This window comes from Myripristis murdjan, chromosome 17 (assembly GCF_902150065.1).
Source record: "Myripristis murdjan chromosome 17, fMyrMur1.1, whole genome shotgun sequence".
Taxonomy (NCBI): Eukaryota; Metazoa; Chordata; class Actinopteri; order Holocentriformes; family Holocentridae; genus Myripristis; species Myripristis murdjan.
In genome coordinates, this window is record NC_043996.1 from 4477723 (window position 1) to 4621727 (window position 144005).

The 144005-nt window shown below is 40.1% G+C and overlaps 5 protein-coding genes across 7 annotated transcripts; 3 read left to right on the forward strand and 2 right to left on the reverse strand.

Moving 5' to 3' along the window:
* Positions 1-217: 217 nt before the first annotated feature.
* Positions 218-7540, reverse strand: ttpa (tocopherol (alpha) transfer protein). The gene is made up of 5 exons (XM_030074607.1): positions 7318-7540; positions 4374-4527; positions 3480-3673; positions 3094-3204; positions 218-1786 (listed from the first exon to the last, which is right to left on the reverse strand). The coding sequence occupies exons 1-5, from the start codon at positions 7495-7497 to the stop codon at positions 1571-1573; spliced, it is 855 nt and encodes a 284-aa protein (XP_029930467.1). The 5' UTR covers positions 7498-7540; the 3' UTR covers positions 218-1570.
* Positions 7541-9900: 2360 nt separating this feature from the next.
* LOC115375865 (xenotropic and polytropic retrovirus receptor 1 homolog) lies at positions 9901-68072 on the reverse strand. Of its 2 annotated transcripts, XR_003929753.1 has the most exons (17): positions 67571-68072; positions 45558-45609; positions 32388-32489; positions 31282-31505; positions 29910-30059; positions 29684-29767; positions 27331-27412; positions 26041-26130; positions 25823-25920; positions 24835-25014; positions 23381-23546; positions 22944-23138; positions 21062-21228; positions 20731-20870; positions 19182-19403; positions 10832-17542; positions 9904-10798 (listed from the first exon to the last, which is right to left on the reverse strand). XR_003929753.1 is itself a non-coding variant. In XM_030075446.1 (16 exons), the coding sequence occupies exons 1-16, from the start codon at positions 67637-67639 to the stop codon at positions 17488-17490; spliced, it is 2076 nt and encodes a 691-aa protein (XP_029931306.1). In that variant the 5' UTR covers positions 67640-68072; the 3' UTR covers positions 9901-17487. The 2 variants fall into 2 exon arrangements, 1 of the variants encoding a protein (XP_029931306.1); XM_030075446.1 differs by having other exon boundaries at positions 9901-17542.
* Positions 68073-94360: 26288 nt separating this feature from the next.
* LOC115375043 (dual specificity protein phosphatase CDC14AB-like) lies at positions 94361-118695 on the forward strand. Of its 2 annotated transcripts, none has more exons than XM_030074305.1 (14): positions 94361-94940; positions 95940-96030; positions 101688-101763; positions 102669-102761; positions 102863-102942; positions 105427-105493; positions 107644-107706; positions 108685-108772; positions 109763-109993; positions 110615-110753; positions 112031-112256; positions 112926-113011; positions 113333-113467; positions 116447-118695. In XM_030074305.1, exons 1-14 carry the CDS (start codon positions 94895-94897, stop codon positions 116493-116495), a joined length of 1470 nt encoding a protein of 489 aa, XP_029930165.1. In that variant the 5' UTR covers positions 94361-94894; the 3' UTR covers positions 116496-118695. The 2 variants fall into 2 exon arrangements, with proteins under 2 accessions (XP_029930165.1, XP_029930164.1); XM_030074304.1 differs by having other exon boundaries at positions 112926-113010; positions 113329-113467.
* A 2677-nt stretch (positions 118696-121372) lies between these two features.
* On the forward strand, positions 121373-125133 carry tyw3 (tRNA-yW synthesizing protein 3 homolog (S. cerevisiae)). Its single transcript, XM_030074306.1, has 6 exons — positions 121373-121769; positions 121859-121939; positions 122723-122821; positions 122967-123038; positions 123564-123697; positions 124420-125133. Exons 1-6 carry the CDS (start codon positions 121602-121604, stop codon positions 124685-124687), a joined length of 822 nt encoding a protein of 273 aa, XP_029930166.1. The 5' UTR covers positions 121373-121601; the 3' UTR covers positions 124688-125133.
* A 2078-nt stretch (positions 125134-127211) lies between these two features.
* fam151a (family with sequence similarity 151 member A) lies at positions 127212-143375 on the forward strand. Its single transcript, XM_030073931.1, has 14 exons — positions 127212-127235; positions 127333-127490; positions 132886-133067; positions 133659-133808; positions 134365-134514; positions 134827-134989; positions 136095-136152; positions 136361-136447; positions 137045-137121; positions 138176-138312; positions 138929-139132; positions 139344-139450; positions 140229-140408; positions 140994-143375. The coding sequence occupies exons 1-14, from the start codon at positions 127212-127214 to the stop codon at positions 141315-141317; spliced, it is 2001 nt and encodes a 666-aa protein (XP_029929791.1). The 3' UTR covers positions 141318-143375.
* Positions 143376-144005: the final 630 nt, after the last annotated feature.

A 144005-nucleotide genomic window follows, 5' to 3' on the forward strand; every position in this document is an offset into this window, starting at 1 on the left:
TTTCCTCCACCATCGCAGTTCACCCACCAAATGCTCCAACATGATGGGAGCTGGGGTGTGTGTTGGAACTGGATAATGTCATGTAGATACAGCCGCTGATATCCTGCAGGTAGGAGTTGGGAAACAAGACAAACTTTTATCTTCGTGGAGTTAAATACATAATTGTATGTTGAATATGGACACACATCCTTCTTTTTTTTTTTTAACAGGACTTTGATTTATTTTGTCATTAACATTCAAATGAGATGATTGTTCACTAAAAATTGCACAAGTTTCACAAATTTCAGTCATATCCCTTTCTTTCTTTCTTAGTGGTTCAAATCAGCAGATATCAAAAAGCCTCTGTAAACTACCAACAGGTCAAATCTGGAGGCCATTTTCACGAGTTAAAGGGTGTTTTGCATACAGGGCAGGCGGCAGGCTAACAAACTGTGCATTCAAGTCTTTTTTTAAAAAAAAATGATTTTGTGCTTCATGTACTTGTCATAAAAGATCTAAAATCCTATAAACTCGACTATTTGCAGCAGATTGTTTTGCATATTCTTCGACACCACAGTACATTAGAGGCATAATATCATAGCATGTCAAAACTGACCTGACACAGAATTAATACAAGTCCTTTGAAACAGGTGAGTCTAAATGTGAAATTTCTAGAGCTGGTCCATTCTCAGAAGCAGAAATCTGCTTTCAGGCTTAAATCTGCTGTTGCTGGGAAGTTGCTGGTTGTAAAATGGCATATTCTTGTCCACAAAACACATCCATTCAAACTATATATTTGTGAGAGGCACAGCTGCCAGTCTTTCTCTTTGGAAGCTCAAGATTTTCATTCGACTGCAACAATTTGCAAAAAAAAACACATAAAGCCTGCACATTTTCACCAGTAAATCTCAGATCCATGTCTGACCTTGGTCCTAACAGAGTGACAAAGCACAAGAAATTACAGCTTAGACCACTAAGAGGCACCTATTCAATTAAAACATTCGTTACTGTCATCATTAATTACTAACATAAAACTGTAAAAACTGGTCCACCTTAAGACTACAAACTACAACAAAAACAGAAGAATTGTACAGTTCAAAAGAGGAATGGATGGAAAAGATGTTAGACGGGTCAGATGGATGAATGTCTTGATGGAGTGATGAGGTGGAGGGAAGGAAGAGTCCCTGCTCCTCTGCAGCTTTTGTTTCACAGAGTCAGCTGCGTCGCTGACAGGCTGTTGCTGTGGTGGAGCGGAAAGATTTCACGATGAGAAAAAAATGATGTGATATTTCCTGCTTCCTGTAGGGAAATCTGTCTTCCCTCCCTCCACAGGCAGGTCCGACGTCAGTGTCTGGCTCAAGGACACTTCGGCAGAGTAGAAAACGAGCAACAGCTGATAAACATTTGTTATGGCGTGGCAGCAGAAGCGTCGTCGGCACTGAGGTAGATATCAGCTCACAGTGACAGGAAACTGTCTCTACTCCAACTCACTCTTCAGCTTTGGGGTTTGGATGTTTAGCGATGACTGGAATAACACCAGGTCTAGCATAAACCCCCACCCCCAGAGTGATGCACCCTGGGTAGTCTTTGTCTACGCTGAGACAAAGCTGCCGGGGTTGATGGCGATGTCGCCTGTCGGGTGGTCGGCGATCTGGTTGAGGAGCCTCTCAGACTGCAGCAGCTGATTGGTCCACTCTTGACAGGCGTCCTCGAGGGCGGGACCCTCGCCTCCGTATTCCGGAGGGAGGACGGACGGCGAGAAGAAGTCGCTCAGAGTGTTGCAGTAATCTGCGCCGTGCATGTGGATCTGCAGAGAGGAGAGAGTCAGTGCTGTGAATGTGTGGCGGGGCGCTACGAGCCCATTCATGAGTCACACCCGCAAAAACAACAGCATCACCGTCTCAGATTCAGTCTTATCCTCCTCAGCTCTGCCAAGCCCATCACTGGACTCATCACTGCAAATACGTGCTGCCTTGCTCAAACCCAAAGGCGTTTACTTTAAATTCTAGTGGAGATCCCAAGGTTTCCAAAGATCCCAAATAAATCCTGCTGAATTCCAGGGAAATGTGTCTAAAATGATGCACAGGACATGTAGATCTTTTCTATTTGATGTGATGCTGCAGCCATAAAACAATGGACTCCCCAGTTTGAATATTTCATTCAACATTAAGTGTGATGTAGCTTCAATGAAGCACTGCAACCAGCAGATGTAGAATATAGAGGTGACATTGTTGCACAATATGGAAATAATGTTCTCTCTAACTTTGAATCTACTTGAGAGAAAATGTAAGGAAAAGTGCTTAAGTGCTTAAAATCTGTTTTGTTTCTGTCAATATAAGTGAAAATCTCATCCCGTAAGAGATGAGATAATTTGCGGCTCTATTATTTTTCAGGAACTTCTCTTGACATGGGTCAGTATCTTGAAGCAGGGCATAAAAAGGCAGGCCACTGCACACGTGCCACAAAACTGACACTTGATTCAAGAAAATTCTTTCCATAGGTAGATTAGCATTGGCAACTTTTTCTATTCTGTCAAAAGAAATGTGATTTGAAAGGAATACTTCAACATTTTGGGCAAAATATCCGTTTTCCTACTTACTGAGTTTGAGACAAAATGTTTGATACCTTTTTCACCTCTGTACGTCCAGTGGTTCAGCTCCTATGAGTTTCATTTCCTGTTAGCTTAGCATAAAGACTTGAAGTCTATGGGAGTCATTAGCCTAGCCCTAACAAAGTGAAAAAATAAACCTTACAGCAGCTCTGAAACTGTCTGATTTACGCAGTGGATCATGTGGATTTGAAATACATGCCATGGAATGTAAAAAAGCAAATGAGCGTTGTTTTAGGAGGAGTTTTTTTTTGTTTTGATTTAGTTTTGTTTTAGGAGAAGTTGTATTTCAAATCTACTTGATAATCTCCTAGACTTCAAGTCTTTAGTCCCTAGGAAGTGAAGCGCTGGATGTACAGGGGTGAAAGGGGTATCGAACATCTTGTTTCAATCTGGAGAGGTTCAGAAAAAGGCTATTTTCCCAAAATGTTGGAGTGTTCCTTTAAGATCCAAAACAACATGACGTGACTGATTAGGAAGTCTGCAGTTTGGTGTGACTGACTGACCCGCTGCTTGATCTTCTCAGGCAGGAACGGGCGGAGCATGGCGAAGACGGGACGGAAGAACCTCGGCTCATTCAACAGATGGATCCCTCTCACCTTCAGTGGAAAGGAGTCCTGGGACACACACACACACACACACACACACACACACACACACACACACACACAAAGCACGTTAGACCGTTGTAAAAATTCACAGAGACAGGCTATCAGCTGGTCAGTCATTTAAATCTGTCATGCACTGATGAGAAAACATTCAAAGCCTTTACTTAAGTCAAACTACCACACCGTCATGGAAAAATAGTGAAAGTTCTACGCTCATATTATATTAGCAGTTAAACATGATATTCATGACAGGCATGTGGTCTTCACAGTAAGTCCTGAATAACCTGAAGCACGGAGGATATCTTCTTGGCGAGGGAGGGGTTAAACTGCAGGGCGTGGCCTAAGCTCCACCCCGCCAGGTCAAATATGACCTTCAGGCCTCGCTGCTGTGTCTCTGTTTCCGTGCAGATGATCTCTGAGGTCATCAGGCTGACCCTGAACACCTGGAAGGCTGACCAGTCTTTAGGGTTCCACTGGCCTGGACACACACACACACACACACACACACACACACACACAGATTCATTGTTTACGTTTGTGTTCATGGTTTCAATGCATAATGATAAGAACTCCACTTCTCACTCACTCTTACTGGGTGGTGAAGTGGCAGCTGCATTATTTTTTACTGACTCCTCAACTGAATGAATTCTCTTTTTAACCCCAGGAACTCCAATTCTCCCTTTTTCCAACTTTGAAGGTAACTTCAAAGTTGGAAAAAGACTTTTTTTCCCATATTGTTAGATTGTTAGATGATTTCTGAATTTTTTTCTTCTTGATGTTACATACATAATCTGTATCAGCTGCTCATACTGAGTGAAATATTCAAAGCCAAGATGCCATTGTTTCATGGCTACATTATATTTCTATTACATCAAACAGAAAAGATCTACATATCTTGTGCATCATTTCCCAGGAATTTAGCAGCACATGTTTGGGTTCATTGCAAACCTTGGGATATCCACTACTATTTTAAATAAAGTTTTGCAAGTTTGAACAAGGCTGTACTGTACAGCATGCATTTGTAATGATGAACCCACTGATGGGCCCAGCAGAGAGAAAAGGTTAATCATTTATTTCCCCCCCCCTGCTGAATTCCTTGACTTTTGCTGCTGCACAGAGATCTATAAAGTTTCATATTATGCCTTGATGGTAACACACACTCTGACACACAGGCTCACCGATCCTATAGAGCAGCACCCTGCTGCCGGCGTGGTCCCGCTGTGGGAGGACAGCGTGGTACGAGTTGTTGAGGAGGCCCAGGACGGAGCGGGGGGACAGACAGCCGCTGATCTCAGGACTATCCCTCCGCCAGCGCTGGTGGTTCAGAACCAGCTGCAGAGGAGGAGGGGGGGGCAGGGTGTGGGAACAGATCAAATTAAGCAGCTGATAACCCTTTATTGACTTTATTACCTAAGGCCAGCCCACAGTGTAAACACAGGCCTGTTCTCTATTAAACTTCAAAAGCTATCAGATGGGGATCTAAGAGCCTCTCATCCAAAATGCCAGAACTCTGCTAAACTTGTAAACACAATTCACAATACAACTATGTCTGTTATTGCTGTCTGGACCATGCATGTTGTGGTTTTATGACTTTATGTATTGTGATTAACTGTGATGTGTTTGAACCGACCTGTGAGGGCAAATTTCCGCATGTGGACAATACACATTATCTTATCTTAAACTACTTAAGATACTGTATTTAAACTTAAACTGCAAGTGCACACAAAACAACTATTTCACATTTGAACTAGTAGGAGCTCTGTAGTTTTATTAACAAATATGTAGCTAGATGAAATAAGTTTTATTTTTTTTTTGCAGTTTATTTGAACTAGCTACATATTTGTCATATTTGTTTGGCCTGCTCCCTCCAGCACTCAGGCGACAGATACACACCACAGTGTGGCTCAACAGAGCTCAGTTTTCACACACTTGGCCCAGTTCCAACTCTTTTCACATGAGAACAAGCAGCCCGGCATTTGTGCTCTGAGTACAAACTGTCCTGAGCAACAACAGAGAGACACTCCAATGGCTAAAATGCTGAGAAAATACACAACAACAACAAGAAATCACAGTAAGTCTTTGCATGCTTCAGAAAGATCACAGCAAACGTACAGAGAAAGTCTCTGGAGTGATCAGAGAACAGCCACCAGGCCACCGTTAACTCACTGTTGAGTGGCACAAACACACACACACACACACACACACACACACACACACACACACACACACACACACACACACACACACACACACACACACACCAAGTCTCTATAGTAATATTATAAAGTTACCACAGGCAGTCCTTTGCCAACTAGGCTTTAGCTCAGACAAACTCTCACAGCCAACCACTCCTATAGCAACATGACCAACGATTGGCAAACAGGGACAAAAGTTCTGACACTGAGCTAAATATATGTTTAGGGTTGCTACATGTTTTTTTTTTTTTTTTTTTTTTTTTTTTTTGTCCACACAATCATCCTGGTTCACATTTGTCATTTGGTGTAAAAGTCACACTTCAAGGTTTAATGTTTGCCACTGGCTGCAAGAACCAAGGGAACATCAGTTGAAGTCATATCATATTCATCATTCTTTAGTATTTGTTTTCAGCTGAGTCAACATTCAGCTGGGGCGTGAAAAAACTTGCCCAAGGTCAGAACACATCATCTTTGGGCACATCACAAAGTAAACATCTTTGACAGTTGCAGCTAAATACAAAAGGAACGGCAAAAATTTGGCCACGTGTGTAAGGTTCAACTGATCATAGAGACAGCAAATATTTTCTGAGGGCTGGAAATTTGCTTAAATTCAAATCTACAAATCTTAAGTGTGTTCTGTCTAAAACAAGCAAACAAACAAAGAAGGCCAGTGTGAGAGCCAACATGGAGTCCAATAACATTGTAGTGCACAGTAACAATGCTTTAGAATCAATCTTGTAGACTGAACAATATATATGTGTATCTACATATAGCTGTTTATCTATCTATCTGAGACACTTGGTCTCATTCTGAAGAGTCCATGTCCATGGTGATGTTCATTTTAATGGACGAGGTACATTTAATATTCATAAGCCCCCTATAACACAGCATAACCATCAGTAGAGATTCATAATAATGGCCTTCCTATGTACAGAACAAGTATTATTGGTTATATCTATTCTCACAATTTGTTGAACATTTCTGTGTTCTGAATGAATGAAACCTATAATAAATCTTGGGATGCTTTAGAAAAACCACAGAGCCTGTTCCTCTAGTGATCATGACACCATAACAGAGAACCGTAATGACACATCAGTTACATGGAATCGCAAGGCTTCATTTTGCAACATAACGTGATGAAACATTGAAAAAATGATAGGAGTCTATTTTATTATTATCTCCAAAAAGCACACGAATGCGTCGCGAGTTGACATGTAAATGTTACTTAAATATATGAAAGAAGGCCACATTAGACATCCACTCAGTGTCCACCTCATCAGGTCCTGCTGTCTGTATCAGGTCTGCCATAAATTCTACCTTTTAACAAAGTTTATCATGTTCAGTTTGTGTGGAAATTCAGTCCTATGTTTATTATCGCACTTGTTGTTTGCAGAGGTCTTGTACCGGACAGAATATTGGAAACAGCTCTGAATAAACTGCAGTCCAGTCCAACAGCAGCACTAACTATGAGCTTAATGCCAAACATAGAAGTGAATGAACACCTCTGTTACCGTGACAACAAGACAAGCTGAGCATTATAGGCAGCAGGAGAGGAAACTTTACGGCACAACAGTCGTAATGGATTAGATTGTGCAGCTGGACCTAATAAAGAGGCCACTGAGCGTAAACAGTGAAGATCTTTTCAGTGAAACACAACTCCTCTGCACCCCCTCCTCTCTTCCTATGCTCTCTAAGAACCAGATGCTTCCACTGGGTCCTAAAGCCCACCCCACATACCATTTGTTTTCTTCTTGCCTTAAAACCAAGAAAAAAAGTGTCTGAAACTTCCCCACTTGTTGCCAGTTCACCACAAAACACCTCTTCTGTGCAGAAAAGCTTCGCTGAACTGCACGCCGGGCAGCGGAGCGGCGCACTGAGCGCCTGCAGGCAGGGCACAGCGGCATGACAGTGGTTTTTGTTCGGGTACCTTCAGTGCGAGCTCCACGTCGAAGTCTCTGGCCCGCAGGAACCTGATGAGAAAGGCGTCGGAGAAGTCCAGCGTGCCGGCGGGGTGCAGCTGGCTCCGGGCCCTCTGCCTCAGAGCCGAGATGTAGGGCCGCAGCACCTCCGAGTCGTCCGGTAAGTCATTGAGCTGTGACCCGTTCATGACGGACGGAGGTCCGGCTGGCAGAGCGACCACTGGAGAGGGGGGGCGGGAGACAGGGCTGTACATACACACAGAGGTGGAGAGAGAGAGAGAGAGAGAGAGAGAGAGAGAGAGAGAGAGAGAGAGAGAGAGAGACACACACACACACACACACACACACACACACACACAAACGGGCTTCTGCAATCAGCTGGATGGAGCAACTCTTCACTGCATGACCAGAGCACTGCTTAACAAACACACAAACATGGTGTAAGCGTGTGTGTCAATCATCTACCTGACGGTTACCGGGTAACTCATCCCAAAGGACACTTTGTCAACACCTTCACTATCCAGGGAAAACCCGCATCGCATTCATCTATTAAAACTTTATATTGCATAATAATTATCTATATTACATTTTAGAAAGACACTGCTTAATCAAATATCAACTATGGGGATATTATAGTGGGCCTACATATTTGAAATATCATAAGTCACTGAAAAATCGCCATTTCCTTATTATAGATACACGATAGGACTCTATAGTAATATCATAGGGATATGATAGAACTTTTTTGGGCATGATAAGAAGAATAGCACCACCTCCTGCTTATTAACAGTCAATGCAACACAAAGCCTCTAGTCCAGCCTGAGGCCAGGTTAGAAAAGAATAGAAAACTGAAATGCACTTGTACACAGATGCTATGTGTGTGTGTGTTGTCCCTGGTGTGTAGGAAGACGATGCATTTCTAGTATATTTATGTATGTTTTGAAAGCAGCAGCACTGTTGTCATTTCAACAGTGCAAAGCACCTCCCACCCCCTCACACACACACACCTATTTTGTCTTTTTACTTTTATAATCTATTCCCCAGTTCTATTTTTCCAGCGACTCCAAAGAAATAGAATATTGATCAGTAACATGGTAATGCATGATCAAGGCAGAGAAAGAAAATGTCACTTACCTCCGAACAAAAAAGTCTGGTGATGTTCAGACAGCCGACAATATGAAAGTGGCTTGGAGCTGAGGCCCACTGGATGCAGATCTGCTGCTGGTGGCTGCAGCAGATCTGCTTTTATCCCTGCAGGCTGCCAACAGATCCAAACACCACCAGACGAGTAAACAAAAAGGAGATAAACTTCAGATTACATGTTCAGCAACAGTACTTTGACATTTCTCTTGATAGGTCACATTTAGAGACACGAGTCTGACCTGTAGTGAATGATGTCCAACGGTCAGGCTGCCAACACCGCCCAGACTGGCTTAATGTGGACCGGAGACTCCAGCTGATGAGGGTTTCAACCTACGGACCATCATCTGAAAAGATTTGGTGTTACCTGTCTGTTTGGCAGACAGGGAGACACCAGTGGCGAGTAAAAGGTTTGATTAGAACGATCATCGTCTCAGATGTTTGCTTGTTGACCTGACTTGAAATGATGGACGTGAAACTGAACTAATCATTCCTCTGCTGGAGACTCTGGGCTGCCTCTGGCCCCGGCTGCACAACCACCGCCTCAGAGCATGAAGTGCTGAGCGAGTCTCAGGCTAATAACACCTTGAGGTTTTTCAGAGGAATGCCAACGAGCCATTTTGCAGGTAAATGAAATTCCAGCACAGAGCCACTTCACGGGCTACTGGTAGCAAACAGGGTCAATATTGATCTTTTATCAGAAATGCAGTCTGGCCTAATCGTTGTTCACCTCTGATGGATACAATGCAGTTTGATTGGTTACATTTTTTATTGCAGACTTAATCAGCACTGCACTGGTTGTGTATGGGAAGCCCTTACTTGAACTGATTCTTAGACATTTCTGGCACAACCCCCCATGTCCACCCTGAGCCCTCACACACTTTCAGTGAAGTCAACTGTGTGATCAGTGTAAATGTCTGAGTGTTAAGGGCTTGAAGGGACATATATAAAAGGAATGTAGCCAACACAAGCTGTTGCTACTCTCTTTCCTGTTGTAATCATGACCACTCCTTGGTCAAGTCTCAATGAACCTGAAGGTATTGTCAAAAACAAATTTTTCTTTTATAGGTACTGAAATTCTAGCTATATTTTTGAAGATATTCTTTGTAGCTGATTAAATGTCCATTGTAACATGACAGGGTAATTGTGTTACCAATAGGATGTCATCATATACAAATAGTGTTTTGATTTGTATCATGATTATTTTCAGTTGTTTGTCACGTTTATAAGCTAATAATCACAAAAGTAACACGTTTGAGGTTATTAGGATTTGTTACTTCTTCATAAACAATTTGGGAATGAATATCAGTTTACTACGCTTTGCATGAGGTAAATTGTAAAGCTGTTGTCCAATTTAATGCTGCAACAGAAACATTTTCTTGCTTCAGTGTGGCGAGCAGACACACACAAACTTCATCTAGGAACAGAAATAAGAGTCCAGACACAAACCGTTGTTGACCTTTAGTTCATTTTACTGTAAAACTGTAACAGGGAAGGGTCGGTGAACTAGGCACCTTTGTAGCATCACACTGCTACTGTACATACAAGACAACATCCACAGCACAGTCACTGATTATACAACACTTCTAATCAATAGAGTAATCATTACATAATGTATTGTATAATCAACAGCTCTGGGTCGCACCACAGTGGGATCAGAACATAGATCCAAACGTTCTCTTGGTAGGATCACACATTATATGTTGTGTCTGATATCATTCAACATACCAGTGCTATGTGGAGACCAACCAGAGTAAATTCCTATTTCTTATTTTTGGCTCTTGATCCCATTATATTAGAATTCAAATTTAAATGTATAACTAGATGGATCTCAGAGAGTTTTGTTCCAGTGCATGTTGTTTGTTTCTAACAACCAACTCATCAGTAATCCTCAATGTTCCACAGCGCTGAGAAACCTTTTGGCCAGCAAGCATGAAGTATCTCAGAACTAGAGTGTCGATCGGAGATGGTTTTACCTGTGGCATTCCTCTGCTGTAAAAATATAAAGTTCAATTGGACTCAACATGTCTGGATGGGTTCGCTGGATGCGCAACACCTGCTCTGAAAGGCTTCATGTTTTGCGGGCACTGAGTTTCAGTGAGTACTAGAGGATGTTTGGTGCACATACAACACAACTTACGGCCAACAGATCGTTAAAACAGAACAGAGAACACAACGTCCCCACAGGGGGACACGTCACCAGCCGAGTTCATAGGTCGGAGTTTCAGCTTCAGGATCCTTCAGTTGACGTCTTCAAGAGGTTCGCGGCAGCTTGGCAACTGGGAAGTTTCTGAGCTGAAGACAGTATGGAGTTTCTGTCCTAGGCTGAAACTGTGAGCGGAGGATACACTCAATGTGAATTTAGAGCACTCTAGCTTAGACTTCAGCGACGCTGTTGTCTTATGGATCCTCCCACCTTTGACGACAGAAACGTCTTAGTTGCCAGTTGTCTTGATTGCCTTGCAAAGAAGGAAAATGACACACCCAAACAGTTCCTTGAAAGCAGAACTCCATCTATTTTCATCTTTTGCCATTATGGAGACCAATTCTGACAAAAATCCAATCAATTGCTTCACTTGCGTCTTGCTTGTCTGGGTGCTGCTCTAGTATATTTTGTCCTGTAGTCCCAGCAGATACTCCAAAAAAGAAAAAAAAGAAAAAAGAAAAAAACAAAGATCTTAATTAGGTGACTGATGAGAATTTGGTCAGAACTGATCGGAGTAGAAACGGCCGGAGTTTTTGCTTTAACACTCCCCAGACTTTCTGAAAGAGCTTCTGTTTGATCTCGACAATGGGAACAACAGGTCCCACTACTTCTCTAATGGTGGGTTTTTTTTCTGATTGACAGCTGGGAGGGAGGTGATAACCCAGTAAGAAGGGGAAGAGGGAGGGTTCCACCTGTCTGTCACACCCTCAAATTAACCAGGTAAGTTCTAGAAGCTTCTTTACATCAAAGCATTGAGGTTTGTATGTGGAATGGGAGCGTATATTTACAGTGTTTTTGTATGTGTGTGTGTGTGTGTGTGTGTATGCTCACACTGAGTGGCACAAGGCATCATCTAGAAAAGAAAAAGAAAAACATGAGCTGAAAAGACCAGATTTCCAACCCATAAAGTCCCCCTGAAATGAGCTCCCATTACCTTTACTTCCTGGAAAACAGTGCATCTTTAGTGGTGATGTCGTGATGCGCTGGTGGGTTTAATTAAACAAAATCAACCAATAAAACCAATCAATATTAAAAAAAAAAAAGATTTCTCTCCCAAACTGAGATCCAATGTGAATGATTCCACCCTGTATTATGTCCTGCCTCAATGTTTCATTTCAACAGGGAACACATAAACCCAAGGAAGGAGGAGTGCATTTCATGAGGTCTTTACCCCCAACAGTCAGTAACAACGTGGTATTGAACAATGGGAATCTGGCACCCACTCTGGCCTTAGTAATATAACAGAGCATGTGGTCAAAATAATAAAATGCTCAACAACAGTTAGTGGCAAAAGTTAAAATAAAAAAGTGAGTTAAAGTTGGTCTTTTGGTGCTGACATCGTCTTAACATCATTTAACAGCCTCAAACAGTCAAAAACGGACCCTCAGTTGTTCCAACTAATATTCATTTCTCAGTCTTTTATCCACATTACACAGTAGATCAGTCAACAACAAAGACTTTGCACTTCCTGCTGCTAAATTCTTCAGCCGATAAGCAGCTCTTGTTTCATGACTTTAACAATAAATAAGAACGATAACAGGTTATTAAGTTCATTCACCCCCCTTCGACTGATTTGAACAGCTTGTTGAAGACAGGTAATTCAACTGAAAACAGTATTGCTTGTATACTGTTCTTAGGCTTGGCTGTGGTATTGAAAGAATACAGAGAGTTTGTTGGAGATCATCTCATTGGTTAGCTTAGCCATTAAGTGGTGAGAACACGGACGCTAAAACCATCCAGATGGTATCCAGAGGCTGACCATTGATAAGTTTTTTAGTGCATAGTCTTGTTTTTAAAAGTATCACTGATTAAACATGGATGACATAGTTGGGTTTATTTTAGGAACTATTTATGCCGAAGCATGTATTCATCCACTGCACACTTTTTTGTTAAAAGCAGTGGCTACTATCAGTCAACACAGTGCATGCTCAAGTCTTAACATGGAATACCACATCCAATATCCTGGATTCTTTTTTTGTGTGTGTGTCTCTGTTCTCATCACTCAAAACGGGAATTGATAAATGGGATAATCTGCCAAAAACTTGGTGTATTCCTTTGAACTGACAACGGGCCTGAAAGTAGTTCTCACTAAAACCCCTCAGATGGCACAAGATAAGAGGAGGTGGAGGAAGAAAAACAGAGGTGAGATGGTAAGACGACAGGCTAGGTGATCGAAAGAGGGAGGCAAAGTGATGGAATGCAAAATGAATGGAAATGATAAATGGACCACGCTTAAAGCTTACAATTTCCATCTGCAGTATGGGTCACTGCTTTAACATAGATTAAGCAGAAATAAAAGACACAAGGTTCACTGCCCTGATACTTATGTTTGTTACTATATACTGTTCACTGGTATATAAAATGCATTAACACATAAGACTGACAACATTTAGGTTTCCTTTGACAAGACAACGCTCCTGTGACAGGATGAAGTAGTCTTACATTCATGAAGCGAGGTTTTACGAAATGCATTCATAAAATTTAGAGTTACGTTGTCTTGGAAACGTAAAAGTGCAGAGGGAAAAGCAGGAATCTTCATTAGTGCTTATGAATCAGTGGGCTAAGGTGCAAATGTGCTTGCGATGTCCTGAGTTCAAATCTGGTTCGTAGTTGTAATCATGCCAGACCCACTTTCCTGTCACTATACACTGCCTTACAACGCAGAAATGATGTAAAAGTGACCAACGTTTTCAAAAGGAATGATTGAAGGATTTGTGTACAAAAACATGAAATCCTGAGGGAAAAAAAAAAACAAAAACAAAAAACAAACAAAAAAAAATAGCATCCCTGACCAAATGCCCTGCACTCACAAGTAGAAAACAACTTTCTTTGGATGGAATGATTGTGGATTCTGGAAAAGACAAATTTTATAGATATAGATATATGTATATGTATATATCTATCTATATATATCTGTATATGTCTATCTATATGGACAGATAGATATAGATATACACATATATGGAGAGAGAGAGAGAGAGAGAGAGAGAGAGAGAGAGAGAGAGAGAGAGAGAGAGAGAGAAAGGGACCAAGGCAGTGAATGTCATACAGAAATGAAAGCCAGGAGCAGAGAGTGATTCTGCTGCTGTAATCTTTTCACTGATTGGCTGTGTGTGTGTGTGTGTGTGCGTGACCCTGAGTTCTTGTGGTAAAATAAGATGCAAAAAATTAAGAGATTAAGAGATGTGCTGCTTACTTTTCACACCAAGACAGACGTGACAGTCAGAGGATTGCAGAAACCAGTCTGCCAGTGCATAAGAAACTCTACACTGCAAAAACAACTCATTAACCTGCAGGCTTTAGAACTATTTTACGTTAAAGGAATTCTAGAGGAAAGTCTAGTAACTAGTATAGCACTGCTATGAAGAAAACAAGACTTGATTGAGGATGTTTACTGAAACTTCACTGGAAACTAGTGGATATTTGGCAAAATTTTCTACACTTCTATATTTTGCAGTGTAACTCACACTCCCCAGAATTGATTATTTGGTAGCGTTAATAAACAGATTGGCAGCACCTGCTAACCCTTTTCACACTACACTCACTACACTCTAAGACCCCAGTTAGCCCCGGGCTAACTGTCTTTTTAACTGAGCCCTGGGCTACAGTTAGCCCAGGCTAAGGACCAGAGCGTGAAAACAACTGTTGTGTGTTAGCTGCAACCCAATGGCGAAATGTTGATGTTCCTAAATGAACACTAGTTCCAACAGCCAAGCGAGCCAGAGAGATTCTGACTCTGTGCACAAGATCTCTTATCTTGTCAAAACCCAAAAGAGACAGACTCCCAGTAACCCAGTGTTTAAGAAACACTGACGTAAGACATTGCACATCTCAGTCTCCTAAGGAATGTTTTAGACTTTGGCAAGCGTGAAAAAACAAACAAACAAACAAACAAAAAAACCCCCTAAAATATAAAAATATAAAATAATAAAAACCTTATTTAGCAATGACAGAAAAGAGATAGGAAAATGAAGTCTGGCATTAAGCAGATATAAACCTTGAGTGACTCGTATTGCTCACTGGTGCCTGACGTTAATGTTATCAATTTATTCTGACATATTGATCTAAATGGTACTGTTATTGCTGGTGGATTTGAGGGAAGGAAAGAGAGGAGAAGGAAGGGAAGGGGATTGTCCAGAACCTCTTTGGGGTTTTCATAGAGGCCGCTTTCATTCATTTGAAATTGCATCCACAGGTGAACTGAATTCAAATAAGTCTTGTTAGGCTAAATGTAAAATCAGCAACATCAAAAGGGCCCATTAATCAAGGCAAAGAACTGGAAAGAATCAAGACTTAAAACAGAATGAACTCTAAATTAGAAATTGAATCTACAGCAGAACCAAATGACACAACCTAATGATGGACCAACTAGCAATATGGTGCTTAAGTGTGTGAATCACATGGGGGAATGTAAGAACATAAAGGGTCACACTCATCACAGCTGGAGACATCTTCAGCAAACTTTTTAACCATCACTCAGAAAAATGGCATTATTTTTTTCTCTGATGTAATCATGACAGAAATGAAATATTTCCCTTTGTTAGGTCTGTTTCCCAAACAATATGAAAATGTGACTTCAATGATTTGACAGTTACAGCAGTGATAACAGTGTCTCCGAAATGTGTTGATAAATATGCGGATGATGTGATGGTTGGCTGTGAGTGACCTTTGCATTAGGAAGTTAGCCGCTGATTGGGACTTTATCAACCAATGGACCTATGGACACAAAATCAGAGCGAACCACCAATAAACAACCAAACCAATACCACCAAGCCTTTAAAACAAATACACTCAGTCAAAAATGTGTTGAATAACACAGATTGTGTATCAAATATATACATACAAATATATTAAAATTATTTTAAGACTTGAACACATTTTTGGACCAACTTATGTGGCTTGTGTTTAAGGAAAACAACCTGAGTTATACCAGCACACATCTCATACGAGTGTAAACTCTGTTCAAGTTAAACTACACTGGCATTTCAAACCATTTGTCTCAGTGTCTGACAGACAGGTCACCGTCCCCCTTCCCATCATCATCAGCTCACAATGAACCGGCTTCACAGACATGTCGAACAGCATCTTCAGAGATTTCAGTGAAAAAAAATTAGTTTGGGACTAGGCTTAAGATATTGACTTAATGCTTCCGATTACTGATTGTTTTAAGTTGGTTTACAGGCGGTATTAGGCATCTCTCCCACTCATAAATATATAAATAACAAGTCCACATACATTCAACAAAATCAATTAAACTTTCCCAACGAAGGATCTTTTTCCACGAGTGGTAACTGGGAGATACTGTAGGACAACAATTAAGATAATCTTCATCTTCATCCAGAAATTAAAGTAAAATTCCTTCTCAGCTCCACGCCTTAACTCTTGTTCTGACTGCTGTTCCTTGCAGTCGAAACTCAGGAGCATACCTTTTCAGGGATTACTGTATGATACTTTCTGATTAATTATGTTCCATCTGCAAGAAATCACATCGTCTCCCACTTTGGTCCATTACATATTTACAACCACGCTTAGAGATAGTCTGTGTTTACGTACAAATGTTTGTTCTTCCCAGGAATTAACAGATGTCAAAAAAGTAATGGTTGAGTGGTGTAATTTTTGTGTCGCATGTCCATGAGCAATAAAATAAATTAAATCACTGTCAGTGTACGTGCATATGATGGTAGGCAATTTTGTCAATCTCTCTACAAACGGAATTCAAGTCTTTTGTGTGTGTGTGTGTGTGTGTATGTATGTGTGCGTGTGTGTTTCTAAAGCATGTAAGGTGCAGGTAGGCAGCTTTGTGACGATCTGATTGGGCAAGCTGAAGGGAAGGGACTAATGGTTTGATCAGTCTAGCTTGTGACTGATTAGCATTACCAAGGGACAGGGCAAGTCTCTGGTGAGGCGTGGTGCGCTGACCTGCATGATCACTGAGGGTTCGAGACCCATTTGATGGGGTTAGAGGGCAACAGCACTGAATTCTGCTAGGTCGCAATGTCCCTTTTGCACCCATGTGGTAATCATGAGGGAGAGCAGGGCTTTAGGCTCCTTCAGAAGTCCAAATCACAGGTTGCCTTAAGATCCCGGCAGGGGTATATGGTAGGTTATATATGCAAGGCTTTTCCCATTGCGTTATGGGGCTGCTGGGAGTGTGGATCTCGAGTTCTCCACCAACGCTTTGAGCTTAGGTAAGAGAGGGACAGCAGATAGATAGTAGTAATCAAGGGTAGTCAAAAAAGCATTTGGCCCTCAGCAAGCATAGGCTTTAAGGTCTTGGCCAATTCCTGCATGGGAATGATCTGGCAAAGTGGGGAAAAGTGGAAACGTCCGTTGCGTAGATAGGTTGGTTATCAGTTTGTGTCCCATTTTGTTGGGTTGTTCATTCTAGGCTGGGCCTTTGAGAAGGTTGTGAGCCCAAGCAATAGCTGAGGGTTGGGTTGATGTAGATAAATGAGGTCTGAGCCCACCCAGCACTGGTTACGCATGACAGGGGGGTGGGCTATTTAAGTTTTTTTGCCCCATGCTTAGGAAGGTCTGTGACTTGTGAGCCCATCCTTGGTTAATTCTGAAGGTAACAGTAGGTTAAGAGTTCAATGCCCATCTTTCTGGGTTTCTCATCAAGAAGAAGGTTGGACTTCTCCCTCTGAATTAGTTCTGAACCCAGGCAGAAGGCTGTAGGTTGGAGATAGGGTTAGGTAGGCGAATGAGTTCAAAACTCATCCTTGGAAGTTTCTGAGTTCAACGCCCGACTCGCTGGGTTATTCCTTTGTTAGGAGGTCGAGTTTCCCCCTTTGAATAAATTGTGGACCCAAGCGAGGGGCGTGGCCTGATGTCAGGAGTCATCATCAGTATCCTCGATCAAAACCTTGGTGTCACGACTCTTGGACCTGTGGGGAGGAAGGCAGAAAGTGCTTAAAGTGTGACTTGATGACTGTCGACTGTTGGTTTGTGGGGTGTACAACACAAGCTAGAATGCTGATGAGAGAAAAACTCCTGCTCTTGCATCTACTTGTGTTTGGTCTGTAAACTTATTGTGTAAGAATGTGTTCGGACTACTACACTTTTTTTTTTTTATAAACTGCCACCACATTTACACTTTAAGATAAGCAAATACATGAGAAGTCACAAGAAAACTTCAACTTTTTTCCAGAAATACAAATCAGAACAAAGAGGAGACAGTGAAATGATCAAGGACACAAGCATCCATGAAGAATAGTCTCACTTTCTGTGCATACAAAACACTAACACAGCTGAACGGTGTCAGCTCATTTCTGCTTGTGTAGCATTGCATCCAATAAACTGAATATGGTTATTTTATAAAACCAAATACTGCCTTGTGTGAACTATCTGCAATGCATTGCAAAGTTCATAGGGAACTGAATTGTCCACCGAGAGGGCAGTGGATTTTGGTAAGAAAGTCAAGAATGACCGTGGAAAGGAAAAAAGAAAAACGAAGAAAAATTGATCAGATTGTTTCTCAAATAAAACTATGAATCCCAGTGTAAAGGGAACTAGCTAAATGTTGCACTGGCTTGAGCAGCAGATTTGCAGAGTGAAGATGCATCACTTTCAAACACAGTAGTCAGTGGTCACCTGGTGTGGAGCCTTCACATCTGAGATATAATATCACTTCATGTGAAATATATATATTTTGTATTTCAGGTGGCCATTAGCACAGTGGTACAGCCAAGTAGTCTTGATCAAACCTGGCTTTTGATCAACTTTATACATTAAGTATATGAGATCATTGTGAGCAGCACTTTGTAGTGACATTGATATGGGTGGATATCCACAGTATTTATTATGTTCTTGATACTACTGCATAATATTCAGAGAAATTATACTGCAGTTGTGCCAGCAAATATGGACATAATGTACTGAATTGCAATATAAACATTTTTAGCTTCAGTCAGCAAACATTGTAAGTCAGTCACTCAGCAAGTTTGGTCTGTCAGATGGTCAGTCAGGCTGTTGTTCCTAAACAGAGAAACACCTATCAGATTCTGAGGCAGCCATGCTGGTGCTTTAGCTCATTTGGTAGGGCCTAATCTCAGGGTTGGCTAATTAGGCTTTTGCATTCCGTTTGGCAAAGTAAAACAGGTCACACTTTGTACAAACTACATGCATATCAACATTTAATCTCATTTTCTGTGGTCAAGTAGAAACACAGCTTTTGAATTAATGTATCTGTATGATAAACAAAATCTATTTGTTTTCAAGAAAAGCTTTGTGACCTATACTCTGTTTTGGTACAAAAACTTCCCACCCCCCGGAGTTTAAAAGCACTCCCCCCGTCCGCCACCCATTATTATTTATGCCAAAAACAGACCATGGTGGCTCCAGGGGACAGGAGGGTTGGGGGATGGTGGCTGTGCTAGAGACCAATAGACATCAACAGAGGTCATAGATTACTTGATGACCCCTAAAAAAAACACATAGGTTTATATGTTTCACATGTTCAAAAGAAGTTTAATGTGATTGGGTTAGGGTTAGGGTTAGGTGTGCAGCCCTGGCTGGCTGACTCACTGTGAAGCGAGGCGTGGTCTGCGTAGGCTCATGCTGTAGCTCCTCTTCCAGCTCTTCTTGCCCTGGCGGTTCCTCACTCCGTCCTCCTGGTCCATCATTTGTTCCAACAGGGTCTGGTCGTCGGCATTGAGAGGAGCCACGCTAATGTCTCTGACGGCCCTGAACTCACCACAGTTGTTCAGATGCTCGTTTTCCAGTCGGAAGAAGTTCCACACAAAACGCCTGGGACAGAGAAACGGGGACAATTAATTGTTGATACGTGCAGTAATTCAGTTACCATCATCCTGGGATGGGATGAAAGGGTACATGCTGCCACCACGCATCACCAGTGCTCAGTGTTTTTGATCAGGGCGGGGAGATGAGGCATCATGGAAGGAGACTACTAAATGCACCATCTGCACTCCTCCATGTTTAATAATTGTATTTTCTATACAATCAATTAATCAATCAAGAGGGAACCACACTTTAATTTCATTATTCAACCTGTTGTATAATGACAAATAAACTTCCTTGTATCCTTGTATTTTTATAGCATTATAACAGAAGTCCTGAAAAAGTTCTGGTGCATCCCATACAGGGAAAGGCAGGACCCTCACATGGGACAAAATCCGCAGACCATGAAGACAATTCTGTAAAATGCTGACTGCATTCAGGCTGTAAATACATTTTAACTTAAGCGTCATTTTTGTCCATGTGTGTGCATTCTAATTTGAGTGTCTTGCACTTGGCTAATGAGAACAGCAGTCTGTGTTTTTGCCTTGTACTGTTTTGTATTGGTAATCTTATTGTTGTAACTGTTCTGTTGGTTACATCTTTTTTTTTTTTTTTTATCCAGTGCCGCCTCTCCTGGACAGAATCTCAACTGGTGTTTTCCTGAGTAAATAAAATAAAAATTTAATTTACCAAGAAGTATGCTTATTTAAACTAGATTAAAAAAACAGCAAGGGAATTTCTGTGTGTTTTCATTTAATTAATTTCCCAATTTCATGATTTTCAAGTCATAGTTCATAGTCACAGTCACATATGTTCTTAAGATGAAACTGTCAGCTGTGTTACATTAGAAAAAAAAAATCCCATTTAATGCATTTATTTATATGGTATTTTTCCTTTGACATGTCCTGTCGTTAGCTGCTGAAAGGAACCAGCTGCTCCAAAACCCATTCTAACTCATTTGAACTAATCTTTATTGATTACAGCTGCTGCCAGGTGGCTCTAATCCGGGAGGAACAAGGTTCAAGATCCCATGTCTACAAGCATTCATCCAGCTAAAGTGCCCTCAAGTGCAACACTGAATTCAAATCAGCTCCAGGTCTGACATTTTGTTGCTACGAGAGAAAATCTCCACAGGGGTCAAAAAATGTTATACTGCGCTATTATCTTAGAAAATCAACGTAGGGAGGTAATGCAAGGGAACAAAAAAAGGAGAAACAGAAATTAGAGTAGGGAAATGGGACAGAGAGTGTATTAAAGTATTCACAGAAAAAGTGAGAAACAGGTAGTTTAAATTCAATGGACCAAAAAATTGTCAAAAGTAAATGATTGTGTTTACCTAAAGACCTCCAATGGGGCCAGTATAGTAGCCAGTATGTCAGAGATGCCAGGGAAACTACAGACTCTGCTGAGGGAGACGGTTAAAGTCCACGAAAAACGCAACAACACGTCTTCCACTATGGCACTGTAGTAATAGGCCTGCAGGGAGACACAGAAATCAGGAAGGACAATTTACCACCAAACATTTTATATCATTAGAGACTCAGTTTAGCTAGTAATTTTGTCAGCTTTGCAAAGTATGTGAGGTAAATTTATTTAGATGCTAAAAACCATTGTAATTCCATGATTACAGGTTTTAAATGGAGGTTCTGCCCTGTGTGAAGAGGTACCTTTTGGGGATAGACAATCTCTTCTCTCAGAAAGGTGTTCTCCCCTGCATTTCGATCAAACAGGCCCCAGTCCATCTTCAGATCCCAGATCAGTGTGTAACATGAACTGACCACTGAACAGCCAATGTACAGGTAGAAGAAGATTTCGGCATCGTCAGGGCTTTCAGCTGGGGAGGAGAGGGACAAGTGTGGTGTGAGGCTGTCAGATGGGGTACAAAAGCAGTGTGTGTGTGTGTGTGTATGACCTGCAAAGCTGTTTTTGTCTGTTTCCTTGAAGCCCTGATGCCTGCTGCTCTCACTTGTAATGAGTGGACCACACTGCATGCAAGGTGCTAGCAATTTAATGTGGCCTGGCCTGTCACTAACCGATACATATCTTGTAGGGTCACAACAGATTGGTGGAGTTCCTACACATCTTCCATTTCAAAATTCCAGACTTTTCCAGACAGCTCTGTGGATTTTTTTCAGTCTATGCTTAACATCTCAGACTACTCATAGCTACATGTTTACTATGCATATAAAAAATCTGTTACATGTGCTGGTGGCGCCATCACTCACTGGCCTCGCATTGTTGGGTTGAGCAAATAACGATCAGACCCTGGGTGCTGGCAGTGGTTTCACAAGATCACCAGGCCATGCGCGCCATGTTCTTTTCAATGTTTTAGGGTCCTTTGCCAATCATTTTTTTCTGTTTTGAACAAGTCAGTCATTTCTCAGAAAACTTTTCCAATTATGTGGCCTTGGAGACAAGGCCACATAATTGGAACCTTGGAACCAAAGTTTTTTGTACTTTTCCAGACAGTGTAGGAGCCCTGGATTGGGGATGATCTGAGAGAGCTGAGGCTTCAAAGCTTTGATCGTTGCAATGCTTTTTGAAAAATCGAGTTTCTTTCATTTCTTTGAATTTTCCAGCTTGTGGTGAACTAAAGGAAAGGCTGTTCAGTGCATGCACCTAATACAATCACTGGGGAAAAACGGTAGAGCCTTGCTGAAGTTAAAAAACAACCATGGAAAGGATCTCTTCAAAAAAACAACAACAAAAAAACAAAAAACAAAGGTTCCTTTGTGTCTGCATTCTTCTCATAAGGCTTCAGAGCGTGTCATCAGCCTTGGTGTGCAGCAGGTTGTGCACACATTTAATGTGTTGGGAGGTGGAAACTTGAAGGGGAATAAAGGTATAACAAGTAAATGGGTACACAACTTCGTATTTTCTTATCCAAAGAAACGCTATTTGGGAAGTCACATGGAAGCTCAAATGGCTAAACGCAAAGCTATGACAAAGCCACTGATTCTAATATTGTTTGGACAAACCCCGTTGATATCTACTATACATTTCTGGGAAGCAATGACCAATAACAGATAAGATATTATAATTAGTTCAATGTATTAAATTCAGTAACCAAATCCTGATTTTTCGATATGGCTTCAGGCTCCCTTTCTGGCAATTTGTTTGAGTGTTGCTCTCTGTTTTTAAAAACTACAATATCAGCTGGACTTTTTCATACCCAACTGAAAGCTGTAATGAAGAAGTTGATAATGGATCTTGCTACTACAGAAAAGGTGATGTTTTATGTGGCATGTACAGTATTTGCAATGTGAAGGGTCACATTTAAGTTGCTCCGGGTAAGATTTTCACAAAGTAGAACTGTAACTAAGAAAACGACAGTTTCCCGATGTTACATGGCATGGCCTGGGTAATGAAGTCTTTAATACATTCAAAAATTCCAACAACTATCACCTACTCTTGCATGGTGTCACAAAAGTACAAATTTGCAAAGTGAATCTTTTTATAACCACCATTTTGCATGGAATCTGGAACTCTTCTCAATACATGAGAGAACATTGGGTATCAAGGACAGTCTACCTCTGCTGGATGTGGTACCTTTATGTGTGCTGTAGAGGGCTGCGAAGGTGACGACAAAGAAGGAAGTGGAGTATTTTCCTGCATTAACAAGATGAGGGAAGGCTCGTTTGGTGTCACGGTAACGTCGCAGACACTGGACGAATCGAAACCAAGCAGGAAGACACTGGATCACAGCGCGAACACCATAGGAGTAGGAATGACACACATCTCTTCCTGGGTAGGACGACATGCAAAAAATGTAGTTATGGTGTGGGTGTTTGTCACAGATCACAGCCTGTACATCCTAGAAATAAGGGTAGCATGCATCTTAATTTGACGAAACACATACTATACAACAAGTAACTGGTAATAATTTCTTAAAAAATACATTTTTTACAATAGATGACAAAGATAATGACAAGATAACTTTCTTTCCCGTTAAATTGATGCTACACCAAAAAGGACCAAAGTCTCACCCTCACTGCTGATGAGTCCGTCATGCTTGTGCCAGTCCAGCTCAAAGCTGTAGAAACAGATCATGTACTCCAGATCCATCAGTACGACCACAAGAGAATTCAGCTGGTCTGCCAGCCAGAAGTCTGCAAACTCCACACGATGAAACGGAGCGGTCACCACTCGAAACTGTAGGCAGAGGAAAGACAGAGAGATAGTGAATGAAATCATCAATGGGATGCGTCTGGAACAGCTCTCTGTTCAAAATTGTTGCTGGGTGCCACACAGGCGATCAAACCATGAAATCTTGGAAATATGGAACTGAAAATGTGGTAAATGTATTATTAATATCAGCAGGCCCATCATTCATCTAACATCTATCCACCCTCCTGCTTTGTTTGTGTATCACACATATAATGATGATGATATTTTGTCCCTAAGCGAAATGTAGTTAGCTATTGTAACTTACTAAGATTGCAATGTGATTAGTTTCCTTTTTCCTAATATGTAAAGCACATCACTTCCTTGGTTGGGAAGACTTCCTAAAACTGGTTGTTCCCAACTCTATGTGCTCCTACCGGCAAAACCAGGAGGTGTCTTGCACTGCTAATGGATTCAGCCCAGACATTACTGTGATGGAAAATATGGCAATATTTTGCAAGAAAATGTGTTACACAGTCTATCTTTAATGCTGTCAAGTACTCCAAGCGTCTTTGTCATGTCATTTTCTATAAAACCATAATTCATTGCAGCAGTGATGCTCCACACGGAGCTGGCCAAACAGTCATTATTCACTTGACAGTCATGATACAAAATGTATGAAAACATATAGTCTGCAAAGTATGTTAAAGCAAAATTAAACTTTGGTAGAGTTGGGTTGTATGGTATCCCAGGTTTTATTTGAGTCCACATGGTGGGGAAATCCTCATTAGCTGCTCTGTGCTCCTCTGGGTTGATAATCCACAATACTGTATTCCTACTTCTCCATTCTCTTCCACATACATATTATAATATATAATATATAATAATATAATTGAATAAACATGAACAAATTGGATTATGCCAATAATCCCTGTATAATTACAATCATTTGTTAAAGTACTATCAGGTCATTTTTTCCTGGCACAAAATTACTATGCAATGGTTACATGCAGATGCTTTGAGACGGATCTACTTTCCAATTCAAATAGGAAAATAACAACAGCCATTTAATTACCTCAAAAAATGGGAACCGGGACTAATCGTGTTTTGTTTGTGTTTGTTCATGTGCTGCAATTGTTATTCTGGGACTGTTTTTTTCCGCATTATGGAAGTGAACAGAGAGATACAAATCCAGTATTGTGGATTAGCAGCCCAGAAGAGCAGCTAATGAGGAGATTTCACCACCATGCACCCAGGGAACTAGACAACCCAACACTCAACCAAAGTTCAATTGTGCTTTAAGAGATAAGCCATTGCATTTATACAGTGATGTTACCAGTAGCTTGAGCAGCCAGAAGCGTGATTTGTAGTAGCAGGTCTTGAAGGGGTTGATGAGGAAGAGGAGGAAGAAGCCATACAGAGCCAGAGGGTTGGCCTGCATGGGGACCAGGATGCTGTCGCTGAACAGACAGGACAGCAGGCTGACGCACCACAACACTCCCAACAGACCTGCGATCTGCACACACAAACAGGCACACAGGCATTAGCTTGGGGAGTGACAAGACTCAGACACTCAGGGCTGCCTGGAGAGGTGTTGCCTGTTTGGATTTATGGACGAATGTGCAGCGACTGCTAATGTGATTTCACACTGGGCAGCTTTCCAGCTGATCAGGGCCAGCACAGCTTAATGAATATATACATATAAATCTGTGAGGATGTGCACTTTAGCGCTTTAGTGCATTACTCCTGATGAAGGATAAGTGGATCATTTATTACACTTATTTGCCAATATTCCAAACTCTTTCCATGACTTTTCATGACTGTATGACTGTGACGTAAAGCAACTGACGTCTAGTAAATAAAAATATCTTAACTGTTCTCCGTTCTTGTGTTACAGCTCGATTTGCCAAGATTGCAATCATTATTAAAAAATTCCACAACTTTTCCAAAACGTTCATAATTTTCTAAAACACCTCCAGGCTTGGAGAACACATTTCAAAATTCGATGACTAAGTATTTTTTTGACTTTAGAAACCCTGTTATTATACATAAAACCAATTCTGTGCTTCCATAGCATACTTTCTTTTAATTCATAAATTAATGTCATTATTTTTCAAAAGTAAAAATTAAGGAACATTTTTCTCTTTGCTGCACTGCAACTACCAAAAATCATACATCTCAGAATGGATCATTTTGTTTAAAATTATCCAGACATCAAACCCATATATCACTCAAAATCTCAACATTTACTCATTAAAAAGAATCAGCTCATTCTATTTCACTGTGTTCTATGTTATCTGTCCCACTGCGCTGGGAGTTCATACCTCAAACAGGTGTTGGTGAGACAGGTTGTTTCTGGGGTTGAGTTCAAAAATGAGGACGTGGTTAACTCCTGCCTGCCTCCATCCATACGTGTTGATACCTACAAGACAAACAACATGTTGTACAGATACAGACACAGATCTAGATAGATAGATATATAGATACAGATATGTATATGCACACCTACAAAATTTTGAAATACTTCAATTTGTGCGTGTACCTAACAGGAAGAGGAACTCTATCAACAGGAACCCTCCTCTATAGATCCTGACCATCGGCCAAACGTCAGCGCTACGAATCACCACAGCTCCTAGAAACAGTGAGAGGGTAGAAAAAAAGGTAAGATAGGATGGGTAGGAAGTTTTTTCCCAGAAAACCTTTACTTTTCAGACAGGTAGATAATCACAGATGTAGGCAGTCTTGAACAAAGCAGTGTCAAGATACATCATCCCCACACATTTTCATCAAAACTGTATCAGCAATGTAGCAGTTACTGCATTTCAAATTTTGATCAGTCTTGCACCAGTCATATAACATCTGCGTGTAAAAATTTTGACCTTTAATAACTGTGTAATCATCAGGCTAATCACTGTATGTGTTGAAATGCCAGAACAAAGTGCAAAGATACATCATCCCTCAAAATCTAGTTTTATTTTTATTATTATTTTTTTTAAACCAGGCAACATTTTCTTGTTTTCTAGCTGCAGTGACTGTCTTAAAATTTTTACGTCATGTTGCAGATTCAAATCACTGTTTTGGTTCTAGTGCAGATTGCAGCTCTAAATATTATGATCAAAGTAAAAATCTAACTTTTCTATTTTATCACAGTAAGTGATTTTTTTTTCCCCCCCAAGAAAGACATCAGCTCCCGCACACACTTTTTCACCTCTTCAGGGAGTTAGTGGACATTGCGGTTACAAGAACATTTCTCAAGACATCTTGTCTTGAGAAATGAAATGAATGAAATCAATCAATGCAGAGGTGGAAAAAGGTGTGAGGCAATCGACTTCTTTCTTTGGAACTGGATCTTGGCCGACTTTGATTCCCAACACCACACCAGAGACGAAGCAAGTGGTGTGTATGTTGTCTTCCATTCATCTCACACAGTTAGCGATAAACATTTCAAGATTACAGATTTCATTTAAAAGATTTGTTCTAAACACGGAGCAAATGACATTCATGGTTGCTCTCTTACTGTTGTGAACGTAAAGGAAAGATACATTCATTCATACATTCATAGTCTGGTGATTTTATAAGCCTCAAGTGATTCAGCTTTTTACTTCCCTAAACTATATTTCACTATTGAACAACACAGAGGAAGAGTATTTCTGGCCTGGAAATGTAACAGTGATATTCCAGGAGGTACAAAACAGTCATTGGAAGATTGGAAAAGTTGCAGACACCTATATCTCATCTCACAACATCTCAGATGCGTGGCTTTGAACTACCCTGCACCTCCAGTTTGATGAGTGTGTGTGTGTGTGTGTGTGTGTGTGTGTGTGTGTGTTACCTGTGATGATCACAGTGACTATTAAGACGAGGAACACTCCACAGTAAAGGCCAACTCTAAAGGTGGTCCAGGCAGGAGCAGGCTGCAGACACACAGAGAAACACCAGAAAATGTCAAATGACACACTGGTTCATGTGTTGTTTTCCAGAAAAATGAACAGGGCTGTTTGTCTTCGTGCTCCTACTGAATTATCAGCTGCAGATCAAGCTGGCCTCTAAAAGGATTCGGTTATGTATATATTTCATTTAAAAGGATTATAAAACAGAAGCAGCATGTTTATTGACTGAACATTTACTGAAATATTCAGTTGAAGAAACAAATACATACACACGAAAAAAATAATAAGAATCAGTAATAAGAGCACATATCAGATAAGGAAAGGGAGAAGGGAAAAACATAAATAATGAAGTAAAAATAGATTAAAAAAGAGACTGTCTATCCTAATTGCTATATGTATCATAAGGGATCACAAACAGAGTAAGGGGCAGTAATGGCATGCTTAAAAAAAAAAAAAAAGAGAGAGAGAGAGAGAGAGAGAGAGAGAGAGAGAGAGAATGAAAAATAAACAAATAAATAAAAATTCCCACAAAGGACATCCAATATTACATAAGATTTTCCTGGATTTTTGATCAAATCATGCCAGTGTGTGTAGGTGGTGATTTTGTCACTTGTCCCAGAAATGAGCAGAGTAACTTGGTGCTGTTTCAGATCCACTAATAACATTATAGTTATCAATCAATAAGTTTTGACTTTTTGCTATTTTATGTTGAATTTCTTGTAGAAAAAGTAGAAAAAGAAAAGAAAAATCTGGGTGGAAGTAGTCCCAGTTTTCTGACTGTTTCCAGGAACGTGAACAGGAACACAGCCTGTTTGGCTCGTCCTGATGCTTTCCATCAGTGTTAATTCTGAGAGCCAATTTTGATTTAGCTGTAGCCATTCAAACTATTTTTTTGTTTCAGTCACATTCACATCATTTTGGTAGTTTTAGTCTAGTGTTTGTTGGTGAAAAGCTACAGTGGTTTTAAATTGATGAAAACTAAGTTTGACTCTAACTCTACCAAATCATTTTTTTACATTTTTTCTGTGTGAATCCCACATTAGATTATCTGTCAGGAACCTTCGGTTGATTTGCACTGTTGATTTGTGAGCTTTCTCTGTGAAAAGTGCTATACAAATAAATGTTACTTACTTACTTACTTACTATAATTTCCGTGATCACGGAATCGCGGACAGAATCGCGGAATTAGCCAAATAAAACAGAATCTATTTTTAACACGGAATATCGCGGAATTTGACATAATTTCAATGAAATGCTGTTTTTGTGTGGAATATGAACGTATGTCTGGGGAAAATTAGATGGAGGGAAGCAAATCTGGGTGGCACAACCCCTCCAGTGGTTTCACCTGCACCTGCACCACCAAGAAAAACTATTAAAACACCTGCACCGGCACCGTACCAGTCCAAAAGGCAGAGAAACTTTCCAGCTACAGCGGCGCACTGACATAGATTGTGTAACAAAGCGAAGAGTTTCCACTCCGCTCTATTTTCACTGGCTAACAGCAGCACACTGGCTTAGCTTGTCTATTCAGAGAAGAGGTATCACTTCGGCTTATTTTTTTTTTTTGACTTACCTGTGTTATCACATGCATACTAATGCTCATTCATTGGTGGTTGAATTGTTAGGTCTGTTTGATAAGTAATTTACATTTTTAAAACAAATAATAATTTAACATATTGTTCAATCATTAATAACATATCATTTCACCTTTTATTGCAATAACAACATAATTGTTAAATAAATAAATAAATAAAGTGTTGTTTATTTGTTACCTCAATTAATTTAAGGTAATTTCTATTTCATTTGTGTGCATTTTTTCATAAACATTAAAAACACACTCTTTTTTGGTAGTAACATAAGAGTAAAAGGTAAAAAAAAACAGAATTCCCAAAAATTAAAATGGAATTTCCAAAAATTAAAACGACAAAAAAAAAAAAAAAAAAAAAAAAATTGGAATTTGGGAAAAAATAAAATGGAATTTGGGAAAAAATAAAACGGATTTTATAGGGCCCTAATAGTAGTATTAGTAGCTTAGCATCAAAATTAAGATTTGTTTTGGTTTTTATTCATTATATTTAGTCTGTTTTGTTTGGCTTTGTTGACAAACACTTTTGGTTATATTTTCTTTTAGTCAACAAAAGTAACACTGAATATAATACAGTAGTTTTACAGGTAACATTACATGTGAAATCAGTTTTTTTTTTTTAAGCCCAATGGTTCTTGTACAGCAGTAAAATGGCTGCCAAAGAACAGCAGCTTCATGTGAGCAGAAGGTGATAGGTGTGTTTGTATAACCTGTGCAGCACCCAGGGGGGGCACCCTGAGCCTCTTCATGGCCTTCTGCCTGTCACCGCCCTCCAGCTCTGCTGTCACCAGCGCCTGCAGGACACACACACAGATTAAGGCTCACAGATACGATGACATTTAGGTCAACGTCTGTCAGAACTGAGACAATTGGTATTTTTTGTACAGCAAACAAAAGTTGAATAAGCCGTTTACGTGTGTGTGTGTGTGTGTGTACCTCAGTCTCCGAGATGAGCTGTGTGATCTTCTTGCAGGTGTAAAATGGAGCCACTTCGACGTGGGCCACCCTCCAGTCTGCCCCGCGCGACGTGTCCAAAATCTTATCATGCTTCTTCAGGATCTTCCTGAATCCTGTGAAGTTCAGGTTCTGGGGACACAAAGGAAAAGTGGTAATTCTCAAAGTGATTTTATGTCTTTTAAAACAACTGGCAACATGGCTTGGTCAGAGTGTATGCAAATTTCATGAGTTACATTTAAGACCCCAGAAGCGTTAAATTCACTTTATTTCTTCTAAGTTTTAAATACAATTAAATACAATTTTTGAGGTAAGTTTGTGGTAATTTTCTTTTAATTTAATCTTAATGTTTACAATGATCACAGTTTTTGTGTCATTTTTTAAACAGTTTTCCCCCAAATTTTCTGCTATTGTTTTTTTAAACTATTTTTCTAGTATTAACTTTGCTTATTTTACATTGTTGTTGGTTTTTTTTTTTGGACAAATTTATTAGTATGTTTCTGGTCCAATAGTAGAGAAGATAGCTCTGTATACACACCTTACTGTCCAGTATCCACATTATTTTGCCTTTCTTATTATTCTGATACATTATTTTGTGTATTCTTTAGAAATAATAGAAGGATGGGTTGAATAATGAAGTTCCTATGGTTGTAGCACATACAAAAAATAAATCAATATTGCACTGTATGGATTGACCCCCATGTATGGGCAGCACTGCCTGTTGTTCTTGGGAAAACTTGTTTTCATACAGTTGTACTGGAAGAGTTGTTTTCTGGCACTAGAGCTTATTTGTCTGTGAAACAAGTGGTTCATTTAGTAAATGCCAGCAGCTGTGACAGCCAGGGGTTTTTTACACTTCTTTGCAAACTAAAATCCAAAACCACTTAACCACATACCAAATTTTTAAAAGATTATGTGTGTTTGTGTGGGTGTGTTTTACACATATACATATGTTTAGAAGAGGACTTTCAAAGATGGAAAGACTGTATCTGTTGCCCCGCCAATCAAAATAATGAGAAGAATAATAAGAATAATACCAAAAACAGAATAAATAAATGAAAAAATTAGATGGAGCCTCTGGACAATAATATGTGTAAGTGGGCCTATTTACTCTACTGCACTTCCCAGTCCAAAAATTCATGCAACACCTTCTGTGTTTGTTAACATGGTGGCTGTACATGACCACAACAAACTGAGAGTGTCAGTGCAGCTTCAGGGTCTTTACATGTTAACCTGTCAGCTCTGTAACAGATGAAACCTGAAGCACAGCGCCAGTCACAAGGGCTCCATCGGGCTGTGTAGAGATCTCTATGGCTGAGATGAGCCTCCAATGTATGTATGTGTATGTGTTTACCTGATAGTTCTGCAGCAGTATGAGGCTGAGGTAGAACTCAGAGAAGGCCAGCTGCAGGTCCTTGATGTTTCTGTGTTTGCACCTCTCCTGCTGGGACAGGGCAAAAACCGTTTTCCTCCTCCTTAGGCCCTGTGCGTTGGCCAAGCTCTCCCTCTGGGCGTCCAGTGAGGACTGCAGCTCGTTCTGCAGCGTGGCGAAGCGCCGCTGAGCCTCAGCCAGCTTTTCTGAAGAACAGAGGAGGGAGAGGAGGAAGACGGTTAGATTTTAAAAAGGAAGGTTTCTGCAGGGCATTGTATAAACACACACCACCAAAGAAATAGTTTGATTAGACGGTAAATATCATGAGCTCAATATGTCTGGTTACTGTGTGCTGCTGACTATGTGTATGCTGAAGTGTTGTGATCAGTGCTGGCATTGAGCTAGGCCTGATCAATCAATCAAAACGTTACTGACGCTGTCATATGGCAATGTGCAATATCTAAATCTCAGGATTTTCAGCTAAAATGTGTGATTAAATACATATATAAATATAAATGCAATATTGTGGTGGTATGGAAATGACATCAACGCAAAAAAAAAGAAAAAATCACATCATATCAAAGCGTTAATTTTAAAAGCCAATTTTGATTTAGGCATTATCTTTTGAATAAAATGCATTTTCCTCTGTAAATTTCTCATTATAATTATTTATTGGTGACCTTCATCTATTTTCACATTCATCTATATCTGCCATTATTGTCTCTTTTGTATTTGTTGACCAGAAAAGTCCTTGTATTTCCTCATAGTTTGTCAACAAAGGTTAATTTCTTTTTAAGTATTTATCTCATTTTTGTCCTTCAATGTTTTTCACCATAGTTTTAGTTAAATGAATACTGGTCATTATTGCAATATCTGTCCAAATAATCACAATATATTTTTGGTTTACTGTATTATTCAGCCCTGCAAGGAGCTTACAATCATGCAACAGTGTATGGAGCCTTGGAGCAAATGATCTATGGGTGACTTCAGTGTCTATGTTAATGTCAGGTGGAAATGTAATCTACTCATATGCAGACACAGTCCAGATATGAGACACATGGCGGTGTCAGAAGAGAAGGGGTCCTTACCAGAGTAGAAAGTGTTGATCTTGGCCAGCTCCTTTTCACACGTCTGGAAGAACTTCTCCTCGAACTTGGCATAGTACCTCTTGACTGTGTCCTCGTCTGTGACTGCGGGACAAGACGACACGTTACATTAGTCAAACTTCAGAGAAGAGGAGGTAAAATACTGTCAGCACTGGACAGTCCTCAGAAAAGGCTATGCAGAGACCAACTGAAATACTATTTTTCACTTGCATATGAAGCAACAACCACCATTATTAAAAATAAATTAACTAAAACGATTTAACTATGTGACATCTGGAAAAAGGGAGATGAGCAACTTAACAAAAAAGTACCAGGGAATTGGTCAAGAATTGGCACACTAGACAACTCGCCAAATATTACCTGAAAATAAACAAAAAGAAAAAAAAAAAAAAAACACAACAAAGCTATATTTCTAACATTAAGATGGTATTTAAATGTCAGATCAGTGATGGTAGATCGCTGTCAGATTTCTTGTGTTTTTAAAACTGGAATTGGAATTTGTAAAACTGCACCTAGATGTTAGGTGAAAACAAAAGAGATGAGGACAGGAGAGTGAGAGATAAAAGAGGGAGACACATGATGACAGCAGAGCCTTCATCCCACATCCACCTGCAGCTTGTTGAGGCTTGTGATCAGAGGAAGAAAAATAATTGGATATAAAACATTAATAAAGGTAATGTCCTGCTTTTAATGTTCTAACCCCAAGAGCTTAAGAGAAAGCAAAAGAGTTGTGTATGCAGGTGATGTCTATGTTCTGAATAAAATAAAATAAAATAAAATAAAATGCAAAGGTCTGCATTACCCTTCTCTGACCAGCAGATGGAGCTCTATGACAAGAGAAGAGCAGGATGTCTAGTTCTCACTTCCTAAATAATTCTCAACTACCACTTTTAATTTCATAGAACTTGTACAATGACAATAAAAGCTTTCTATTCTATTCAATTCTATTCTATTCTATGTATTGTGCCATGGACTTTTCTATCTTCAACCCATGATCCCATGGTGGGACATCTGATATTTACTTCCGTCCGTTTCCTTTATGCAAAACATGCAGTGGAGTGATTTTACCATTTTATAGCAGTAACAGCCGGATGATACTGTTTACCAGAAGGAGGAGCAGAAGGATGTAACAACTGACATAATTTAAAAAAAAAATACATATCTGAAAAATGAGCGTACGATTCAAGTGACTAAAATTTAAAGCTGGATCAAAAATTCATCTTTTCTCTCTCTCATACTCTGGTTGCTGTAGAGGATATGTGTGTGCGTGTGTAGTGGGAGTGTGTGGGAGTGCAGCCAGTGCACTGAGGTGAGGTTTTCAGAGGTAGCTTGGCTCTTTCATACATGCTTTGCACATGTTGCGTTGCTTTTCTCATCTCCCAAGAGAATGTGAAAGCTCTCATGTTGCTTTCAGAAAATGCAGACTGATGTATTTTCTGAAAGCAGAGTGCATGCAGTGGTGCATTTGTAAGAGGCCATTCTAGTTTTGAATAAATGTTTATGCATCTTCTTTTGCAGGGGTCTTCAAACTGTCAACAGATTTTTTCACAAGCAGTTAAACACCAGAAATCTGGCACTGATCCAATCTATCATCTTAATAATTATATAGTTTTCTTGTATTTTTAGGCCAAAAAAAAAAGTTTTTGGGTTAATTTTCTTATTTCTTATTTTTATTTATTTTGCTAGATTTTTTTTTTTTTTAGTAATATTGTTTTGCTAATATGCTAATTTAAACTTTTTTCCCCAGTAAATTTACTTTCAAAACATGAGAAAAAGGTGATGAGTAAATTAGCAAGAAATTATTAGTTTAAAAGAAAATAAATGACAGAAACATATATATAAACACTCAAATATATTCAGATCAGTAGTGCTGGATCAAATTTGTTGTGTTCAAATGCTTGTGAAAGGCATTGGAAAGCAATAAGCATTGAAGTTATTCCTCATTTTGCTGAGGCTCCCCGGAAGACCCTCAAGGACCCTCGGGGCAGGAGGGCTGCTTTGTAAACCACCGTTCCATTGCATTAATTTTACTTTTTTATTTGTTCAATACCAAAATACAGTGAGGAAAGTGTGAAATTAAAGTGTAATTTCTATGCTTGTTTTTACTGACTGAATTTTCAATCATGCCTTTCCTCTTCATTTCATTTAAAGGCAGTGAAACATCGCAGTTTCCCTGACACTGAACAGGTGTGGTGGGTCACCCTGCCTGAAAGAGCTGTGAACGCCGAAAAATTTCATTAGTCAGGCTTTTCCACCCTGACAAGAAGAATATACTTGGAGAAAACACTGAATACTGGTCATTTTTTTGACGTGAGACAAGTAACTGTACAGTGATAATGTGATATCGCCCTGTTCAAGTGTAAATCAGGTTTTTTCCCAGTGCTCAAGCTAATATGTTGCTCGCTGTCAAACTGGGCTTTGCAGAGTGGTCCAGTCTGGTCCTGATACAACAAATGCCAACTTTTGCCCAGCGTCACATGTGTGTTTCTCTCCTTGGCTGAGAACAGAGGCACGCGAAACAAACCGCAGAGCGTGCAGGTGGTTTTGAGTCAGTCTCTGGAGACTCAGTGATTCAGGGTGCTTCAGACTGGCTGCTTTTAGACAAGACACCAAATTAACTAAATTGGAGTGTCTCGACCACACACACACACACACACACACACATATTCATGCATGAACAAATGCACATGCACATGCACACACGCACGCACACACACACACACCAGTGCACAAACACACAAACAGAGACCACAGTCACAGACTCCCAGTAATCTCCTTATCCCTTTTTGGCCTTATTCTGCTCTTTTCTCTCTCTGTCTCCGCTCATGTCATCATGATTATCATCATTATTATCATTATGACATGTCTGTGTGTCAGTAATGGGCTATACTTTTCATCTGACAATTGATGTTTTTAGGCCTATTTTTCAGCAACACCCTGCTTTACGCTCATGCAGTTTCACTTGGAAGCCACCCAAAATCCAGTTTGGTTTCTAATGCGGAGGGAAGTTCAATGCCTTGCTCATAGGCACCTCAAAAATGGGAAGGGGGGTGGGGCGGGTTGTATAACTCCGGTGCAACTAGCAGATTCAACCTGTTAACCCTGGTAACTTTCAATTCACTCTGCTTTTTTTTTTTTTTTTAGCTCTATACAATAAAAATACACTGAGGCAGCAGGTAGTGAAGGGTGAGCCAAAATAAGTGAATTGTCAAACAAATCCTCGACGAGTCTCATGGCTGCCAGTCTGCACTGGGATATGGCCAAAAAAGACATTAACAACACCATATAAACTTGGAAGAACCGAAACAGCACAACTAATGGTGCTCTACAAGAAATGCAGGGACTTCTGTGGACTATAAATACAGCTCCTGGCCGTTGGAGCAGCTATTGTACTGACACACCGGAGCATGTTTGGGCACAAATGGGCAGCTAAAGACCAATTTTTACTTGTACACTGAAGTGTCGTTGAAGTGTCTCAAAAGCTACACTCTAATGGCCTGCACTGCTGTGACCATTTAAGCTTTGTGTCGGAGAGTCTGTGCACACGCTGGGCAATCACCTTTACATTATGTGAAACCGAGAGCCCGCTACTGGACATTTGGTGGTGTCCAACCTAGTGTGTTAGGATGTTTCTCGCCATGAATTAAGTGACATCTTGCAGCTTGAATAATTTGGGGATGAGGTGGCGTGCAAATTAACATCCAAAAATATTTGCAAACCTCCTCAGCTTGTCTCTCTGCGATCAGCTGCACGCTGCCTAAGTGGAAATCAAGTAAAAAACACAGGAGAAGTGCAAAGCGGTCAAGCGCACCAATCAGCAGTTGTTCTGGTCTTAGGTCGGTTACATTTTTGGAGCGGTGCACATAAAGCTATGGCTGAAGCCTTGCCAGCTATAAAGGAGCCACAGACAAACAGCATACCAATGGAGGCAGTCATTGTTATACAGGAGTATAAATTGGCTGTTATTGAGAGTGAGTTAAAAACAACACAAAAAACATGCTGTCCAAAAAAGGTTTAAACATTTTTTTTCCTTCATCCCATGAACCTGCTGTTGAACCTACATTTGGCTACTGAATATGACATGTTTCTGATGCAGGTTTATTATCTTATCTTTAAAAAATAAGTGTCGGTGCTACAATAATTAACATCTGTGTGCTTTACCTGCCAGAGGTTACTGATTTGCCTGAGTTTCCATTACAGAGCCAAATGGGGCTAGGCAGCACTTAATCGTTACCTTTGTCACAAAATCTCCTCCAAACATGATGATCAGTGTTGTGACATTATCACTACACAAATGATTTGTGAGCGAGGCTGTAGCTTCACAAAAACAAACAGCTTGCAGTAACATGTTATGAGCATTACAGGTTGAACACATCATGGCAAGTCCAATTTGGCACTTCTGTAAATAAGCAGTTAATGTCTAACAAGCTAACCAGAGTGCAGGTTACAGCTGAGCGTAGCACATACATGTTAGTTACACATTATGCTCCAACAAAGTGGATTAAGCCAATATAAATAAATCCCCACAGTGTGCCCATTTTTGAGGAAATTAAACAGTTCCTATCTCATTATTTTCCCATTTGAAAGATAAAGTAGATCCAGCAGGTAGTGTCTGCAGGAAACGTCCGCATAGTAACCTTGCACCTGGAGGAAAAAAACTGATAGTACATTCACATAATTATAATTACACACACACACACACACATGCATAAAAATGGGTGCCAGCACCTCTTATTTTTATGCTGGCATAATACACTTTGTTTGTGTTTGTTTATGTGCTAAAAGTGTTGTTTTGGGAGCTGTTTTGCCGCACTATGAAACTGTATTCTGGAGTCTGGAAATACAGTATTCTGAATCCGGGGGAGGATGGAGCAATTAATGAGGATATTTCACCACCATGTGGACTCATATCACTCTCAGGTAACCATACAACCTAACTCTACCAACGTTGAATTTTAAGTTTATTTTGTACAATAGTGTATTTTCACATAGCAAATCTCCCTAAGCTCCCTTCGCCAGTAGTGTCAGGACATCGTCATGAACACCCCCACACCCTTGGCCAGTAAATGTAAATGTACGTCCAGCATGCAAGCCAGATGGAGAAGAGCAGGACTTCTCAATCTGATGTCTAAACTATCAACCATCACTTGCATTAAAGGCTCAATAAATCAGACTTTACACTAAATTCATCTTCTATCCTCTAAAAAAAAAAAAAAAAAAAAAGCATGGGGACCGTTTTGTTTCAATAAGATCAGTCTTTGCACTACACCTGCAGGAATTTTCAATGGTGGAGTGCAGTCAATCCTCCTTCCAATGTTATGCAAGCACTCATAGATGGCTAGAAACTGAGGTTAGAAAATTCAGCAGAAGTGAGCAGCCGATGCCTCAGTCACATGGACAGGGAGGGAGGGAGAAAGAGGAAGACAGAGATAGACAATGATGGAAAGAGAGTGAGCAAAAAAGAAAGATTATCAGGGAGGCCATGAGTGATGGGATGAGTGGAATGATAGATGGGTAGCTGCGCTGATATAAACAAGCGTCTGCTACCTCAGTATTAGCATAACTTTGCCTGTTTTCTGTCCAGTGCTTTAAGTTTCTTCCCAAGCCCATCTCCCAAATACTCCAAATCAGGCTGTTGTGTTCATTCATATGATTGGAGCTTATGTAATTTTCGGGTGATGTACCACATCACATCACATCACATCACAGATGATTTTGACTGAGAAAACTAGGCTGTGTGCATTAGAGGGGCTTCAAATATGTGGCCAGCACTGAGAAACTAATTAATCCATTTCTACTCATGGCGAAATAAACGCTGTATCTTAAACAGCCCACTGAGGTGTTGCTGGGTACAAGCTGTCACATATTCATGTTCTCTTGTAAAAACACAGCATATAATGATGACAGGATCTTGCAGGGAGCTCCTAAGTCCAGTTTCACCATTTTTGCTGGTGTGTAAGCGTCTCCCAAGGGCAGAGATTGCTTCACGGCCCTGGAGCAAGCCATAGCACTGATAATGCATTGGAAAATGCACAAAACAGAAGCATACAGTGAGATTTCTTCTCTCGCTGAAAAGTTGAACTCTGGAAGAAAAGATACTGCAGGACATTGTATATACTACTAAACATTCTCCAGACACTTATGTCTTTGTCTCTGGCTGTACTTCTAGATGAGTCATGGAAGAACTCTCAGAATAAAGTGAGCCTTGAATAGATAAATGAAGAAAACTGGAACAAAATGACATTGGGTCACTTGGTGTATGACTATGCACAGTTCAGTTTTTTACTGAAAGGAAAATCAGGAACATAACGTGAATCATATCAGGTACCAAGATGTACATGGTCTATATAAAGACTTTGAGAGCACCATTAAAGTGCTGTAAACATCTATATATCCTTTAATTAAAGATCCTTCCTTGGTGTAATTACTGTAAACAAATAAAAGCATGGTCAAGACTCTACCTCAGGTCAGTGGCAATGTTACTGCTAAGTGTTTCCACAAAAATAAAGAGCACATTTACCATAAACCCTGCTGTTTCTTGTGGCAAAGAGGATACTGCTCCTGCCCCCCCTCCCGGACATCTTTGGCTTAAGTGAAGAGGATCAACATGTTGGAAGTGTTCGAAGTGATTTTTCCACCAGCCTTTCACTCCTTCCACCATCTGCTAGAAACTCTGAAAGCTTTAGATCTCTTTGTAGCGAAAGAACAGGGCCCTCTTCCCATTTTGTAAGCAATTTTCTTTTCTGTCATAAAGCAGTTGCAGGGATTTCCTGCAAAATCTGACCCTGTGACGCATAATCCAAAACGAAGTGTGGAAGCTGGTAAAGGTTTCCAAACTTTTCTGCAGTTGCTTGGTGTGTCCCAAGCAATTGCAGTAGAAGAGAGAAGAGAGCACTTTCTGATTGGCAGTTCAGCCAAAGAAATCAGAGCATGAGTAGAGAGACAAAAATCCAGTTGTGCTAGCTATAAAGCTAACTAGCTAGCAAGCAGGCTAACCAGAAAGTTGTAGTAACGAACCTTCTGACAACACCGGTGGCAGAGGCAGTTTCTCGTCAGACACACTCATATAACAAGGTTTGAACAGATTAAGAGTGGTGGGAAATTAAGTGCTAACACTAATTTGTTTCTTTCTGCAGTCCTGATGTTTCCGGCCTCCCATTTTTGGTGTAAAGAATTACTTCTTCTTGCATAGGTACAGAGTTTACGCCTGGTGACCATCGGCTGTTTTACCTCAGTTTACCCTACTGAAATTGGTTTGGTGCGTCACAAGGGCAAATATGCAAAAACCTCAATGATTGAAATATACAATGTATTAACACCTGGTGTATTCAAAAGCAGACACTGTTTTTCCGTTAGACTGTGGTCAGAAAAGATTAGCTTCAGTAAACAACTGTATTGTCACATGCAATAGAGGCTGTCCCTGGATCTCCTCAAATGGTGTATCATAAAATGTTACAGTATTGATACATGTCTAAGGTGTAGCACATGTTTGGAAATGTTCTGAGCAGAGTATTAGGGCTGTGTCACTTTCATACGGTTTGTCTGTGGAGATTCTCAGTCATCCAGGTCATGATATTCAAGTCAAGTTAAAATCAATGTCAGCTGGACTTGATAGTACATTCTTGAAGACGTTTCGCTTCTCCTCCAAGAAGCTTCTCCAGTTCTGACTTCAGTTCTGTACTGAAGCTGAACTTTACTTGAATTCATACGGTTTAAGCTGTACCAGGGGAAACAAATCATTTTTTGATTCACCACATTGGTCCACATGAAACTGTACTGTGTATAGTTTGACATCTTTTGGGTGCACAGTGATGAAATGACACCTAAGAGTAAAATACTATGGCTGAAGCTGTTCACCACCTCCATGAGACACTAGCACGCAGAGATGTAGTTTTACTGATGTTTGTAATGATGATCCTTGAAGAATTGTAATTGTCTTTCAAATTTTCAACAAGTTAACCCTTACTGCGACTTGGTGCTGCCAAAGAGCAAAGTTATAAAGGACTATACCGGTGATTTTTCCATGTTTAGCCTCATATTGGCCCTTGGTTTCCATTCATTCCACTATGATATCAAAATGAGCTTTTAGTCTTCAAATTTTATTCACAAGTATTCCATCACCATCATAAAGGCATCCACATTAGTTTTCCTAAAAGCAGCAGTACTGTTGTGTTTTGATGACTTAAAATTGGGCGGAGCGAAACACTATCTCCACAAGGAAAAATAATCCCAAGGGGAAATGTTTGCTTTACACAGACAATTATAAGTTCTGTAAATGTTTACAAATGGTGATGACTTTGTTAGCAGCAGAAGCAGAACATTATGAGGCGGATGTTTCAACCAAAATCCAAATTTGAATATTGAGGGATTTTGATAATATGTTGTGAAATCTTTAGTACCCTTGTATGATTTGTAAAATGGTTTGTTGCCATGTAAAATGTCATTATAGCCCTACTGACTACATCCTGTTTACTCTCGTCATTTTTAACACACATTAAATTCGATATAAGAAGCAAACACACCCAAAGTAAAGCAACATCGATGTGACAGTACGGTATGTAAAGTGAAACGTTTTTGAGGGATTATTTCCTGGTAAAAAGCTCCATCTTCACCTTTGGTTGACAGATGATTGACAGTAAGAAGAGCCTATCACTGTTTGCACACTGATACGAGAAACTGACCTCAGCACAATGAAACAACAAAGTCTTATAGATTAATAAAAAAACACAAAGTGTAACCAAACCAAATGAACGTTTCATGTTTACTGCGATGACTTATCTAGCTCTGTGGAAGCTGCTTTTTCACACTGTACAAGGATGAATGGTAGTATCCTTTTAACACATTTACGCCTCCATATCTTCCCACTCCAACTTCAGGCTGTTAGTCACTGAGCAACTCCATTGGACTAGCCGGGGGATTAAGTGCCTTGTTCGAGGACACCAGTTACTCATTTCACTCTCCAACTGCCGCCCAGATGTTCACAGATGGGGGAATCAGAACCAGCAACCATCTGGTCACAAGCCTGCTTTTTCTGGACTCTGCAGCCAATTCAAATGTACACAACATTTACAGTGCCCAACTAAGGCAACCAGGCCAACAGACACAAGGTATCCGTTAACAAACTACAGGTTTAAGTAATCAAACAAGCAATGCTGGCTATTTAACCTGTGAGGTCATTTATGTAATGTATATAATTTAATGTGACGTGAGGACAGAGCACTAGCAAAGTACAAAACATCACAAGGACACTATAAATAGAGTTTAATGAATAGGGCCCATAGTGAGTTGACTGCTGTTTACAGGAACAATATGATGATGAGGCGAGGGAACGCCCAGTGATTAAATACCTACTTCATCACAGTGGCTACTCTGCCCTCTCAGTCATTCAGCCTGTCAGTCAACACAGGGCCTACCACCGCTCATTATGTCACTTAGTCTGGCTGGAGGAAGTACGAGTAGAGACGCATCCCGGTCAAATAATCATGGTGGATCAGCGTGTTTGTGAGCATGGCAGCTGTAAATACAGCCTATGCTTTTGAACTATTGACCTCCATTACACTTACATCATTGCTCTCGATTTTAAATGCCATGAAAAAAACACCAGCAACAAAAACGACTCGCTCTTATCAGGCACAACCCATCACGAAACAATCCAAGTCACAAGACAAATAAAACATGGTTTAATGTGAGTAATGATGCTTACAGATCACAAGTAAGCATTAAGCAGTTGTTAAGGAGAGTAAAATAAAATTTAAGACCTGAAATAATGAAATAATAATCACAGATGACAGCAATAATCTGTTTATTTCTGAGGAAAACAATGAAATAATGTTTCATTGTTTAAATTACCGGGAATCATTTAACAGCCTGGAAACAATAAGGAGTTTATGGGAAGCTAACAGAAATTTTGGACCTGAAAAAACAGTAGCAATAAACGGCTAAACTTTTTAATGACATGTCAACTCACTGAAGGGAGTGCTGTTCTAAAGTGGCAGTACCAAAACAAAGCCAGTGTTTGCCACATGTTATACTTTGCTTAAACTGAATAAAATTTTATAAAATAGCACATGCCTGACCAGTTCAGATGGCTTTAATACTAGCAGCTTCTTCTTTCAAGTATACATGTGCATGTGTGTGTGTGTGTGTGTGTGTGTGTGTGTGTGTATGTTTCAAGTAGGTCAGAGGGTTCAGCTCTTATCATACAGGACATACACAGCACAACAGGTGCAACCAGATTTACTGGCAGCTGGCAGATGTGCAAGTGGAGCCAAATAAAGTGCAAATTGTGTGTAAAATATAGAATGCCTCATAATTTGACCTACAATTACACACTATTATTCTTCAGTAATCTTTGCACCAATAACCAGAAGTCAGATTTGAATCCATGACATCACAATCTTTGCTTTAGCCCACAGGCGCACAATAACACTGCAGACCAAAAGGCTGTTAACCTGCCATGCAAGGACTGCATGTACTCTATGTAACATGAGAGGGCCGAGTGCCAAAATATGACTGGCTGAATTTGGGATAGACATTTTTTTAATGTTTCCAGGAACTAAATTCAAGGCCTTTTTAAAAAATAAAATACAGGAAATAAAGCTGTGAATATATTCCTACTTCTGACCGAACATAGCCTAGCTAATGAAAGTTGTCAAACTACAAATGGGCAGAATTAGAAGCCATTCGAGCTTAAACAACTGAAATTAAAAAAAACTTCAGCTCACTATTTCATGTTGCTGGTGTGCCTGTTCGTGTGTATGTGCAGCAGCGGGAAATTCCACCAGATTGAGCATAGGGCAGCGGCAACATTGCCTATCATCTGTCAGTCTTATCATTTTAACCACTAAACTGCAGTTTGGTGACTTCCTTGCAAGAAAGTAGAGCTCAACAGCAGCCGTTCGTGCAGTTTAGTCCCAGTGACAAAGAGGACGGCTCCCAAAAATGCAGCCATTTCATCTTCTACTGGCTCCAAAGTCAAGAGTTTTATAGGAGCGTTTCAATTTGGACTGTAGAAACGCTGTTAATAATAATAATTAATAAGTGTTTATTTGGCCGGGCTTTGCCTCAAGCACCCGACGATTAGTTAACTAGCTAGCCTAAGCACAAATAAACAATAGCATAAGAGCAAACTCTATTACATGACAGTTAAATCTGATCGAATTATTTGATTGGGCATTCCATGAGTGCTGATATTCAGTCCAACAGCATTCTGACCATGTATCACTCCACTTTACAAGTGTTTTGTAATAACCATTACTTACATTAACTGCGAGGGCATACACTGTAAACTTCTTACCACAAGGACATGTTACTGAAAACAATACCGGAGTTAAATTATGAATTGGCATCAGAAGATGACAAGAGGGAGGAAAGAAGTCTGGATTCTGCCACTTCCTGTGTTTTTTGCCCTCACTGTTGATTGTAAGACAACGCTGCCCCCTGTCTGTGGTAAAGATGGTCAGGAAGTGATGCATTACAGGCAACTTTCTAGGCCAAAAGCCATGAGGGGTGTGGGGGAGTGTCGGGGGTGAGTGCACTAATGAGCAGGTCCAAGTGCCAAACCACTTTTCTGCCACAGGTGGAACATCCGCTGCCCATTTCTTAATAAAAACAGGCCGCCCCCTTTTAAACTACAATAGGCTAATTACTACCATCATCTCTGTTACTGTCGTCTCGGTGATAGACAATGAGATTTAAGGCTACAGTAGTCATATTCTACAACTGGGGTTGTCAACCTTTTCCACCCTAAAGCCCACACACTCTTCATTATAAAAACAATCCCAACAACATCCCACATTATTGCCTATGATTTTTTAAATTGTGATATTCCACCATGACTCCTTGAACAGCATCTATCCAAGTAAAAAATAAAACAAAAGGGGAAGTCCCCTGCCTGACTGACAGGGACTGAAAACAATCAAAACTACACACTGATCATTATCAGCATGGATGAAGTGGTGGACATCAGAAGGCAAAGGTCAAAGGTCAAGTCAAACGTGGGAGAATTTCAGTGTGATTACAGACGATGAGAATAACATTGTCAGTGGCTTCACTGTTCAGCCAAACAACCCTGTTAAACAGAACGTGGAACAATGTGTTTGACAGCGGTGCAGGTCAGGCTTTGGGTCTTGTGTTAAAGGTCGGGTCAGGTCAGGTCAAGATCTGACTGAGAGAAAATAGCACCTAACTGGTTGGGTGTGGTATTGAGCTTTTCTGGGCTAGTGCAGGACTCCCATTGGTTGAGAAACCCCGTAGGCAACACAACACTCCATAGCTCCAAACCCCGTAAACAAGTCAGTCAGTCATAAGACCGCTGAATTTTGGCAACAAATGTGTTTACCATGATGATTTTGGAGCAGGAATACTGATGAAATTAGAAGAATGACAACCATCTCCGAAGTAAATAATAAACAAATTATCACCATCTTTGTCTACGTTACTACTGGTTTGAGTGAACAGAAAAAAAAGAAAAAATGTTAAGTGTCCAAGTAGCTCAGCCTAAGAAGCATGACCTTGTATGACATTACAGTTTCAAATCAAACTCATAATCACAGTTTGAGTTAGACAACATAAAAAAACTCAAGCAAAATATAAATGTAATATGGTAAAAATGTAAAAAATAGTAATTATTAGTACAACAACATATGTACAAAAAAAAATTCAAAAACCAAGGCTTGCAAAAGGCTTGACCATAATTGCACAAGCTCTGAATCAATCTTGTTTGTGAGTCAATAAAATAACCTGCACTCCACCTTTGCTCTATATGATATGTACACCTCCTTTATTGAGAAACCCCAATAAACAGTTACATAATTATGTACCAGTGCATGTTTGTATCAGCAGGGCAAGTAAACACCTCCCTCTGGTGATGTCGTTTTTGTAATTGTTACATATCTTGCCAGTTGCAAGATAAAGAGATGCAAGACCAAGAGTTAAGACAAAAAAAAAAAAAACACCTTGTTTTAATTTGCTTCAGCCTCTTTATCTAAACCAGCTGATTGACTTTGCTCCCCTAATGATCCTGTGGCTGCTGATAGGCGCTGAGGGGTCATTATCTGACTAATAATAGATCTGACCTGTATGTATAGTGTGTGTGTGTGTGTGTGTGTGTGTGTGTGTGTGTGTGTGTGCGCGTGCACACACAGTATTTACCTTCGATAGATGGGGCCTGGTCCTGAGCAGAATACAGCATCTCTTTGAATGCCTGCGGACACAGAGACAGAGAGGAATTATGAAACATCACCCACATTTCATCTTTTGAAACCCTCTCGTTTCAAGGTAGAACAAGTGAGAGGTGTTTCACAGACACTGGCCAAGAAAGTTGAGTGCATTAACAATCTGTATGGAGAGGCCAAGTCTGAAATGTAGTCTGCAAAAATATTTTGTGAATACGGGTGTGAATTGTCTGTGTGATTCACATAGTGGTGATTCAATTTAAGGACATATTTGCTTTTTTGGAATGACTCAAATTTGTAAACCACGATTTGAGTCAACAATTTTGTTTTGTACCTTTAATCAAAATTTTATATCCATATAATAGACACATGCACAATAAGAATGTAATAAAGTATACCCTTACTTCATAAATGTGAAAAAAAAAAAAAAAATCAAAGAAATTACTCCAACAGTATTTATTCCATTAATTAAATACACAAAAAGCACTTTGTTTGACACTTAAAGGTGTTCTGTCAGAATCATGAATCATGAATGAGTCTTTCATGATTCAGGCCAACGTCTATTTATTTCTTTTAGCAGATTGATGCAGCTGAATAGGCAGAATTTATAATTGATGCATTGATGCAATGAATGCTTGCACCCTTCGCTGAGAAGGTAACCTAGTTGTAATGAGCTGTATGTTTTAAAGCGCATCTCAAAAGATGTCAAATACTAAAATGTCAGTAATAATGAACTGATATATAATCTGGTTATACCCATCCGAAAAGACATTTGATGTCTTTCATTATTTAACTCAATTGTTAAAAAGCTGCCATCCTGTGGGAAACTCTGAAATGACATTTAACTTGTATAGCGAGGGTTCCTCTTCTAAACAATAAGGGCTCTGCCAAGAAACTTCACAAATAGCAGCATTTCACCATGTTCACACGACAGGAGACATTTTTCCTCCCACCGGAATTTTTGTTGTATTGTACCAAAGATCACATCGTTTAAATATTGCTTTGTGGAGAGCTACATTTGCCAATCTGGGCACTTGGGAACGGGATCGATGCCAGTCCCCATACTACAGATACGATCAGTGCACCTCTGGCAGTCATTCTCTCTCTCTATCCTGTGCTTTATATGGCAGCATTGTGAAAGATGCAGCCAGTCAGTCAGTGAGCCTCCCTCTCAGTCCTTGTTAGTGGATCTGCAGTGTATGCTGCAGTCTGTCTCTGTTGTAGAGTGCGCTAGCAGAGGACAATCACTCAGTCTCGGTGAGTGCTGGTAGGACAGCAGCACAGTCACCCTCTTTCATCCCCTCTCCCTCCGTCTCACTCGCTCTGTAAGCACTAGATAGTAGAGCAGTCAGTCAGTGTTGCAGAGTGCCAGGAGAGAACAAGATGACAATGACTGCACTGTACGCCAGCCAGCCAGCCAGCCAGCCACAAAGCAGCAGAGGGGGATGGACTCCCAGCTCCCTGCAGCAAACGCAAGGCCAAGTCAAGGTCATGCTACAGCTCACTGAGCCAGCCAGGCAGCCTACGCTTCCACTGACTCACCAGCACAGCCACAACAACAACAACCATACACAAGCAAACACAAACACAACGAAACAGCAGCACATAGACAATCAATAGCTTGGCAGCAATAGGCTGGATGCTATTCTGGATGTACACTGACAGTTTACATTTTTGGCCTTCAGCCAACTCTCCTATCCAGAGCAGCTTAGAATGCATGCATGACTCCATTATGTTCAATCAAACATAAGGAATGCAAAGATTAGAGTGATAGTGGCCTTAAAATATTCTTGGCAACACAGAAAACTCAGTACAGAGGTTCTGGGAAAAGACAGCACGAGAGGTAAGACATTAAATAAATGGAATGTTCAGAGGAAATCAGGGATAAAGAGGTTGCATTCACTTTGGGCCCACAGAGCCACTGACCATTAAGGTTTTTGATTTATGACTTTATTTTGAATGGCTATGGAGTGTTTGGGGATTTTTTCGCTGCTTGTTATGAGAGTTCAGGTCAGTAAAGCTGTCCGAGGCTGTAAACAACAAAGGGCTTCAAACAAAATTGAACTTGAGCAGCGAATATATCTTGGTGCACGACCATTAAGTGAACAATTTAAATTGAAAGCTGCACTAGGCGAATCTGCATGGTGGCAGCCGCAAATTGCAACAAGAGATTTGAATTTTGAGAAATTCATTGCCCAGAAATCCAGTAAGGTGATTTCGGTAAACTAAATATCATCTTCATAGCGTCTGTTAGGCCTGTTTTGCTAGCCAAACCATATTTTTGTCTGAATGTGTATGTGAATGTGAACGTGAATGTTTCCAACTGTGCATATTCATATCCTTACCAAAAGACCAGCTATTCGCACCGTTGGCATTATTGTATTACTAAAATTAATTCAGTAGCAGGCAGTGTTATAAAAACACCAAACTGCCTGAAGACCGCATGCTGCACATAGGGATGCTAACGGGTGGCCATTTGACCGGTTGTTGACCGTTTGAACTTGAACCAAATAATCTTGTCGGTTAATTTTAAGGCCCAACGTGTCGTCGATGACACAAATGCGCATGTCATATTGTAAATACCGTAACTTCCATAAAGTTTGCTCTATCAAAAAAATTCCAACTGTTCCTGAAAGCTAAGAAGTTGCTCATGAACCCACATACAGTTTAATACGGTAAACATGTAAATGTGTAGTATCCATCAGGTAGCAACGAGGCCCCGATCACATGAGAATCTTTGCAGCTCAAACGATGTTATTAAAATTCTGGGAAACTGAAATGTGCTATTTCTTTGGAAATGGGTTGATTTAACACGTATTTGCATTCACAGTGGACCCTGAAGATATTCTGAATCAAGCCTGGTAGAGATCAGCTGGATTTCCTGTCTGTCTAAACACCAAGGGCCGTATTCACAAATGTTCTGAGAATACTCTCATGGAGCCATGTCTGCTTCTAGCCTAGGACTGATTTAGGAAGCAACATAAACTTTTATTTTAGAGAGGAGGTGTGGTTTCCCCATTGCTAGGAATGAGAAATTCTTTTAAAAGGTGTGATTGGTTTATCGAAAAAAAAGGCACTCTTGGAGATAATGGGCATACAAAGAACAGTGAGATCAATAGGCATAATCATAGAATTTCGTCTCTAGTAAGATTTTATGTATTTGCTTGTGATTATTTACAATGCTGGTAATTTTAGCAATTAAAACTATTTGATGTTAACAGGAAAAAAAATGCCTCAGCTCAAGTAATGCAGATGTGCATCTCATCACGTACACCACCAACAGCGGGGAAGCCCACTTTGTCCATGAAGCCCTTTTGTGAGCCTGCAAGGTGTGGACATCCAGTGGAAATTTAAAAAAACAATATGAGTCTGTAAAAGAGCTGCAACTGTATGATCACCCTGCTGATGGAAGGCTGCGACAGACTCAAGTCAGCACTGCTGCAGTGTTTCGTTTTTCCAGTTGCCGAATATCTTAGTGTTGTGATCACTTTCATTTCTGCCATTATTATTACACTGGGTGGGAGATGTGAGCACATCTTTAATGGCATCAACCACAAGCATTATCTGGGCACAATCGAATCTGTGGCGTTTCATCAACTCGCTGTCATTCAGTATTTGGAGAATATTTCTCCTACCTCTTTGTCCTTCCACCATTTTCTCCTCTGCTTAAGAAATTCTTCTGCTTATTGAAAGTCTGCCTCCCTAGTCCTAACAATTTTTCACCTTAGGAGCTTTATGTAAAACTTTTATCTTTACTAGGAACTAGTCTAAATTGTAAGGGGAAATTCTTACAAAATGTCACAATTTTAAGAATTTCCTGATAATTTCAGAACTATAGGAGCAACTCTCTGTATTAAGAAGCTTTATAAATACTGGGCGTGTTTCTGATGGGAAATGATAAACATAACTAAGTACCAACAAACACTAAAATTGTATCGTTAATATTCAAGGAGGCCAAATGGCCAACTTCCAGCAAGCCAGTCCCCCGGGGGCAGGACAGAAGCACAGTGATCTCATAGGCAGCCCTTTGTTAAACTGTATTGGTTTGCTTGTGAGGCTAACAGATTGGACTGCCAACCAAACAGAATCATTCTGTAATAGGAAAGGTTAAAAAAAACCAAAAAAAAAAACAACGCAACTGGACTGATGCAAACTCATGGAGTTGCGTTCTGTTCAGTATTTTGTAGAGTCAGTTCACCACAGTCACTTCTCTCTCTAACACCGCATCAACCCCACAACTGATTAAGAGGAAGGTTTTGACCACAGAAGGTGGATCTAAGCTGTCAGGTGGGTTAGGATGCTCTCCTATAGCTCCTATATTGTGATTTAAGCTGAAAACACAAGTGTGCATAAAAATCTGACAGACTTTTTAACATTGGTTTTGGCAACTGGAGTAAAATTTTATGACCAGTTCTGCAACTGAAATAAACATGAAAATGAAACCAGCTGTATCAGAATGTACATATGCATGATCGATCTCACACCAGGAAACCATCACATTTTTAAAGCTGAATTTAAGGCCTAAAGTGCTGTAATATACAAGGACTTTACAACATGGCTGTATTATCTAATCTCAAGACCTTTTAAGGACTTGAAATTTGATAATGTAATTTTATACAATTGAAAACTTTTTCCAGGGCCTTCAGAAAGCCTGCGGGAAGGCACAGAGAAAACAATACATCTCTGTGTACATGTGTAGTAACAACAAATCAAACCCTTCTCATTGATTGAAAGTGAGAACGAGGCTATAAGCCAAGGTGGGAATCCGTGATCATTAAAAAAAAAAAAAAAAAAAAAAACAGTTTGCCAGTGTAACCTGAGAGATTAAGTGCTCATCATGTGAACGAGATAAGGGATTTTCAAGCACTTGAATGTGCTGATGTCTTCCACTGTGAGCCCCGGTTATGTTAACCAGCCCTCCTGCCAGGCCGTCCAGCCTCACTTTATTTTTCTTGCCACTCCAATAAAAACAGCTTCATTTTCTCTCTCACGCACACTTAATACAAACATAATGGAGACGGGATCCCAGCTCAGCCCTCCTGTCTCTTCATAAGCTTCTGACGTCTGAATTAAACTGAGAAGAGAGGAAACTGTTCCGTGCATGGACTGTCATATCTTCAGCATGAGTCAAAGTCTCACTTTATAAACACTTCATCTGGGTCTCCATATAGGGATCAACTGATTTTTCAGGGCCCATACCGATTTTTAGTAATCAAGGTATCAAAAGATATTTAGGGCCAACATTCATTTGGAGTAAATTTGAAAACAGTATCAAAACGTCCAGTGTTAGAAACATCAACACAAATCTTATATAAAAAGAAAACACATGTTTAATTAACATTATTTCAAAAATAAAGGGGGAGGGGCATGACAATTCAAAATTAACTTGTTCTGAAAATCTAAAATACTAACTGGCTTGATGTAAACATTGTCACAGATTATTTTCAGCCTGTTTTGTGTATCTGTAACGCAGAGCATTTTCAAAAGTGCACTTACCCAACATTACAGGGTACACATGTTAGCATGCTGTCTACCATTTTACTTTTTTCACATTACAACTGCGCAACATTATTTTTTGCCTCCACTAATGTCATGCTTTACAGTTGGATCTCTCCCAAGGCTCCCGCTGTAGACCTGCTGCTAAATTCCAAGACTTTTCTGTGAATTCACAACTAAGTCTCCGCATCGCCATGAGCTAAAAAATATTCTTTCCATATGATTTGCTAAAGCTCTTTTTCAAAAGGGATGAACACTGGTTTCCACCATTAATGACTGAAATGAAAAAGAATGAAAACAGGTTGGAAAATTCCTTGACCCATATGTAGAAGATTCAGAATTTAATAATCCAGAAATTGCAGTTGGAAACCTGGTTTTACATCTGAACCATATGTCCGTAAAAACACGTATGGCCCATTTAAAAAGCACCACACCACTGATTTTGAATGTTTGGCCCATTTACAACAATTTCCCCACATTTCAAAATGCAACAAACTATTTTGCAAATTATGCTGGGGTAATAAAAGTTTATATAATAAAAATCCCTCCATTTTCAAATTTGAATTTTTGAAACACTCACCTTATTATGGTCTGTTTGTGTTATGTGTGAAGAAAGTCTGAAATCTCAGAGTTCATTTTCATATCGTAGTGGAATGAATGGGAACCAATGTCCGGATAAAAAGGTAGGAAAAATGATATTGGATTTCTAAAATCTGACTGCTTGCTCTGATTTCAAAAAAGATTAGCACAAACATTAAGTATATACCTTTTTTTTTTTTTTTTTTTTTTTTTTAAGATATTACGCTAAACATTATGCAAAAACATTATGCTAAACATTCAAAATCGAAATGAGTGGTAACAGTGATAAATTTGGGGGTGAAGGTGGAAATCATCTCCTCGCCTTCGCTTCATCATTTCTTCAGGCCTTCAAGAAAACATGAACTCTGACTTCTCAAAGCAACAAAGACAAGCGTTGGGATCTATTCTTTGCACTGTGAATGAGTTTGAAGGGCCCTGGCGAAAGTTGTGCAACACGTCATGAGAAATGAGTGCATGTACTTTGGCTGTGTGCTGGATTGTCCCGATGTTTGAACAACACACAGTGGGATCTAACGTGGTTTGTTTTAATATGACAGTGAGTTATGGTGACAGGCTGATTTGTTTGCTGACCTAGTGTCAGGCTCTAAGTAGCAGCACACACACACACACACACACACACACACACACACACGCATGCACAGTGTGAGGTGCTGACTGCGACTGTGTCTCTTGAGCAATAATACACGCTTTCCCACATTTCTCCTAAAGCGAGCGCCCATTCTGTGTATGTGTGTGTGTGTGGCTAGTACGCTGGCTCAGCATGTGCTAAGGCGTAAGTTTCCAAAACAAAACACGCACAGCACAACAGGAAGGAAGGCAGCCCTGCTTATCCTCACAGATTACCCTACTTCTCTCTGTCCTTTTCCCCTTCACTCTCTCCACCTCTCCGCTATTCTCCCTCTCTCTCTCTCTGTCTCTCACTATTCATTTGTCACATACATCTTGGCGTCTAGCTGGCCTTGTAACTCAGCCGTGGACATTTTCACACACCTTGCGGCCATTACCCAGACACACACTTCACGGCGGTCACCGCAGGCAGGTTGTCACACCACATCAGCCAACCACGAGTCCGTGGGAATGACCGAGTGTGTGTGTGTGAATGTGTGTGAGAGACCTCAGTGAACCCAATGGCACAGATTTCTTATTGTCTTCATTTTTCTCCCACCTACTTTCTCACCTCTTTCTGTTATCCCCAATCCCTTTTCCCATTCGCTTCCCCCTTCTCTCCCTCGTACCCTAACCCCTCTCTTTTCCATGCAGTATTATGCTCTCTCATCTTCTCTTTCCCTCTCTACCCCGTCTTCTTCGCTTAATCTTTTATACATTCCTTTCCCTTTCTCAGCCCCTCTTTCTTCTCCCCAACTCCTCACCCGCGAGCAGAAAAACACATTATATCCTGACACCAAACTGTCAAAGGGATTATATGAGTCATAACTGGATTATTCAGTCATCTGCGTCCTGCAAAAACCTCACATCTGAAGAATTTTCAACATTTTCCTGTTATTAATGGATGAAATTGTCCCCTACGAGCTGCCCTCATGTACAGCCAGCCTCATAATGAGACAACTCACAAGAAATGGCGTTGTTAAAAGTCAAACTTGCATGGGTATAATGTGAGAAAACTAAGATTTTGTCTTCATTTTGCTGGAGAGCGCCGTTTTGGAGATACAGTGTTTGTTGCAGGGCTGTGACGCTGCGCTTTATGACGCACACATGACGCTAAACTAGTGGATTCACTCAATATCAACATCATCATCTGACTGAGCATATGTCTAAACTGCTCAGCTGAACCTACGGAGAATTTTTTTTTTTTTTTTGCATATACTCACTGTCTTGGTGAACATAACTCTTTGAAACCCAGGAGCCTGTGGACAAGTTTTGTTCAGCAAGTTTTTATTTCACCCCTGAACAAAATTCACTTTTTTTCTTTCACATTTTTTTGGGGCAATTGGGGCAAATGAATACACTAAAAAAAGTGTTTTGCAAATTTATGGTGATTTTCTTGTAATTTTATTTTAAATATTTAATTGCAATCACAATAATTCTACTAATTTTTTTGCTAATTTTAGGGGATTTTTTTTTACTTTCTTTTGGTGATTTTTTATTTTATTTTTTACCTTTTTTCTAATTTTCTTCTCTTGTATCTTTTTTTTTTTTTATTAATTTTCTGTTCTTTATTCTATTTTTCCTTCCATTTGTGGAAACGCTCTGGTGATTACCTTGTAAATTCACATTAATCTATAATGTTTTTGAAAGAAATCAAGAAAACTTGCTTGGGGAAAAAATGTGTTAAATTACATTTTTCACCTAACATGTCTCAATGAAAAATAACTATACCAGGCAATTCAGCTGCCTAATCACCATGACAACTTAAACATGACAAGTTATGCTAATGAGGACATATAAAACGGTGGAAAACTAGCTAAATGTAGGCTATGTTCCCACATCCAATGTTTGGGAAACCATATTGGCATGTATATGCATAGCTATCTGTTTAATTATGTGAAATACAGCCTTAATATTTTACATGTAAATTACCATCAATATTATGTCCTTAAAGTCAATTACTGACTGTTTCAAAGTGTTCAGCATGTTTTTACAGCTCTCCCAAACTGCCTCCCAATTTTTTTGCCCCCGATTTCAAACTGCTGAAAAATGGATGTAAATTTGTTAAATTTGCTCATAATCATAGATACTACCTATAGGACCTACTGAAAATCACTTATGTTTATTGACTATCTTCTTGGAGCAACTGAGAAAATACGATCAGAGAAACCAAGTAAAACATCCCATCACATGAAAGCCTTGTGTTACATGAAGTTTTCAAAATACAAAGGGTGATTTTCCATATCATAATAAGCCTAATATATTTTTGTCCAGAGTGCCATTAGTAAAATTTTATTTAAATTTAAAAATCAGTTTCCCCAATAATATACCTTTACATTATTTCTGTTAGAATATATGAGTAAGTCTGCCTCAGCAGACTCAATTGACCAGAATGCAATGCGACGAAAAGGTGGTTTCACACAGGTTCAAGTGCGGCCTTTGGTGACTATCACAAGGCATTCTGGGAAATGCAGGAAATCATTAACTGAGGAGGGCAAATCAGGCTGAGGGAAAGTGGGTACACTGGGTCTCTTTCAAGTAGGCCCATTTGTGTTTGCATCTGTATGGATGTGCATATTTGTGTGTGTGTGAGTGTGTGTGTGTGTGTGTGTGTGTGTGTGAGGACTGGGTGTGTGTGGTATGTCTTGGTGTGATCCCTCTAATACCAGTCAGGCGGCAGCCAGGGCCATGAACACTCAGGCCTCGTCTTTCACATCCTCTTTACCTCCCTCAAGGCGTTCCCTCCTTCCTCAGTCTCTCTGCACATTTTCTACTTTTCTTTCTCACAGAATGAGGTTTTAATTGGAATCTGAATGGGGACTGTCACAATGAAACCTTTGAAACTTTCAGATTCTCGCCTTTTTCCTCTATAAGCCCCCCTCTCTATCCTCCCCAGTCATTTATTACCTCCTTCTTTGTCCATTCTCAGAGACCTTGTTCTTGTCAGCTCTTCCACTCTACAGACCTATCACCCTCTCCCTTGATCTCTCAATCTGTCTCTCCCCTTATTTGTCCCTTCTCCTCCTCCTCTCATTATTTTCTCCTCTCATGTGTCCCCTGTCTCCACCATTCCTCCCCTACTTGTTTTTCTCTTATCCCTCTCAGTTCATCTCACATGATAAGACTAGAAGAGTCAGCAGCTGTCATCCATGACCATATTCTGCTGAAGGCAGCATTACCAAGGACCAACAACTGGACTAAAAAAACATACAAACACAGATAAAGATATATCCACAAGACAGAGATAAAGATGCACGAATACATGGGCAGATATACAAGGGCAACAAGTAGCTAACACAGAAATCCGAGTTCTAAATGCTGACAAAGAAATGTGCTCTCTCCTTCAAGGGCATGGCTGACAAATAAAGGGTCAAAAAATTGTCTTTGTCGAAGTTGACCCTGTTGTGGGAAATGCAGTAGCCACTGGACAAATGTGGGCTGACTGCAGATGTAGATGGGAAATTCGGTAACTTTACCAGCCATACTGGCAGGTGGCAAGTCATATCATGCAAAAGTCCAAGTTCTCTTTTAACAAGACCAAACTAAAGCCTTTGTGTGCAAAACTTTGAACGTGTGCAAAACCAAAGACAACTCCAGACTGGTAAAGAGCATTGTCTTGCACAAGTCTTGCACAACTCTTAAAGCAGACTTTGAAAAACAGAGAGGTTTTACTGTGAGTGGTGTAAAGATTCACTCAATTCGATTCACAAAACAGGGTTCACTATTCAATATCTGTCACAATATTGTGGACAAAATCTGAATTAAGAAAAAAATATGATTTGACTTTTTATCCTCCTTAAGTATAATCAATGCAAAACAATGTGTTTTCTTCTGGTCTTCATAACATTTTAAATATATCACTTGACCCTGGCTGTAGAGAACTGATCACTTGAACAGAGGTAGAAAATTGTAAACAAAATGTGCTGAAGCAGTTTAAGCACTAAAATTAAGATACAAGTGATATTTTAAATCACACAAATGATGGAAAGTCACAAAGACGGGGCATCCTCAATCTCCAGGTTCGCCAGGCTAAATCTTTTTATTTTTCTCCACTGTTTGGCCATGCACTGGATGTCCTACTCTGCCAAATGCAGTAAAATACTTTTTTTTCATGCTAACCACTGATCTCACAAGCACTTTTGGTCCGCTGGCAGGTGGGGCCACAGTGCAACAACAACAGTGGAACTACTGTTTCTGTATCACTTGTGCAAAAGCTCCCCCTAGCCCTGTTGGTTTATCTACACTGTATGTGAAGCTCTTGGGTAATGATACCAAAACCAAGTCGTTCCACCAGTAAGCAAACAAGTGGGCTGGAAAAGAGCATGGATCATGAGTACTAAACAAATGTGTGTTGTTGTGCATCCTTCAAAACATCTTTTCAGCCCAAAAGCTTTTCACTCAAAAATGCATTTCCTGGGCCAGATCCACTTCATTCATTTTGCAGAAGAACAGACCTGGTGAAGCGCTCGCTCTTGTAACAGGGAAGAAGTTGACGGATCAAACTTGGAGGATGGCGCTCATGTGAAGCAGCAAGTACCACCATCGGTAAGAACCTGAATTTTAACAAATCAAATGCCTCCAGCCATTGATTATGTGGTAAAGAACCAAATACATTTGCAAAGTCCACAAATACCACATGAAGTTCCCTCCTCTCTTCCCTAGCCAACTAAATTTGATGCCAAATCATACTTGTTTGCTCTTAGCACACAAGCATGTGTATCCCGTTCCAAGTAATTTTACAGCCACTGTGCAATCACGCTAAAGAAACTTTTTCCCTCTATGTTAAGAAGACAAATACACCAAAACTGATTCAGCTCTGTAAAATTTCTCTCTATTTGAATTAGAATCTCTCCTGCTCTACGCCATCATCTTGGAACAAACTGCTTTCTCCATGCTATCTTCATTAGTTTGCATACCTTGACACCTTTTACATCTCACTCCATTTTGGTGGGCAATCTCATTATCTAATGCTTCAAAGGGTGGGATATCTGCGGGCAGCTTCAACTCCCTACTACTACCTCCCTATCTGTATCCACTTTTGTAAGTGGCCCTCCAGCTCCTACCTTACTTCTACCACTACCTCCTTCCATTTCTCATGAACACCAAACCTTTCTACATTGCAATCATCAAGTAATATCCCCTCAGCTTCTCTAGCTTCTCTGCTTTTCCTTTAAGCCTACATAGATTCCCTACTAAGTCTGAGTTAATAAATTCTCGTTCCCTGTATTCTCCCGCCTGAGAACGCTTAACTCTAGGTTTTTACCCACTACCCCTCTCACCCTTCGGCCAGGTAACCTTCTTTCTCTGCTTCTTTCCCTTGGAGTTTCACTGCTACCGTTTGCCTCCTCAGTGACAGGAATTCTGATGTCCTGCTAACAGTGCTTTGCTACCTGCAGCTGAACTTCATCCAACTGAATTGACTGACTTCATAGAGTCAGAGAAATACTTGACAGTGCAAGGTCCCTGTGTTAAGCACCTCCTCCTCCCTTGGTGTAGTTTAAGGCCCTTGGCAGTAGTTATCTTTTCCCAGTCACAACACACCTGAAGTCTGTGTCTCTACCTCTCAATTGCCTTCCACTGTAACGCCTTCCCTTACTGGTAGTGAAGTCCATTGCAACGTCTGTAGCCGTTGTTTCTCCCTTAACTACACAGACAACATGGTTGATTACCGATTGCGCAATGCGGCGATTCGCAGTGAATCGTGCTGCGTGCATTAAATGGTTTGGCGAAGGCAGGAGGAAACGGGGAGGGACGGTCGCATGATTTATGTCGTATCCACGTTCGCGCACTGCGTGCGTGACTGTGCGTGTGCTTGTGCATGAACGCCCATGCCGTACTGGAGCACACCCCCTCCAACCGTGCCAGAGTGAGGGAAGTGTACTGTATTCCAGCACGGTACGGAGCGATCACACTAGTCAAATAATCCAGATTTTGAGGTCAAACATGCTTGGGCACAGCACGAAGAGGGTAATGTGAGTAGCCTCTAAGTCTTTTTCCACCCGTGCTCTCGCACACTATCACAAGTATTCTTCCTCTATTCTTATTCACAGCCATTAAGGGAGTGACCATGAGCTGGATTAGCCCTTGGTGCTGCTGTCATAGGTTGCTAACCCATGACAGCCCCAGTGGGTCTGTCAGCTGTCTTTCCAAGCTGTCACTTGGTCTTTCCCTTGTTGCAAGCTGCTCCATTCACAGCAGTCACTACTCAGAGCTAGAAGAAGACATCTACCAATACACGGGATTATAAGATTGCTATGTCATTTGGGGAGTACATTCAACACTGCAAAAAAAGATTCCCCTTGATGGTGATGAACCTACGACCTTTTGTCTGGTGCCACCCTCAGGCCAAACATCTGACTTGTACACAACTTACACAATTTTGGTGTCATGATCACCTTTCCTCTAGTGGTACCCTATGGCCAAAATGCCAAATTTGATGTCTCTGAATTTTTTTGGACAGACTGCTATGAAAATTGTAAAGCATACCTATGTTCCCCAGAGGAAAACCCTGTCAACTTTGGTGACCTCATGACCTTTCCTGTAACACTACCCCCAGGCCAAAATGTAGGAAGTTCTACAGAGTTTACTCTCCCACCACTTGCATTCCCCCCAACATGTACAAAGGCAGCAGGACTCTGGTGGCAAAGGGCATGTGCTTGTTAGCTGTGTGGATCTAATTTTTGGGTGAATTCTTGTCTTTTTTTTGGGTGCAATTCTATTGAAATAAATTATACATTTGAATTGCATGCCCGCAAACAAAAATTTGCAGCTTCAAAGTTACATATAGTTACTTTAATTTTATGTCACTCCAAAAACATAAATGTACGCATAAAACACACACCTAAAAGTGAATCATGAAATTTACTCTTCTGTAAATTAAAGGAGGTGGCAAGTATTGACATCAGAATGCACAGGAACAATTATGAACTAGGTAAAAATGTAGTTGTGCTAAACTAATTGATAAATGATGAGCATTTGTTGTTGTTGTTTTTTTTCAATCAGTACTAATGATGACAAAACAGCGAAGCCCACTGCTGAACTGTACCATCTAACAGACACTATGGCCGGTTAGTTTTGTGCCATGATGGTTACCATCTCATCTCTCTGACTCGGCTTTGTTGTCACTTTCCCCTGTATACTGTCAAGCAGAAATGCTACAGAAGATCCTAAAAGCACACCAACACTATCTCTCGATCATCCTGTCTGTATTAATGCAATAAGCCTCTGTCTCTTCACTTAAATCTAATTCTATCCTATGGAGGGACTCATGGAAGGCTGACTCTAAGTAATTTGGTGCACATTATTACAGTGACTGGTGTTCTAAGGGATGCATATTAATCCAAAACAAAATCTTTACATCACAGTAATGACTTCAATTTCCAAACTGCAAGAAGCTGCATGCTGTAAATACAAGGAAATGAGTTACAGAAAGTAGGGGTGCACACCACTGGATTTTTTGCTGATATCCAATATTTTCTAAGTCTTTTGGCCGACTGCCGATACCAATATGTGCACATATTTATTCCTTCTAACTGCACACACCATCAAGTCTCTCCTGTAGTGGAATTCACATATTACTATGCTTACTCTTATTGTACTGGCCCACTGACAGATGCAGACATAAAATACAGTGCTTTTCAAAATGTACACATGCACTGGGCAAAATGAGAAAACAACTGCAACTTAGGTTATGTAAAACATACCATCTTTATTTTTTATAACATTTTCTTTCAAACGAAACTGTAAGATTCACCCTACTTAAACAGGCTTGGATGATGCTCTCCCTGAGACAATCCTGGCAACAGCCACAAGCAAGACAAATTTGACCTATTTCACATATCGGCATGTCATATTGACAGGAATTTTAATTTAAGGTTGATCCCGATATTTCATTTTAAAGCCAACATCAGCTGATACCGACGACTTGGGAATATTGTCATGCGTCCCTAACAGAGGGCTTTCTAAACAACCTATTCCTGTGTTATGCATTCTCTTTACGGAAGGCCTTTTATTCCTGCATTATGCATTATCTTAGCAGAATGCCTTTCATTTCATTCACACCGAGCAAATCTTCAAACCAGAGAACAAGCCTCTAACTTTTACCTTAATCTACATTTTAATAATGTTTAAACAATGTCCACTGAATGAGGTAGCTTGAGTTGTATCAACATTTAGAGTACTGTAAATAATCACAGGAAAAAAAAAGATATGATTTTTGTCAGCATCACGCAGCCCTGTAAGAAATTTAGTTGAACGTTTATATTATGGACTTTGTTTGAGGGCCTATATGTATTTCAAAATGAAAACACACTGTGAAAACACACTGCTCTCCATTTGTTTATCTCTGTGTATTTGTATGTTTATGTTCTTCTCTATCCCGACATCTCTTTCTTAATTCATAAACAGCCCCTTTAAGCGGAAACATCATGTGCCTGGAAAGATAATAAGCACTCGTGTTTTTCAAGAATTCAACATGTATTTAGAGTGTATTTATGTCTGTGTGTGTGTGTGTTCCCTGACAAAAACTGGTGATCAAATGCCACATTTCCATGCTAAATTAAGAACACTACATTGTCATTGAGGTATACTAAAGGGATATGTCTTACAGGATATTATTTAAGCTTTTGACCACAGTCAAGATGAAAGAAAAACAGACTAGTAAATCCCCTTATACAGCCAGCAATCGGACTACTCAATGCTGGGTTTCAACTGTGCTGGTAAATCCCATGCAAAATCAAATTTGACTGTGAATTGACTGAAATGAGTCTTGCCTTTTACTTAGGTGAACACAAATATCTTCCTAGCACTGCTTGGAGGAGTGATCATCACTTACATCGATGATTCCATCACATATCCTGATGATTCCTGATGCATTTGTCGAGTTGGCCCAAAATCCTATATATTGATCAGAAAACAATTTCTTCTAACACTAGGTGTTTAGTTAATTCAAGGCTTGCATATGTTAATGGAAGCAACTTGGTGGCATTACCCTGTTGCTTACAGAGCATATGCACATTGATTAGCCTTGCCTGACGTTTAAATCTACTTGTCCACAACTGGATGGCAAAATAACACATTTACAACTCTCAAGTGAGTGGTATATCAAAACGTCTGCTGTTGGAGAATGTGTTCTTTCAAAGAAAAAGAATTGTGCAAAAAAGGTGCAAACTACTGCTAAAAGGTCTACTGATTAACTAATATACAGAAAATTAATCAATTCTAGTTTTGATAATGCATTGTGTAAGTCATTTATCCAGTACAAACCCCAAACATTTGCAGATTACAGCCTCACTAAGAATTGCTTACTTTTCTCAGATCAATTACATGAAGACTTGTGGGTTGTTGTTCTTTTTTTGTTTTGTTTTGTGGTTGTTTTTTTGCTTACTATGAAAGCAATGTGAAGACATCATTTTGCACTCTGATGACTTCCTATAAGTATTTCTCCTTTTTGACACTTTGGAAACTAAAAGATTAATCCATGAATGGAAAAAAAAAATCAATAGATTAACGGACAATGAAAATAATCATTGTCAATTAGGCCTATCACTGTGGACATTCTGTTGGTGCAGTTTCATGTCTGTGAATTTGCAGAGGATCATTTAAGGGAACTGAAGCTTTGGAATTGAGGCTGTCTGATTTATTGTTTATACAAACTTTCAACTGAAGCCAAAAGAAAAAGTAGCTTGTGTGTGTATGTGTGTGTGCTGCAGTGTTAATTTTGTCAGAGTTTTTGAACAATTTTTTTTTTCATGACCAAGACGATAATAGGCTGCTTTGTGAAAACAAGAACTCAAACAATTTTTTTTTTTACTCCCAACAAAAAAATAACAACATGAACATGTCAGAGGTAGACTTCAGACAGGCACAAATAAACAGAAATTTGCCCGACTTTCGCCAACCTAACAGACAACTCAGCTGCTCTCACAGAAGTCTGACGGCAGAATATCCCCCTTATAAAGTTCTAACCACAGCAATAACTCGGTGTTCGTGTTACCTTGGGAGAAATGGATGCTTTTAAGAGGAAGCAACTCTTCATTTCCTCCACAGGGAATACCCAAGGAGGAGAGCATCCATTCTCCTGAGTTGACAGAGTAAACGCCCGTGTTGGTGAAATTTTATCGATGACATTCTGATGTCCTGTTCCTGTGAAGGCAGCATGGAGCTGTGCTACAAACTATCCAGCTACAGAAAGGTGCTTTAAACACTGAGGTAAAGAGCGTCATTGCTATGGTAACGATATGCCTTCTCGTTTAGCATCATTAGTATACACTGGCAGGTTTCATTACGTTGCAGACCGAGATATACTGGCTTTCTTTTGCAAGTAGTTGCATGTTTCAACTCATGGTTATGAGCTTTAATGTAGAAATACTTGAAACATAGTGTTTCCTTTGTATTATTTCAGGGGTAACGTTAATACAGAGTTAAAAATCATGCTCATTTATTATAAAATATTAGTAAAGAGCAAATGTAACACAAGCAAGGTGACTGTCCACAACAATAAACCAAGGGTAGTCATAAAATGCAACAGCATTTTTGAATAAAGTCCTGTCATTTGGCTAAATTGATTAAAGTGAATATGACTAAAATTATTTTAAGTGCTCTTGATTAAAACTTAACTATGGCTAATGTAAAATAAGTGACTAAGATCAAACTGAAAAAAAGATGACTAAGACAAACTAAAATTCAAATACTTAACACTAATTAACACTTTTGCAAGATGGGCAGAACATGTTTGAAGACAGGTATTTCAATTATTTTTGGATGTCACAGTCAAAATTTGACAGCATCTGATGCTTCTTCTATGTTGCAAAGTTTGGACGAAGCCTAGGAATTCAAGAAATGCACCTTGTTTTGCTAATTGTGTTGTTGCATTTGTTCACTTAATTAGATTATGTTACAGGTCTACAGGATGTCAGATGCCAGGCGTAAATACTAGGTGTGAATGAAAGAAAACATTTCATTTTCCTAAAGGTGACTACAGCTACCTGCATGCCAGTGTCTTTATCAAAATCTGATGGATATCATGGTGGAAAAGTTTTGAAAGAGCTTTAAGACCACAGGAAGGTGAAATTCTCCACGGAAACCCAGATTAATAAACGTGTTGACATGGGTCAGTGCTCCTTCAGACAGGGTGACACTATTTAGAGACAATTATAGTGTCATTTAGGTTTCTTTGGAGCTTTTTACTACTGTCTACATCTAATTCAAATTTCCCAATCATTTTGCAGTGATGTATGTAATTTCATTTTTAATACATGCTATAAACACAAAAATGCCAAATCCTGGACTAATCAAACTTGAAATTAACTGCTGTCCATACCTACAAAGATGCCCTAAATAAAAAGATATAACTTGTGTCAATAAAGTTAACACTTTTATGTCAACTTTGGACTTTCTGTCAAGTAAACTGTGTTCACAGTGTCAATTCAGGGAATATGGATGCTCTTTCTTTTGGTAGTCCTGTGGAAGAAAATCTGAGTTGTTTTCTCCTTGTGAGCATTCAGTTATACTGAGCTGACACCATGAACATGATGTGACCACAGGCTGGAAACCTGCAAGATGGATCTTTCAGGTTTTAGGTGAACACAGGCATTAGCCAAGTTAGCTCTGGAAGGGTTTGGATGGAAATAAGGCATTGTGTTTTTGTTTCTTTTTAAGATTTTTTTTGGCATTTCTGGTTTATTTGACAGTCACAGGAGAGAGACAGGAAAAGCAGGGGAGAGAGAGGGGATGACATGCACCAAATGGCCTGAGGTCAGATTCGAACCCAGAACGCAGCACTCAGGACCCAGCCTTAACAAGTGGCACGTGCTCTGTATCTGCATCTGGTCAGTCAGGAAACCATACTTATCTCAATCACAGATAAGCACTATCAAAAATACATAACTTTAGCATGCTTATGCTTACATTGCATACATGCTTATGACTGCACAACACACCAATGAACCTTCATATGCCAAAAACTGTTTCAGATAATTTAAGACGCTGCATTTGAAAGAACCTTATAGATGAACTAGGCGAGGTGAATCTCAGCACCAACCCTCTTAACTGGAGGACACTGCGCAGTCACCTTACAAACTGAAAACATAAACATCAGGTTCGTTGAATTCCAAATACTCTGTAACTTAACACTGAGCAGTCCCTCTAGAAAGAGCTAGCACCTAGCCTTGCAATCTACTATGTCCACAGCATGACGTTGTGCTGAGTTTTGTATCTGCACCACTGTGAGGATGTTGGAAAATCTGCAGTAAATGTCATTCTTGTCAAAGTGTCCATCTGTGTGTGAAGATTAGCCTATGGCTGTGGATGGGACCTGCGACTTCAACTACATGCAGTGGATTGTTGATTCGCCCTTATTTTTCCCCCTGCTTCTCTGGTCATCGTTCCAACTGAAACCAGCCTGTTCTCTTTTTCTGCCCCCTCTTCCTACCCGCGCCCCATTCCCACTACCTCGACTTTCAACAAAAAGAATGTCCTTGACTTTGACTGCTACAGCCACTTAGTCATGCAGCAAGTTTTCCAGGCAGTCACTGAGTCTGCTGGCTGTTTTTTTTTTTAATACAGATTTTATACAGATACTGCCAAGCATTTGTGTTCTGTCTTGCAGTCATGCTAGGAATCTGTCAAGTTAATGAAAGACCTGCTTTTGTCATAGTTGATATTGGGAAACCTGCTCATTTGGTCAATAAACCAGACGTTCTGCTGCCCTGTAAGAAACTACGATATCTCTCCAGTTTTTTCAAATAAAATTCCACAACTTTTCCATAACCAATTCTAAACACAGAGTCCTCGTGTACACTTGCAGACAAGTCGTAGCGTAGGCTTATTGGTTTTCACAACCTCCCAGTAAGGATGCACAGCCACAAAAAACAACAGTGCATAGTGTCATACTGTCAATATCCTGACCTAAGGACACCTGCTGTAAGCCAGCATGAAATTAGAGAAGCTGGCAGTGTCTGGGACAATCTCTGTGTCTGCACTGTCCTGCAATGTGTCTGACCCAAACACAGCTGCCATGAGAAAACATGACACACATGGAGGAGCCCTGGTCAGCATGGGTATGAAAACATCGCAAGCCTGGGTCTAACACGCCTAAAACTAGCTGGGAGCAAGGCCAGATTTACAGCTGTGAGGAACAACAAGCTACATCTGGACCACATCCTACACCTCAAAGCACAAAAATAAACCAGAGTCCATGAAAAGAAGCAACCTAAGAGTGCATGAGAATCATTTTGCCAATCTTTCTCACTTTTCACTAGGTTGCTACAAAGATTATCAAACGCAGCTTATTAGTCTGATCATTGGCATTGGTCTCTGTGTTTCAGGCAAGAGCTGGTGATGGTGGCTTGCTAATATTACACTGAACACAACTGCTGAAGCTGCTAAACACACTGCAGTGCATTTCCAACACAATGACAGGACCTCAAAGCTTAATTGCTGCAAGGGACAGAGGGCTAAAACAATTTGTCAGAAGTGCAAGGGCAATGACTTATAATAAGCAGAGCCATACTTCATACTGCTTGGCATAAAACAAGCAAATGCATGAATAAATGAATATCTAAATGATTATAACACCATCGATAAGTGGAAAATGAGCCACTGGAGGGTTCAAATAGCTTCAGACCTCCTTAATATCACAGCTTTCTTTGGTAAAGCCCTGGTACAGTGAAAAGCTTCACTGGCTCAGTGACACTATGCTGCAGTCACACTGTGCTGGACCAATATGAGTGTGCACAGCACAGGCAAAGACTTATGAGAATACTGCAACTACTGTCACTTAGCAATGCAGGGGCTGCTGTTCTGTGCAGGAAGGGGAGAGAGAGAGGAGAGAGAGAGAGAGAGAGAGAGAGAGAGAAGCCAAGGGAGGAGAAATATTACTGCATCTAGACGTACCTGGCTTTGCAGCATACTGTAGAGCCAACGTGACATAGAAAATCTCTTAATGAAGCTTTATTGCCTACTTAAACACATGCATATGGACACTAGCTGTAACATGACTTAAACACTGTGCATATACACATCATATCAATCACAGTTTAAGCCAATGCTACATTTTTGAATTTCTCCCATTATTGGTGACATAAAATACAAATACTACACAATTATAGCTAATACTGCTACATTAACAACATTCACATCTCATAGGTTTGGTAGCCCTAACTTTATACAACTATCAAATGGATACATACAGTTTATAGTTACAGAAATGGGCAGGGCATTAAACTTGGTGCTGTTATTTGTTTTTAAACACAATAGAACATGAAAACCTGCATCAGAACACTGCGTCGACTGCTTATGTAACTCAAAATTATGCTGAACCTCTGTTACACCCAGTAAGTCATATTTAATGGTAATTAATTTGTCTGCAAAGTAGAGTTGCTTTGTTGCAGCCCCAAAGAGCGATTATAATTTAGACATGGTTTTAACTGACTGATATGACTGACATGGGAACCTGCATGGTCTCAGGAGCATAGTGGGAGTTGAGTTGGGGTTTAAAAAGCTGAGTAGTAATGGGTATAGTGAGATCCCAACATCCTGTAGCATCTATCACAATGACAATTTGACTGGTGAGGGGAGATGTCGTCTGGGTTGCCAGGAAAAAGATGCAGGCATGCCTGCAGTGTTGCTCAAGGAAATGCATCCAACTGTCAGATCTACAGAAGAATTAAGTGCTTCAGACTGCATGCTTTAATAACTTGGAAGTGTCAAAGGTTGCAGGTTGAGTTATCAGCACCTGTCTGTCACCCGTTTGGACCCAGTGGCCCCATCCAACCCTGATGTTAAAACACCAGGAACAGGGTTGAGCTTGGTCAGCAGCTGAGGACAGACGAGGGGGTGGGGGGGTAACAGGAATCAAGACTAGCTCAATAAATGATGAGTCAGCCAAATGTCTTGTCTCCAAAGCACATTCCGAGCAGGTATGGAGGACAAACACACACAGCCATGCTAGCCGATGTATGCCGCAAGCTTGGTATGGCTGAACCTGACTGTGGTGTTAACCTGCAATACAACAAAACAAACCAGCTTTGAGCTAGTTTGCTAGCTAACACTGGGTAGGTGGTGTTGCTTCCTTGGCAGAATTAACATTGGTTTGACAGTTCCCCTTTGTGTTTCCTACGAGGCCAGCAAAAATGGAGAGAAGTCTATCTACAGCTGATGTCCACACGGTTAGGAGCGGGTAGCATTGGCGCTGAGTTGGTATCCAGGCTGCTAGCCACCGTCGTTAGCTGACTAGTTAGCCAGTGAGCTAGCTAGTGGCTAGCCCAGTGCAGGTTAAATGTAACTTACCTCATATTGAATGTACTGTTTTCTCCACTCCGGGGTGATGTGCGCGGAGAGATGCTCTGTAAATTTCATCTTGGCGGTTTCGGCGGCTTCCCCTCGCCTGGTTCAACGATTATCAAGACCAAATATCGTCCCAAAAACTGGACGAATGACCGCTTTGCTGTTACAGATTCAACAGCGGGAGGTTCTGCCGAGGTGATCAGCTAAACGGTGACTCTCATCCGGAGATTACAGCTGGGTAGCTCGGCCAAACACCGAGAGATGCCCTTTTTGTCTTCACGTTAGCCCGACTAGCTAAAGACATTTCTTTCCACACATTTTACAGTCGACGAGGTGACATTAGAGTCACATCGTTACAGAGGACGCCTCACTTCTCCTCTAACTGTAGCGTCAATGCCGCAAAACAGCGTTAGTTGCTGGTAAACAGGCTCAAATTGTTGGCGCTAGCTTCCTTGCTATGTGTCCCCTCTCTCTTCCTCCCTCTGTCGTTCACTCTCTACCTCTCTCTGCCTCCTTCTGCTGCTACCTTCACGGGCTGTGGGGAATATGGACGCTTCACTTGAGCACACATGACCGCTGACGCTGCACGTGTCAGTTGATAGGGTGTTGTTTGGCACTCAGACAGGAAACAGTTTGGTCTCACCTAGCCTGAAATAGGTGTATAGTTTTTTATTACAATAGAAAGCATAGACCGAGTGCTTTATTTTTAATAGAATATGTTATATAGCATCGATTCAAGTAACCCTCCCAAATATGCAGTATGAGATAGTAATAATTTGTCAAAACCAGTTAACATCAGTGTTATTAGCAGTAATAAAGCAAAGAAATACTCTTTAACCCTTTGAAACCCGAGCATATTCCCTTGATTTCTATCAAAACATGACAAGAACATTTCCATAAAATTACCCTAAAATGTAAAAAAGTAATCATAATTAATTTAATAAATAGAATAAAATAAAAATAAAAAAAACAAGAAAAAATACCAAAAATTACAACTTTTAAGCAAAAAAAAAAAAAAAAAAAAATTAGTCCAACAACACCACTAGAAAATGACTAAGAAATGTTAATTAAACATATCCAGAATACAAGCGAAAATTTGTAATAAAAACATACAAGAAAATTACCAGAAGCAAAAAAAATTCCAGAAAATTAGACAAAAAACATACTTACAAAGTAATTCTGAAACGACTATATTTATAATTATTATTTTAAATTATTTTAGATTACAAGAACATTACCACAAAAGTACCAAAAATTTGTAGACCCAATTACAAGAAAATAGCTTAATAATAATAATAATAATAATAATACAATTAAAATAAAAGCCTGTTCATGGGCTCTTTGGTCTCGGAGGGTTAACTGAAATTAAAATCTTCCATTAATTTATTCATAATGTCCTCCATTTATTTAAATATGTAAGATGAACATGAGGGGCTGGAAGATTCACTGTTTGCCTATCTTGTGTACTCAACATATTGAGTGCTAAATCTTCCGGCGGGACTGCAAAGGCAGCATCTCTGACGTTGCTTGCCACCCTTGGGAGAAGGTGACGTCGCTGTTACGTTTGTCTTCGTATTGGGAGAAACTGAGGTGGAAAGTTTCCATCACACGTTCTTCCTTATTTTTAAGCTTGGTGAGAATATAGTCACGAGGCCTGGGACTCAACCCATATGACTGCAAACACAGACTGACAGAAACTGAAGAGCTCCAGTCACTTAGAGGGGAATACATATCACAGCACCACTACATAGAGTACCACAGGAATATTACTGTCATACCATAGGATAAACAAAAATGTTGTCAAGTCCACTGAGATCAACAAAAACTCACCATTGAGGACACCAGACACAACAGTGGTTATGGAATTTGATGGCTTTTTTTTTTTTAGATGTTAATTAAAAGTGGAAATTCAGCTCTACACACAGTATTTGCCATGTTCCTTTATACTTCCAGTGCAGCTTTAAAGCTTTTGTACACAGCAGTTCCATTTGTTTTGTCCCAAACAGAAAATACCTGTTTGATGAGAGTACACCGCACTTCACCACCATGAAGAACAACTAGTTGGATTAGGATTATGTGTGTGGGTACTAGAAGTTAGAAATGGAGGACAGTATTGTACCACTCCATATTCTAAATTTCCCTGACATCTAGATCTTTTCTCGTAATTTGGTGTTGTTCATGCTGACTCTGATGGAGCTGCTGTGTCGTAACGCACCACCACCTCATCCACCAACAGGACACTTTTACCTGGTGTACGTTGCAGGCTGAGGCCAAGGGACTGAGAGTAATATTGAACAGAGTTAGAGCCACGCTGTTACCTCGCATCACACCTCAAGTTGTCAACAAAGAATGAATGAATGATGTCATGCCTGTGTGTGTGTGTGTGTGTGTGTGTTTGTGTGTGTGGGAGTGTGTGTGTGTGAGAGAGCGATTGGGTAATAGTATCATATGGATGCTAAATGTAACACAAGTCCAAGCCAAAAGCTAATACTAGGGATAATATGCTGTCTCATGCCACAGTGTATTGGGAGATAAAGGTTAAATCTTATTACATGCATTAGCTTGGGACTGTAAATTATATCAAAATACAGCTCTTTAAAAAAAAAAAAAAAAAACAACTTACTTTAGCTCACATAGAATAAATGTCATCAGCTGAAGAATTCAATTGTGAAAGTGAAAATGGAAATGTAAGCCAAATCTTATCATAAAGACATAAAGAAATGTGCCCTTAAAGACATAAACACCAAATACATGTTCACATGCCAAATGAAGAGATAATAATATAGATAAGAGCGCCCTCTGGTGTTTCTTGAGGACATTGCACCCTCTCAGACCTCTTGTTTAGGGTTGTCCCATTAAGTCAATAGGAGTGATGTTATAATTATATGGATCATAAATTGCTACACATTTAGTTTGCTCACTCACTTGCTGTTGTTATTTCTTGCATATTTGTTTCGCTTTTTTTTTTTTTTTTTTTTAACTCTGACAAATGTAACAAAAATTGACCTGACAAATATTATTTAAATGAATTTAATCATTTATTATAAGTTGTTGTATGGTACTGGTAAAAGCATAGTGGCAGTAATGGCTATAGTAGTGGAGTAACAGTAGCAATAGACTATTTGTCCCATCCAGAAAATAGTAACTTTGCATGTTCACATGGTAAATTCCTGAGATATTTACACAGCAGATACAAGGATACATCCATTTGAACATTTAACAAGATTAGGACTCATGTTTGTCCTGATAGATAGTTTTTTTTCCTCATCTCTCCAACTGGCTAGCTAACTTCTGTTTCTTGTGTAACTAGCCAGCGTAGTCTTTGCGCATCCTCCACAAAATAACACTCAGTTTCTTTTGTCGCTGTGCTGGGGAAAAAAGCATAGTGGGGTTTTTCAGTAAAAATAGCAAATGATATTCATTCATTGTCCCCATCATTGAGAAGACACACTGAACACTGTTGCATACTGTCCAGCTTCAACAAAAAGTGGTAGGACACCAGATCTCAATGCAGCCATTTTAATTTACAGTATGAGTTCCAACATGGAGTTCCAGCATCGGATTATTTGAGTTTTCTTTTTATTAATGTGCAGCTTCCATTTGTATATACATTTTTTTTTATTATTTGTTCCTCTGATTTCGACTAAAAACCTAGTCATCAGCATGCAGGACAGAACTAATTATTTCCCCTCAACAGATTAAAGTTTGGACCAAATCATGTATGCAGACTGCAAACTGATTAGAGAGCATCTCCTTATTTCACCATGGATGAAGTGAAAACCAGTTTGTATAGTACTCATGTCATTTTACACCTGCTGCACAGTCAGAAATGCCCTATAGTCTCCCATCCCAATAGCACCAGTAGTGACAACAGGAGCTGTAGTAGTACTGTTAGTGCAGTTGCTATTACAACTACTGCCGTTACTAGTGGTAGTAGTTGTAGTAGGAGTAGCAGAAATGGAAGTAGTGGTTGTAGTAGTAGTATTGGTAGTCGTAGCTGTTGCACTGTCTGTAACAGTAGTATAAGCTTCGCAGAGTTCTAGATTTCTCCATGTTCACAGAATGTTGGAACTGTCTTGAACTATAACTGAAAGCACCTGCCGGTCTTATCACAGATTTTCACTTTAACCCCATAAAGGCATTAAATTCGACACAGTGGGAACTCTAAAAACTCTGAAAATGTTCTTTAAGGCGAACCCCTCACAAAGGCGGGTCAAAAGCCTGATCTGTATCTCCTGAGCTAATGTATACCTTGTTGGGTGTTGTCTACGTATTTATTTGGGGGTTCATGTATAATGTTGAGATTTCTACAAACTGCAACAGCTCTACTGGTTTGACACTAGAAGACATGTTAATCTGATTCACTGGATCGCCGCATGATCCTCTGTACTGCTGCTTCATTACACATGTACTGAATTGTCTAAGAGGAAGTTAGGAATGTAATATGTTTTGTTCAGTTACCAGACTTCCATTATTAGGTGTCTTTTCAAATGAATGCACTATTTATCTTTGTCTTTCCAGTCAAGAACTAGACTTAGCAGTTTTAAACATAAAAGCACAACTGAAGTTTAGACACTGCCTTTTATTGGATCACACCGGTGAGTACATATGATATGTTTTGTTTGTTTGTTTGTTTTAATTAACAAAAATTCCATCTGATGGTGGCTGAAGTTGATCTGAGCCACAGACAAAATCCAGTAAAGTCATGATACAGTCATAAAGATAAAGATATTGTATTTATTGAGATTTGCAAAATGAACATTATGATATGTCAAAAATGAAATCGGCGCCACCATCCAGATATGACATGTTCAGATTATACACTAGTTTATCCGGCACTTTGGGGAAGAATGAAACCCACAGTCAGACATTGCCACCTAGAGGTCAACCAGTAGGCACCACTTAGTAGGCCTATCTTTACATCCGTTTATTTCACACCAAAATAAATTCATTGTCTTCCCTGAATATTTATTCTGTTTTAATGGTGAAACAGTATTGCAACAGACCATCATGGTGCACCAAAATTCCACTGGTATTCAAACCAGTGACAGTACAGCAGAATGACCCACCTCACCTGCTCCATGGTGGAGGCAATACTAGGATACATTAGAGCTCTGAAATGAAGAAATAACTTATATACAATCGTTACTGACCAACTAATAGGCCTATGTGTAAAATGTACAAAGAAGAAAGAACAATACTGCACTCAGGGAGGAAGCATATTACATTGTCAGTGGACAAAATGATATCTGGTAGGCTTTTTTTTTTTTTTTTTTTTTTAAATGGCCAGTATTGGTCTGATATATGCAAACACATATGTAGAATATCATTGTAAAGGGCTATGGGTTGCTTATTTTTGACAACCCTACTATATGAAGAACAGTTTTATTCCTGATTATTCAAAACCAAAGGTGACTGATCACCTTTTAGTTACTTATTGAGCTAAGGTGACTTTCTTTCTATATTGCAGCTGAGTGTAGACTGAATTTCTTACCCTTTAAATCAAATCCTGAATTAAATGCAGGCGCTGGAGTTCTTTTTATATCATTTAGTTATATAATTTTGTATATGTTTCTGTGTTTTTTTTTTTAATCTGCTGCTGGAGTATTAAAACTACATTTTCAGCTGGTAGCCATGCAGTTTAAAACAGGCTTTATTCATGGAAATGGATCAATAGAGGGGAAAAAAACAAATGGTTGTATAATGTTTGCTGCATATGTGTGTGTGTGTGTGTGTGTGTGTGTGTGTGGGTGTGTAGGAGTGCATGTGTGCACATGTGCATAAAGCATTTAAACACTGAAGAGCATCAAAAATCAAATCTTTATTGAATGCACAGCAGGCTGATATTGTAATTCCCGTGGAAACATCCAGATAGAGCAGCAGGCCTAAATCTAGAGCAATCATTACCGAGGATTAGCAGCCAGCTGGGGTCAGATTAGGCTGGGCTTGCTTTATGTAACAGGGGGGTATGATATAAACAAGACTGTGTCTGCAGAGCAGTTAACAACAGAAACATCTCCAGAATCACTGTTGAAAATAGCTTGCACGGTGCAGTTTTCAGAGGCAGCCGAGCCAAACCCTGCTCTGTCACTGCTGTTACAGTGTGGTGATGCAGCGCCTGCTGATCCTGAGGATGTACCACTCAAATACAACCCTCCAACTTCTGTGCAGCTTGTTTGAAAAAAGTTGCCCCAAGTTCCAGTCAACTCAGTTTTCTGAAACTCGTCTAGTGAAGCAGCCAGTTGAAAAGCAAATATTGGACCATGACACATGACACTGAGCTTAAAGTGAACCGGTCACATCTACTGCAGCCTGCAGACAGCGTTTCAACCACTAAGACTGTAACAGTATCCCTATAATGCCACAAACTTAGACTTAAAAGCCAATTAATGTTGCTCAAATTAAAAAAAAAAGAAAGAAAAAAAAAACGACAACAAAATCATCATTTATTCACTATAGACTCACTTGATTGAGAACAGTTGTGATCCACTGGTCTATCTAATGTTTTTCATTTATATTTTAAATATTTCAATCTAATTTTGATTTGCTGTGACTGATAAGCATCTCAGCACATTTTGCTCCTCTCCTGTGTTTTGGCAATAACTAGCAACTTAACCCATGACCATGCGCGCGGGAACTACTTTTTGCCAGGGGGTGCTGCGTATGGTGGTGGTGGTGGTGGTGGTTGGGGGGGGGGGGGGGGGGGGGGGGGGGGGGGATGCCGACTGATGGTGCCGCCTGATGTGTCTCGGTGTGATTGCCCCTCTGCAGTTTTACATGTTTTTCGTTTTCCTTGCATTAGGTGCAGTAGATTAATACACGTTTTACTTTCTCCCCCTGTCCACACCCTAAGTGACTGCCACAATCAAGTCATTTTCAAAAGAAAATGACTTTGAAATGTGGTAAAATTAATTTGACATTTATTCCACCCCTCCTCAGCAGGGGGTGCTGCAGCACCCTCAGCACCACCCTTCCCGCGCCCTTGCCCATGACCCAGTGCAGCAAATTATGGAAAACAGTACACCGACTGATGAAAAATTAATTTATTTACTTTATGTAAGTGAAAAGTTGCATGAAATGAATGCCACTTACAGTTTGCTCCTGGTCATGATTGAGTTACAGCATGCAGATTTTCAGTTGACTTTGTTCATCAAGTAATATTTGAGGGAACTTGTCTTTTGGGATATTTCCTCAGGAAAACATTTACATAGTAACACAGTAAATATTGTCCTGGGACATCAACCTCAAGTACAGTGCAATGGGACAATGCAGGTCATACAATACACAGCAGACTAGAACCAAACCAAACATCTTATCTCATTACAATGAACACAGGTCCTGTGAACACTGTGAATTTTTATATCTTTTTCAAACAAAACAAAAAAGCTATTTACAGATTTGAATACACTTCCAGTAGTTCACATAGTAAAAATGATGGCAATGTGCAGTTAATATTGAGATGTACACTCACCCCTCATATACGCTAGCTGCTCTGAGGCTGTATCAATTTGCAGAGATAAGTGATTTAATGTGGTAATAGACATATAAAACATTGTAAATAAACAAACAAAATAATTTATTCATTCATTCATTCATTTTAAAAATACTTGGATTACTTTTAGTATCTAATTTCAAATTCATGTTGTCAGCCTATATTCTTAATGACAAAAAAAGAGCCAGACTTTGACGTTTGACTTTGACTTTGCTGGGGATGTAGATGGCAATGTTCGGGCAACAGCTAGCAATGACACAGACAGTCAACCAGAAAACAAAAATGGTCCTCCCTGTCAGCTGTGTTACATAAACAGCTGCTATAAAGGAGAAATGAATTGTCACCGCCTCCACTGTGAGGAACCATAGGTCACTCATCGCCAGTGAGTTTGGGCAGGACATGAGATCCTTGAAAAGGGGCCATAGAAAGGAAAAGTGGCAGTACTTAACAACAGCAGCTGAGGTGAAAAGCAGCAAAGATGGCTGACTCACTGATCATTCATGAGGGTGCAAAGATTCTCCAATCTCTGCAAGCCAAGCTCCTCAATGATTCTTTTTGAGGAGCTGACCGCAAGATGTTGGCACTAAGACGGATGCAAAGGCTATGAAAGGAGACAGAGACACTGTCCAAGATGTCATTCAAGTATTTTGAGAAATTTTAGAGGAAATTAAAATGTTGACACATCAGGGGACGGATGTGGAAAGAATTCTGGAGTCTGAAGCCAACACAGCACTTTGGTTTTCAACAACCAACAGAATCACACAGGAGGAAGAGACATTGCCAGGACAAAGAATGTTCTGCCTAGGATTTTGATGTGGATTGCCAAACTCCTCTATAACATTTACAGTGACACATGAGGGGAACAGGACCTGGACTGCGGCACCTCAGTGACAGACCAACATGCAGACACAAAAGCATTCAGCAACAATAAAACTGTTTTTGTCCTGAAGGCCCTTGAACCAGGTAGAGTGCTCTGCCAGGCTGATAAGAGACGCCCCAAGGGTCTGTGTTGGAGTAGATGGTCCAGAGGTTGACTGGATGTTTTAATTTCTGAGGAGGAGAATTCCAGGGAACGCCAAGCGGTTCAGGATCATTTCACCGCTACGCAAAGTAATTTAATTTATTGAGTACCTTCACAAGAATTCTTCCGCTGACAGTTTATTGCAGAAATCTGTAGTCACAAAGATGCAAGGCTGTGTTGAGCACATGGAAGTGCTCACAGAGCCAATCAGAGAGGCACAAAAAGGCAAGAAGACCTGGCTGTGCTTTGGCTGGGCATCGCCAGCAACTGTGCCTCCATATCCAACAGCCTGGTGGAAACTGTGCCTGGCAGCACATTCACACACAGAAAAATAATGGTTCTAAAATGGTTCTTTAAAAGGGTGTGTAGGTCCATTAAGATAAGAACCATCAACTTCTAAAGAATCACTTTATTTAAACACACACACACACACACACACACATATATATATAAATAAAGTTCTTGGAATGGTCACATCTGCCTCCTCAAAGAACTTTTGATGGATCAATTCTTTAAAGAACGATTTAAGAATTGTTTCCAAATGGTTCAGAACTATGGTCTAAAAGCTTCTTTGTGGAATCTGAAATGGTTCTCCTAATGCACCACTATAAATAAGTATTTTGATTCCTGTTGTTACCTTTATTTTCTCCTTTACGAAAATGACAGTTAACTACCATTTCCATGTACCTGTGCTCTTATCTTTTCTTTGAAGAACCATTGCTGGTTCTTCAAAGAACTATTTTCTGAAGCACCTTTCAAGCATTTAAAAAATGTTCTTTATAGATCTGTGGTTTGCAAGGTTCTTAGTGGTAGGTTTTCTAAAGGCATCGCTCTGAAGAATTATTTTCCGTTCCTGTTGTCACTTTTATTTTTCTGTGTGGAAGGCACGATCAGTATGAAGCACTACAATGACTTTGACTCGCCGTTCAGGCTGACTCAGTATCTGAGTCAGTGCTATCAGCTTGAGGGATATCATCACTGACTGCACAGTTTGACTGATCCTCCATTTCCTGGACAAGTCATGATAAATACCAAAGCTTTCTGATCAAGTTTGGCATCCACCAGCCCCCTATCAGATCCTTCATGGAGCACCTGGAAATTACAGCTAACATCAGTGCAGTGTTTCAGATATATCTTCTAGGATCATCAGTAAATTTACCTTAGCATCGATAAGTTTCCTGTAGTCACCAAGACCAGCACAGAATTTATGAAGAGGGCCTCAAGATGGATGTGGAAGAAGACTAGCCATCTATGGACACACTTACAGTATACACATAGATATGCATGTGCCATTGTCTCTTGAGCTCATATTTAACTGAGTGGTTTATATGTGTACACAAGAGACAATAATTAGCATTTTAGAATAAACAGAAAGCATTAAAAGGAGATGGTGGAGAGTAGTCGCGTAGGGTGATGAGGATGCAATTTGCATAACCTTGAATCTCCTGCAGTGATCAGTTCAAATGCAACCTCTCTGATATGAGAATCTCACCAGCTACACCACTATATTCACTTTAGACTGAAATAAATACACTGCCCTGGCCTCTGACCCTTAATCCACAGCACAGTAGCGAGGTAATCCCACCATCACTGAGTGATTTTTCATTTTCTGGAGAAGAGAAATATCCCAGAACAGCATATCTACATACAGAAGAGCTAACACCAATGATGGAGATTAAACAACCAAGAGACAAACTTCTTCCTTTGCTCAGAAAATGTATAAAATCATAATACTACTATGATAATACTATTCAGAAGCAATTGCTTTTGGAAAATTCAGCACTGCTTTGATTTTGTTGCAAAACAAAGGAAGCCCATGTCTTACATGCAAATTCCTACTAGATGCAATATTGTGTCAACTGAGACCTGTATACTGTGAATTTTATGGTTTTTCTTTTGGGATCTCATTTGGAAAGCAAACTGCTTTGCCCAACAATAGTCTTTCACAGAGCATTATTTTACTCATTTTCTGAGCACAGAATTTACAGTGCAGCTGCTCATTGCTTGTGTTATGGACTCAAGATTGTATAACATACATACATACATACAATAACCCTATAGCCTACAGTAGATTGTTTATAACTCAACCATTCTGGAGGAATGAGGCTCCTTTCTTGGCATTCACCGCGTGCCTTAATTGACTGATTTTAAATCAAGGTCCACTGTGAACACTGAGAGAGCGAGCCTGGATGCAGAGAGACAGGGAGATGGAGAGAGAGAGGGGAGGAGTGAGTGAGAGAGAGAGAGAGAGAGAGAGAGAGAGAGAGAGAGAGAGAGAGAGAGAGAGAGAGAGAGAGAGAGAGAGAGAGAGAGAGAGTAACCTTGAGATAGAGAGTGCAGGGGTTATCTCCTACTTTTTACTTACTATGAGTACTGCTGGGTAACTGAAAACCCCATATTATACAGTGTAAGATAAACTGTCGATGGTGTGCAATGCACACCATAACAACAAACCATCATCTATTATTGTGTGTTACTGCCACACTGCTTCAGACTCTATCCATCCATCTATACATACAGTGCATACATACATACATATTTACACAAGTAAAAAGATTATTAATAGTAGGAAAAATATAAAGCAAAACATCAAATCACCACCCCCTTGAAATACATTTCTTGCAAACAATATGTTATGGACAATATAAAAGGGAATCATAAAGTATTAAATACTATATTTCAAATGTGCCAAACATTCAGATTTGATCTCTCTGTTTACATGGCATGAGAAGGGCGCACTAAGCAGGCAGCCATTATACAAGAGAGAGCAGGATCCAGTGATCTGGGTTAGAGACAGTGTAAACACAAACTGGTGCATCTCATCCACTTCACAGACTGATGCGCTTTTGTCATCACAACACAATCGACTTTGAAAGGGGGTTTTAATCCATTCATCTTTCTTTTTTAGTCCAATGGGGGAGCATTTCCCTCCCAAAATAAATACTGTAATGCTGTGATACATTTTAGAGAGGCGTCATTAAATCTGATGTCATTAAAGCTATTTCAGCAAAATTATTGCCTAAATGCATCTAGGAATGACACCATGTAGATTAGAAAATACAAATCCAAAGAGGTCCTTATCATATCAACTCAGTCCTGAATAAACACATTTCAAGGCCCTGCAGGAATGGGGGACATTAACACCATAGTGTTACAGCTGAGATACTGTTGGGTGCCACAGACACACTTCACCTCCATTTGGAAAGCTAGGTATATTATTGTAGGTTTACACCCCTCTCGATATAAAAAGGAGCAGATTTTTATGAAAGCCAGGCCATTCTCTGGCCATGGCCAGAGAATGACCATGTAGCCTATGCTCCATTTAAGCTTGAACCATATAACAAAATAATGGTAATACAACACATACAATGAAATTACACATATATATACACACTATATTACCAAAAGTATTCGCTCACCTGCCTTTACTCATACTATGAACTGAAGTGCCATCCCATTCCTAACCCATAGAGTTCAATATGATGTCGGTCCACCTTTTGCAGCTATTACAGCTTCAACTCTTCTGGGAAGACTGTCCACAAGGTTGAGGAGAGTGTTTAAAGGAATTTTTGACCATTCTTCCAAAAGCGCATTGGTGAGGTCACACACTGATGTTGGTCGAGAAGGCCTGGCTCTCAGTCTCCGCTCTAATTCATCCCAAAGGTGTTCTATCGGGTTCAGGTCAGGACTCTGTGCAGGCCAGTCAAGTTCATCCACACCAGACTCTGTCATCCATGTCTTTATGGACCTTGCTTTGTGCACTGGTGCACAGTCATGTTGGAAGAGGAAGGGGCCCGCTCCAAACTGTTCCCACAAGGTTGGGAGCATGGAATTGTCCAAAATGTTTTGGTATCCTGAAGCATTCAAAGTTCCTTTCACTGGAACTAAGGGGCCAAGCCCAGCTCCTGAAAAACAACCCCACACCATAATTCCTCCTCCACCAAATTTCACAGTGCAATGCAGTCTGAAATGTACCGTTCTCCTGGCAACCTCCAAACCCAGACTCGTCCATCAGATTGCCAGATGGAAAAGCGTGATTCATCACTCCAGAGAACGCGTCTCCACTGCTCTAGAGGCCAGTGGCGGCGTGCTTTACACCATTGCATCCGACGCTTTGCATCGCACTTGGTGAGGTGTGGCTTGGCTGCAGCTGCTCGGCCATGGAAACCCATTCCATGAAGCTCTCTGCGTACTGTACTTGGGCTAATCTGAAGGTCACATGAAGTTTGTAGCTCTGTAGCAATTGACTGTGCAGAAAGTCGGCGACCTCTTTGCACTACACGCTTCAGCATCCGCTGACCCCTCTCCGTCACTTTACGTGGCCTACCACTTCGTGGCTGAGTTGCTGTTGTTCCCAAACGCTTCCATTTTGTTATAATAGAGCTGACAGTTGACTGTGGAATATTTAGGAGCGAGGAAATTTCACGACTGGATTTGTTGCACAGGTGGCATCCTATGACAGTTCCACGCTGGAATTCACTGAGCTCCTGAGAGCGGCCCATTCTTTCACAAATGTCTTGTTTCACAGTCTGCATGCCTGAGTGCTTGATTTTATACACCTGTGGCCAGGCCAAGTGATTAGGACACCTGATTCTGATCATTTGAATGGGTGAGCGAATACTTTTGGTAATATAGTGTATATATATATATATATATATATATATATATATATATATATATATATATATATATATATATATATATATATACCAGCCCCCAGCCTATTTTGCGTTCAAAAGTAAAAGCATCTTATTCTGACAAGGATATGATGAGAACATGAAGGGCGTCGATATCTGCAGTATAAAATAGATGGAGGCTTGTTCTTCTCCTTGTCGCATTATCTCGTCCAGGATCCGTGACTTCGCATTTACATCCCTCTTTTTTTTCTTCTCCTCTCCTCTCCAATCCGTTCATCCCACGGTGCGTCTCCAAAATATCAGGACAAAAACATTTCGGATAGGATGTAATATAGTAGGCTACATATATATATTTTTAAATATATATGTATATATCAGTGATCCCCCTTCGATCGACCTCTAATCAGTCTTCTCCTCCGCTTCTTGGCTGCGAGAAATGATCGTGGTTAATTGATTTAATATTCGAGGAGATTTGTTAAAAAAAAAAAATAATAATAATGTTTGAATCCATCCTCCCGGATAGTGCGGGCGTTCGGTGGATTACTCACAGGGAAGGCTGAGGTCTTGGGCGGGGTGACGTCACCATGCAGACAGACGCTCTCCAACAATCGCCCCCCGCCCCCCTCCCCTCCACACACTGTGCCCTTGAGACTGGGGTACATAGCTGATGCTGCCATTTAGGCCTATCACTTTGCTCTGTTTCCCCCATTATTCAGCAAGTCGTCTGAAAACACTAATGGAGAGACGCTGCCACACGCAGCAGCACTGGCTGGCTTCCACATTACATTTATCATGTGTTTGAGCTGTGGGAGCCTATAGTATAGGTCAGCGCAGGCCCTCTTCTGGGGAGGGAAAAACATAATAATACATCCATTCAAATTCTGGAAATAAATTCTCTTCCTATTTTCTATTGACAAGACATTCCAAACTATTTGAACTGGGTGATATTGGTGTCCATAGATACTATTAAGTACATTTTGAAACATATTCTCAAGCATATAAGTTGTGTTTTTTCGTGTGTGAGAGTGGAAGTAGTAAGTATAAGGTGACACTTGACATCTTATATTATCTCTGTGTGTTTGGGCTTGGTTAGGAGCAGATGGACCCAATGTTGACATGATCAAAAAGACTTAACTTGCTCTGTTCTAATTATTCATTAAAAGAATGATTACCTAATCCTGGATGCAGCCAGTTCTAGTAGTCTATTTAAAGCATTGGAAGCTAGGTCACATCATCTCTTCCAGTTTTCTTAAGGACTTAGACTGAGATGTAACATGTTCCTAAGCCCTGTTTACACCTTAACATGTATATTGTATCCATGTGTCAATTATGGACATTTCACTTCTACTCGGCATTAAAAATGCCAGCCACACAAAATCAGCTGAGGCTTTCTTGAACCTGGTATTGTTGCTGGCAAGCCAAGTGGAGCTAGACTGCTGCAAAGGCAATAAAACTCCTTGGTGATCTTGAATGGAGCGCTGTTGAGTTGAACTGTAGGGGAGTGAGGTGTGTGTGTGTGTGTGTGTGTGTGTGTGTGTTTATGTGTGTGGCTGTGCATGTGAGGAGGGGGGGTTGTTTTGCTGTACTTGCAAGGACCACCAATTGAGAAACAACCTGCTCTGTGAGGACAGTTCAGGTTGTGAAAGAATTTTTGATGGTTCTCACAAAGAAAAAAAGGCTAATTTTGGCATAATGGTTTAGATTATGTTTAAAGTTACAAATAGGCTTAGGTTAAGATTAAGGTTATCATCAGGGTTAGGCATAACCTGTGTGTGTTCACCCGGAGGTCCTAAACCAGCACAATGAGGATACAACAAGAAGGGTATTTTGCAGATAGAGAACATGCTTGAAGGGGACATTTGGATTTGACAAGATGAAATTAAAGTTGAACTTTAACTGTCCCACATGAGGACAGTGATATATCTGCAGGGGCTGGCCAGGGCATTGATTACTACCAATGATTCAGTGATTACATGGCCACCTGCTCAGAGGTCTGGCTTTCATGATTGACTTTCTGTCCTCTACTGTGTTTTGGAACGAAACTCCCCACCCAAAAGCTCCACCACCACCACCACTATAACTTGCATTTCCTAGTAAAGCAACAGAAAGTAACAGAATATAGTATACTTTGGCTTGTCATTTCAGCTCATTGGTTAAGGTTAGGGTTAAGCATAAGTTGGTTACGGCTAACATTAGGGGTAGGCTGTAGAGAATGAATATCAGTCAATTAGAAATTCTGTCGCTATACTAGGAAATGCAAACTCGCCTCCCCCACTCACCGGAAAGTCCAGAAGCTCCACATGGAGGATGGTGCTGGCGAGTGAGCGTCACAATACACGTCAGCTGTGAAAGCTAAAAAAGCCAGTGACAGCAGTGGTGTGCTATGTTCACATCCTCATCAGATTCATGGAATGGCTAAAAGTTAGGTATAAAAAATCCAGTTGCATTCATGTGCTTAAACCTGGCACTACATGAATGGGGTATTTATTCAAAATTAGCATATAATACACCTTCACTGGGCGTACTATATGACCATAATCTGTTGGATCTCTGCTTCAATTAGCCACATTATTCCTTTTCTTTTATGGAATCATGATTTTATTGTTTGTGCCAATAACAGGCCACAGTAGCTCAGGGGACCGTTAAGGCAGTTACACATCTGTTCTATCTGTGTTGCTGCAATTCTTCCTTGTCACCTGCAGAGGTCTTAGTTTACTTAATAAGACTCCCAGTACAGGTACAAATGAATCTGAATGCCATCATTAACATTCATGTATTTCATGTGTGTGTTGTGCGAGATGACTGTGATTGAGAGGTTTTACTGGTGGTAGAAAAAGGACACTCTGACACGGACACAGTTTCCTTGCCAGATCATCTGAATGAAGTGGCGAAGATTTCCTGTGCGAGGCAGTTCCAGCTGCAGGAACTGCTGTGGGAGCTGAGCTCTTTTGACTTCTCAGTCCTAAAATAGTCTCGGAGAGCGGTGATGGTTCACACAGAGAGTGAACTGCTGGCAGAGCTGGGACTCAGTCAGTCCAGGACTGGAGGCTTGGAGTGGTTTCTTTCACTGAGCAGTGCGTCATAGAGAACTGCCCACCGCATAAACATCAACTGGGTTTCCTGAGGTTGCACAGATGCCACAGGAAAACAGGTCCCTTAATATTAACACCTTAAAATATTCCTAATCAAACTACGGAAAAGTTAAGGGGGTTTGTGCATGGATTACGAGGACAGATAAAGTGGTATAAAATGAACATAAAAAATTGGCTTTATGCCATTTAAAAGTTCCCTTACTTAATTCCTGAAACAGTAAATCAAAGTTTATTACTTCCTCTTTGGTTTTACATTAATTTGATATGTTTTATAATATTTTTCCTGGATTAATACCTGAAATGCCACTTAAAACATAAAAACCTTAATTTACACTTAAATGGAAGATGGAGCATTTTCAGTACACAATTAAAGTATGTTTTCATATAATTTCAAGTAGTGTTAACATGCTTTATTAATGTATATCAAGAAAGAAATCCTTGATTGCCCTTTAATTAAAACAAAGACTCAGATAGCCCTGAGATATACCTGCATTGTGTAACTAATTCAGTAGTGTGGTGTTTTTAGGGGAAAACTAAGGACACATGAAGGGTTTAGTGTTTCTCAGTCACTGGCAGAGGTGACGTGATGTGGTTATCAATACACTGGCCACTGTAAAGCAGAGCCAGACCAAGGCATAAGCAAACTAAGTGTCTGTATAGGGCCCCGTGGTCACTAGAGGGCCCACAAAAGCGCTCGAAATCTTTGTCGCGTGTTGTTGCAGGTGTTTTACTCTTTGTCAACACAGCCAAACATGGAGAAGCTAGCCATGCTAAGGCTAACATGCTTCTATTCTGAATTGCTGGATGTTCAGCTGTGTTGGCAGAGTTGTCACTGGTTTTTGTTCATAAACCAGGTCGGCTCATTTCCACAGAGGACTTTAGCTGACTAGCTGTCCTTCGTCTGTTAGCGCCCCCTGCAGGTGTTAGCAGCATGCTGTCTCTGGCTCAGGCTAGCTAAGCTAAACATGCTAACGTTACTGTTGTGAGTTGTGTGTGATGCTTCTGCAAACTTTGACTGATGCACAGAAAAAATCATGTTGGAGCATGTAGTTTTACTTCAGGAATGAAACAATATAACCTGATGAGACTGTTACTTTTCACAAGTCAACCTGCCTATAGTTTCATGTTTAACTTTTGAAATATATTTTCATATTTTGACCAAATTATACATGTAACTATTAGCTTTGTCTAGTTGGGTTTGCGTGTCAGTAATGCACATGTATGAATAAAAAATGACTAGATTTCTTCTCAGCTAAATATCAGTTATGAGGTGATTTTTGATTCATCTGATGCAACTGTTTGTCATTTGAGAGGACTCAGGGAAGGTGTATAGACACAATATGCAAGAAAAAAGGAGTGACACAGCACTTGTGTGGTTTGACGTTGTGACATCTATCATGACTGGCTGTTTTGGTTGTTTCCTCATGTAAAGTGTGTCCTCCTCTGCAGGCGAGCAGCACCTTCCAGCCCTGCAGCCACTCAGCCTCCTGTCCTTCTGTGGCTCTTTCAGCCTCAGCTCATGTGGCTCAACATGGAATTTTTTTTTATGAAGCTTTTACACATCTGTATATAGTTTTCATGAATAATTATTCAGCTTTACATTTTATTCTTGAACTGTTATTGTTGTCTTATTCCAACTTTCTCTGTTCATTTGCCATTATTTAGTTATTTATTTAATATTGTCTTTTTACATTTACTTCTTTTTATTTAAGAGGGAAATTGAACTTAGGGAGGATTAAAAGCCATAGAGGAGAAAAACCATGCCAGGCTAAAACTGGCATGATGCAAGCAACACAGGTACAACTAATATAACTGATAATGGGTGTGTTAAATTTGCACCCGGTGTGTGAATGATCAAGCATCCACAACAGTCAATAGTGTTGGCAGTGCCGAGGGGCCCCCAGATCAAATTCTGCTTAGGGCCCCATGAATGCTTGGGCCGGCTCTGCTGTAAAGCATGGAGCTGGGCTGCAGTGTTTCCTCATCACCATGAGAGGGAAATGTTGGCTCTGTAGATGGATACCAAGTCACTTTTGATGTTCTTGTGTTGAGAACTGGGTAGATGGTTTTATATTTCTGGCCAAGACAGAAGGTCATAGACTGCTATGTGTTATGCTCCCCAAATCTAATGAATAACAAGTTAGCTGCAGTTCCAGTTTGTTTAGAGTCATGGCTTGGAAAGTTCAGTGATGCTTCAGCGTACCATCACACCCTCATGTCTTACATCACTAAAACAAGTGAATCAGATCAGAGCTGTGTGTAGACCTCTCTCTCTTTCTCTTTTCTTTCTCTGTCTTTGTCTCCCTTTCTTTTCTTGCTGTCTCCCTCCCACTCATCTTTCTGTCTCTAATTCTCTTTTCCTTTCTCCTCTCCTCTCCCCTCTCATTCTCATTCGTTTCCATGCTGCAACTCAGTTTGTTTTTCCACTTTCAATCATTTGACTTTAATATTTCTACCTTTCTATCTTTGGAATAATATTGTATCGTGTAAATATGTAAAACGTTTAAGCAAACCTGAACTGTTTTTAGGCCAGTGTTCACAGTCATTTAGGGTTCTATTTTACTTTTTGTCAGAAAATGCAGTCATGAATTTTTAAATGATGTGCTTCAAATGCAATGAAGTTCAACTGCAATGAAGTCAATTAAAATGAATGACTATGATGGGGAGCATTTTGTGTGTTTAATTGTGTATCCTTTTTTTGAAGGAATAATCATTACATGACTATTTGGTAGCTCTAAAAGTATAGTTAATTCACGCTGAAAATTTGTTTTTTCCTCAACCAGGTATCAAATTATCTAATACAGAGCAAACACAAGCTGACTTAGAGTCTTTAGATAGTATTTCAGGTCGGAGTTAGAGCTCATGAAGCCTAGATTAGCTCCTGGCAGTGTCCTGTCTGCTGTCCTTACGTAGCTTTATACTGGCATACACACACACACACACATGCGCACAGTGTGAGTCTGCTCTCTGTCAATGGGGAGACGGAGTGATGAGAACATGAACCAGACATGCTGTTAATGCAGGAGCGTAATTCGATAAGTTGATTACAGTGATTGTCAGGAGCCGTTCCACAGACTGCCACGTTCCAAAAGTAACATCTCATTCATTTTATTTAATTTTTTAAAATGGGCAATTGAATTTGCTGGAACATGGGGCTGTTTATGGGGCATATGCTGCCCAGTTTAAGGTGTTAAATAACCCACACAGCCAGGGTTCAAAGGGAACTTGCATTCTGGCAGTCCAATGCCCTCTGAGCTTTTGTCTAGTAATTTTTACTGACCACCATCTTCATTTAAAAGTGCTCTGAGTTGCAGTTTAAAAGACCATCCCAGTGATTTTTGCATGATTCCTCCATTTTATCCAGCCATTGGTTTCCATTCATTCCACTACAATATGAAAATGAACTTTCAGAGACTTCAAACTTTCTTCACACCAGTATTCCATCACCGTAATAAAGTTGTCTACATTAGTTTTCCTAAAAGCAGCAGCTCTATTGTGTTTTGATGATCTGAAATTGGGTGGAGTGAAATGTTCCTTTAAAGAGTAACTCAACCCCAACAGGAAATCTTTGCGAAGCCTGACCTTACTGGTGAAATGTAGTTTGCCTGATCTTTGGTGGTAAGTGATGTCACCACAAATGTTGTCACTGAGGGGATTTCTCATGAGGGGCCCTAGGTAAATAAGTAAATTAACTAATTAAAATATGGGAGCACTAACTAACTCTACTAGATCTGCCACTGCACTTTTCCTTGCCAAAATTGGGCTAAACTACAATATTTTTTGCATTTAAAGAGTTACATTAATTAACAAGTGCATTTTGATGGTACTGACCAGCTGACCAATATCTGTAGGCAAATATTTTTGCCTTTTGAGTGCTGTCCCCTTCTGATACGATGAATATAACACAGTGTAATTCATTACATATTTATGTGGAACTGATAAATGCTACACTGGTGTTCTATGGGAAGCCCTTATCCTGATCAAATACCAGTTAAGTATATGTGTTGGCATTATAATGGTTATGATTGTGGTTATTATTATGGTGGCTTAAAGGATATCCTACAATATTATGTAACAAGTTTTCCAATCCATACGACCATTCATTTGTTCCAACTGTTGAATACGACCCAAGCGAGCTAACATTCGCTAACAAACATTAGCCCATGGTAAGCTGCTGTATAAACGCCTCAAGGGATTATTATTTTTGCCAGAGGACGGTCTCATATTATGCATTTAATTTAAATTTTGAAATGTACATTTATGTGTTTTATTTTTTTCTGATACTTTAACTCAAAAACTATTGGATTCCTGCATGATTGGCCTATTTTGTTTCACTTAAACTTGGTAGTTATAAAAAAAATAAATTAAAAAAAAAAAAAAAGTTTTAAAGTTTTAAGTTTTTTTGCTTTGTTATCATATGTTTCAGGGCATTGTTATTGGTGCTAGTGTCCTCAGCCATGACCCTGCTCATGTTTCCCTCCTACTAGTAATCTGATGTCTAATAGGCTAACTGGAGCGGATGCAGCTTAAACCTGGAATAGGCCTACCTGTACCATACACAAAGCTGTGTGTGTGTTCTTCTTGCACAATGTTTTTTCTACTCAGGGAAGAGACAGTGATATGTTACTTGTATCTTACCAAACTAGACAGAAAGTTACAGTTTTTAGAGGAAATAAACACATTGAGCACAAGGGGTGTCTAATTTGACTTGTAATCATATTAAACCCAACCACTGACCTCCAAAGCTCTAACTGATCCCAGAAATAAGGCCAGTGAGTGTCTCATATGTCAAAAAAAAAAAAAAAAAAAAAATCCAGTGAACAGCAACTTATGTAATGTATGTGTATATAAGAGGTTTCTGTGCAGGGAATTGATGCAATCAACTGCCTGCTGTGTTGTGCCTCAGTATTAAACTGATGTTGCACAACACAGCATTGTGATTAGAGGCCAGACTTTGTTACGTGATCCCATATGTGAGTAGACTGCAACCACGTAAACATAAATCCTTAACACTGTAGCTCGATGTTAACTCTGGTGCCATAAAAGATGAAATTGTACTGTGTACTGTGTGTTTGGTGAATACAGGTTAAGGGTTAGGGTTAGGGACATGAAGATGATATTTAAGTTGTTTCGAATATTTCATTGAGATAATATGCAGCATATGTGAACACTATACATGTCTGACATTTAAAATATGATAATATGGTGATAAAATCATAATATTGATGTTGTATCACTAGATACTAAATACATGAGCTGAACAACCAGATGAGAGGGGTTAATGAACCTAAAGGTACAGGTGTGATATATGAATGTGTGTGTGGTGGAAGGCTCTAATCCAAGGCGAGGCAAGTAGGAAAGGCGAGGTGGGAGTGAAGCCAAGACCGGAGCTGACAGCGGCACCACAGTGTGTTGGGAAGGAAAGGAGGATGGTCTGATTTCCTGCTGTGCCTGAATGCGGCAGCCACCGCACCCTAGTGGTAATAATAACAGTGATAACAATTATTATCATTACTATGGCCTTTGTCACTATAGTAAAACTTTATTACAAAGAAACAGCAACAACAAATAAGAACTAATAATAATACAGATACAGATTTCTTTTATGACGTTCAAGAGGCAGTGAGTTTGTTTCTCAGATCAGAAACAGGCAAAAGTCTTCTGATTCACTTGTAAAATTATTGTCATATGACAGTGTCACATGGTTATAGTCTAAACAGGGTAATTTCTAGTGAATTAAACAGTAATTACATGAAACTATATTCCTCCTTTCTCTGGGAAGCAGTGGACCCTTCTGATTTCTCATCCAGGATTATGCTATCGGGAGGTTTGCATTCCATTTTTCACTTTCATCAACCACTAGTTAATTATGGTGCGCCCAGTGTGTGTGTGGTGTGTGTGTGTGTGTGTGTGTGTGTGTGTGCAGTGTTGGTGGGGTTAACATGCACTGTCATGTGATCAGTGTGGTAGCCTGTCGGTGTTGGTGGCACGTGCTGGGTGGACGCTAACAACAGCTTAGAGCCGGTGTCATGACGACAAGGTAAAGCCCACTGTGATCCTGCACACATGATGAGGCTGCAGCACAACCACACCTGTGCTAAACAGATTTGATCAGAAACACAATATCATTACTGAGTACCACAGACACTCTTTAAGAACTAACAGAGTATTAAAAAAGCAAAGAAGGAAAGTACCTTAAAAATATTGAAAGTTGCCTAATAAAAAGTCACCACATGTGCAATATAGCACAGACACAGGTTAAATTCAAAGTTGATTAAAAGTGGCAGTTCTCCATCTGGAGAACTGCCACTGACCAGGGGGTCCCAGAAAAATGATGAGTATTTCATTAAGTAGAAATAAGTCCAATGAGAGAGAGTAGAAGAATGACTAATGACCAATCTACCAATCTACCGTATGCCATGGAAGTCATGGAGTAACTAAATCTTATCAGCTGGGGATCCCTGAGACTGCATCTTATCAACAGGGGCACCACCAGGAATTTTGGGCCCCATGGAAAAATAAATAAATAAATAAATAAATAATAATAATAATAATAATTATTATATATATATATATATATATATATATATATATATATATATATACACACTACTCACAAAAAGTTAGGGATATTTGGCTTTCGGGTGAAATTTCAGGATGAACCTAAAATGCATTCTAACCTTTACGGGTGAACCAAATGTGACCTTCTGTAAACTTTTGAATGCACATGTCCAACTGTTCAATGTTTCAGAACTTTTTGCACAAGTTGCTGTTCTCTAACAAGGAGTTTAACGGCAAAATTCACATCAGGTGTTTGATGCTCCAGCTCATCGAGGTCGTATCATTAGGGAACGGCTGCTGGAGACTGGGGTACCTCAAATGGAGTGGCCTGCACTTTCTCAGACCTGAATCCCATAGAAAACCTATGGGATCAGCTGAGTCGCCGTGTAGAGGCTCGGAGCTCTGTACCCCAGAACCTCAATGTCCTGAGGGCCGCCCTTCAAGAAGAGTGGGATGCCATGCCTCAGCAGACAATAAGTCGACTTGTGAACAGCATGAGACGTCGTTGTCAAGCTGTAATTGATGCTCAAGGGCACATGACAAGTTATTGACACTGACATTTTTTGTTGTGGTATATCCACCACTGTTGTTGGCTTTTGTTTCAAGAAATTGTTTGAGATGAGGAAATCACCGGTGTATGCTTCTACTTAAATGCCCTACTTTCATGATATAATATCACTGTAGCATGAACTTTTTATATTTTCCATAAATTTCACCCAAAAGCCAAATATCCCTAACTTTTTGTGAGTAGTGTATATGTGTGTGTGTGTGTGTGTGTGTGTGTATATATATATGTGTGTGTGTGTGTATATATATATGTATATATATATATATATGCACATATATATGCACATATATATACTCGATGATGGTTTAATAATTTTATATAGGTTTTTACCTATTTTTTGGGGCCCCTGTCAGGCAAGGGCCCTTGGAATTGTCCTAACTTTTCCCCCATATATGGTGCCCCTGCTTATCAAGACAGGTCTTCAGCCTGATGTGTATCACTTTGGGCATCCTGGACACCAAAAAGGTTGAAAACCACTGAATTTAAGGACCATACCAGTGATTCTGCATGTTTAGTGTAGAATCTACAAACTGTATAAACTTCACATTCATCTTTTCCCAAGCAAACAGTCACAATTTAGACCTCTGATATAATTTTTCCTACCTTTTATGCAGCCATTGGTTTTCATTCATTCCAGTGTGATATGAAAATGAACTTTCAGAGACTTCAAACTTTCTTCACACCAGTATTCCATCACTGTAAAAGTTGTTAAAGTTGCCCACATTAGTTTTCCTAAAAACAGCAGCAGTTGTATTTTGATAACTTGAAATTGCACGCAGTGAAATGGTCCCCGGGGAAATGTTTGCTTTCCACAGCCAATTATCAGTTCTGTGGTTCATGAACGGTGACGACTTTATTAGCCACAGAGGCAGAATGTTATAAGGTGGCTGTTGCAGCCAAAAATTCGAAATCGAAATATGTATTATATGTTGAGTATATGGAAATTTGTTAGTACACCAGCATAATTTGCAGAAAGGTTTGTTGACATGTAAAATGTGGGTAAACTATAGTAGATAGGCCAAACATTTGAAATCACGGGTGAAGTCCTTTAATCCCTATACTAAGGTTATAACAATTGTATGCCATGGGAGATGAAAACAAAGTATTAGACCTACTGGGTTACAATAAACTCATTATTAATGAGCATAGACTTGGTATATGCCAATCAATCAGTCAGACTTCACTTGTGTAACACTTTTTATACAAAATGTAACACAAAGTTCTTCATGCAATAAAACAAGAACATAATAAAACTGAGTTAATGCTATAGTTTCTATAATAGACCTTTTCCACAGCAGCCATTTTGGCATGAAATAGCAGGGTAAACACAGCTCTAAAGACATTAATTATGATTTTGTTCCATTTAGGTCTGTTTCATTTCATGTCCAAATGGCTGCTGTGGAAAAGGGTCTAAAGAACAACTGAATGGAAGAAATACTAGATATGTCCTGAAAGAGAGATCATAGCAAATAAAAACACATTAATAAGCTCACTATTAACAACTAGAGAGGATTACTGTGAGGGAAGAAAAGAGTCATTAGATGTTCCTATGGGAATATTGAGGGAATGTGTGATGTGTTCAAAGAATAGATCCTCTCACTGTGTGATGTTTGAAGCACAGACTGTAGGCTAAGTGTAATCCACGTGGAAATTCTCAGCGGACACGTTGTAATAGCTCAGTGCGACAATTACGGGGTGTCACGTATAGGCTCAGACATTTGGCACCCAGGCCTCAACCTGGCACCACACCCTTGGGTGACACAAGGAAGCTACATTCCTCAGGCCTGATGCTCAGTGCACAAAGGGCAAGCCGATTGGTCCACCTGGCCCTTAGGAAAAAGAATTACAATGATCCTATGATGCATTTCAGATAGACACAAATAAAAGCCAAACTAAGACAGACTGGAAAATTGTAGAAAATATTTCAGTTGCACTGACAGGAATTGTAGTACATAACCTTTTAGCCATTTATGTGGACATTTATGTACAGTTTTGTTATTTGCCATTTGTCTTTTAATTTTCTAGGTATTTTAATGGTGCGAGGATGGAAGAGAAGAAATTTGTTGTGTGATTTATGGTTGCAGTCCCCCTGTTTGCTATGGAATGGGCTTCTTATGCCTTCTGACAGGTTTGAGGTTTCTGACATGTGACCCTACTGGGCTCTTTTTTCTGGAAGTCTTCTCTAAGCCTGTTATTCTACTACATTATCATAAAAATACAGGTCACACTACATGATTTAATGTATTAATACCTCATGAATCATCAGGAATTACCACAAGTTCAAACTTTTTCAGTCATGACCTCATGCATGAGCAACACATTAACGCATTAACTAAGGTAAGTACATCACCATGATCTATGATTTAGGAACGATGATTGTGATGTATTGTTTGTTTGCAAAAACTAAATCCACTAAATCGAACTAAATCCACCTCACTACAACAGAGCACATCATAAATTCATAATTAATTAAGAATCAGTCATCAGCTCATCATGTTTATGGCCCTTCAAATTAAGTGGTAAACCATTTGATCTTTATTGTCTAACATGTTAATTCAATTCAGTTTTATTTGTATAGCATCAAATCATAACTTCTGATTTGGTTATATCATTAGTTATAATTTAAGTTATAAATGAATAGGCTTTTTTGAAATTCATCTCAGAAGACTTGTGTTTGCTGCACATACGTGATAACAGATAACACAGATCAAATAGTTCAGACATGGTGAACTGATGATGATGTGCTCACCATAGCTAATGCTTTAATTAATGTGTTGTTCATGCATGAGGTCATGAATGAAAAAAAAACAAACAACAAAAAAAAAACCTTCGAACTTGTGTGTGATAACAGATGAGAAATTAATACATGAGTACATTTCCATGCATGATTTCATGTAATTTCATGTACCCTTAGCTTAAAGTGTTACCAAATATATAATATAGGCTTCCTCCCTTTTATAGGAACTCTATAGGAACATAGAAAGTCTCACAGTGACGCCATATGTGAAATATTTACAGATAAATATATAAAAAAAAATACTATATACATCACTGTAAAATAAATATAAAAACACACTGTAAGACCACATGGAATATTACTGTTATTATTTACTGATATCAAAGTGGCGCCATTTCACAGCAAAACAATAAGGCGATATTGAAATATCACTATTAAGGTGAAAAACTTCATGAAGCAGGATACAGTCATTATAAATTCACTGTATTGACAATCACAGGCACTAAAAGACTCTGGGAATATCACTGCCGCGTGATTTTGCGGTAGCCACGCACACACAAGCCCCATTACCAACATGCTTGTCAGTGTGTGTGTGTGTGTGTGTGTGTGTGTGTGAGTGAGTAAGTGAGTGAGAGCGCGCGTGCATGCAGCCACTGACCGAGCATGTGCAAAGCAGTGAGATTAGCAGCCCTCTGACTCGGAGCAGACTGACGCGCCTCCTCGTCTCGGACTGCTTACTGGAATATTTCTAGAAAGGAAACATTGTAATAGCGCACAGTGAAGACTGTATCACTAAATAATGAACTGTTTTAATAACGCTCTGGAGCCGGTGCGCTACGCATGAAGGCTAGAAGCTGAATTGATTTGGATTTGGGACACTTGACGCCTGGATTGCTCAGTTCACAGTATGGGACGGGAGCAACAACAGTAGTTTTTCGACTTTTTTTTTTTCTTTCTCTTTTTTCTTTTTTCTTTTTTTAAATTTTTTGAACAGTAGGACGCGGTTTTCTAAGTAATGAGAGGGTCATTACAGGGCAAAAGAAACACTGGACCTCTTATTAACTTGATATTATCCGGAGAAATATTGATGTTCTGCACACAGTTCCACTGTCCTCATCACAGATAACCCACGGAAAAGACATTCAACACTTTGAACTGTATGTAGACTGGCCAGACTCATGCAAAACGGAGATTAGTGGTGTCTTTATTATTTATTCCAATGGCAGAAGAATATGAACTGTCCGGTGCGTCAGAATTTATCAAAGGTAAGTTAGACGCTGATTTGTTGAAATTTCATTCTCTATTCAATTACCAAATCATCACAGAAAATTTAAAATCATTGGGAAAGTGAAATAATCACTATACAATTTATGGGGCAAAAAAACAACTATTAGCCTACATATAAGAAGGATCTGCAAAACTGTTAGCTGTACAGACTTAAAAAGTTATACATGAATATGCCAACAGTATTATGCCACAGCATGAGTGCAATAACATTTTAAATGATCAAAGTTATAATATTTTATATCATATTATAATTATCATAAGCTAGGAGGTTAAATACCATGAACTAAGCTGTTGGCTGTCATGAATGATCTAAATCATGACGTGTTTGGCATGAACATAAAACTAGACAATGGCTAGCCTGTCATCTAAATAATAGATGGACATTTTAACTGGCAGGCAGGCCTATCTTATCAATATCTATTCCTTGAAAAAGGCTAATCTGTAATCTTTTTTGGAGTAATTCCTACAGCATTGGTTACAGCACCACTGGGATTAAGCTATATTAAGAAAGATTAAATAACAGGCAGGAGTGTGTCCTTTGAGCTCTTATGAAACGTGCATTGGTGACACTGACGAGGTGAAATGTGGAGCCTGATTTAGAAAACCCTGCTGGGTGGGTTGCAAAGGGAGGTTCAGGGGCCTCCAGGGGTCTTGAATGGTCATGCACAGCGATATGAGGAATTATTTCATTTCACTAGCTAACTCACTGTGTGTGAGGACCCACTCACCACTATTTTCTCCAAATTCAGTATCTTATGAACAGCTATTGTTGATCCTCCATGGGGTCAAACATAAATGGGGGTCAATGGGCTGAGGACGATGTTTCCACAGGTCTATATAGCCTTTGCATGGTGTTTGATTTCCCTCCTGAGTTGGAACTCCAAGCAGTTATATTTATACAATGTTCTCTGTGTTTTCTGTCTTTTTCTATGTCTGGCTGCCCATCTGTGTGTCTGCATGTGTGCTGTGCTCTGCAGACCGTCTGTACTTCACCACTCTGCGCGTCAAGCCAAAGAATACAGCCAACACACACTATTTCAGCACCGATGATGAGTTCATCTATGAGAGGTAAGCTTCGGGTAGAAGATGTTGCTTTTGTCGCGCGGGTCCTTCTGCTTCATTCCAAAGAAATCAGTTCTCACATGCAGCCGCTGGTTATGGTGCTGTAGCATTCCCAACTTTCTATAACATGAGAAAGAGATTTAAAAAACAGGTTTGTGCCTAACGCCGGTTTTGTTAGCTGTCCTGGGAACACTGTGCAACAATCCAACCCTGTGAAGCATTCAATAAGTCATTAAGTAAATACTTGATAAATGCTTCATATAGCACTGTAACATCCAAAGAATTATTTGAAGATTTGGAAGACTTCATTACCCAGAAAACCTGTGCGGTGAGGTCAGTGAACTAAATGTCTTCTGCTTAAATGTATGCTGGAGTTGGTAAAGAGGTTCAGCCGTCGCTCACTATTACTTTCAATTTGTGCTCTTAAAGGATCATTCTGAATATTTTCATCTCGGGCATTATGTTCTTAGTTTTTGCCATTATTTTTTCCATGTATTACAATTTCATAGCTTACTGAACAGCAGTGCATTACATACCTACAGTAAAGTTCACCAGGCTGTCTGATACAGGGCAAAGTGATGTTGAATGCAAATAAAGATTAAAACACAGCTTTTCAACATAATACACAATCTGCTCTATCTCCTCAAGTAAAACACATTAGATAGAACAAACAATAAAAACAACAACGTACATTTCCATTAGAAGTAAGAATTCATTTCTACAGAAGTAAGCTCTCTCAGTTAAGTGTCTTAATCCATTCATTCCACACAAGCAAATCCATTTATTTTGAGAGGAAGGGTCATTCATTTATATTCAAAGACAAGAAATTAGCCACTGGTGCATTTGAATTCCAGGCTTCTATGCGAAGTAACACCATTCATCCCATTTATTCCCATAAAAGTTAAGCCACTGGTTATGATGCCGCTGTAGGATATAGGTCAAGATGAGATCAGTGGCTGCGCCCTGGTGATGGACAGGGATTTAGGACAAACACTGGATGACGCCATTTGGACTGGACATTCTGTGTACTGTTAGAGTTTATATAAGCCAACATTTGGCCCTGTTGCAGGCTATACTGTATCTATGTTTTCTTACGATTTCTCTTCGCTCAATCTGTTTTTTCTGGGCCGTAAAAAAGCCCTCTTCCTGAAACTGAAGTCCTAACCTTTCCCAGCTGACATGCGACAGCACACAAATCCTCCCAAGAGAGGACTCTGTGCTTTACAAGCAGTGGGTTACATCATTGTAAATGACTAGCCCAAACAATGACTGCATCATGTGTGGGTGAGACAACAGATTTATCATTGTCTCCTTTTTATTTAAAGGACCACACCGGTGATTCTGAATTTAGCAGAATTTAGCATAATATCTACAAAAAGTATATTTCAGAGACTTTCAGAAAGTTTAAACTTTCAGCAGTATTCCATCACCATCATAAAGTCATCCACATTAGTTTTCCTACAAGCAGCAGCACTGTTGTGTTTTGATGACTTGAAACTGGATGGAGTGAAATGGTCCATTTGGGTCCTTCCACACCTACCTTGTTTGAACTGGACTTTTGGATTCTTCAATTTGATCTAAACCAAAATTACAGACGTGAAACCTCCCTTGGACTGTGGTCTGGAACAAACAGCTGAACATTTCTCGTGTGAAAACATTTTCTGAATGGTTCAGACGTATGGACCAACTGTAGGAAGTTCCAGCAGGCAGTCTTCAGCGCCAGAAAAAGGAAAAATAAGCCGTGATAACACACTTTTGCACAAAGAGGATGCTGATTTGACAAATTTGAACTAGTCTCAAGTATTGCGCTTGAAGTTGTTACTGCTGGTAGTAATGCCATAACAGTATTATTAAAGTGGCAACACAATGTATTTGTTCATTCATTTTTCTCCATTAATTCCAATGGTGACACCACACCAATGTCAGACACATGCCTGTCTACAAACCCATCAGTGTAGTACAAGCAGATGCAGTGATGTAGGTGATGATGACGGGACGTACGTATGTCATGTAAGTTCTTTAGTGTGCTTGCAGAATTGCAGTGTTAAACCACAACTAACCCAGTCAAATGTATACAGTGTAACATAAACATGAACCTTGGTTCAGACTTTCAGGGGTGAAAGGGCCCTGAAAAACTAACTCAACCCCTAATGCCAAGAAAAAAACTAAGTCAACCCCTGTGTGAAGCCTGACCTCTAGTGGTGAAAAGTAGGCTGCCTGGTCTTTGGTGGTTGGTGATGTCACCACCTTTTGTACTCACTGGACTTTCTGCCATTAGAGGTCAGGCTTAACACACATTTGAGTTTAGGGTTTAGTTACTCTTTAAATGATCTGTTCATCTTTGCATCTGCAGGCGATACAATGCACACAGGACATGTTCAAGACCAAAATTCACAAACCGTATTAGACTCCCATCAAACAAATTAAAGCCATCACTGTACGTTAACTGTTAGATGTAATATGGTTATAATACCTTTGCAGTTGTGTCTCCAGAGAAATCTAATCTCTCTCTCATATAGCCTGTTACATTCCAAGAATGTCACAGAAAGACTGTGCCATTTTCGTCAAAATAAATTAAATGCCCATCTAAAAAAACTGGCTGGAAATGTGTCTTCCTCATCTGCTACAACAGAGTGTTGGAAATTGTTTTAATAATTTAAGTGGCTTTAATGACTGTAAATAGTTCAAACTGTTTTAATTAGTTGTAACTGTAAATTGTTTCAGTAATTTTAAACCATTTTAAAAAGTAATTATTTCAATGGCCATTTTCTTTGGAATATGGAATCAAGAAGTAGATTGTGATTGAGGTCAATATGACACTGTACAGTATTTCTGTGACTCTTGCAATGTAACATACTAGAGTCATGCTGGGATTAAGCATGGCTCAGCCCAAAGCTTATTAAGACGCCGCTCCATGGTCATGACGAACCTATCTATAGATAGACTTTGAATTAGCATCCTCTACCTCAACTGCCCCCTCGGCCATACTGTTTAATTAACACGCAGGTTCAATCCCATTGAGGTGACAGAGTCCTGCATTGTTGTGACCAGTCTCTTTTCCACTGCTGGGTTAAACGGGCCATAGCGGCCAAGGCAAAACAGATTAAGTACTGTGTTTGCCAACATGAAACTATAACCCAGTTGGAATATTATCTCTGTTGGCAACACACTGCAGGAAGAATCCCAGAGAAGCTGTATCAGGGGAAAGTGAGTGACATGAATAATGAACGAGCCATGGTCTGTCCCTTTTGGCCCTGCTGTCAAAAGCAGCCTGCTGATGGACTGAGGAGCTGCTCCTAACTCCTGATGTCAAGCTCAGGATCCAGTCAGAAAGGATCCTGCATATCTATCTATCTATCTATCTATCTATCTATCTATCTGTGGAGAGTGACAGTGGCAACACTGTACATGGCATGTGTCCCAGCCTCAGAGACACCAACTGAGTGGGTTCTTGTGTGTTTCACTCTTTAAGAAGAGCATGAAGTCCACCCACTCAAATATTTCACTTGGCTTACAGTGCACAGCCTGGTGTCCTTGCTTGATAAGAAGCCATGGTTTATTCAAACTGCGGAGTGTTTACTTCCTTTAGTTTGTATCAATCGGTCAGGTCAGAATGATGCCATTCAAGCTCAGGTCTTACAGGAACCCTGAAAATGCCTTTTGGCTGTGAGCAAGTAAGCATGAAGTCATCAGTTTTACTTGTGTCCTTGTTAAAAGTGAGTGAGAATGTAATCCAAACCAACTTCAGGAAATAATCCCAAAACCCAAGGCTTTATGGATATAAGGAGATGGATGTTTCCATCTGTCATTCAGCAGTTCCTCATGCCTGGAAAGCCTTGTTTAACAAAGTGAAATCTTGACTGATGCTCATCTTTAGCCTCTTCATGTGTCCAACATGGCTCCATGCCATTCTGCTCATGTCATTTCTCTACCAAAACATATATATACATGGTGATTTTCATGGCTAAGGCCCGTTATTTGGTCTATGCAAGGCACATAAACTCATGTAGACTGACTCCTGTCATTCCAGTCTGAGGTGATACATCTTTTTTACACACAGTGGAAACAAAGGCAATGTTCTGCTGGAGACGGCAACTGTGGAAGACCATGTGCTTTACATGGTGCCTCCTCACTGCCAAAATTAGTATTTCAACAAAGATGGTATGAATAAATTGTGCCAGATTTTCCTCAAAATCTGCCAGCATTGCCATTTGTTTACACAGGAACATAGGAAATGATGTCTTCTTTGTTGGTAGTTGCTCTTTGCCAGCAATATTCATTAACACTCCTACCTGAAACACATGACCAGAGGTGGTTATCACTGGGTAATCTGTGAAAAGATGCTATAATAATATTTTACACACGATAATGATGGTATCATGATACAGGTGATTCTGTGATATGTGATGTATTGTAAGAATCAGTCGTGTTTTTCAGTGTTTTAATCTGCACAGTGACTGCAACATGAACATGACAGAGCAGATCCAGTTCAAATGTCTAAAGGGACGGAACAGATACGCCTCATAGGAACTCCAATGTGCATCTATGCAAATTAAGTTGAAAACTCAAATATACATACAAGTGTATCCATAATGTATCACAAGAGAAAGTATCGTGATATATTTTATTTATTGTTCCTCCCGAATGTGTGATATAGATGTTTTTCTACATGAGGAGCAGCCCTTTTGTCTGGCTCTGTGTTTGTATAAATAATGAGCTTTATTCCTGCACTATGCCATTCCAGAACCTGTTAACAAGCCTTAAACTCATGTGTGCTTTGTGTATACTTTTTGAGATGTAATAAACCAGCTTCAACTCGCACTGACCAGCATGCTGCTGTTTTCAGTAGGGATCGACCAATATATATTTTTCTTGGCCAAATCTGATAGCAATTAATCACCATCAGATTTGACCTGATAGTGATTATGAATCACTATTGGACACAGATAACTGATATTTAAGGCTGATATTAATTTGCAGTAAAATTGCAGCATCAAAAAACATCTTCCAAAAAAAAAGCCAAAAATTATCTGAAAAATTGCCACCATCCTCCCCCCAAAATGAAAATTGTAACCCTTCTGTCCTTAAGGTAAGTAAATTTTGTCTTTCGGTAAAACTAAATTAAATCCAAATCCAGTGCAAAGGGAAAATAAAATTGTAACCAGAATACTGGAAAGGTTGCACCGCCAACTTGCTTTTGCTCTGTTGTCTTTCACACAGAGACTGTGGCTATATCAAATCACCGTCTGAGCTGTTGTCATATTGGCCATCAAATCAAAATTATGACACTGATTATTGCAGAATTCTGAAAGTTGGGCACCATAATTGTCCAGGACTGATAATAGTTTGATTCATAGTTTTCAGCCCTTTTCTCCTCTGTGTTGGACTGACCTGGCCCCTGGAGGTGGCCCCATATGTTCTTGTTGGTGAAATATCTCCCTATTTGGTCAATCTGTGGTTAGATACTCAGTTTGGGATTCTCATTGAACTCCTGATGTGCACTGGAAGAAAGACAGGCAGCACAGCACAGAGGAGTTGATGGCCTCTTATCTTCCTATGCACATGGTGTCTGAGTGGCCCGAGCTGTCAGGACGGCCTGACAGCTGCCTGCAGAGGCACACTGGACTGCATCCACTAATACTCTGTTTCTTTGTGTGTTTCAGTTTCTATGCTGACTTCGGTCCCCTCAACCTGGCCATGCTGTACAGGTACTGCTGCAAGCTCAGCAAGAAGCTCAAGGTAAGACACACTGACAGCAGACATCACAGTATGTAGTGTCAAACCCATGGACGTTACATGGGGAGTGAATGTGCACTTTGCTACGAATAAGCTGCACCAATTCACTTTAAGTGTGTTAAGGCTGGAATATTCTACTTAGATATATTTATAGTTACATCCATGAAGAAAGATTGTTTTATTGGTTTCGTTTTGATCTCTTCAACCCTCAGCGGAGTCATCATTACAAATGCATTTGTTCAAACCCACAGAAGTTTATTTGAAATTCTACTGGGGATCCCAAGGTTTCCAAAGATACCAAATATATTCCTACTGAATTACTCTTGGCTTTGAATATTTCACTTAATATAAGTGTGATGCAGCTTCAATGAAGTGTTGCAACCAGCAGATACACACTATAAATGTGGCACTGTCCTAAAATATGGGAAAAAATATTCTAAATTTGAACCTACTTAAGGAAGAGGTGGAAGTTGATTTTTTTTTTTTTTTTTTTTTTTTTTGCACCATTAACTAATTTCTTAATTCAAATTTCATCAAAGTAACAATCCTGCTAACTGAGTAGGATATTTTGGTACTTTTTCCACACCAGTGCTGAATATTTTCATTCACTCTACATTCATTCACTTTGCATATTCTGCAGATTTTCACTCAGATCAGTCTAGGTTTATGGTTGTTAGTTATGTTATTTTTTCTTTTTGTTATATCCTGATGCTGTCCACTGCATTGCCCATTCTGAATTTTAAGTGCATCAAACCTGTAATCTAACCAGGAGCTTTACAGCCCCTACAACAGTAATGTTAAAATCCTTTTTTTTTGCTTTGAGTGCTGCCATCAGTTCTGTGCTGTGTGATTATATGACCTGTTATTAGAGATTATTACTGATTGTTGATTTTATTTTTTCCCTTCAGTCCTTCACCATGTCGAGAAAGAAAGTAGTTTACTACACCAGTTTTGACCAGAAAAAGAGAGCCAATGCTGCTGTACTCATTGGTGCCTACGCTGTACGTATCTATCTATCTATCTATCTATCTATCTATCTATCTATCTATCTATCTATCCATCTATCTATCTATCTATAACAATATTCCTCATCTTCCATTAGGTAATCTATTTGAAGAAGAGTCCAGAAGAGGCCTACAGGACTCTGATCTCAGGAAACAACACAGCCTACCTGCCTTTCAGGTACACGCACACACACATACACACACACACACACACACACACACACACACACACATTGTGAAATTTGGGATGGAGATTGAAAATACTGGTCGAAAGATCGTGATCACTGTATTTAGTAAAACGATCAGGATTATCTCTAGCCATCGTTGTGCAGTCTGTGTGCGTGTGTGTGTATGTGTGTGTGTGTGTGTGTGTGTGTGTGTGTGTGTGCATGTGTGTGACTGATATCCCTTTTGACTGTCTAGCTAGAGATACTGGGTACACTGTTAATCCCTGCTTAGCCTCCCTCTGGCACTGATACTTGCTCACGCACACACACACTCATACACACAGTGCTGATAGCTGTGAGCAGAGTGGTGTGAGCTTCTGAGGTCTGTATTGATAACTTGGTGTGTTGTGAGTTCAGGCCAGATCTTCAATATTTTATTGCAGTCCTGACTGCAATAAAATATTGAAGGACCAGCCGATCAGACTGAGACTGGGAGTTAACCTTTATATTCAGATGGGTTTGGAAGGGCCTCAAGACCAAGCCAAGAAATACCAACCAATGCATCAATGAATCATTCTCCTCTTTTATGATACTCCATGTCTTTTGCCTATTATTTTATCAATATCAATTCTGACCCCATGGGTTTGGCCAAAATGGAAAAGCAGCATGTCTTACAGCAACTATGTGAATTGAAATAAACCTTTGCATGCAAATTGAAAATTATCTAGCTTGTTAGAAATGGTGGATGGAAATATCACCTTAGGGTGCTTGGTATTATGCTTTTACTGTAGTCTACTTTTAAAGGTGAGACTGAGGCCAGGGTCACACTAAATGCACAGAACAGCTTGATTTCTGAAGAGGAGTATTTCAATGCAAGTGAGAGAAACCATCACCTCTTCATCACCTCTCTGAGGATGAGCCGTGATGCAGGATGCTTTGGATGTTTTCAACTTATTCTTTGATGAAGCGTACAGAAACTAAACCAAATGTTGTGCATTGCAACATGTTGTGGACAGTTTCTCTCAGCTTTACTAAGGGTTTTCGTCATAAGGGCATTATTATCAGTGAGGCAAAGCTGCAGTGGTGGTTTATGTTGCAGTATTACAGCCAGTAGCTACATCTGATCAGTCTCATGGCAGTAGGTTTGAGCTCTTGGATCTCTGAAATGAGCTCTGTACGTTAGCAGCAACACAAATGCGGATTACTGTAAAGGCACAGCCCTACATTTGAGGCAGACAGTACAAAAATGTTGTTTTGGAGACAGTCAAACTTTCATTTTTTTATGTCACACTTCTTTTTGATTGCTTCCAAAAATCAGTCCGCTGCTGCAGTGAAAAGTGAGTTAGCTAGCCAATGACCACAAGTTTGTGATTGGAAGTCTCACACAAAAATAAAACACATACAGCGGCCACCTCCATTTTTCTGTTAAATATGAAGTGAACAGAATCCTGAAAATCTACAGTAAAATGCAATATCATTTAGATCATGGATTCCCAAAGGTTTTTCATGTTAGAATCCACATGAAGGGGTACTATTTCCTGCCAAAAATTTTGTGAAGTGAAATAAAGTTGCCAAAAAAATTAAGTTTTCAGTGGACTAACATCTATCATCTAATGATCTCTATATTTGAAAAGTTCATTTGTAAAACCAAATATGCTCAGCTGTTTTATTGTCTACAAACCAAGATTTATTTTTTTAATGTATTAAAAAAATGTATATCCCCTAATGTATAGGGAATATTGGTTTTTGCAACAAAATTTTGTCTTTTGGATTCAGAAAGAATGTGAATCTTTACAGATAACAATGGCATGCATCCATTTTTGCAGATAAATGTAAAATATTCCTGCAGTCCATATGAGCAAATTACATATATTATGTACATTACAACATGGCATTTAAAGTTGTTTGACTGAAAAGCATCAAAATACTTAGCTTTAAACTTAAAAACATTTAAAACAAGTAAATTAATAGCAAGTTTCAGGCTACAAAATGATTTATTATACTTTCTGTGTCGTGCCTTTTTTGTTTTTGGGGGAGAATATGATATATGTTTAAGGCGTTTTGAAAAATTTGCCTGTGCTGTCAGCTGGGTAAGAAGGCTACTGCTCTCCAGTCAGCGTCACTTTCACAAGGCGCCATGGTCAGTGCAGCTTTTAGCAGGGGCGCCATATATGGGGGAAAAGTTAGGACAATTCCAAGGGCCCTTGCCTGACAGGGGCCCCAAAAAATGGGCAAAAACTAATATAAAATTATTAAACCATCATTGAATAAATAGATATATATTTTTTTTTTCTTGGGGCCCAAAATTCCTGGCAGCGCCCCTGGCTTTTAGTGCAGTCTGATGACTGTAGACACTATGCCACCTATCATTTTAGGCCTGTATGGCATCATTTGACAGAATGCATATATGTAGCCTTGAAAGCTAAAGCTGTGAAAATATCACTGCTTTAGATAATCTGTGTGTGTGTGTGTGTGTGTGTGTGTGTGTGTCCTAGGGATGCAGCCGTGGGGGAGTGCTCCTTCAACCTCACCGTTTTTGACTGCCTACAAGGAATACGCAAGGTAAACAACAACCACAACTGCACTAAACAAGATAAAATACACTAAACTGTAGGAAACTACATTACTGTGAGGTAGACATTTACTTGACACTTCCCATACACACGAACACATTTACTTGACACTTCCCATACACACAAACACATTTACTTGCCATTTCCTGTACACACAAACTCATTTACTGGACATTTCCCATACACAGAAACACATTTACTGGAGACTTGTCATACACACAAACACATTTACTGGATACTTTTCATACACACAAACACATTTACTTGACACTTCATGCACACTAACACATTTACTTGACACTTTTCATGCACACAAACACATTTACTAGACATTTCCCATACTCACAAACACATTTACTTGACACTTCCCATATACACAAACACATTTACTTGACACATTTCATAAACACAAACACGTTTACTGGATCCTTTTCATACACACAAACACATTTACTTGACACTTCATGCACACTAACACATTTACTTGACACTTTTCATGCACACAAACACATTTACTAGACATTTCCCATACTCACAAACACATTTACTTGACACTTCCCATATACACAAACACATTTACTTGACACATTTCATAAACACAAACACGTTTACTGGATACTTTTCATACACACAAACACATTTACTTGACACTTTTCATACACACAAACACATTTACTTGACACTTCCCATATACACAAACACATTTACTTGACACATTTCATAAACACAAACACGTTTACTGGATCCTTTTCATACACACAAACACATTTACTTGACACTTCATGCACATTAACACATTTACTTGACACTTTTCATGCACACAAACACATTTACTAGACATTTCCCATACTCACAAACACATTTACTTGACACTTCCCATATACACAAACACATTTACTTGACACATTTCATAAACACAAACACGTTTACTGGATCCTTTTCATACACACAAACACATTTACTTGACACTTTTCATACACACAAACACATTTACTGGACATTTCCCGTACACACAAACACATTTACTGGACACTTCCCGTACACACAAACACATTTACTAGACATTTCTTGTACACACAAACACATTTACTGGACACTTTTCATACACACAAACACATTTACTGGATCCTTTTCATACACACAAACACATTTACTTGACACTTCATGCACACTAACACATTTACTTGACACTTTTCATGCACACAAACACATTTACTAGACATTTCCCATACTCACAAACACATTTACTTGACACTTCCCATATACACAAACACATTTACTTGACACATTTCATAAACACAAACACGTTTACTGGATACTTTTCATACACACAAACACATTTACTTGACACTTTTCATACACACAAACACATTTACTGGACATTTCCCGTACACACAAACACATTTACTGGACACCTCCCGTACACACAAACACATTTACTGGACATTTCTTGTACACACAAACACATTTACTGGACACTTCCCGTACACACAAACACATTTACTGGACATTTCTCGTACACAGAAACACATTTATTGAATACTTTTCACACACACAAACACATTTACTTGACACTTTTCATACACACAAACACATTGACACTTTTCATACACACAAACACATTTACTTGACACTTTTCATACACACAAACACATTGCCTCTGATGCTTTTTATTCACTCTATTCTTACTATGCCTTTTCCTTTACCCATTTTATTGCATTATTCTTTATTATTTTCATTTATAGCTCATAATATCATGGTAGGTAGTATCAAACTGGTGTTGGATTGATGTTTTTCTGAAAGCACAGTAGATTTTTGTTCATATTTGCTCAGCTTATTAGGATCACCTACTGGAGGTCATAGTTCACTCACCTTTTTATTCACCACTAGCTCACCTCCCTCCCTCCCTTGCTCTGTGTCTTGTTCCCATGCTTAATCCTTTAGTCTTATTAAAGTGTAGAGCGAGAAGAGACAAACCAACAGGGGTCAGGAAGAGCAGAGCGAGGAGTGGCGTTACATCACCAAGCCAGACTGCAGGTCAGATTTAATAGCATGCCGCCCTGAGTCATTGAATAACATGTCGTCCTCTCTCCCCTCTGTCTCTGTGTCTGTCTCTCACCCCGCCTCTGCCTCCTCCAGGCATTACAGTATGGTTTCCTGCACTTTGAAAGCTTTGATGTGGAGGAATATGAACATTATGAGGTGAGGGCAGATGGACAATGATGGCAATCATTGACTCATCATTAGATAACCCGCACAAAGTAGAGTCATCATCATATTTCACATGAGTTGCCATCATCCAAGAGGCATTTTGGCTGGACAAATGTTGATGTGTAACCTTTTCTTTCTTTCTTTCTTTCTTTCTTTCTTTCTTTCTTTCTATATGATGTGTGTACACATGTGAGGTACACAGGTTAGCAGATGAATTTTTTATATGTATATGAGGCATCAGAAAACAGAAGCTGAACACACTAAAAAAAAAAAAGAAATACCCGAATGTAGACTTTCAAAGAAAACATGTTAAGTATGGTAGTTTGGTTATAGAGGTTTTGCAGTTGCATCAAGCCATATGCTCTTGTTCCATCATGGTTTACCACAGGAAGATTAGCTGCGCAGAAAAAAAAATGTTTTTTTCACATTTTAGCCACTGGAAAACCAGTTTTAGCCTTTAAGTGAAAAGAGTGATATGGTAGATTTGTTGCCAAATCTTGTCTATTGTCTACTCCAAAACACTCTGAAACACTCTAACTTATCTGTATCTATATCTATCTATACAAATGTGTGTATATGTGTATGAAAATATTCAATGCTATATGTATTTTGCTAGACTAATACTAATAGACATTTGTTCAATTGCAACTCAACTCTAGGCTGTACATTTTATTACTTGCTGCTATTATGCCAACTATATATTTGACTTCTATTATTGCAGTTTTCCCATTTGTATTTTTATACTGCCTAGATTAGATTTGTAGACATTGTCTTTCAGTGCACTGTCATTGTACACTGTGATTGATTAAACAAAACTAAATTGCTATATGCCATGAAACAGAAGGAATAGTGTGTTAAACACTGAAAAGGCTATCAAGACAGAGGCTCCCAAATTCTCCCACACTTGACTTATGTTTAGTGTTTTAGAAGATGAAATCTAACCATATCTCTTTCTCTTATCCTCTGTAGCGGGTAGAGAATGGTGACATGAACTGGATCATTCCAGGGAAGATTCTGGCATTCAGCGGTCCTCATCCTCGCAGTAAGATAGAGAATGGTGAGTCTGATGCCCTCTAAAGCATCTAAATTAATGCTGTGTTCTCTCAATTACTCATATCAAAATGAGTTTGGGACCCCTGGGGATCCCTTAGGTTGTCCAGTGGGTCCCCCAACAGAATGAGGAAAGATTAGTTCACACGTTGCAGAGTGCAGTAGGTTTTCTCCCTGAACTAGCTCACAGGCTTAACCTTGTTTCTGTAGGGTTTATATGTAGGCTGGAAACAGTGCATTTATTTTTTTTGACCCCTTTGCATCTGGCAGTAACATGCATCCTGGCTATTCAGACTGAAATCTGCCAAGACATATTCAAGATCCAGTATCTCCCCAACCACCTTTGAAGGTAGACACAATGGCCGCAGTACCAACACAGTGGAACTGTAGTGTGTTTCCAGAGCAGATTTGGCTGGCACCTATGCTGACGAGAATGTTTTAGTGGATGCAACTAAGAAGTGCCCACAAAGCACAGGTGGCCGGCAGCTCTGTTAGTAACTCAGAAACTTACTATGAAAACAGCAGTGTACAAAAAAGTAAATTCAGGATGCTTGTGGATGAGGAATAAGTGAGACTAGAAGTCTGCTACCAGTGTGAGTCACCGAGAGCTTTGCAGGCTTTGCAGCTGGTGAGGAAAATGTGCCCAAAAGTTCTCAATGCTGTGGTATTTCTGCACTTCACCTCCCACAGATCACCTGCCAATCAAACTGTGGATTGGATTTTCTCTTGATGAAATTTGAGGTGTTCTTTTCCTCTTCCCTACTATCACCGCTCATGCTAACTATCCAGTTCTTCTTATTTATTCTAAATAAACTGGACACAGACGTGTCCAATTTATCACTTCCTGAAGATTTCAGGAGAAAGCTACCAGACAGAGTGTTTAGGACAGAAAATGTGAAAGGGTTCATGAATTTACTTGTATGAAAATGTGAGCATTACATTAACTAAACTTGGTACAATCCAATGCCATCCTAATGCCTCTGTATTCTTTGTCCAGGTTATCCTCTCCATGCTCCAGAGGCGTACTTCCCATACTTCCATGAAAACAACATCACAGCTGTGGTCCGTCTAAACAGGAAGTTGTACGATAGCAGGCGGTTTCAGGATGTAGGCTTTGAGCATCATGACCTCTTCTTCCTGGATGGGACCACGCCCTCTGACCTCATCACCAGGCGCTTCCTGCACGTGTGCGAGAGCACCGAAGGAGCCGTGGCCGTGCATTGTAAAGGTGAGACTTAAAACAAATTTGAATTTTGGTAGTCTATTGGGTTGTATAATTAGTTGGGCATGATATGAGTCCATATGGTGGTGAAATCTCCACATTAGCTGTTCCAGTCTCACCTGAGCAGCTCTCCCACAATACTGTATTTTTATGTCTGCTTTCAAGTCAATAACAAAACAGCCCCCAAAGTAAGCAGATTATGCTAATGTAAAAGTGTTATTTTGGGAGCTCTCTTGCTATGGAAGTGAATGGAAAGCTAGAAATCCAGTATTGTGGATTAGTGGCCCAGGGGAGCACAGAGCAGCTAATGAGGAGATTTCACCACCATGTGGACTCAGATCACACCCAGGGAACTAGACACACTGTGCCACAGTTCAATTTTGATGTAAGGGCTGTGTGTTTTTGAACAGCAGCCATTCTTCATTTTCATTTTTCTTCATTTAGTGTTTATCTCATCAGGTGGTCTATTTAAGATCAAGATGGTCTCTTACAAACAGATCAGAGAAATAAGAAAGATGGAAAGATCAATAGAAAGATCTAGCACAAGATACAGAGGTAGTGTTATAGTGCAAATCTGAATTATGCGTATGCTTGTCCTTCTCTTGCTCTCCAAACCCTCCACTGCAGCTGGTTTAGGCCGTACGGGCACCCTGATTGGCTGCTTCTTGATAAAGCACTTCCGGTTTACTGCAGCAGAGGCCATTGCCTGGATCCGAATCTGTCGGCCTGGATCCATCATCGGCCCCCAGCAGAACTTCCTGGAGGAGTGAGTCACAGTTTCAGTCTAGGTTCTTCTACTGAATATAGAAGCTGTAGTATTTTTCCCCTTTGGTGTCATGGGAAATGCTGGCCCTGTCAGTCCAGCACCACCAAATCCTAAATTTTGTTCTTCTGTAACATGAGTGGAAAAAAATCTAGCATCTGCCACACAAGATAAATCCAGTGCATACAAATGCAGATAGTGACTTTGCCTTGGTATTAGTGAAATGTCTTTTTTTTTTTTCAAGATGTTGTTAATGCATTCAAATAAGCTACTAATGTATTTTAACAAACCAAATTCATAATCAAGCTTCAGAAATTCTACAATACTATCAGTATCAGTTTTCAGGATGTATCATAATTCTTTTCAGGTATAATTTTTATGATTCTGCAGTTCTGCCCTTAAAGCCACACCATTGGAGCAAAGTAACTACAACCAAGATAAATAACCCCCTTTGACCTAGAAACTGAACAGCCAGGTCACTGCTTTTGTTTGCTTTGTATATCGCTCATAAGTTTGAATCATCCATTGCTGTGGCAGAGGAGATTTTTCAGTTTGAGCGGATGGGATGTTCTTCTCTGTTGCAGCCCCACTTTATATACAGTTGACAAGACAATCATATTCTGGCATAAAAACTGTGCCTTATACAGCTTAAACCCTTTAAATCCCTGTGATTTTTAATGTTTTGTCCCATTTACTACAGTTTACCCACATTTTATATTACAACAAACCATTTTGCAAATCATGCAGGGATACTAACGATTTCACAACATATCATCATCATATAATCAATGCCTCCATTTTCAGTTTTGAATTTTTGGTTGAAACACCCACCTTATAATGTTATGTTTCTGCGGCTAACAAAGTTGTCACCATTCATGAACCATTACGGTGATGGAATACTGGAGTGAAGAAAATTTAAAGTCTCTGAAAGTTTATTTTCATATCATAGTGGAATGAATGGTAGCCAATGGCTGGTTAAAAGGGAGGAAAATGACACTGGAGTTCTAAAGTATGACTTCTTGCTTTGGGAAAAGATTAGCAGAAATGTAGATATTACCCTAAAAATGCAAAATCACTGATATGGTACTCTAAAGCTCTGCGATCTCCATGTCAGAGGTAGAAAGAACACCCGATAACTTTCTGGATAGATGATTATCATGCTTTGCAGACGATCCTCCTAACTATATTCGTATCCCTCTGTTAATGTTTGAACCCATAAATGAAGCTATTCTGATTTGTTGTGTGTGTATGTGTGTGTGTGCATGTGTGTGTCTGTGTAGGAAACAGTACAGTCTGTGGGTTCAGGGTGATGTCCATCGCTCCAAACAGAAGCAGGCACAGCAGAGACAGAGTCGGCGACAGCAGTTACAGCAACAACGCCGACAGCAGCTACAGCCCAGCACCGCCTCCGAGGGGGCAGAACAGGAGACCATGTCCTGCCTGCTGTCCAGCATGGATGACCTGTCAATCAACACCACCCTCTACAAATCATACAGCCTGGATGAGGTGAGGGTTGGGACTTCTTGGTGGCTAGCGACAGGCTATTACTCTGAAAAAGTCACACAGGGATGAGGGGACTACAGTACAGGCTTGCATGGTTCAGCCAGAAAGGCGCTAAACAGGTCCTATCAGCGGCATTGTCATTGTTGTGCAGCCAAACTTTGTTCAAACACACAGAACTTGATTTGATTTTCTAGTGGAGATCCCACGGTTTCCAAAGATCTCAAATATGTCCTGCTGAATTCCAGGGAAATGTGTATAAAATCAACATCAGCATATTTTCTATTTGATGTAATGCCGCAATCATAAAACAGTGGACCTTTGAGTTTGAGTATTTCAGTTGTATTTCTATTTCATGTGTGATGTAGTTTCAGTGGAGTACAGTAACCAGGAGATGCACAATATATGTGTGAGATTGTCGATCAACATGTAAAAAATGTGTTTTCAAACTTTGCCGAAGAGGAAATTTTAGGGAAAATCAGTAAATGATATTTGTGTTTTGAGTATCAAAAGCTTTGTGGTTATACAAAGTCAGAGGGTCATTCAGAAACTCTGCATCTTTCAATAGTGATTGTGATTGTGTGTGTGTGTGTGTGTGTGTGTGTGTGTGTGTGTGTGTGTGTGTGTGTGTGTGTGTGTGTGTGTGTGTGTGTGTGTGTGTGTGTGTTTTTGCAGAATAACTGCAGAGAAGAATATCTAACTCAGGGAGACAAACTGAGAGCATTAAAAGGACAACGACCACCCAGATCTGACTCCTCCAGGTACATTGCTGTGTGTGTGTGTGTGTGTGTGTGTGTGTGTGTATCTGTGTATCACTTTTTCTTATTTATCTGTCTTCATGTTATTTCTGAAAATTGTGAAATAAAGCATCATTCATTCACTTTTTAAACTCTATATTTTTTCTCAGTATTTTCTAGTATTATATTTGTTGACTGCAGTTTATAATTTATTTTCATCTGATGAGTCTGTCACACACTCCATGAGCACTGCATACTATCTAACAGTATAAAAATGACTACAGACTTTAAGAGTATGCTGTTGGTGAACAGTAGCTAAACACCTGTTTGTTTCCAATTGTCCAGGTTTAACCTCTGTAAGCACCCGCATGGCTCCATCCTTCCTCCCCCCAGGTCCTACAAAGGCCCCCTCTCCTTCCCCTCCTCATCATCCACCCCCAAGCGGCTGGTACGAAGCTCCTCCACCACCCCAGTCAAGAGGTGACTCTCCATGTTTGTGTTTCTTTTTATAAGATGGACAAGTGGTAATAGATTGCAATGGAAACATCATGAGTTTTATTAAGGGACATTGTGTTCCAGTCCCTCTAGTATTTCTTTCTTTCTTTCTAAAACTGCCAAATTTGGTTAAAAGGCTTGTTACCATTTCCAAACAATGCCCACTAAAGTCTGGGGTTAATAGTCCTCATGGTGGTGGTAGAGCAAAAGGTTAAAACATTTTTTAAAAATCAATCAATGACACATGCTGCAGCTCACCGTGTTTTTTTAATTAAAAACTGTCAAGTTAATTAAGTCTAGCTTGTCCCACATATTTTGCACAAATCATATGAAAATCACTGCAGACATAAAATGCTTGAATACATAGTGCATAAAAAATGCCAGACTGTAAATAGCACTGTACACTGCCATTGTAACACAGACAAGATCTGTTTTTGTTGTCATAGATCAAACTTTCAAAGTTTCAGAATTCTAGCTAAATAAAAATTTGTTTACTTATACTTACTAAAATTTACATAATTTATTTATTTATAGCCACCTACTCACTGGGCTTCTTACTTTACCTTAAGTATTTACTTACTTACTTAAACTTAATTATTCTTACTAATATTCACATATTTACTTACAAAGCCAGCCTCAGTGATGACATGCTGGTAAGGAGGAAAGTTGTTCCATTTCTGCCCAAGAAGCGAGCAAGTAAAAGCTGTTCTGAAGTCAGTTCCACCTGCTCCAAACTTCACACATTCACACAGAAACACACACCTCTTGCTTTTGTTTCAAACAGTTGTTCAAGGCACTTTTGGAATGTAGTATAGTCTGTGGGATGGATATTAACATGCTGACAAATAACCCGACTGAAATGCTGAATTCTGAGGTGTTTACTGAACTTTATGACACTCGCGGCAGTAGAAGGCAGTAATGTAATACATAGGCTACTATAATACAGTAAAATTAAAGGTAAAAAGCCACTAGCAGGAAATACTGAAATCGTCATGTCGTTTTGTTCATGTCCAATGTATATATACAGTACAGGCCAAAAGTTTGGACACACCTTCTCATTTAATACGTTTTCTTTATTTTCATGACTATTTACATTGTAGATTCTCACTGAAGGAATCAAAACTATGAATGAACACATGTGGAGTTATGTACTTAACAAAAAAAGGTGAAATAACTGAAAACATGTTTTATGTTCTAGTTTCTTCAAAATAGCCACCCTTTGCTCTGATTACTGCTTTGCACACTCTTGGCATTCTCTCGATGAGCTTCAAGAGGTAGTCACCTGAAATGGTTTTCCAACAGTCTTGAAGGAGTTCCCAGAGGTGTTTAGCACTTGTTGGCCCCTTTGCCTTCACTCTGCGGTCCAGCTCACCCCAAACCATCTTGATTGGGTTCAGGTCTGGTGACTGTGGAGGCCAGGTCATCTGCCGCAGTACTCCATCACTCTCCTTCTTGGTCAAATAGCCCTTACACAGCCTGGAGGTGTGTTTGGGCTCATTGTCCTGTTGAAAAATAAATGATAGTCCAACTAAACGCAAACCGGATGGGATGGCATGTCGCTGCAGGATGCTGTGGTAGCCATGCTGGTTCAGTGTGCCTTCAATTTTGAATAAATCCCCAACAGTGTCACCAGCAAAACACCCCCACACCATCACACCTCCTCCTCCATGCTTCACAGTGGGAACCAGGCATGTGGAATCCATCTGTTCACCTTTTCTGCGTCTCACAAAGACACGGCGGTTGGAACCAAAGATCTCAAATTTGGACTCATCAGACCAAAGCACAGATTTCCACTGGTCTAATGTCCATTCCTTGTGCTTCTTGGCCCAAACAAATCTCTTCTGCTTGTTGCCTCTCCTTAGCAGTGGTTTCCTAGCAGCTATTTGACCATGAGGGCCTGATTGGCGCAGTCTCCTCTTAACAGTTGTTCTAGAGATGGGTCTGCTGCTAGAACTCTGTGTGGCATTTATCTGGTCTCTGATCTGAGCTGCTGTTAACTTGTGATTTCTGAGGCTGGTGACTCGGATGAACTTGTCCTCAGAAGCAGAGGTGACTCTTGGTCTTCCTTTCCTGGGTCGGTCCTCATGTGTGCCAGTTTCGTTTTAGCGCTTGATGGTTTTTGCGACTCCACTTGGGGACACATTTAAAGTTTTTGCAATTTTCCGGACTGACTGACCTTCATTTCTTAAAGTAATGATGGCCACTCGTTTTTCTTTAGTTAGCTGATTGGTTCTTGCCATAATATGAATTTTAACAGTTATCCAATAGGGCTGTCGGCTGTGTAATAACCTGACTTCTGCACAACACAACTGATGGTCCCAACCCCATTGATAAAGCAAGAAATTCCACTAATTAACTCTGATAAGGCACACCTGTGAAGTGAAAACCATTTTAGGTGACTACCTCTTGAAGCTCATGGAGAGAATGCCAAGAGTGTGCAAAGCAGTAATCAGAGCAAAGGGTGGCTATTTTGAAGAAACTAGAATATAAAACATGTTTTCAGTTATTTCACCTTTTTTTGTTAAGTACATAACTCCACGTGTTCATTCATAGTTTTGATTCCTTCAGTGAGAATCTACAATGTAAATAGTCATGAAAATAAAGAAAACGCATTGAATATATTATTTAATGATAATTTAAGAGTTATTTCTTCCATCCCAAATTTCATCCCCTTTGCCTGTTGTTTTGAGTATATGTTAAAAACGTGTTCAATAATCATATAAAAAGCGATGGATAACAAATACGAATAAAAGAATAACAAAAACAATCAGATGAAAGATATCACAATCAAGCAACAGATGTATAAAAAATAAAACAGGGCTTTAAGAAGTATTTAATTTATTCATTTCATGAAATTTATCTGCATCTTATGAGGGAATACAGTATATACAGACATTTTTTGCCCAAATGTTGTGTTAGAAGTCCTGCCTTACAGATTAATCAGCTCTCTGTGTGTCTCCCCAGTCCCTTCAGTCTCAGCTTGTTCAGCACCAAGCCTGCTGTGATTCGCTGAGGTCACACTGACCTCACTGGGACATTTCCACCCAACCGGGAAGTTGGAAACAGGGTGAAGCTGCCAGCTCGGCCAACAATTAAAAGGGCGAGTCAAGTCCAAAACAAACGTGGACGGGCGGACAGAAGATTGAGAACATGACTTTAGTTCAGCTTCACCATGTCCTCTTTTTGTGTTACTGCTCCGGCGTTTCAATCAAACCAGCTCCGACTGAAAGACTTCAGGTTTCAACCAAGTGGTCCCACTGGTGCTGCTCTGCTGCTGTTGGCTTGGCCTTATTCACTTTCTGTTATATTTTATTTTTCAACATTGATGGTTTTAAAGGGCCATCAAATTGCTATTTTCATGTCAGGATGCACCAGAGCCATTTTTGGGGGTCCTGAACCAAATTTTAAGAACCACCTATGGATAGAATTCAAGAACTGCATTGACTTTTTTGGGGTTTGTCCCTGACATGTAATGAGAGGATTAGCACTGAAATCATCCCTGACTCTGGTAGATAACTGTCTGGTACACATGCCAACTTGTTACCATAGGAATCAGTATTTTCTTGAAAGTGAGAGCATGAGCATTTATCTCTGGCATAGCAGCTCCAAGGCTGGATGGTTGGTTTTGATGATATGTGTATAAACCTGCTGGGTTTGTATGGGGGAGTGGTAAAATAGACAGAAGGGTTGGCAAAAAGAATACACTTGTAACGGCAGAAGATGCAAATCTTTGAGTGTACTGGATGATAGACAGCTGAAGTTTTTACGCTCTTGATCTGTAATTGACTTTACTAATGAAGTACTTGATGAAAATTGAGATTTTGTTTCCAGTATTTATTGATCTATAGGGTAAAAAATGAAAAAACTAACAACTTTTATTTCATAAAAGGTCTGTGCTCATATTTTGGATAGTGCTAATAAAGTGTCAGCACATGCATTGAATGTAATCTACCACAGACACAGAGATGACTTTGGTGCCAACGCTCTTGCCACTTAAATGTTGGTGTAGTCCTTTAAAAAGTGGCCATGGACATTAACTTATACTTATTACTCCAGTGCACATGGCCTCAGAACAGGTCACATCAAGGACACAGTGGAGGGTAAACCCACCTAAACTCTGTGCACCCACTTTTTAACTGTGGAATAGAGTTTACTACCAGTTTAGCGTAAATCTTGATGAAGGAAAATCATAGAATACATCATAATCAAGTATCAGTATCAAACTGATTTAAAGTATTTGAGGGCCATGTCCTGTAAGGGTTAAAGAACAAATCTCTCTCGGTACTACAACAGTGGTTTTTGGTAGTGGTTTGCCTTCTGCTGATCACTAGAAGTCAGGGTTTACCCACATTTTTACTTACCTCTCCATCACTGGATATCAGTTTGAAATACTGAATGACGAGTGTGCGATATGGATATGGATTTCACCGTGTTATATGAATTTAATATCAAAAACAGACCACAAGGAATAGACTCAGCTGTTGATTTTTCATCCTCATTGCCGTCCATGTTAAACCATGTTGGAGCCATGATGGCAGCAGAAAGGAAAATAAAAACCTTGTGATGAAAGTCAAAGGGAGAAGGGGTAGAAACAAAGCCATGTAGACCCCATTCTCATTTCAACTGCACTTTATGTAATATAATAACCATATTTGTAAGAAGTTTTGAACTATGCAAAAACAAGAGCTATCAGCTCAGTTTGAAATAATGCTGTAATAAAACATCAAGCAGATCTTTTCAGTTACTGACAAAACATTTAATGCAAAAAATAGACTGAAGATGGGCGCTTTTTCAGTGGTGGGGCAAAGAGACTGCAGTCCTGTTGTGAATTTGTTGAATATTGAATTACACAGAGGTCAACTCTGTACCAGAGGTCAACTCTGTACCATTCTCTTTAAATATATATATATATTCATGTTTTTTTTTCTTAATATGTCACTTGCACCATGAATGCTAATCTTGCTATGCAAAATGATGCTCAGCACATATGATGTTTAAAAAGTACTGTCAATGTTCTGAAAACTATTGTGGGTGTGGATTATCTGTGCAAATATATGTTTGTGAATGTATTATTTAATCGCTCTCTGATTTACAATGGAGAACCTTCAATTGCTCATGATTCACAGTCTGATGAGGGGTTTCTCCTTAATGTTGCTGCAGAGATTATTTTTGAATGATAAATAAAGGTTGATGGTGGTGAACAAACATATTCATATATCTGTGTTTATCTGTGTCTCAGACTTTTTTTTTTTTTTTTACTCATTTCAGGAGAAGAACATGCAGGTCATGTTAATATATGAACTGTAGCTTTTGGCAGAGGTCAGTTATCTGATGTTTCAGTGAACTAGGTGTAGTCAGGGCTATAACCTACATTAATTTGTATTCAATAAGTTTATTATATTTGAGACCACTAACTCTTAGGCTACTTTAACCTTATGAGAGTAATTTTCTAACAGCCTTGCTAGGTAACCTTATAAATGCTGTCGTATATAGCTGTCCAGAGGGTGGCAGCAGAGAGCTGCAGATACAACAGTCATAATGCTGCTTCATACAGCTCACACTGGAGTTTAAAAGTCTTTAGGGTGAGATTCAGCATTAACACGTGAAAAAAATGTTTGAATGCAAAAAAATATTTGAGACCCCAAAAAATGCATTTGAACTCTTTTTTTCTTTGATTGAATTTTTTTTTTGATTGAAGTGAAGTTTTTTTTTTCATTGAAAATATTTTTTTTCATTGAAGCAACTTTTTTTTTTTTTTGATTGAATAATAAAGACACAAATCTACCTTCATAAACAGACAGAGGTATTTCCATCTCTGCAGACACTTTTTGGATTGCACTGAAGCTGCTCTGGTGGACCAATGATGTCTCAACAGTCTGTATTGTGGGGATTTTCTTTATCTGGTTGCTGCCTGCACGTACTGCATTACACTGTGGAATAACCAATTCTGAATTATCGATCACAACATTGTATCATCTGATATTTTTGAATAATGACCACTGTTCGCTGTCATTGTGAACAATGACACCTGCTGAGCCGAAATGGATATCACTTTGAATTAATTTGTGGAACATGATTTGATTTATGGTTAAAGGCTGAACTATCACCCCTAACAAAATAAAACCTGAAGAAAATAAGACAGAAAAAGGTAACATGTGGAAGGCTAACACAGCGCTAGTGCTATTAACACACCCAGCCATCCAGGTGTGGTTGTTATGGACGTAAACAGAATCTATGGGCTCTCTATGGATTTGTCTTGTATTTACTAGTCTTGAAGGCTAGTAAAACTGTTTCAACATGAACAGAGTGATACAAGACTCCTACACTTCAGGACAGGGTGCTGCTCACCCTCATGGGGTTTATTCTGCGATAATCAGTGGCTGGCTGCACAATATCCTTTGTGATGAAGATGTATGTAGGATTAGTTCTAGTAGTATCATCATCAGCACTATCCTCATCAGTATCTCCACCATTTCCCTCAAGGTGCCAGGCCTCCCGGCATTGGAGCCAACCTCTGAGGTGTCTGGTACTGGACCAAGCCCTGCAGCTGGGCCTGCCGCACCACCTGCGGCTTCAACATGTAAGACGCAGAATTTGGACCCATGGCTCCAACCATACAACCATCACAGGAGTTGGTGTCTGAAATGTTTGAGCTGACCAAGGTCCCCTTTGGTCCAGACCCCGAGGTACCCATGTTGACAAATCAGCTGGAAGATGCACTGAAGGAGACTGAGGCCAGCCTCCTCCTTCACCCTGTCCAAAACCTCGGAGCAAACAGAAGGCACCTGCACTAACCTAGGACTGATGTTATCCTCACTGTGGCCATACAGAGAAACTAACACTCTTGAAATACATGATAATAATGATAATAAAACATATCCATGTACACTTGAGCCATTCTTACTTATTTACTCCATTCTTATTTATTTATTTATTTTTTATTTTCTAGTGTGATATAACTTGTGTGTGTCTTTTAATACAACATGGTGGGAAACCAAAATTCGTTGTGCAATACGTGTACAATGACAATAAAGACTATTTCTGTTTCTATTGCTATTTCTAAATGTGGTCAAACTGTTGCATCAAATCAATTCAAAGGGCTTCCCATTGTTGTATCGATCAATTATACAATGAGTTTGTAATTTAACTGCACTATATCTATATTTATATCTAGGCTATATATAGTCTAATGCAGTCCAGTGCAACAGCTCTGCCATAAATTCTACCTTTTAAGAAAGTTTATAATGTTCAGGTTTTGTTGACATTGCGGAGAATGTGTACATTTAATTCACAGACAGAATAGTGGAAACAGCTGTCAGTAAACTGCAGTCCAGCCCAACAGCAGCACTAACTATGAGCTTAATGCCAAACCTAGAAGTGAATGAACACCTCTATTACTGTGACAAAAAGAAAACCGGAGCAGTATAGGCATCAGGAGAGGAAACTTCATGGCACAACAGTTGTAATGAATTGGATTAGATTGTACAGGTGTGACTAATAAGGAGTATATATAGTGTTTGTAATGGGACAGGAAGAGGAATATGGGAGATATGTGTTTTATTTGAGTGCGCCTGTAGGCCTAATACACCACAAACTGCCAGGCTGAGGCATTAAATATGACCTGTTTCATAAAGTGGCCATCACCATAAACTATAGAATTACATGCAGCTGTTTACATGCCCATCACTGCAAACTAAAAGCTGAAGTGAGGTTTGGAGTGGAGTTGCTGTAGCTCATCCAGAACTGCAAAAAGGTACAAAACAAAAAGACATGCAACAACGTGCAGTGTTCCCCGTAGAAAACAAAACAGGCGCTGTTAAAACTATTTACAAGGACGTAAACGTAATGCAAGCACGTTCGCTGTCACATCGTGACGACACACTCACACCCACGCCACCCCTCCCTGCGCCAATTTGACCTCTGTCGGCCACCGTCGAAGGCGAACTGAAAAAAATGCATTAGCAAAACATACAAACTTGTAGTGCTTTATTGATGCATTTGTATCAGTTTTCGATAAGGGGCTGTCATGTTATGTGCTGTCTATGGATCCCCAGTTGTCAAAAGTCAAGGTAAAGGTGTAAGGGCGCTGTCGTAGCCACCACAGACTGAGGGGACAGCTATGGAGACTGCATTCAGTCAGTGGAAGAGGCAGTGTCTGAACAAGCTGGACGTGAGTAAGAAGGGCAGTGTGGATGAGGACATTGTCCACATCGTGTCTCTGCTCAACAGCTGGGACAACTACTTCACCACCAGCTCCTGCTCCGGACGCCTCATTCTCATCGACGGGGTAGGACAGCTAACCACATGTGCTAGCCTAGCCTAGCCTAGCCTAGCCTAGCTCAACTCAGCTTATGGAGCCTGTCTCTGTGTGTCCAGGTCCCGCAGAGCGCCGAGGTGCACAAGCAAAACTGTGTCTGGCTGTTTGTCTCCCACCAGAAGTGCAGCTCTGACGACCTGGTAAGACATGACAGTTTAACCAGTCATACAAACATACAGTCACACAAACAACCTGTACTACCAGTAAAATAGCTGACTCCATGCTGTATACAGTGAAGAGTAATGAAGTCACTTGTTGTCCTCACTTAATATTAATGATCTCCTAATGATGAGAGAAGCTTTCAACGAAAAAACTGCTCTGTTTTTCTGAATTAACGAAAGTGGGAGGAAAACTAAATGCACCATCTGATCTCCTCCAGGCTTAATAATTCTATTTTCTACACAATCAATCAATTAATCAATCAAGAGGGAACCACATTTTAATTTCACTATACAACCTGTTGTATAATGACAAATAAACTTCCTTGTATCCTTGTAAAATCAGCCCGCCTTTTCTGAAATAATGAGATAATTATGTCAGAATTCTAAGAAAAGATTTCATGGTGAAAAAAATCTGTTTTTTTTTTTTTTTCATGTCTGTGATGATTATCATTAATTCTGAAGGGAAAAAATAGCTTTTTATGTATCACACGTCAGCAACAATTAAAATGAGATTGAGTAAATACTTTATTAGTGTTCGCTATTTTAAAATCTAATTTATCAAAACAAAAAAGCTTTAATAACACCAGTATTATTCAGAGATATTCTCTGTTACTAATGCTGAGCAGCTTCTTACTTGATCTAATTCCACTACTGACATCCCATCTATTAGTGAGCGACTGAATTTACCTCTAATATTGTGTGTGTGTGTGTGTGTGTGTGTGTGTGTGTGTGTGTGTGTGTGTGTGTGTGTGTGTGTTCCAGATGGCTGCTCTGGCCAAGTCCAGTGGAGATGCAGTGATGAAGTTTGAGCCGTTCATCCTCCATGTTCAGTGTCGGAGGCTGGAGGATGCACAGCTAATGGTGAGAGGAGGAAAAGTGTGATGGTTTTATCAGCATGTGTGTGCACGCTGGTGTCTGAAGTGCGCAGCCCCTTAGCAGGAAAAAGCCGTAGAATTACAACAGTTGCTCCGGCTTGTCTTTAACACCTGCTCCCTCTCTTTTCTAGCACTCAGTGGCGGTCAACTCGGGCTTCAGGAACTCAGGTCTCACCGTCAGCAAGGCAGGGAAGATCATCACGGTACGCTTCGAGACATCAGTCACATTCACGGGATTTGGCTCAGTCATTTTTATACCGGCACCGTTAAATTCCATTAAAATGCTTGCTTTAAAACCCATATCTGCTCTTTAAAGGTGCAGTATGTAGTTTTAGGAGATCAGTTATAAACTCAAGAGAAGTCCAAAAATCCTATGGTCTATTGTTTTTTTCATCTGTGTTTATTAGCTGCACAAAGAGACAAAGAATGACATTTGCAGTATTTTTGGATGTCAGTCAGATTTTGACTGTCTCCGTCACTGTGTTGTGTCTGTTTAACAACGACAAGAATGCCAGTGACTGCACAGGCATCAGCAGCTAGTTTCAGGTTGATCACTATGATTGTTTCTGGTCTTCTTTTGAAGATGTTCGTTGAGCAGTATTTACTATTCAGTGTCTCTCTGTGAAGCATGTGACTCCATATGTTCCATATGTATGTCCTCTTTGTGCCACTGCTTGTGTTGATGATGCTACAGGCAGTGTATCCTTTGGTGTGTTGTCTCCCTCTAGGCGGTCCGCAGCACCCATGGTCTGGAGGTTCCTCTCAGCGACCACGGGAGGCTCCTGGTTGAACAGGACTACATCCGTTTCCTGGTCCAGGTGGCCAATCAGAAGATGGAGGAGAACCTCAGACGAATCCAGAGGTCAGTCTGAAGCTGCTGATTGGCTGTGTCCCGCAAAGTGACCAGGATTCTACAAGCATGTTGTGTTTGGATTTGATTTATTTTTGGGATAAACAAGTTTTTTAAAAAAATACATGATGCATAATAAAAACACATTCATGTACATTCAACGCCAGAAGACAGCACAAGAATGTATTAATGAAAGCACTTGCGTCAGTCTGACTTGCGTCTTGAATAGCGGTGAAGCAGTAAATCTATAATGCACCGCTGTTTTATCGCTACACTTGCGCCAGGAATCAGTATTTGAGTTTTCAACTTGATTTGCACAGACGCACATTGGAGTTCCTGTGAGGCACTTGTTCCTTCCCTTTGAACTGGAACTTGTCATGTTCATGTTGCAGTTGCTGAAGAACATGATTGATTCTTGCTTATGGAAAAAAAATATTTTGCCTTTTCCGGGGTTTCAGTTCATTTCTTCAGATATTGTTCTTTATCATCGCTGAGTATCTTAGAATATATCTCATATCACAGAATCGTCTGTATTGTGATTCCAGCATTATCGATCAGATGCATTTCCATCACCACTTCATGCAATTTCCTCATAAAAAGAAGTTGCACCCTAAACTTTTTTTTGTGATGAGTTGGATTGAAAGTTGTATCAGATGTTTTTTCCCCTCCCATCATTCTGCAAGTTAAACCCACCCGGATGGAAACTGAGCTCTGCTTCCCCGTGTCGTCTCCAGGTTCTACCAGAATCTGCAGGCAGCCCTGTCTGCAGAGCAGCTACAAAAACTACAAATCCCAGACACCCCCAGCTCACAGCAACTACAAAACCAAAAAGCCCCTCACAGACTGGAAACAGAACAGAGAGAAGAGGGTGAGGAGACGAACAAAGCCAGCGTGTATAAGCGAAGGCGGAAGAGAGGACAGCAGGTTGGGACTGACTGCTGTAACGTGGATGCAGACAGCAGTCCGCCTGAGCTAGAAGACTGTCTGGATCTATTCACATGAACTCTCAATCTGGAGGACTTTGGAGAGGTTGTTTAGTGCTTTTTTGAAGTATTGAATATGGCAGTACCAATGGCCAGTTCTGATCATGTTTATCTCATCTGTATTAAGTGCATTTTTAGTGAAACAAGGAGTTTTTGAAACCTCTGGGCTGGGAAAAAGGCCATGAAAAGATTGATTAAATTGGCGTCAGTGTCATTCACTCTTGGACCAGCATTAGGATTTGATGCAAAGGAATCAGAAAATGGCCTCACGTAATGGCCAGGGTTTGCTGGTTCTGCTATATTATCTGAACTCAGTGCCTGAAAGGTTCTTGAATATAGCTGAGGAAAACATTTTTTTTTAAATGTTAAATTCAGTTTTAAAAGACCACACCAGTGTTTCTGCATGTTAGGCTAATATCTACAAAATATATAAATTTCATGTTTCTGCTAAACCTTTTACAAAGCAAGCAGTTGTATTTCAAAACTCTGATATCATTTTTCCTCCCTTTTATCCAGCTGTTGGTTTCCATTCATTCCACTGCGATATCAAAATGAACAGCATTCCATCACTGTAATAAAGTTGTCCACATTAGTTTTCCTAAAAGCAGCAGCACGGTTGTGTTTTGATGAGTTGAAGTTGGGTAGAGTGAAATGCTCCCTCCACCAGAAAATAGTCCCCAGGGACAGCCAATTATCTTTGGTCATGAATTTTCATGAGTTTTTCAGCCATAGAAGCAGAACATTATGAGGCAGCTGTTTCAACCAAAAATGTAAATGTGAAAATAAAAGGATTTTGATAATATGTTGTGAAATCTTTAGTACCCCACATGATTGGCAAAATGTTTTAATGCAGTGTGAAATGTTACTCCACCGTAGAAAATGGGACAAACATTAAACATTAAATATTGTCCTTTAAGAGGTCTTAATAATGATTTAAAAATTATTTCTATGCTGTTTTGCATGAAAAATCAGCCCAGACATCATTTATCTATAAAACTTTGACCAAACTGATGTGCAAACCAAAACATAAAAATGCTGCATATGTCATTCTGGCATTAAGACTTCAATTAATTTTAAATCTGTGCAGAGATCACAGTATTGGAGAGAGAGCACCAACTTGACAGCTAAGTAGTTTTAATGGATTAATGCCCAAAATCCTGTGCTTCCATCACAGTTTTCCCTCCAGCCTAAAAGCAGTGTTTTATGTTTATTGGTTTGCTCTATCAAGGTACACTGAAGAACTTTTATAACCCCAGATTTGTATTGGGGCGAAGGTGCATAGATATAAAGATTAGTTCTAGATAGTTAAAGAAACAATATGTACTGTTGCTGGTTTGCAAATATCAGCACTTGCACAGCACTGCTACCTGGTCTGAGTTCACCTGCAGAGTGAAAGTGCTATTAAAATAGTTTGCATGTAACAACGTGGTGCAGTAACTTGATTATTTTATGAATATGGCCCTAGCTGTTTGTTAGGTTCAGCGGTAGAGATATGATCAGGCAGAGCCCATAAAATGTAGACTGTATACCGGGCAGCAGGGCTGTGTTCAGATCTTTATCAGCTGACTTCCCTCTAATACTTTCAGTTTTACAATACTGGAGACTTGTGTTTCCAGCCCATTAAAGTCAGGAAAAGTCCTATAGCAAATCAGCTGTGTTTTCACGTCATGTTTTGTTTTAATTTAAAGGACCATACCAGTGACTTTGCTGTGTTTAGCATAATATCTACAAAATGTATCAACCATTCATTCCACTCTGAAAACTTTCAGAGACTTTAAACCTTTCCTCACGTCCACATTAGTCTTCCTAAAAGCAGCAGCACTGCTGTGTTTTGATGACTTGATATCCGGAGCAGTGAAATGCTCCTTCCACCAGGGAAAATAGTATCTGGAGAAATGTTTGCGTTAAACAGCCAATTATCAGTTCTGTGAATGTTTATGAATGGTGATGACCACAGAGACAAAGCATTATAAGGTGGCTGTTTCAAACAAAAATTCAAATTCAAAATTGAAAATCAAGGGGCTTTTGATTCCATGTTGTGAAATCTCGAGTACCCTGCATGATTTGGTTTGTTGCAATGTGAAATGTGGATGAATTATAGTAAATGGGCTCCAGAGTCATTGTTTTCCCTTATTTTTGTTATGAAATATCTTGTGCTAACTTCAGTGGTTGGGGAAAAGAAGATCCCTCTATAGAGACTGAATCCAGCTGTTTGAAAGTGCTATACTGAGCTCAAAAGTCCTCTATTTTACTATGTTACTCATTAGAATAGGCTACTAATACAGTCACTTGCTTGCTGTGACTGCTCTGTGTAGTTAAGAGAGAGAGAAAAAAAATAAATCTGGTCAAATCTATTAAACTTTCCTACAGATATATTGCTCATTTTGTGCTATCAGGCAGTAAAAAACGTAGGTATTACCCCTTTAATAATTTGGTTCCTCACAAAGTGCTTCACAGAGACAAACGGCTCAAAGATCACAAGATTGGCTGATCTCAAGGTCATCTGCAAGCTCCATGCTTTGCCCCAGAGCAGACAGGGAGCCATGCAGAGCACACTTATCACCCCTGTGAGATCACTGTGATCGCTGCTCCTTAGATAACACTCAGGTGAGGGTTGACACAATCCATCTGTCTTTCTCTCAGTTCACCTCTGCATGTCTACAGCTGTCAACAGCACTGCTCTTCTCTGATCGCAAGGAGTTTGTTGAGACTACATTTCTGTGCCTAGTGGACGAGACACCAACCAGGGAGAGGATGGAAGAGGGAGACAACAGTCAGAGAGAGGAAAATGGGACTGGAGGCATGGAAGAAATGCAGAACAGGTTGGAAGCAGCTTGCGTATAAAACTAAAGGCACCATAGACAGATAGAGTGATCAGTTCTGGCTCATTCTCCAAATGCCATCACTCACCTGTGCACGACTGAAAAACTGCTTTAAAAAATGGAAAATGGGTAACACTGTACAATAAGAATACAACAATTAACGTTAGTAAACATTAGTTAATGCTGTAATGGTTAATTAACTGTTAGTTAATGATTATTATGGCATTTACTAATGTTAATAATATCTACAATAACCCTTAAATAACATATAAATTAATACCTTAGCATGAACAGCATTAGTACATGATTCTTAGACACATTAGTTAACGGTTAGTTAACTGTTACTTAATGTTTATTACCTGTTACTTAATGTTTATTACGGCATTAACTAACGTTAATTGTTGTGCTCTTATTGTAAAGTGTTACGTGGAAAAAAAACTTTTAATTGGGCAATATGCTTAAAGAGTCTTTTTGCATTAAATACATTAAAGGTTGCATAAAAAATCTCATTGATAGAGGCACAACAGTTATTACACTTACATGTCCTCCTTCGATCATTGTTTAAGTTACAGCAAAAATAGACCTGTTCAAATAGCAAAAAGCCACAGGACGCACATGTGCACTTACCTAGTTAAAAAAAATATATATACAGTACAGGCCAAAAGTTTGGACACACCTTCTCATTCAATGCGTTTTCTTTATTTTCATGACTATTTACATTGTAGATTCTCACTGAAGGCATCAAAACTATGAATGAACACATGTGGAGTTATGTACTTAACAAAAAAAGGCGAAATAACTGAAAACATGTTTTATATTCTAGTTTCTTCAAAATAGCCACCCTTTGCTCTGATTACTGCTTTGCACACTCTTGGCATTCTCTTGATAAGCTTCGAGAGGTAGTCACCCGAAATGGTTTTCACTTCACAGGTGTGCCTTATCAGGGTTAATTAGTGGAATTTCTTGCTTTATCAATGGGGTAACCGGATGGGATGGCATGTCGCTGCAGGATGCTGTGGTAGCCATGCTGGTTCAGTGTGCCTTCAATTTTGAATAAATCCCCAACAGTGTCACCAGCAAAACACCCCCACACCATCACACCTCCTCCTCCATGCTTCACAGTGGGAACCAGGCATGTGGAATCCATCCGTTCACCTTTTCTGCGTCTCACAAAGACACGGCGGTTGGAACCAAAGATCTCAAATTTGGACTCATCAGACCAAAGCACAGATTTCCACTGGTCTAATGTCCATTCCTTGTGTTTCTTGGCCCAAACAAATCTCTTCTGCTTGTTGCCTCTCCTTAGCAGTGGTTTCCTAGCAGCTATTTGACCATGAAGGCCTGATTGGCTCCACTGGCGGTTCTGGGGAGGGGCCAGCAGGGGCCAGTGCCCCCGTTGTGGCCCCCCCCCCTCCGAACAAAGATTATACATTGTGATGCGGCTTTCACATAGCGTGCGGTTTGGGCCGCGCTCTGCGCTGGGTACAGCGCACATAGATCTATGACGGTGCAGACTTGCGCAGAGCAGCGTGCACACGCGGGCCATTTCTTCTTGTGGTTGTTGGCTCTGTACAGGACACTTTAGAGATGCTGTGTCAAACATAGGAACATCAGGGGGACGGTGCTGTTATTTCCTATTACTGACAAAGAAATGAGACAAATGAACTGGAGGGAAAACTGGTTCACTGCAGCCACTAAGAATAGAAGATATGTTACTTTTTAAATTGTTTTTATTTATACATTCATTCATTTTTTTTTTATCGTTGGGCAACAGGTACAGTAGCCCTAAATGGATCTTGAATTGGAGCATTTTAAATTAAAAGCTGAAACTGAAAAAAACAAATTGGAAAGGACAAGACACACAAGACACACAAACACACACACATACACACACACCCCAGGTCCCGTCCCCGTATCAAGGAGCAGGCGCAGGCGGTATGGTTATAACGGCAACGACCGCAGTCTTCATGTCGGTGACCCTGACCAGAAGCCACGGAGCAGTTCTTGGCACATCATGGTGGCGCAGTCTGGACAACAGCACGGTCCTTGCGACCAGATGTTCAGCAGGCCAATGGACCGTCTCCATGACAACCGTGATGCAGGCATTGGCTCCTCCTAGCAGAAGAGAGCGCCTGCATCCGTCAGCATCACCAGTCTGTGGACCCTCATAGTCCAGTAATTTTAGCCCAAAATTGGGGTCAACCTAAGACAAATTGCAAGAGAAGCAAATTGCAAGAGTTTTTTTCTCTTGCAATTTGTCCTAGGTTTTTTCCTAAAATGACTGGACTAATAGTCTCTGCGCAGGCTGCACCGACCACCGGAGACCGGCCTGAGGGGCGCACCTGCTGTGCAGCTAGCAGAGCCAGCTGGAGAGCCCGCCTGGGAAAGGCCAGACTCGCTTGGTCTTTGCTCAGTCTGAGAGCAGATCCAGCAGATGTGGACACCCCCCCGCTGAACTTGGAGAGCGGACACACACTGCCGAGCGGCCAGCCCTATACAGGCAGCCTAACCTGGTCTCAGACCAGCCGAAGACCAACTCCAGCATGTGCGACACACACCTGCTGCCGAGCCGGCTTTTTATGGCCTCTGCTGCTCCGGCCAGTGACGTCACCAGTCAACCAGATGATGAGGACGCACGCGCAGCATAGACAACACCTGGGACAGTGCTCAGTACTTTACAGTCACCTGCACAGATACTTGTTTGTGACGGACGGCATGACGTCACAATGGCTACAGCTCTACATTCTGCATTGTTGATTGTTTTTTGTTTGTGTCCACGGACACTGAGTATGCAGGTAACACCCGCTCAGTTAAAACAGGCTATGGTCCTGTCATTGTGTGTATTGTTGTTGAGCCTTGCTTTGTTCTAGCACCTCCAGCAGGCCAAAATGTTGTAGCAGCTGTAGTGGTGGTTGAAATTTTCTCTTGGTGTGTTTTTATCAGGCGGTAACTGGAACCAAGTTCCATAATCCGAATGCAGCTCTGTTTACACAAAGGCGTTCATCATGAAAGGCACGCATGCACGGCGTGCACGTGTGTGGCGATGGTTGCTATGCGACTGAAACAGACGCTAGGAAGTAGTTTTCCGTTCTGGCGCAATTTTTCCCTGGTGGACAGCACAGCAGCTTCGGATGCACCGTGTAAAGAGGCAAATGCATTTTTTAATTTATGAATTAGCTGAACTAATGCTTCTTAATAAATTATGTTACATGAACGAAGGCTGTATTTTTTCTCATTTCTTGTGATTTCACCTGTTACCTGTTGTGTGTGTGACTTCACATGGAATTTTATAATAAATGTATGACTATACTGCATTGTCTTTGCAAGAGTAGTGCATATCTAATGATGTCAATCATCTAGATTTCTAAAAATAAACGCAGACCAGTGCGCTCTTGCGCTCCGTGATCACATACACAATGAATGGCTGAGCCAGCCGCGGTCTGTGCCGTGCGCGTGCTATGTGAAAGCCGCTTTAGAGCGTTGCACCGCTGGAAACGGCGGTCAGTTTTGTTGATCTACGGTGAAAACAGCGAGCTCGAAAAGTCAACCACCTGATGAGAGGCAGTCAGAAGCAAGAAGCGACTACCATGAACAATATTTTATTGTTACAAGGTAACAATAAGCTTTTAGAGTGTAAATATGATGATGATTTATTGATGAAGATGATAAGAAGACAGTGGTGTAATGAAGATGTGATGATGATGTTGATGAAACTGCCTGATAAAGATTTTAGAAGCAGGAGTTTGTACTAAGTGAGGAGTTTGTCTGTACTAAGGTTACACTGAAAATAGGATGTCTCCACTGTTTCTGTCTCTTATACTTGTGTCTCAAATGTGATATTTTGAACCATTCAGTTTGGTTACAATGGGTAATCACTAGTTTTATGGGTGGAAAAAATCAGATATAATTTTGAGTCTTTGTCTTTTTTGCCCCGGGTTGAATGTGCCCCTCTGACAAAAGCCCTGGCCCCAGCCAGGCCCCTTCAGTAAAATTGCTCTAGAACCGCAGTCTCCTCTTAACAGTTGTTCTAGAGATGGGTCTGCTGCTAGAACTCTGTGTGGCATTTATCTGCTCTCTGATCTGAGCTGCTGTTAACTTGCAATTTCTGAGGCTGGTGACTTGGATGAACTTGTCCTCAGAAGCAGAGGTGACTCTTGCCCTGCGTTCCAAATCGCATACTTATACTTTTTACTTTTAGTATGTACTGCAGCTGCCCTTACAAAGTATGTAGTTTAGTATGAAATATGCATGCTAATTCTTTTTTTCCCCTACTAAACAGTATGGTAGTATGAGTATTGGAACGCAGGGCAAGTCTTCCTTTCCTGGGTCGGTCCTCATGTGTGCCAGTTTCATTTGTCACGACCCTGGCTCGTGGGCCGCAACAGAAAGTGGAGACAGACGTCAGTTTATACATAATTTTATTTCAATAAATAATATAAATTAAAATCTGGGGAGCAGTTCAAATACACAACTGTTTGTGGTGAGTGTGCAGCTCCCCTCAGGAAGCAGTTTCCCTTTTATCCACTCCTCCTTCTCAGGTGTGGACAATTAAGCCAATTTAGCCCAGGCACCACCCAAGACTCTTGCACTGCAGTTTTTGCAATTTTCCGGACTGACTGACTGACATTCATTTCTTAAAGTAATGATGGCCACTTGTTTTTCTTTAGTTAGCTGATTGGTTCTTGCCATAATATGAATTTTAACAGTTGTCCAATAGGGCTGTCGGCTGTGTAGTAACCTGACTTCTGCACAACACAACTGATAGTCCCAACCCCATTGATAAAGCAAGAAATTCCACTAATTAACCCTGATAAGGCACACCTGTGAAGTGAAAACCATTTCAGGTGACTACCTCTTGAAGCTCATGGAGAGAATGCCAAGAGTGTGCAAAGCAGTAATCAGAGCAAAGGGTGGCTATTTTGAAGAAACTAGAATATAAAACATGTTTTCAGTTATTTCGCCTTTTTTTGTTAAGTACATAACTCCACATGTGTTCATTCATAGTTTTGATGCCTTCAGTGAGAATCTACAATGTAAATAGTCATGAAAATAAAGAAAACGCATTGAATGAGAAGGTGTGTCCAAACTTTTGGCCTGTACTGTACATATATATAAATGAGGTATTTTTCTATGAATTCTTAGAGGCTTCCTGCTGAAATGAATGACCCCAAAAGATCCAGCAAAAAAAAAAGGTTATATTTGGATTTGAAGTATACTGTAGGTAACACCAATGACAAAAATGACAGGGTATTGGTATTTTATCCAAATTATTTTAATAGTCGATGGATAGTAGATGGGTTTTGGGTAAAAATAAGGAATTGATTTAAAAAAAAAAAAAAACACTCAAACCCACAAGCCACTGCCTTTGGACACTGACTCTGCTGTGCTCCTGCAGGGTGAAGCAGCCGGCGGAGTCTGACCGTCGAGATTCATACTCAGAAAAGGAGAAGGAGCAGAGAGTTTATCTGCGCTGTCTCACTAGAAAACAGCTGCTGGTGATGTCTGCGGCAGTGGGACTGACCCTGCTCCTCATCATCATCATCACTGTCACTGCCGTCGTGGTCTCCAACAAGTCAGGTACTCCCTTACCAAGTGTGTTCAACCCGGTTTGCAGGGCTGTTTTAATGTGATTGTTATGTGTTACTGGATGGAGGTTACGTTTTTGCAGCATTCTGTCTGTTTGTTAGCAGGATATTTCAAAAACGTATGAAGTGATTTGCATGAAACTTGGTGGAAATGTTGGTTATGTGGCAAGGAGGCACAGGAGAGGTTTTCATATTGATGTGTTGCTTGCTTGGGTTGACGTTGAACTTGGATAAAATGAATCCTGCCTGTCACTGTTTGTTGAATGGTTGATAGACGTGATGCCGTTTGATTTACATATTTACTCTAGACATGATCCACACTATGATGAAGTCCTGAAACTGAACTGTGCTTGTACGTATTAGGATACATATTACAAGTGGGTTTAAATGTCCCTTGACAGTGATTAGATAATAACTAGGTTTAATTTTCACTCATCAGTTGTTGCAAGACTTCTTATTTAAGAAGTGCCCTATGAATGACGACAGAAAAAAACCTTATGGCTCGTACAGGACCCACTGTCTTTGGAGTCCTATACAGTTTGTCTGTATGAGTGTCTGTGTGTCTCTCTCACTGTCCAATCAGGTTCCCCGGGTCCTCTTCCCTCATTTCCTACTGATGGAGACATGCTGGATTTCCTGGTTGAGACGGGTGAGATCAGCGCGGCTGACGGTCTTCTGGCTACCTGGTACCACCGAGCCAACAACAAGTCTGAAATGAACAAGGCTCTAGCAAGTAAATACACACATATACCACACCTTAATGATGTATTATCTCTCACCGAAAACAACTTATTTTTGAATTTCTAGAATGATTTTAATGGATTTCTTGAAGCCCATGGCCTCAGAACCATGTCACAATTCAGATAAAGAAACAAAACAAACAACGCTCATATAAAAGGTGCTGTGTTCAACATTTTACATGTCAGCATTGTCAAATCAATTGTGATTCCTTAGTGTAATCATTGGCAACAAATGACATCATGGAGGAGACGGCTAACAGCATCTTTCTCATGTGCTGGAAATGATTTTTCTATTGGTCTCCCACTGCTTCCACTGACAAAACCTCTGAAAGCTGTGGTCAAAAGCTCTTAAGCTTCCCCAAAGCTTTTTTGTACCACGTCGCCTTTGAGCAAAGTGATATGGAGGCAGTCTGTCAGGTAGATGTGGTAATGTCTCATAATTTGTGTGTCTATGAAACATGAAACACTTCTTCTATAACTATGGAGTTTTTATGTAGTAGCAGCATCAACGACCACGCAGCATAACTTCTCTTCCTCCCTTCCTGTCAGGTGATGTAATGATCCTGGAAGCTGATGTCAACATGGACAGGCCTCAAACACCCAATCAAAAGCCAGTCCCTATCATGGCCCACCCCCCTGCCGTTCAGAGTGACAACACTCTGGACCAGTGGCTGGACGCTGTGCTCCAGTCCAGAAAAGGTACTGGATATAGACTTCATGAGCAGAACAGAGCAGAATACAACACAGTATAGCAGAACCTGATCATCCAGTTAAGGCTGGTATATGGCCTTTTGTTGCACCTATCTTTGATTAACAACAATATTCAGATGAGGATGGCTTTAAACACAACCATTAGACCACAAAGTTTGTCCCTCTTGTCGGTCCCTGTGTAATTTGGAAATTTACAGTGAATATGTGTGCCTGTTTTGTCTGCATTTATGGCTATACGTTCATGCTCAAGTACCAAAACAGAGCCTTTAACAGTGCTCGCTCTCAACTTTTTTTGTGCAGGTATAAAGTTGGATTTTAAGTCTCTGGCCTCAGTGGGTCCATCTCTGGAGCTGCTGAGTGAAAAGAACAGAAGCAGAGGCATTGACAGGCCTGTGTGGCTCAACGCAGACATACTGACAGGACCAAATGTCCCAGACTTCATCCCGCCTGTCAACGGAACCGGGTCAGATAGCCTGATTTGATGTCATAACAAGAGTCGTTTTTTTATCCTTTCTGCTAAGGTTTGATTCATTTGATGGAGTTTATGAATACATATGAAACGAATGACACTGAATGAAACTATATTAATGTCATTAGTAACACCTGTGATTACCCTGCTGGTTCATGTTGAAATGGCTGCTGTGAAAGGGGTCTGGGCAATACCACAGACTCAACGTAATAAACAGGCATTCAGAGCAGAAACAAAGCTGGGATGAAACTGGCTAGGAGGACATGAGGCGATCTGCCAAATGATCCGCGAGGAGGGACTGGGGTTTCTCCTGCTGAGATAATGACTAAAGAAGCTGCAGCTGTGACCAGCAGGAAGCAGGCAGCTTGGTGATTGGCAGATGTCAAGGCAGAGGCGAGAAACAGGGAGGCAGATGACAGGGGATGTGGACCAGTGGGATGGGAAGACTGGTGCAGAGGGAAGGCAAGAAATACTGGACCTGAGCAGGAGCGCAAGCAAATACATGATACACTGACATACACACAGGAAGAGCCAATTATGAAGAACTATATGAATGAATAGTATAAAATCTATGCATTATAATACATTATAATAAAAACACATCAGATGAGAGGGCACTTGGTCACAGGGACACGCCCCTCTCAGCCAATCAGAGGTTGAAGCTGGTCAGTCGGTGCCACCTGGACCCATGACCTTCTCCACTAGGTTTGGTCATGTTATGTGGTTGCATTCAGAAATGATGATGTTTGAAGTCCTTTGAGGCCGACTGACCCAAAATATTGATCACTTCTTCACTGGCCCATGACCATCCTTCCCAAGATTCACGAAAATCTGTCTAGTCCTTTTTTTATCCTGCTGACACATGGACAGACAGGACGGGGCGATCACATAACCCTCTGCCATAGGTTTACCTCCTTGGCAGAGCTAAATATGTTAAACGTGCATCATATTCCCATGAACTTACTGAGCTTCTGATGCTGCGAATGGTTCACAGTAAAATCTGCTTCCTTCCTCTTCCCTTCCCCCATCTCTTCCTTCCTTCCCTTCTCTCTTCGTTTGTACTCCATTCCTTCTCGCTGTCCTCCCTCACCACCTCCAGTTTCCTTCACTTGATCCAGGAGAAGTTTCCAGATGTGACTTTGTCTCCTGGATGGAAGGTAAGTGTATTCATTATCTCTCCCATGGACTGACTGAGCTCTTCATACAAGGACAGACCACATGGACGAGTTAATCAAGGCCATAAAATGTATTAAGAAACTGCACATTATTTGGTAGTGTTTTCCTTAAAGACACTTTAACACGTTAAGTTTTTTGGGGGGGTCATCCCTTTGTGTTGATCACAGTGAGTTTGTATCCCTCTGTCAGGTACTCTACTCTCCAATTTCACCTGCGACCTACACAAGATCAATGGTGGAGGAGATGTATGACATGATCAGAAATGTTCAGCAAAAGGTAAGATTTCTGCTTATATCATCATCATCATTTGTATCAATTGATCTAATCTGTTTGAACGATGCGTCTAAAATCAATAAATCACTGCTACATTTGCTGTGAAAGATTAAAATGTCAGCCACTCCACTGTTACCCTGTTCAGAGGCAGGAAGAACGGGGCTTTTGTAGTCCTCATCTGGAGAAACGCTGGTATCTGTAATAAGAGCAGTGACATGAGATAAAGGCTACCAGTCATCTCCACCATGATCTCATTTGTTTACAGTAATTATACCTACAGATCACATTTAAAGGACCACACCAGTGATTTTTACTGTTTGGACCATTTACTGCAATGTACCCACATTTTACATTGCAGCAGGCCATTTTGCAAATCATCTGAGGCTACTAAAGGTTTCACAACATATAATTAAAATCCCTTCCATTTTGAATTTCTGGTTGAAACTCCCAGCTTACAATGTTCAGGAGTGATGACTGGCTGTGTAAAGCAAACACGCAGAGTGACGGGTATGGTCAGACATAAATTATACAGATGTCATAAACGCTGCATGGAAGCTGCTGACGGATCTAAAAACTGTGTTTGTGTCTTTGTTTCCGTAGGTGACGTTTCCTGTCCATGCCATGTTGGTTCGCCGTAGTTGGCAACATTTCAGTTGGCTGCTCAGCCAATCGTCACGGTAACGAGGACAAATTCACACTGTCTAATCACTTAAAAGGAACAACTGGGCCCACAGTTCAGCCTCACCTAGAAACCACTTAAGTATAGCTGCAAGTAATAAAGGCATCCAGTCTACTGTTTTAAACAATGTGGCAGCTCTCTCTTGGGAAAAATCCCCCGGCACACAGGAGGTGATGTGTTTTATGTGTCTGGTGTGTTTGTAATAAATAGAACTGGGTAGTTACCAGTCAGGAAGACTTAAAACCTGATGGTGTTCATAAAGCCCTCAGTGCTTGTGCTGGAATTGTGGCAAAATCCAGCTCAAACCATTCAAAGAGCCACAGCCTTTAATATTGAGATCACTTTGTTTATCAGGTTGTTGAAGTATAGTGGCAACTTTCTGTGTCTGTGTGCTTTCCATAAGAAAAGGACAGAGGAGAAGAGAAGAAAGAAGGACATGCAGTTATTCCGTCTTTTCACCAGAGTTATGGGTTTGAGCTTGGAGTGACGTGACAGTGGAGGTTTTTTTCAGCAGCAGAAACACTGAAACAACAGATTTTCCTTCGGTATTCATTTTCCAAACTTCTCTCGGTGTAACCTCAACGTAACCTTGATGGTGTTTTAATCAGGACAGTAAGTTCTAGTTTAAATTATTTCTCTGTCTGCAGAGCACCTATTCCCTGATACAGCGTTCTATTGTATTATATTCTTCTCAGGCAGAGTGACAAAAAGGGCAGAGGTTAGGATTACATTTCTGGAGAAGAACAGAGAGGTAGATTTAACTAGTTAAAGTTACGTTAGATAGTTTTTATTGTTTAAATAAATATTCCATAAAATGTACCACCCAGGTACAAAACCTTTTCCCTCAACAACTAGAAGTCACTCGTAGATGAAACACTTACAGTACATCTGAAATGCAAAGACCAGGCACCCTACTTTGCACTGTTAGAGGTGGGGCGTCACCCAGATTTTGGTTTGGGGCTTGTTTACTCTGTAAGAGATATTGGGTCCTTGATCCAAAGTGTGTGTGGACTTTGTGAGACTGATTGTTTCTGTTGTGATTGTCTCTGCAGGTTCAGTCTCACCTTATGGCAGGGATCAATTCATCCCAATGTCAGTGACCTGCTCTTCGTCCGCGACAACAGCCACCCCGCCAGAGTCTACTACGATATATATGAGCCGACGCTGTCAGCGTTTAAACAGGCAGCAAGTAAGAGGGCAAATGGGCAAATGGGCAAGAAACCCAGTTTATGATGGCAAACTGTGGGGAGTTTAAGATGACAAAACTGATCTAATGCAGGAACTGAGAAACTAGTTTGTCAGCCGGTTGTTTAGTCAGTCTCTTACAAATATGAACCAACACTGTCAAAGTGGAGTGAGGCTGCAAGGCTATTACAAACTAAAGCTAAGACGTGAACAAGGTGTTAAAAAATGGACTCTGCAATGAGAATTGCACAGTACCTGTCACAAACACAACAAAATACCTGCTCTAAACTTTTCTTGGTCTACTTTAAAAAATGCCAACCCTACCTACAATACTTCAACCAGTACTGAAACAAAAAAAAAAAAAAAAAAAAAAAAAAAATTAAAATTTAAAGTTAAATGTACACTGTATAATTGCATTGACATGAGGACTGTTTAGACTATTTCATATTATATTATCTGTCAATAACTATATTATTATTTGCAGCAAGCCATTAAATGATTTTCATTACTTGGTGGAAAACTGGAGTCTTTCAGTGAAGGTGGCTGCTGATGGCTACACTTTGGACGTTCTTTGTGTAAGCTTTTTTCTGCTATTTCTGTGTATTTGTTTGCGTTTAAAGGGCAACAAGGCCGTCTGAGGCGATTCTATCCCGGAGGAGACCTGATGACGTATTTCTACCACACCGGCAGCTCAGATGCTGATTTCCTGTCCCGAGGCAACCACCTAGAATCACCAGGCAGTGACAGGGACAGGGACAGGGACAGCCTGGCCATCCACTGGTCCACAGTCACTGACAGAGCCTCCCTGATGGCTCAGCTTTCAGGTGTGCTGGTTATTTTCATGTGTGTCAAGAGTGAAAAAGCTGATCAGGAGCAACGAAAATCGACAGAAAAGTTGAATGCCTCTTGAATGCCTCTGATGAATTCAAACACCTCCAAGTTGATGTTTCCCAGCTTTTATTGCTGTGTGTCATGAACGCAGCATTAATTCTGTCCGTCTTTACTGTCCTGTTGGCGCTGGCCATGACTGTGCAGCCGGTGGCGGTGGCATGCTGCTGGTTCGGGTGCGTTCTGACAGCGACCAGCCCGCCGTCCCTCTGGTGGAAGGCTCTGGCCAAACCTCCGACCTACTCACACTGCAGGTACAGTGGACTGTCATCTAGAAACATGGTACTGGCAGAGGAAAAACCACCTCTAAACATCAAGCAGTTGGGAAACCAGCTTCTTTCCCCATAGATTCTTGTAAAAGCAACATTTGTTTTGGGGCGAGTGCCTTGCAGCTGGAATTGGATGCGTCTGATGCTTCCAGTTAAATTTGAAAAGTTTGCTCCACTGAAAAGTGAAGGTCTAAAGAGTACGTCGTGTGCTCTAATAACCAACAACAACTTTACTTCATCCCCTCTGTCAGGCAGCAAACACAGCTCCAGCCTGTGTGCCAGAGGCTGTGCGAATAGAATTGAAGCTGGCTGCTACAATATCACCATTTATATGAGTTCTTAAAATGTATTTTTAAAGACATGCTTTTTTGGTTTTTCACATTCTTAATCTTTGTTTTGTGTTATATTCTATTACATGTATTTTTATTGTACACTATTTATATGTGATTGCAGTAGTTGTAGTAACAGTAATAATAGCACTAGTAGTACCAGTAGTGACAGCAGTAGTAGTTGTAGGAAAAATTGTAGTAGTGCTAGTAATTGTTGAAGTAAGAGTAGAATAAGTCATACTCCTACTAATAGATGTAATAACAGTAATAGTAGAGATAGCACTAGTGGTAGTGGTACTAGTAGTAGAAGTTGCAGTAAGTAGTAGAAGTAGTAGAAGTACTGTAAGTAGTAATAGTACCAGTAGTGGTGTAGTTCAGTTTAGTTGACTAACTGTAGGTAAAAGCGGTGTGTCCGTGTGTCTGTGTGTCTGCAGGACTTGTTGGAGCTGGTTGGGTCGAGGACTGATGCCTCCTGGGGTGTTTACCTGCGAGTTCAGACCCAGCAGCTTCTGGAAGCTTCCCTCAGGCTGCTGGATGAAGCCTACAGCAGAGAGCAGCTCTACAGGCCTGTCTGGATCGGCATGGAGGCTCCACACAGCCGCTACAATACACAGGTACCTTCCTGTCTGTCCAACTGTTATTACCTGTCTATATGAACTCTGCGTCTGACTGGATGAAGGAATGTGACATTTTGTAAAGGAAATTTGACCACTGTCGTGAAAAATAGCCAAATATTCAATGTGTCTCTTTATTCATGTTTACAGTGGAGAAACTTCTGAAACAGCATTTAGACCATCACTGGACACTTAATAGTCTATCTAAAGGCCAGATTTAATAAATTATTTTAGCAGGGTTAAGGCAGGTTTCATATTCAGATTTACAGACTGTGAAGTAAACTAAACTGGAATAATTTCTCTGGTTAGTTAACAGGGAAATACTACTTATAAAGTTGTGATCAGGAAGGACCCTCTATCATATCAGAGGTGAACAACACTGACTGGGTTATATATGCAATGTGACACTGTCACATATATGCATTTAGTCTACCCTCATTTAAATTTTTAACTTTCTGATGGCAGGGGAGGAAAGTAGTCAACTCAAGCTAAGAACAGTTTTTAGGTATTTGTACTTGAGTATTTTAATTTACTTCTATTCAACTGCACATTCTCTTCATATTATTTTATTGCTCTCTCTTTCAGGAGTTTGTATCCGCAGTAGAGAGGCTTTTCCCTTATGTCACCCTCGTCCTAACAGAGGACAGCTGGCCTCCTCAGATCCCAACAGCAGTGAGAGGCTTGTCTCAGCGACTGGCTCTGCATCTGAAAGCTCAGTCACTACCCAGCCAAGAGGAAGTGCCTAACATGCAAATGACGGGCAGATATGACTTAATAGTGGAGGAGGAGAAGGAGGAGAGAAGAGAGGAAGACAGAAAGAGCAGTGCTGAAGCTTTATCAGGCTTCAAAGAGCGTGTGACGCAGCATATGGGGAGAACTGACTCAAGGCTCTATGTTATATCTCACTAATCTACAGCCACCAGTCATGGCAAGACATCAATCAAGTGTAAACCACTATGGAGACTAATTAAGATGTCAGTCCAGAACAACACTCAAAACCTACTGACAGATCTAAAAACTGGCATGTGCTACATCAGGAATGATTAGTTTCCGGAGGTGACGAGGTGAATTTTCCTGCCCATGCCGTTTTGGTCCACCGTGGTTGGCAACATCTTAGTTGGCTGTTCAGCCAGTCACCTCTGTGACAAGGACAAATTCACACTGTCTAATCACTCAAAAGGAACAGTTGGCCCACTATTTATCCTCACATAGAAACCATGTAAGTATAGCTACAAGCAGGGGCACCACCACAAATTTTGGGCCCCACCAACCCTGTGCAATTGCTGTAACCACACCTCAAGAGGCCAACCAACCCATCCAAAGCTTTAAACAACTTACTTTAAATAATACTTTTGTGGGATTGCAACTCTCTTGTCCAGTACTTACTGTGGGATATTTATTGACAGTGAGCTGTGAAAATATGACATTGTGTAAACAGTGGAATTCACCATTTAATGCTTGACTCACACCGTCTAGGCCATCTTTTACATTCTAAATGTAATTTTAATTGTATTATTCCTGAACGGAAAATTCTCTTAATATTAATGAATAACTTTAAATAAATAACCTAAATATCCATTAACCTTTTTGGTTAAGGTAAATATGTAATCTTTTATGGAATGATATAACACACAAAAGAAAAGTTAAAGTGGAAATGAAGAATGGAAATGGAAATGAAAAGGCCTGATGGTGGCGCTAAAGGAGAGGTCAAGTGGTCACCAAAAAAATAGTTTTTTTCCACTTGGGGTTTTGATTGTGCACAACAACTTTTATGGCAATCCAGCCATGAATTCTCATCCCATCCTAACCCAAAACGAACACTGTAGGACTACTCGACTACAAAACCAAGTTATTGAAACAGCATATGTTTAAGTATGGTTCTGTCCCTAGCTTTTTGATCATTATAAACGGTTTCCACTGTATTACCTTTAGTGGGGTGATTTTGGCTGATGAAAATGCTGAGTGGCTACTAGCCACTCGCCCCAGTGGGTGAGCCACAAGATTGTCAAGCCCTGATCATGTCTAATGCAGAAATGGAACATCTGTGGGAACATTCACTTAAACATTTTCCAGTATGTATAGTATAGTATAGTATAGTATGGTATGTATAGTAGCCTATAGTATGGAGAATGGAGTAGCTGGTGTGCTGCCGCAGGCCATGCGGTCCCTGTATAACCGCAGTGAGAGCTGTGTCCACGCTCTTGGCAGTGAGTCAAGCTTGTTTCCAGTGGGTGTTGGACTCCGACAGGGCTGCTCCTTGTCTCCAATTCTGTTTGTGATCTTCATGGACAGAATTTCAAGGCGTAGTCGGGGTGTGGAGGGTGTCCAGTTTAGTGACCACAGGACTGCATCCCTGCTCTTTAAATAAATAGGAATATAATAAATAGCAATAAGCTGAAATGACATGTTGACCTTGAGTGGCCCAGATTTCCCTTTGGAAATATGTAGAATGACTTGTGGTGAACAGACACTCCCCATATACCGAGCAGGAGTTTGCAAATGTCAGAGGAAGAGCTGGGGAATACCAAAATCCAGATATACTTGAGCAAATACAGACAAATGTAAGATGTCTAAGATGTTATCACTGCCAAAGGTGCTTCACAGCAGCCATTTTGCCATGAAGTCGTGGTTAAACACAGGCGCATGCACATTACAAGATATAGAGGTCAAGGTGGTTGCTTGCTTTTCCAAGGGTGGCAGTGCTGCCAGGTCTGTATAACTGTAGGGAAAGTATTTAAGATGAAATGCTTCCAAAAATATCATCTTCCACTTTTGTCATCCAGTCTGTATTCCATTCCTCCAGCTACTGTATCAGGCTACTGGGAAAATAACAAGTGCAGGACAGTTTCATAATGAAAAGCTGAAAGAGAACACACCTGTCAACAGCATCTGTAGGCCAAATGCTCTGAGTACGGGTGAATGCACAGTTTGATGTGAAACTTTCACTTTTCAAAGCAGTAGTAGACATCTTTTTTAAATGACAATTTTCTGATTAATTAAATTACAAAAATGTTTTCAGAGCCATGATTCTTGCTGTGTGATTTTTCTCCCACTGAGCGCACTCACATCACTGTCAGTGTGGCATTATTCATTCATTGTCAGCAGTGGTGGGCCAAAACAAAAAGTGGAAGACAGCAGCAACAACAGGGAGACACTGAGGTTGCACACTGAATAGATATATGGGAAGATGCTTCAATCAAAGCCCTTCTTTGCCCTCTTGCCCTCAGCCTGAACATCTAAAATCACTGTTGTTGTGATTGTTGAGCAGTATGCTTGTTGTAAACGTGTGCATGCTGGGTCATGACAGAGATCTGTCCACACTAATCTCACATACAAAGATGAGTGTAAATCATGGGGTGAATGCAGCCCAAGTCTTACATCTGTCTGGACACCTTCCACAACATCTCTTGGATCTCTGCATGGGTAAGTTCTGTTTCCACTGCACTCAAGTGTGGCCCAATGAAGACATTAGGCCACACTTGGAGAACATGGGCATTTAAGAAATGGCCCCTTTGGGACTGAGAGGTGGACATCCCCAGAAAGCAGTGTTTTGTTTGATGCCTCAGCAAACATAAAGGCCTACAACCAGTGCACTGT

What these genes read in the sequence shown, in the direction of transcription:
- ttpa (XM_030074607.1), bottom strand. Translation starts at nt 7,497, where the DNA reads ATGAACGGGTCACAGCTCAATGACTTACCGGACGACTCGGAGGTGCTG. An exon ending in ACGTGGAGCTCGCACTGAAG is followed by an intron (nt 4,528 to 7,317) that starts GTACCCGAACAA and finishes CCTCCTCTGCAG; the next exon opens with CTGGTTCTGAACCACCAGCG. An exon ending in CTGAGAAGATCAAGCAGCGG is followed by an intron (nt 1,787 to 3,093) that starts GTCAGTCAGTCA and finishes TCCTCTCTGCAG; the next exon opens with ATCCACATGCACGGCGCAGA.
- LOC115375865 (XM_030075446.1), bottom strand. Translation starts at nt 67,639, where the DNA reads ATGAAATTTACAGAGCATCTCTCCGCGCACATCACCCCGGAGTGGAGA. An exon ending in AGCTCATCTCGGAGACTGAG is followed by an intron (nt 29,768 to 29,909) that starts GTACACACACAC and finishes TGTGTCCTGCAG; the next exon opens with GCGCTGGTGACAGCAGAGCT. An exon ending in TCTGGCTGCTCAAGCTACTG is followed by an intron (nt 23,547 to 24,834) that starts GTAACATCACTG and finishes CTCTGCCTACAG; the next exon opens with TTTCGAGTGGTGACCGCTCC.
- LOC115375043 (XM_030074304.1), top strand. Translation starts at nt 94,895, where the DNA reads ATGGCAGAAGAATATGAACTGTCCGGTGCGTCAGAATTTATCAAAG. An exon ending in GATGAGTTCATCTATGAGAG is followed by an intron (nt 96,031 to 101,687) that starts GTAAGCTTCGGG and finishes TGTGTGTTTCAG; the next exon opens with TTTCTATGCTGACTTCGGTC. An exon ending in AGCTCAGCAAGAAGCTCAAG is followed by an intron (nt 101,764 to 102,668) that starts GTAAGACACACT and finishes TTTTCCCTTCAG; the next exon opens with TCCTTCACCATGTCGAGAAA.
- tyw3 (XM_030074306.1), top strand. Translation starts at nt 121,602, where the DNA reads ATGGAGACTGCATTCAGTCAGTGGAAGAGGCAGTGTCTGAACAAGCTG. An exon ending in AGTGCAGCTCTGACGACCTG is followed by an intron (nt 121,940 to 122,722) that starts GTAAGACATGAC and finishes TGTGTGTTCCAG; the next exon opens with ATGGCTGCTCTGGCCAAGTC. An exon ending in AGGCAGGGAAGATCATCACG is followed by an intron (nt 123,039 to 123,563) that starts GTACGCTTCGAG and finishes GTCTCCCTCTAG; the next exon opens with GCGGTCCGCAGCACCCATGG.
- fam151a (XM_030073931.1), top strand. Translation starts at nt 127,212, where the DNA reads ATGCAGAGCACACTTATCACCCCT. An exon ending in CTGCTCAGCCAATCGTCACG is followed by an intron (nt 137,122 to 138,175) that starts GTAACGAGGACA and finishes TTGTCTCTGCAG; the next exon opens with GTTCAGTCTCACCTTATGGC. An exon ending in AGCGTTTAAACAGGCAGCAA is followed by an intron (nt 138,313 to 138,928) that starts GTAAGAGGGCAA and finishes TTGCGTTTAAAG; the next exon opens with GGCAACAAGGCCGTCTGAGG.